Source organism: Pristiophorus japonicus, chromosome 3 (assembly GCF_044704955.1).
Source record: "Pristiophorus japonicus isolate sPriJap1 chromosome 3, sPriJap1.hap1, whole genome shotgun sequence".
Taxonomy (NCBI): domain Eukaryota; kingdom Metazoa; phylum Chordata; class Chondrichthyes; family Pristiophoridae; genus Pristiophorus; species Pristiophorus japonicus.
This window is the reverse complement of record NC_091979.1, coordinates 162,014,828-162,159,006: the sequence shown is the minus strand read 5'-3', so window position 1 is coordinate 162,159,006 and position 144,179 is coordinate 162,014,828. Positions and strand designations below refer to the sequence as shown.

Sequence of the window (144,179 nt, the reverse complement as noted above, 5' to 3'; positions counted from 1 at the left end):
GACCACGGTTTGGAGGGCCACGACCACAAACTTAGTGGTGCCTCTCTGGGGGCATTGCTCAGCTGAGAGTAAGTGTTGCACTGGCACATGCATGACTCTAAATCTGAGTCGATGCCGGGCCACCACACATGAGATCTGGGTCTGGCTTCCATCATTATGATATGTCCTTGCTATACAGTATAAATGCACACGAGGCCCATACTTGAGAGAAGGTCACTCTCTGACCAGTTACTTTTATTGCCAAGACCACAAGTGATGAAGGTGGGTGGAGCTTCTCCTTTTATACCTGAAAGTCCAGGTTAGGAGTGCCTCCCACAAGTTCGCCCCTTGTGGTCAATGTTCTCAAGGTGTACAACTTAGGTCAGCTTATACATGGGCTACAATCATAGTTGAATATATGACATCACCTCCCCCACAAAGTCTTATTGGGATCACAGTTAAGTCTCTCTGGTGGTTTACGCTCCCTTGTAGAGCGCCTGAGTTGGAGCTCCGGTTGTTGGGCGCTGGCCTGAGTGTCTGCTGTTTGCGGTGCCTCAGGCCTGTCCGGACTGTCCACAGTGACTGGGCTCTCTTCCACTTGGTTCCAGTCACCTGTGGTGGAGTAAACTCTACGTGGGTGAAAAAAGTGTGCCACCGGATAGCGTCACAAAGAGTTCCTCCGCTCTCGGTAGCGGGTACTGGTCTTGGAGTGACACCCGATTGATGGTGGCCTTGTAATAGCCACATATCCTGACTGACCCATCTGCCTTGAGCACCGGCACGATCGGGCTCGCCCAGCCACTGAATTCGACTGGCGAGATGAAGCCTTGCCTCAGCAGGCGATCCAATAGCATTCTATCTTATCCCGCATCACGTACGGCACCGCTCTGACCTTGTGGTGTACTGGTCTGGTGTCCGGGTTTATGTGAATCACGACCTTGGCCCCCATGAAAGTGCTGATGCCGGGTTGAAATAATGAGTCAAATTTGTCCAGGACCTGTGAGCATGATACTCGTTCCACAGAAGAAATTGCATTGACATCATCCATTTCCAGTTCATGACAGCAAGCCAACTCCTCCCCAGTAGTGCGGGACCGTCCCCCAGGAGAATCCAGAGTGGCTACCTGTTCTCCGAATCTTTGTGGGTCATGACTACCGTGGCGCTGCCTAGCACCGGAATGATCTCCTTTGTATATGTCTGTAGCTGTGCATCAATTGGCAATAATTTTGGCCTCCTGGCCTTGGACACCCACAAACTTTCGAACTGTTTGATACTCATCAGGGACTGGCTGGCCCCTGTGTCTAGCTCCATTAATAGTGGAATGCCATTGAGGAGCACTTTCATCATTATCGGTGGCATCCTGGTCTATGAATATATGTGCTCCACATGAACTCGCTGAACTTCAGCTTCCAGCGATTTTCTCCAGTATTCAGTTGGCCTCGTTGGGCTTACATCGGGCCCATCCTCCTCGTACATCAATCTGGCTGCAGGCTTCTTGCACATACTCGCCAAGTGACCGCTGACGTTGCAGTTTCTGCATGTATATTGCTGATACCTGCAAGCTCTGGCTGGGTGTTTGCCTCCACACCTCCAGCATGAGCTGGAGGCCCCGTTGTTGGAAACAAAAGGTCCATTACCAGTCCATCGTCTCTGACTGTCTCTGTAACTGTCCTTAAACGCACCATTAACAAGTGTTGATGGCCCCATTACTGGTCACATTGTCCATTGTTATGGCATGAATCGCCGTTCAGCTTGCCATTGTCTCTGTTGAATTCCCCCTTTGGGTTCGACTACATGCTGGGGCATGTCCGATTGCCCTTGTCTGCCTAGAGAACTGTGTGCCACGTTAACAATGTTGACTCCCTGGTCATTTGCCGCATTTGAGCCAAACTTTTTGTCATACATCATTCTGGTCTCTTCCTCCCCTGAGATAAATGTCTGGGCTATCAGAGCCGCCGCTTCCAAGGTCAAGTCTTTGGTCTCAATCAATTTCCTGAAAACCCCAACGTGCCCGATGCCCTCAACAAAAAAGTCTTGCAGCATCTCTGCTCTGCATGCATCCGGGAACTTACATAGGCTCGCCAGTCGCCGGAGATCTGCCACGAAGTCTGGAACGCTTTGCCCTTCTTGCCGCCGGTGCATGTAAAACCGGTGTCTCGCCATGTGCATGCTGCTCGCCGGTTTAAGGTGTTCCCTGGTCAACTTACTGAGCTCATCGCATGTCTTGTCCGCCGGCATCTCTGGCGCTAGAAGATCCTTCATCAGGGAGTACGTTCTGGATCCACAAACCGTCAGGAGATGAGCCCTGCATTTGTCGGCCGAATCCTGTTCCAACCATTCCTTAGTGACAAAACTTTGCTGTAGTCTCTCAATAAAGTCGTGCCAATCATCACCAACACAGTACCTCTCTTCTGTGCCGCTAGTGGCCATGCTTGCGTGCTTTAAATCCCAGTTTCTCGTCACCAATGATATGTCCTTACTATACAGTATAAATGCACACGAGGCCCATACTTGAGAGAAGGTCACTCTCTGACCAGTTACCTTTATTCCTTAGCACTCCAGTGATGAAGGTGGGTGGAGCTTCCCCTTTTATACCTGAAAGTCCAGGTTAGGAGTGTCTCTCACGAGTTCGCCCCTTGTGGTCAATGTTCTCAACGTGTACAACTAGGTCAACTTATACATGGGTTACAATGACAGTTGAATACATGACAATTACCATGCCTAGGTGGGTTTTGTGCAGTTCACATGTGAATGTGTCTCTGCCTTTCTTGGGCAAGACCACGCAATTGCCCCACAATAGACAGTCCGCCTGCAGGGACAACTCGCCTTTGCATCTGTGGAACGGCTTAATTGTCTACTGCATCTCCACTGGAACACCGTTTTTTACTAAGGACAGTAAAGGGTCTTGGCTGGCCCAGGTCCTGATCTGGCAGGCCGTAACGGGGGACTTCTCGTTTTCGAATGCCTCCATGACCATGAGCAAGTCCGCTGGCTGTGCCATTTCCACCCCGGTGGTGGGCAATGGCAGCCGACTGAGAGCATCCGCGCAGTTCTCTGTGCCTGCTTTGTGGCGGATTATACAATTGTATGCCAACAGCGTGAGCGCCCATCTTTGGATACGGGCTGAGGCATTGGTATTACTCCCTTTGCTCTCAGAGAACAGTGATATGAGTGGCTTGTGGTCACTTTCAAGCTCAAAACATGAGGCTAAATAAGTACTGGTGTATTTTCTTTACCCCGTAAACACACGCCAGAGCCTCTTTTTCAACCATGCTGTCGCCCCTTTCGGCATTGGACAAACTCCTGGACACATAAGCAACCGGTTGCAAAATCCCCGATTCGTTAGCCTGTTGTAGCACTCACCCGACCCCGTATGACGACGCATCGCAAGCTGGCACTAATCGTGTACAAGGGTTATACAGGACAAGCAGTTTGTTAGAACACAACAGATTTTTGACTTTCTTAATAGCAGCCTCTTGTGAATTCCCCCATACCTGGGACTTTCCTTTGCGCAGTAACGCATGTAGGGGTTCTAGCAGGGTGCTTAACCCAGGTAGGAAATTACCGAAATAGTTAAGGAGTCCTCGGAATGATCGCAGCTCCATCACATTCTGTGGTCTCGGCGCGTTATTGATGGCCTCTGTCTTGGCGTCGGTGGGTCTGATGCCGTCTGATGAGATTTGCCTTCCCAAGAATTCAACATCCTGTGCCAGGAAAACACACTTCGAGCATTTCAACCTGAGCCCCACGCGATCCAACCGACTAAGAACCTCCTCCAAATTCTTCAAGTGCTCCATGGTGTCCCAATCTATAACCAATATGTCGTCCTAGAAAACCACTGTGCAAGGAACCGACTTTAGCAGGCTCTCCATGTTCTGCTGGAAGATCGCCACGGCCAACCGAATCCTGAACGGGCACCGGTTGTTGATAAACAGACCTTTGTGCGTGTTGATGCAGATGAGGCCTTTTGAAGACTCTTCCAGCTCCTGTGTCATGTAGGCCGAGATCAGATCCAACTTGGTGAATGTCTTCCCTCCAGCCAGGGTCGCAAATAGGTCGTCTGCCTTGGGTAGCGGGTACTGGTCCTGCAGCGAAAAACGGTTGATAATTACTTTATAGTCCCCATAAATTCTAACCGTGCCATCCTCCTTAAGTACCAGGACAATCAGACTGGTCCATTCATTGAATTCCACCATCGCGATGAGGCCTTCACATTGCAGCCTGTCCAGCTCAATTTCCACTTTTTCACGCATCATGTACGGTACCGCCCGAGCCTTGTGGTGGATGGGTCACGGGAACCAAATTAATCTACACTTTCACCCTCAGAAGCTTCCGATACCTAACTCGAACAACGATGGGAACTTGATCAGAACCTGGGTACATGAGGCGTCGTCAACGGATGAAAGCACTCGGATGTTGACCCAGCTCCAGCAGATTTTTCCCAGCCAGCTTCTGCCAAACAACGTGGTGCCATCCCCTGGCACAATCCGCAGCGAGAGTATGTGTACTGCTCTGTCATAGGAGACTTTGGCTTCTGTCATGTTTTCAACCAGCATTTAACCCATGTATAATCTGACCTAATTTGTACACTGTGAGAACAATGACCACTAGGTGGGAGATACTCCTAACCTGGACCTTCAGGTATAAAAGTGGAAGTTCCACCCACCTTCATCACTAGAGTGCTAAGGAATAAAAGACGGGTCACAGACTGTCCTTCTCTCAAGCATGGGCCTCGTGTGCATTTATACTGTGTAGTAAAGACGTATCAATGGCGACGAGAAACTGGGATTTAAACCACGCGAGCATGGCCACTAGCAGAACAGATGAGAGGTACTGTGTTAAGGAATGGTTGGGACAGAGATTCAACATTGTTAAAGCAGCACACAGTTCTCCAGGCAGACAAGGGCAATCGGGCATGCCCCAACATGTAGTCGAACCCAGAGGGGGAGCTCGACAGAGACAATGGTAAATTGAACGGCGATTCACGCCATTGCAAGGGACAATGTGGCCAGTAATGGGGCCATCAACACCTGTTAATGGTGAATTCAAGGACAGTCACAGGGGCAGTCAGGGACGATCGACTGGCAAGGGACCTTTTGTTTCAAACAACAGCTCATGTTGGAGGCGTGGAGGCACACACTCACCGGAGTTTGCAGAGATGAGCAAAATACCTGTAGAAATTGCAGAAGTGAACGCTGGGGGAAATCGCTGGAAGCTGAAGTTCAGCGAGTTCATGTGGAGCACGTATACAGTTCAGACACCAGGACGCCACCGATAATGATGAAAGTGCTCCTCAATGGCATCCCAGTATCAATGGAGCTAGACACGGGGGCCAGCCAGTCCCTGATGGGTATCAAACAGTTTGAAAAGTTGTGGGTGTCCAAGGCCAGGAGGCCAAAATTATCGCCGATTGACGCACAGCTACAAACATACACAAAGCAGATCATTCAGGTGCTAGGCAGCGCCACGGTAGTCGTGACCCACAAAGATTCGGAGAACAGGTTGCGACTCTGGATTGTCTCAGGGGACGGTCCCCTACTACTGGGGAGGAGTTGGCTTGCTGTCATGAACTGGAAATGGGGCGATGTCAATGAAATTTCCTCTGTGGAGCGAGTATCATGCTCACAGGTCCTGGACAAATTTGACTCATTATTTCAACCCGGCATCGGCACTTTCATGGGGGTCAAGGTAGTGATTCATATAAACCCGGACGCCAGGCCAGTACACCACAAGGCCAGAGCGGTGCTGTACGTGATGCGGGAAAAGATAGAAGGCGAATTGGACCGCCTGCTGAGGGAAGGCATCATCTCGCCAGGCGAATTCAGTGACTGAGCGAGCCCGATCGTGCCGGTGCTCAAGGCAAATGGGTCGGTCAGGATATGTGGTGATTACAAGGCCACCATCAATCGGATGTCACTCCAAGACCAGTACCCGCTACCAAGAGCGGAGGACCTCTTTGCGATGCTATCCGGTGGCAAACCTTTTTCAAAATTGGACGTGACCTCAGCTTACATGACCCAGGAGCTGGCGAGTGAGTCGAAGAAGCTGACCGCCATCACGACACACAAGGGGTTGTTTGAGTACAACAGATGTCCGGTCAGGATTCGTTCAGCCACCACGATCTTCCAACAAAATATGGAAAGCCTCCTCAAGTCGATTCCAGGGACGGTGGTTTTTCAGGACGACATCCTCATTACGGGTTACGATACTGAAGAACACCTCCACAACCTGGAGGAGGTGCTTCGCAGACTGGACCGGGTAGGGCTGTGACTGAAAAAGGCGAAGTGCGTCTTCCTAGCTCCAGAGGTAGAATTCCTGGGGATGAGGGTAGCAGCAGACTGGATCAGCCCTACTGCGTCCAAGACAGAAGCGATCCAGAGAGCAACCAGACCCCGTAACACGACGGAGCTGCATTCTTTCCTGGGGTTCCTGAGCTATTTTGGTAAATTTCTTCCCAAATTGAGCATGCTGCTAGAGTCGCTACACGTGCTCCTACGCAAAGGTCATGAATGGGTCTGGGGGGACAGCCAGGAAAGGGCTTTTAATAGAGCACGTAATCTGTTATGTTCCAACACTCTACAACCCATTTAAGAAACTTATGTTAACGTGCGATGCGTCGTCCTATGGTGTCAGGTGTGTGTTGCAGCATGTCAATGTCAAGGGTCACTTACAGCCGGTAGCTTATGCCTCCAGGAGTCTGTCCCAGGCAGAAAGGAGTTACGGGATGGTAGAAAAGGAGGCGCTCGCATGTGTATATGCTGTAAAGAAAATGCACCAGTACCTGTTTGGCAGGAAATTTGAGCTGGAGACAGATCACAAACCGCTAACGTCCCTTTTGGCCGACAATAAGGCCATAAATGCAAACCCATCGGCCCACATACAGAGGTGGCCACTCACGTTAGCCGCCTATGACTATACAATTCGGCACAGACCGGGCACCGAAAACTGCGCCGATGCACTCAGCAGGCTCCCACTAGCCACCACTGAGGGGGCTACCGAACATGCTGCTGAGATGGTCATGGCTGTTGAAGCTTTCGGAAGCGAAGGCTCACCCGTGACAGCCCGTCAGATTAAAATCTGGACAAATAGAGACCCGCTATTGTCTCTATTGTCAAGAAATGTGTCCTGAATGGGGACTGGGCAGCCACGTACAGGGCATGCCCTGAGGAATTTAAACCATTTCACAGTCGCAGGGATGAACTCTCGATTCAGGCCGATTGCCTACTGTGGGGAAACCGCGTAGTCATGCCCCAGATGGGCAGAGAGGTGTTCATCAGAGAACTCCACAATGAGCACCTGGGCATTGTCACGATGAAAGCAATTGCCAGGTCACACGTTTGGTGGCCAGGGATAGACGCAGATCTGGAACTTTGTGTTCGCAGGTGCAACACGTGTGCCCAGCTAGGCAATGGGCCCAGGGAAGCCCCCCTTAGCCCCTGGCCATGGCCCGCCAAGCCTTAGTCACGCATCCATGTGGACTACGCATGTCCTTTCATGGGAAAAATGTTTTTGGTTGTAGTAGACGCCTACTCCAAATGGATCGAGTGTGTCATTTTAAATTCAAGCACAGCCTCTGCCGCGGTAGAAAGTCTATGGGCAATGTTCGCCGCCTACGGTCTACCGGACGTCTTGGCCCATGCTTCACAAGCACTTAATTCCAGGACTTCATGGCAGGCAATGGAATTAACCATGTCAGAACGGCACCGTTCAAGCCGGCCTCAAACGGCCAAGCAGAACGAGCAGTGCAGATAATCAAACAGGGGATGCTCAGAATCCAAGGGGGTTCCCTGCAAACCCGCGTATCACGCTTCCTATTGGCCTATAGATCCCGACCACACTCGCTCACAGGGGTTCCACCCGCAGAGCTGCTAATGAAAAGGACGTTCAAAACCCGGCTATCCCTTATACACCCCACCATGAAAGAAATTGGCGAGAGCAGGCGCCAGCCACAATATGACTACCATAACAGGAATGTGAGGGCGCGATGTATTGATGTAAATGATCCTGTTTTTGTCCTCAACTACGCTGCAAGGCCCAAATAGCTCGCAGGCACTGTGGTTGCCAAAGAGGAAAATAGGATTCTGGTTGTTAAACTTACCAATGGACAAATCTGCCGCAAACACGTGGATCAAACAAAAAGGAGGTTCAGCAACCCCATAGAAGAAGCAGAGGAAGAACAAGAGTTCACTCCACCACAGGTGACCGAACACCGGAACCAAAGGGAGGAGAGCCCAATCACTGTGGGCAGTCTGGATAGGCCTGAGGCACTGCAAACCGCAGACACTCAGGCCAGCGCCCAACAACCGGAGCCCCAACTCAGGCGCTCTACAAGAGAGCGTAAACCACCAGAGAGACTCAACCTGTGATCACAATAAGACTTTGGGGGGGAGGTGATGTCATGTATTCAACCAGCATTGTAACCCATATATAATCTGACCTAAGTTGTACACTGTGAGAACACTGACCACTAGGTGGGAGACACTCCTAACCTGGACCTTCAGGTATAAAAGGGGAAGCTCCACCCACCTTCATCACTGGAGTGCTAAGGAATAAAGGACAGGTCACAGACTGACCTTCTCTCAAGCATGGGCCTCGTGTGCATTTATACTGTATAGTAAGGACGTATCAGCTTCTGCACTGCCAATTACAGGAATTAGTTCCTTGGTTTGTCCTTAGTTTGGTGTGAATGGGGCTGAGCTTGGGCCTGTGTGCTTTTTTGCCCCACAGCCTGTCGAAGGCCATTTTACTCATAATGGACTGACTTGCCCGCCGTGTCCAGCTCCATAGATACTGGAATGCCATTCAGTTCAACTTTCAACATTAGTGGTGGACATTTCTTAGTGAACATGTGTACCCCATACACTTCTGCCTCCTCAGTACGAGTCTCCAATTCAGTCTGATACACTGTAGATCGATCTTCCTCTGCAACTTGGTGGTTTGCAGGGTTTGCAGCTCGCCTGCACATTCGTTGGAGGTGTCCCATTGTTCTGCAACCATTGCATGCATAGTGCTTAAAGCGGCATTGATGGGAACGAAGATCACCTCCACAACGCCAACAAGGTGTTAACTGCCTCGCATTAACCATTGATGGCGGACTCTGGTTTATCTGAGGTTGGGCCGCAGCAGCCGGCGTGTACGTTCTGCCATGTATATTTCTGCTCGAGACCAAAGTTACTTTATGCACAGGACTGGCCGAAACTTCTTTATTCTGCGAAATCTGCTTGGTGTTGTCGCTGGTGGATATAAATGTCTGGGCTATCAATATGGCTTTACTTAGATTCGGTGTTTCTCCAGTCAACAGTTTGCGAAGGATTGTCTTATGTCCAATGACCAGTATAACAAAGTCTCTGAGCATTTGTTCTAGGAATCCCTCAAACTCAGAACATCCTGTGAGGCACCTTAGTTCGGTGATGTAGCTCATCATTTCTTGGCCCTTCGCTCGTTGACATGTGTAGAACCGATATCTCGCCATCAAAACGCTTTCCTTAGGATTTAGGTGCTCCCGGACCAGTGTACACAATTCTCCATAGGATTTCTCTGTTGGTTTTGCCAGAGCTAGGAGATTCTTCATGAGGTCATAGCTTGTTGCCCCACAGACAGTTAGGAGGATCGCCCTTCGTTTGGTAGCGTTCTCATCCCCTTCCAGCTCGTTGGTCACGAAGTATTGGTCGAGTCTCTCCATGAAGGCCTCCCAATTATCCCCTTCTGAGAACTTCTCCAGGATGCCAACTGTTCTTTCCATTTTCGCGCAGTTGGTCATTACCTCGTCGCCAATTGTTACACTCATAATAAAGGGTGAAACTGAGTACTGTATGTAATGAGCAACTGTAACCTTAGCTCCTTTAATAAGATTCCAGAGTACAGGTACCTCATGGGTGGCCTGCTTATATACTGTGTTTCCTTGGGATCCCTTGGGACTCCAACAGATGGGCCCTCTGGTGGTCAGGTGTCGTGCAGGTTACAAAGGGTTAAATACATAACAGAGGGAGTGCAAAGAAACAAAAGAACCAAATGGAGTATCAGATATGATGCAGAGTCTAGACAACCAAGTGAAAGAACTAAAACATTTAGGTCCTACATGCAGGTTGCCCAATGCATTGTCCCACTGAATGGTTGGTTGTGGGTTAGCACCTTCAGTTTCTCATGCGATGAGATGCTGACCTCAACTATGCCTGGTGAAGAAGCTGAAAAGTGTGTCCAGTCCTAGTGTGTACCGTCCCAGTGTGTACCGTCCCAGTGTGTCCAAGCCCAGTGTGTCCAGTCCCAGTGTGTACCGTCCCAGTGTGTCCAGATCCAGTGTGCCCAGACCCAGTGTGTCCAGACCCAGTGTGTCCAGTCCCAGTGTGTCCAGTCCCAGTGTGTCCAGACCCAGTGTGTCCAGTCCCAGTGTGTCCAGACCCAGTGTGTCCAGTCCCAGTGTGTCCAGATCCAGTGTGCCCAGACCCAGTGTGTCCAGACCCAGTGTGTTCAGACCCAGTGTGTCCAGTCCCAGTGTGTCCAGACCCAGTGCGTCCAGTCCCAGTGTGTCCAGTCCCAGTGTGTCCAGATTCAGTGTGCCCAGACCCAGTGTGCCCAGACCCAGTGTGTCCAGACTCAGTGTGCCCAGATCCAGTGTGTACTGTCCCAGTGTGACAAGACCCAGTGTGCCCAGAACCAGTGTGTACTGTCCCAGTGTGACAAGACCCAGTGTGCCCAGACCCAGTGTGTCCAGACCCAGTGTGCCCAGACCCAGTGTATACTTTCCCAGTGTGTACCGTCCCAGTGTGTCCAGACCCAATGTGTCCAAACCCAGTGTGCCCAGACCCAGTGTGTACTGTCCCAGTGTGTACCGTCCCAGTGTGTCCAGACCCAGTGTGTCCAGACCTAGTGTGCCCAGACCCAGTGTGCCCAGACCCAGTGTGTACTGTCCCAGTGTGTCCAGTCCCAGTGTGCCCAGACCCAGTGTGTACTGTCCCAGTGTGTACCGTCCCAGTGTGTCCAGACCCAGTGTGTACTGTCCCAGTGTGTACTGTCCCAGTGTGTACCGTCCCAGTGTGTCCAGACCCAGTGTGTCCAGACCTAGTGTGTCCAGACCTAGTGTGCCCAGACCCAGTGTGTACTGTCCCAGTGTGTACCGTCCCAGTGTGCCCAGACCCAGTGTGTACTGTCCCAGTGTGTACCGTCCCAGTGTGCCCAGACCCAGTGTGTACTGTCCCAGTGTGTCCAGATCTAGTGTGCCCAGACCCAGGTTGTCCAGATCCAGTGTGTACTGTCCCAGTGTGTCCAGACCCAGTGTCCCAAGAGGAGGGTCATAGTAGAGTGATTGTGCATCAGTCCCATTGACAACCCAAATGCCATCTATTCTAAGATCCTTTGAATTCAACTGAAATGGATATGTTTCTGTCCTGATGATATGGACTTTGTGAGCTCCACCTATGACGTGAGGTATGCTTTGTGGACCAGTGGATAAACATTTTATTCTTTGGTCAAAAACTCATGATAAGTAAGTTTTTACTATTTCACTTTATGCTTAAAATGATTTCTGTATATAACTTGAGACTGGAAAAGATCATCATTTGAATAATATTTTATTCACGGATGTGGAATAATTTAGTGCTCTCTTGTATATTTATGTTTGACATGACATCACTCGGATTATCTTCAGCAGACAAATTGCTGTTGTTCAGCAAAGCGTTTCCTAAGATCAACATGCTTATCATCGCATGTTGTCAGTTTGTGTTCAAATTGCAGGTAATTGACTGTAAATATCCTATAATTACAGTATCTACAACAGAACCTGCAAATAAAGATCAAACAAGGCTAGGACTCAATAAAATCTCAAATATTTATTATTTCAGCTTGATTTAACCATTTGTTTGAACAAATCAAACCAGCACAGTGACATTTTAGAAATGCATCATACGACGGAAGGAGCCAACGGATGAACAACTGCTGCCCCAGTCACTGAATCTCCTGTATTCACCGGGTCTCATGAAGTACTGCCTTCCCATGTAGTTGGGATGTTCATAGAAGGTCCAATAACCATCCATCACATTGCAGGAGTGGATGTCACGGTAACGGAAACGATCGTAGACAGATGGACAGTCATCCATGAATTCCGTCATCTGCCCTCCAAAGTCAGGCCTCTCGTAAATCCTCATTTTGTAGGAATTACTGCTGGACTGGAAGGATAAGAGAATCATTGCAGCAATTTTTTTCTATTTTTAATGATTTTATCATCCGCACCAGTAAATAGTAGAACTTGTCAGGATATTTCTGAATCACAAAATGGGCAACGTGCTTTATCTTTAGTCGTGGTTATATAAATAGCCAGATGTCTAAAGGTTATTTACCTTTACAATTTTTCATGGAATATTTTCAATTACTAATTGATCCACAAGACTATGAATGACTGGGAAGTACTATGGAATGTCTTGTTTATTTATCTTTGATAAAGAAGATCAAATAGTCATGAGTGATGACTTAATCGATGATTATTGAAATCTTTGGCATGACTGGAATTATCCAGTATTCCATTCTTGCTTGTTAAAAATTCTGTTGTATAATCCGTTTAAAAGGAAATCAACAATGAATTGTAAATTATATTTAGCGAAGAATATTACAAACATGGGTTGGGACTATTCCTTCCCTGCCAGCACCACCCCTGGGAGCAGGTCAGATGCTATGGATCCAAGGTGCAGTCCACCTGACATGACTTTTACCTGCATGGGTTCAGGCATTAGGATTGTCCCAATGTTCACAGCTATAAGCCCGCCTCTTGGAAGGGGCCTGTGGCCTAAAATCAGGAATGAAAAATGAATAAATAAAACAAGTTTAGAACTTACATATGGGTAGGTACGACATGACCCGATGTTGTCATTGAATCCCATCCAGCGCTGGTAGTCAGGATATTCTCCCTTGCTCAGAACATACTGGTATCCCATGTAATTGGGTCTCTCATACCCCACCCACCAGTCATTCTCCACACGGATGGAGTTACAGCGGCTGAAGTAAGGGGACAGGTCAGCACAGTCAGTATTGCACTCGTAGTGCCGACCCTGGAAGTTCCTGTCCTCGTAAAAGATGATCTGGAGGAAAATAATTACTTCAGGTAATATTTCTGCAAAGAAGTAATAAAATAATACATTATATTGTTCAGTAAAAATATCTTACCTTTCCCATTTTGCTCTGAGTGATTCAGTGACTGTGATGAAGGTCAGTGGAGCTGGGCTATTTATATATCCCTCTGAAAGAGCAAAGTAGCAAAACACATTGTTAGTGAAATCACTATAGACCTATGTAAGCAGAATTGTCCCTGACACCTCCCAACCTTTGTGGCAAAGGTCTAAGTTCATTGCTTTTCCATACTACCATTTTGGGCATCTATGTATTGTCCAACATTCTTATTGTTGTGAGAGGGAGAATCAGCTGCGTATACAATTACTGAATGGGAACTGTGCACACAATGTAGTTTTGAAATAATGGTATGTGATATTTCTATGAACACTTAGCAAATTTGTGTGAAGTTTCTTTATGTGCTATTTTAAAGCAGGCATTGACCTAGTTAAAATAACTGGTTTAATGCCTCCATTAAAATGTAGAAAATGAATTTCATACAACACAAACAACTTAGTAAGCATTTATACACTAAATCCATGGGATAATTTCAATGCCATTTAGCCCCTAAATTCCTAAAGCCATTGAATGGCCTCAGTGGAACTCATTCTAGTTGAAACTTGGTGTGGGGTGAGCTCACAGCAGGTTGGTCACTGTTGATGTGCCCTTGCAGTTGTCGATGGGCTACCCCAGTTATGCAAATGATACTATCCCTGGCATAATAGATGGGGTTTCTGGTTTTGGACAAAGGTTGGGTTGGGCTCTTCTCTGCTGCACTTACATTAGCAGATCAGGGACTCAGAAATTTCCAAGTCTTTGTCTCTGGAAGGAAAGGAACATTTCCCACATGGCACACCCGGGGTGTGAATGTTCTGTTCAATGAGCCAAGGAAAGTATTGCCGAGAATGTTGTGAGTTCAAATCTCACTGTATGGCCTGAGCACATAATCTAGGTTGCTACTTCAGTGCAGTGCTGAGATAGTATTGTACTAGCAGAGATGTCATCTTGCAGATAAGAAATTAAACCGAGGTCCCGTCTGAGATTTTATCACCAAGATATCTTCACCGCTTTCCTCCCTCAGCCTCTGCACCGAACGACTTCTCATCCTCGGTGATTTCAACTACCATCTCAATTCATCATGCTCTCTCTCCTTTGATTTCAAAACCCTCCTATCCTCCCTTAATCTCTCCCTCCATATAAACTCTCCAACTCATATTCACGACCACCCCCTTGACTTTGCCATCTCTCGTGGCCTTGCTATTACTACCGTTTCAATTGCAAATAAGGCCATCTCTGATCATTTCCTGGTAAAACTCTCCACCCACATCCCACTTCCCCCACCCAACCCTACTTTGTTCTGCATCTGTCCCTGGAAAAAACTCTCTCCAAACTTTCTTATAACTTCACTTATCAACTCCAAACTGTCCAGCCTTTGGCCCTCCATTCAGCGTGACACATCTGCTCAACCAGATCCTCACCACCACCTTTGATGCCCCAGTCCCTATTAACACCATTACTCACTCTCACCCTGGCTGTTCCCCCGGTACGGCCCTCATCTTCACTCCCTCCAGTCCAAGGGGCGCAGACTTGAACGGATATGGTGGACAACTGGTTTAGCCATTCACTGCCAGATCTGGCTGAGCCACATAAAGCATTATCGGCTCCTACTCTTGTCTGTCAAAACTATTCACTATTCTAGGATTATTCTGGAATGCAAAGGTAACCACCGGCTACTATTCTCCACTGCTAACCATCTTCTTAAACCCCTCTCCCCTGTTTCCACCACACTCATCTCCAACAACAGATGCGAGGAGTTCATGGATTTCTTTGTCTCAAAGATTGAGACCATCCAATCAGCTGCCTCTGCCACTTCCCTTCCTTCCCCTAGCCCACCAGACCAAACTTCTTCTGAGGGTCCCCCCTGCCCTAGCCCTGAACTCGCATCTCTCTCCAGTTTCTCTGTGGTTTCCCTTCTTGACCTCTCCATGCTCATTTTGTCCATGAGACCCACATCCTGCTCCCTTGACTCGATTCCCACTGAACTGCTGACAACTCAACTTCCTTTTCTGGCTCCCACGTTAGCTGACATTGTTAATTGTTCTCTTTCCTCAGGTACTGTTCCCCTCTCCTTCAAATCTGAAGTAATCACTCCACTCCTCAAAAAAACAACCCTTGACCCCACTGTGCTTGCAAGCTACCGCCCCATCTCCAACCTCCCTTACCTTTCCAAAGTCCTTGAATGTGTTGTTGCCTCCCAAATCCATGCCCATCTTTTCCCAGAACTCCATTTTGAATCACTTCAATCTGGTTTCTGCCACTGCCACAGTACTGAAACAGCTCTCATCAAAGTCACAAATGACATCCTTTGTGACTGTGACAAAGATAAACAATCCCTCCTCATCCTTCTCAACCTGTCTGCAGCCTTTGACACAGTTCACCACACCATCCTCCTCCAACATCTCTTCACAACCGTCCAGTTGGGTGGGACTGCATTCGCCTGGTTCCATTTTTATTTATCTAATTCTAGCGAGAAATACGTGCAACGGCTTCTCTGCCCACTCCCGCATCATTACCTCTGGTGTCACGCAAAGATATATCCTTGTCCCCTTCCTACATGCTGCCCCTTGGTGACATCATCCGAAAACACTGCGCTGGTTTCCACATGTACGCTGATGACACCCAGCTCTACCTCTCCACCACAGGATAGTTAAGATGAATACGTGGCTTGAGGAATGGTGCAAGAGGGAGGGATTCAAATTCCTGGGACATTGGAACCGGTTCTGGGGGAGGTGGGACTAGTACAAACTGGACGGTCTGCACCTGGGCAGGACCGAAACCGATGTGCTAGGGGGAGTGTTTGCTAGTGCTGTTGGGGAGTTAAACTAATAGGGCAGGGGGATGGGAACTATGCAGGGAGACAGAGGGAAGTGTAAAGTCCTTACTCTACAGTATGAAACCACACGAGACACATTCTGGGGACAAGGTCACTCTGTGACCAAGACGATGACCCTGTGTGGGACCTCCCTTTTTACATCTGTGTGATCAGGTAAGGAGTGTCTCCCACAAGTTCACCCCCTGTGGTCAAGGTATGCATCTAGGTTGAGTGTATACAGTAATACAGTGGTGTTACATTGTGGTTACATACATGACATCACCTCCCCACCCACCCCAAAGTCTTATTGGGATCATAGGTTAAGTCTCTCGGGAGGTCTACGCTCTCTCGTGGAGCGCCACAGTTGGGGCTCTGGTTGTTGGACACTGATGTGAGTGTCTGTCCCCTGTGGTGATTCCAGCCTGTCCGGGCTGACCGCAGGGACTGTGCATTCTTCTGATTGCTCTTGTTGGCGGTGTTGTGAGCTCCATCTCATGGTCTTTTTCAGGTTCCTCCGTGTCGATGCTGAACCTATTTTTTACTTGGTCCAGATGCTTATGGCATATCTGACCAATGTTGAGTTTTACCACGATGAGCCTATTCCCCTCTTTGTCAATTACAGTGCCCTCAAGCCATTTGGGCCCCATGGCGTGATTGAGGATGAATACAAGATAATTTATTTCTATACATCTCCCCCTCGAATTATGGTCACGGTACTCGTTTTGTGACTTGCGCTTGCCCTCAACTATGTCGGTCAGGACTGGGTGAATGAGGGACAACTGAGTTTTGAGTGTCCGTTTCATTAGTCGCTCTGCGGGCGGGACCCCTGTGAGCGAATGCGGTCGGGATCTATAGGCCAGCAGTAGACGCGATAGGCGGCATTGTAGGTAGAGTCCTTGAATCCTGAGCGTACCTTGCTTAATGATTTGGACCGCACATTCCGCCTGGCCATTGGAGACCGGCTTGAACGGCGCAGTCCTGACGTGGTTGATGCCATTGCCCGACATAAACTCTTGGAATTGGTAGCTTGTGAAACATGGGCCATTATCACTAACCCGGATGTCCGGAAGCTGTGGGTTGCAAAGATCGCACGTAGGCTTTCCACGGTGGTGGATGTCGTGCATGAATTCAGAATGATGCACTCGATCCATTTCGAGTACACATCTACCAAAATAAGGAACATCTTTCCCATGAACGGGCCCGCGTAGTCAACATGAATGCGTGACCATGGCCTGGTGGGCCAGGGCCATGGGCTGAGCGGGGCCTCCCTGGGAGCATTACCCAGCTGGGCACACGTCGTGCACCTGCGAACACAGTGTTCCAGGTCTGAATTAATTCCAGGCCATCAGACTTGTGACCGGGCAATGGCCTTCATCAGCACAATGCCTGGGTGCTCGCTGTGGCGTTCCCTGATGAATGCCTCCCTGCCTTTCTGGGGCATAGCTACCTGGCTGCCCCATCGTAGGCAGTTGGCTTGGATGGAGAGCTCATCCATCCGTCTGTGGAACGGACTGACCTCCTCAGGGCATGCTCCATGTGTGGGCGCCAAATCCCCAGTCAGGACACATTTCTTAATCAGGGATAGGAGGGGATCTCTGTTTGTCCAGATTTTGATCTGGCGGGCTGTGATGGGGGAGCCTGTGCTGTCAAAGGCATCGACAGCCATAACCATCTTGTGCTTTTCTCCGCTGCCCCCTTAGTGGTGGCCAGTGGAAGCCTGCTGAGTGCGTCAGCGCAATTTTCAGTGCCGGGCCGGTGCCGGATGGAGTAGTCATAAGCAGCCAGCGTGAGAGCCCATCGCTGTATGTGAGCTGATGCATTGGCATTGATAGCCTTGCTGTCTGACAACAGGGATGTTAATAGCTTGTGGTCCGTCTCTAATTCAAACTTCCTACCAAAGAGGAACTGATGCTTTTTTTTATACCATAGACACATGCAAGCGCTTCCTTCTTGACCATCCCATATCCCTGCTCCACTTGAGAGAGCGACCTGGAGGCATAAGCCACAGGTTGTCGTTGACCCTCAGCATTGCCCTGCTGCAACACGCACCCAACCCCACAGGACGATGCATCACATGTCAGAACCAATTTTTTACAGGGGCCGTACAGGGTCAAAAACTTGTTTGAACACAGTAGATTTCGCGCCCGATCAAAAGCCCGTTCCTGACAGTCCCCCTAGAACCAATTGCAACCCTTACGCAGGAGCACGTGTAGCGGCTCCAACAACTTGCTCAAGTTCGGCAGAAAGTTCCCAAAATAGTTCAACAGCCCCAGAAATGAACGCAACTCCGATGTGTTGCAGGGCCTGGGTGCTCGTCGAATCGCCTCTGTTTTGGATTCGGTGGGCCGAATCCCATCTGCAGCAACCCTCCTGCCCAGAAACTCAACCTCAGGAGCTAAGAACACACATTTACACTTCTTGAGTCGCAGGCCTACCCGGTCTAGTCGGCGTAGCACCTCCTTTAGGTTGTGTAGATGTTCCTCGGTGTCTCGACCCGTGATGAGGATGTCTTCCTGGAATACGATCATTCAAGGAATGGATTTAAGCAGGCTTTCCATGTTTCTTTGAAAAATCGCGGTCACTGATCGAATGCCAAATGGGCACCTGTTATAAATGAACAGTCCCTTGTGTGTAGTGATGGTGGTCAGTAGTTTGGATTCGTCGGCCAGTTCCTGGGTCATATAGGCTGAAGTGAGGTCCAACTTGGTGAACAGCTTGCCGCCTGCCAGCGTGGCGAAGAGGTCCTCCGCTCTCGGGAGCGGGTATTGATCTTGTAGGGACACCCGATTGATGGTGGCCTTGTATTCGCCACAGATCCTGACAGAGCTATCCGCTTTTAGGACGGGAGCGATGGGGTTCACCCAATCGCTGAATTCAACAGGCGAGATGATGCCCTCTCTGAACAGCCGGTCCAATTCGCTCTCGATCTTTTCCCGCATCACATACGGCACCGCTTTGGCTTTGTGGTGCACTGGCCTGGCGTCCAGGACGATGTGTATCATGACTTTAGTGCCTTTAAAAGTCCCGACACCAGGTTGGAATAGTGAATTGAATTGTTGTAGGACTTGTGAGCACGAACTTCGCTCCACAGATGACATTGCGTGAACATCCCCCCATTTCCAGTTCATCTCGGCTAACCAGCTCCTCCCCAACAGTGCGGGACCATTGCCCGGGACAATCCAGAGCGGCAGCCGATTCACTAACCCATTGTGTGTGACAGCCAACATTGCACTGCCTAGCACCGGAATGATTTCTTTGGTGTAAGTCCGTAATTGTGTCTCAATTAGTGTTAATTTGGGTCTACTTGTTTTAAGTAGCCATAGCTTCTCAAATTACTGAACGCCCAGGAGCGACTGGCTGGTCCCAGTGTCCAGCTCCATGCGTACTGGGATACCGTTTAATAAAACTCTCATCATCATTGGTGGCATTCTGGTGTATGAACTGTGAATATTCGCCACATGGACCCGCTGAACCTCGGCGTCCATCGATTTGCCCCAAACGTCATCCTGCCTCAAAGAACCCTCTTCTGGTCCATCTGCCAAATATATTAGTCTGGTTGCAGGCTTCCTGCACATTAGAGTTAAGTGGCCACTGAGATTGCAGTTCCTGCAGACAAACTGTTGAAATCTGCAAGATCTAGCTAAGTGTTTTCCCCCACACCTCCAGCATGGGTTAACGTTTCCATTGTTGAGAACAAAGGGACTATGGTCAGGCATTCCGCGCTGACTGTCCCTTTGACTGCTCTTAAGTACCCTATTGGTGGGTGTCAAAGGCCCCATCCCGGGCCGCATTGTCCACTGTGATGGTGTGAATGTCCTTTCAGCCTGCCATTGTCTCTGTTGAAATCCTACTCTGGGGTCTATTGCTGCCTGGGGAGTGTCAGACTGCCCCTGCTGCCTGCGGGGCTCTGAGTCGCATTGATGATGTTGACTCCCTGATCCATTGCCGCGTTAGAGGCAGAATTGCACACGTATATTATTTTCATCTCTTCCTCCCCCGCCATGAAAGTTTGAGCTATCAAGCCGCCGCTTCCAAGGTCAAATACTTGGTCTCAATTAATTTGCAGAAAATTCCTGCATGACCGATACCCTCGATAAAGAAGTCCCTTAGCATCTCCCTCCTGCAGGCATCTGTGAACTTACAGAAACTGGCCAAATGCCGGAGGTCCGCTACGAAGTCCGGTATGCCCTGCCCTTCACGACGTCGGTAGGTGTAGAATCTGTGTCGGGCCATATGTATGCTACTCGCCGGTTTGAGGTGCTCCCCGATCAATTTGCTAAGTTCTTCAAAGGTTTCGGGTGCTAGTAAGTCCTTCATGAGCGCGTAAGTCTTTGGTCCGCAGCTGGTCAAAAGATGAGCCCTTTGCTTGTCGGCCGCTGCATCCCACAGCCATTCTTTCTTAATGAAGCTTTGCTGAAGCCTCTCAACAGAATCGTCCCAGTCTTCCCCAACACAGTACCGTTCCTCTGTGCTACCCATAGCCATTCTCGTGGGTCGTGAATTCCCGTTTCTCATCGCCAATGTAAAGCCCTTACTCTACAGTATGAAACCACACCAGGCACATTCTGGGGACAAGGTCACTCCGTGACCTTAATTCTTTATTCACAGGACTCCAAAGACGATGACCCTGCGTGGGACCTCCCTTTTTATACCTGTGTGATCAGGTAAGGAGTGTCTCCCACAAGTTCACCCCTTGTGGTCAAGGTGTACATCTAGGTTGAGTGTATACAGTAATACAGTGGTGTTACATTGTGGTTACATACATGACAGGAAGTGAAATGATGTCAGAAGCAAAAGGTATAAAAGAGAAAATTAGAAGTGGAGGGCAGAAAAATAAAAGGCAAAAATCAAAAAGGACTACATTACAACATAATTCTAAAAGGACAAAGAGTATTAGAAAAAAACAAGTCTGAAGGCTCTGTGACTCAATGTGAGAAACATTCTAAATAAGGTGGATGAATTAATTGCGCAGAGAGCTGTTATCGGATATGATGTAATTGGGAATACCGAGACATGGCTCCAGGGTGACCAAGGCTGGGAACTCAACATCCAAGGGTATTCAATATTCAGGAAAGATAGACTGAAAGGAAAAGGAGGTGGGGTAGTGTTGCTGGTTAAAGAGGAGATTAATGCAATCGTAAGGAAGGACATTAGCATGGATGAGGTGGAATCTGTATGGGTAGAGCTGCGGAACACCAAAGGGCAGAAAACGCTATGGGAGTTGTGTACAGACCACCAAACAGTCATAGTGACGTTGGGGATGGCATCAAACAGGAAATTAGGGATGTGTGCAATAAAGGTACAGCACTTATCATGGGTGACTTTAATCTACATATAGATTTGGCTGAACAAACTGGTAGCAATACGGTGGAGGTGGATTTCCTGGAGTGTATTAGGGATGGTTTTCTAGACCAATATGTCGAGGAACCAGCTAGAGAGCTGGCTATCCTAAACTGCGTGTTGTGTAATGAGAGAGGAGTAATTAGCAATCTTGTTGTGCAAGGCCCCTTGGGGAAGAGTGACCATAATATGGTAGAATTCTTCATTAAGATGGAGAATGACACAGTTAATTCAGAGACTCGAGTCCTGAACTTAAAGAAAGGTAACTTCAACGGTATGAGGCATGAATTGGCTAGGATAGACTGGCAAATGATACTTAAAAGGTTGACGGTAGATAGGCAATGGCAGACATTTAAAGATCACATGGATGAACTTCAACAATTGTACATCCCTTTCTGGCGTAAAAATAAAACGGAGAAAGGGGCTCAACCGTGACCAACAAGGGAAATTAGGGATAGTGTTAAATCCAAGGAAGAGGCATATAAATTGGCCAGAAAAAGCAGCAAACCTGAGGACTGGGAGAAATTTAGAATTCAGCCGAGGAGGACAAAGGGTTTAATAAGGAGGGGGAAAATTGTGTTCGGGGAATTGATGGGATTGAAGGCCGATAAATCCCCAGGGACTGATAGTCTTCATCCCAGAGTACTTAAGGAAGTAGCCCTAGAAATAGTGGATGCATTGGTGGTCATTTTCCAACATTCTATAAACTCAGGATCAGTTCCTATGGATTGGAGGGTAGCTAATGCAACCCCATTTTTTAAAAAAGGAGGGAGAGAGAAAACAGGTAATTATAGACCAGTCAGCCTGACATCGGTGGTGGAGAAAATGTTGGAATCAATTATTAAAGATGTAATAGCAGCGCATTTGGAAAGCAATGACAGGATCGGTCCAAGTCAGCATGGATTTATGAAAAGGAAATCGTTATTGACAAATCTTCTAGAATTTTTTGAGGATGTAACTAGTAGAGTGGACAAGGGGGAGCCAGTGGATGTGGTGTATTTAGACTTTCAAAAGGCTTTTGACAAGGTCCCACACTAGAGATTAGTGAACAAAATTAAGGCACATGGTAGTGGGGGTAATGTATTGACGTGGATAGAGAACTCGTTGGCAGACAGGAAGCAAAGAGTTGGAATAAACGGATCCTTTTCAGAATGGCAGGAAGTGGCTAGTGGGATACCGCAAGGTTCAGTGCTGGGACCCCAGCTAGTTACCATATACATTAATGATTTAGATGAAGGAATTGACTGTAATATCTCCAAGTTTGCAGATGACACTAAGCTGGGTGGCAGTGTGAGCTGTGAGGAGGATGCTAAGAGGCTGCAGGATGACTTGGACAGGTTAGGTGAGTAGGCAAATACATGGCAGATGCGGTATAATGTAGATAAATTGAGGTTATCCACTTAGGTGGTAAAAACAGGAAGGCAGATTATTATCTGAATGGTGACAGATTAGTAAAAGGGGAGGTGCAACAAGACCTGGGTGTCATGGTATATCAGTCATTGATAGTTGGCATACAGGTACAGCAGACGGTGAAGAAGGCAAATAGCATGACAGCCTTCATAGTGAGAGGATTTGAGTATAGGAGCAGGGAGGTCTTACTACAGTTGGACAGGACCTTGGTGAGGCCACACCTTGAATATTGTGTACAGTTTTGGTCTCTTAATCTGAGGAAGGACATTCTTGCTATTGAGGGAGTGCAGTGAAGAGGTTCACCAAGCTGATTCGCGGGATGACAGGACTGACATATGAAGAAAGAGTGGATCGACTAGGCTTACATTCAATGGAATTTAGAAGAATGAGAGGGGATCTCATAGAAACATATAAAATTCTGACGGGATTGGACAGGTTAGATGCAGGAAGAACGTTCCCGATGTTGGGGATGTCCAGAACCAGGGGTCACAGTCTAAAGATAAGGGGTAAACCATTTAGGACTGAGATGAGGAGAAACTTCTTCACTCAGAGAGTTATGCGCATGTGGAATTCTCTACCACAGAAAGTTGTTGAGGCCAGTTCTTTAGATATATTCAAAAGGGAGTTAGATGTGGCCCTTACGGCTAAAGGGATCAAAGGGTATGGAGAGAAAGCAGGAATGGGGTACTGAAGTGCATGATGAACCATGATCATGTTGAATGGTGGTGCAGGCTCAAAGGGCCGAATGGCATACTCCTGCACCTATTTTCTATGTTTCTATGTTTCTCTCGACCCCTCCACGGTCTCTAAATTGTCAGACTGCTTGTCTGACATCCAGTACTGAATGAGCAGAAATTTTCTCCAATTAAATAATTGAAGAAGCTCCCCACCACAAACTGTGTTCCCTAGCCAGCGATTCCATCCCTGTTCCTAGCATCTGTCTGAGGCTGAACCAGACTGTTTGCAACTTTGGGTCAAGAGGTAACCCAGGGAACTATAGGCCTGTCAGCCTGACATCCATTGTAAGGAAAAGATTGGGCAATGTCCTGAAAGAATAAATGATGAATTTTCTGCAGCAATATAGAATTATAACAGGGAGCCAGCATGGCCTTACAGGAGGTAGATCATGGGCTAGATTTTACACTTTTGTGCTTATCGCCCAAAAATGGGCATTATTTCCAACGTGGGTGTTAAAAAAGGGTTTTCAGATCGCCGGCTTCTTGCCCATTCTCAAAACACCTAGTCTCCAGTTTTGAAAGTGGCCGTTACCGCGAGCGATATGAAATGGGCGGTAGCGTAAAATATTTTTGACCATCTGCCGTCAAGTGTCGCCATCCTTAGCAACGGCATGGCAACGCTCAATTCCCGCGATTCAGGAGGTCAAGGGTCATCATGACATGTGCAGAAGAGGAGACAGAGCGAGAGGGAGCTGAGAGGGAATGAAGACGTGTGTGGATGTGGTGTGGCTGCTTTGGGAGGAAGGAGGGAGACTTTAGAGCTTCACAGCAAGTAGGGAAACAAAAATTAGCTGTTACCAGCCACATATTTGCCCGAATTTGGCCTATAATGGAGAGAGAGGAGGAGGCATCACAGCACAGTGTGGAGACTGACGCTGGAGAGAGCAGTGAGGTGGGAGAGGAGCACATTGGAAGGCGCAAAAGAGCCAGGAGGTTCTCGGACGAGGCAAATGCCTCCCTCCTGCAGGAGGTCGAGTTATGCTGGGGTGAGTTGACACAGGGAGGGCGTGGGAAGCCCAACCCAAAGGCCTACCAGAGGATATGGACCGAGATAGCAGAGGTGGTCTCCTCGGCGACCAACGAGGTTCATGAGGGCAACTACTGGAAATGATCGAACGACCTTGTGGGATCTGCAAGAGTAAGTACTACATTGATTTACATGTACTTATGTATTTATATAATTTGATTTGTAACAGTCATGAGTGACTATCAGCAGATGTGAGGTCTTTCACTTTTACCGGGAATGTTTTACTCAAAGCCTGCCGTCACGGTGCACGTCTTTAGGTAAAGGATGATAATTTTCATAATAATCATGATTAGATCTGTCGGTTATGTGTTGTATCAGTCTCTGTGACTGTATCTAGCAATTATATCATGCAATGATCGCATGCCATGTCATCCTGTCACCTTTTACAGAAGAAGCTATCGATGATGAGGTCTGTGCAAAGGCGAACGGGTGGGGATCCACCAGTCCCCAGCGACATCACTGACATAGAGCAGCGAGTGCTAGCACTCGTGGGGAAGCACACCTGGACAGCCACGGAAGCATAGATGAAGTCCTTACTACTAGGGGAATCAAGGGGTATGGTGAGAAAGCAGGAATGGGGTACTGAAGTTGCATGTTCAGCCATGAACTCATTGAATGGCGGTGCAGGCTCGAAGGGCCGAATGGCCTACTCCTGCACCTATTTTCTATGTTTCTATGTTTCAATCTGCAGACCCTGAAGTGATGCCACGTGATTAAAGCTTACACCATTGCGTGATGTAAAGTCAATAGATGCCACACCCACTCGTTTCCGAACTATAATATATGATAGATGATTTCTAAAATTGTCATAGAAATAATGCTGGCCTAATGAAAATCATTGCAATGCACCATGTGTTGATGGTCATGAAATGTGATGTCTGTGATGATTTTGATAGCGGTGGTGCTTTTGTCGTGCATATGCTGTGTGTAGCGCTGGACTCACCTTGTGACCCTAGCACCCCCTTCTCCTCTAATAACCTCATTTGTGTTTTGCAGCTCAGCCAGCAGCACGTCCCAAGACAAGACCTCAGAGTCTAGAAGGTGGAGGCATGCGGCCCGACTCTCCAGACAATCCTACATCTGGTGCTGAGGAGCTCCGATTCTCATTCATCAATCTGCTAGGTCTGTTCTCCACGGACGGACTTCAAGGAACCTGCATCACCACGCTCCAGAAGCCATTCCACCCCAAGGACAACTAGTGGTCCTCCGGTCATTCTCGCCTCCACTCTGGAAGTACCGGCCCCAAGCACCTCACCACAGGGCACCTCATTTGCCCCCAGGATGGCGCAGACCCTGCGGAGGTCTCGTGGACATGGCAGTTCTGTTTCATGAGTGCCACATGAGAGCAGAGAGATGGTACACTTGTCCAGGAGGACTGTAGACATTGGTGACTAGCTCAACGAAGCATTGGGTGGAATATTCCGACAGTTGGCCACCATGACTGAGTACATTCCACGCATGGCGAAGTCCCTGGATGCGATAGCCAGGAACACTGCTGGCACAGGCCTCCCAGTGGACCCTGAGCACGGCACTCCACCCCTAGGTTCTGCACCACCACTGTGAACGACAGATGAGAGCAAGGACCAAGATCCTGCTTCTGCATCAGAGAATGTTGTTCCCTCGGCACCCCCCGCTCCTGTACCCGTGCAACCACTGCTACTGCCTTCATCCCCCCCAATGATGCACCACCTGAGGAGCTCCTCGGCCAGGCGCCATGGAGCGAAGTGGGCAAGGGGTAGAGGTGGGGAGAAGAAAGGATGGGTGAAGGAAAGTGAGGTGCATGTCCGCAGGTGATGGCTCTGTTATATCTCCATCTGGGTGTATGCAATTTGTTGTAATGTATGGGGGGAGTGGACCACCCTCCTGCTTTGCATTTGTATTCTGTGTTGCTGGACATGTTGACCATTTGATTGATGTCAATGGTGGAAAAAGTGGGGTGTGGGCGGGGGTTCGGTGTTATTGTCTGTGATCCTTATGATTTCAGAACAATGTTGGTATAAAATTTATTTTATCGAACATAACCTTGTTGCGCATTGTCTCAGATAGCTGGACCATTACACACTGGTGATTCCTTACCATGAAAGGATTAAATAAAACTTAACTTCAATCAACGTAAACTTTACCTGGCACCAAAGTGATGGGCACCATTGATGCCTGAGCTGCACACACACAGCAGTGTGTCAGCATTGTCACTCACATCAATGCTCTTTCAGGCAAATCGTTCAGATATCAGCTCCTCACATAAGAGTCTTGCAGCTATGTAGCCACCACGGGCCCTTTCCTGCGGTCTGGAGGGGGTCGTGGACATGGTTGCATAGCCAGCCTGATTGTCTGGTCCTAGGTCAGCATCCAGCCCCTCGTCATTCTCTTCCGCTCTCTCCTGAGGTGGAGCATCAGTCCCTTCTAGCAATTCTTGGCCCCTCTGGATAGCCAGATTGTGCAGCATCGAGCACACGACCACGAATTTACCTACTTGCTCAGGGTTGTATTGTAGCTCCTCTCCTGAGTGGTCAAGACATCTAAAGCGCTGCTTAAGCACAGTTATTGTTTGCTGGCCCCATTGCATTGAAAGTATAATAGCGATTGATCAGAAGCAATGATTTTCTCACTAAAATATACCTAGAGTAAACCCCCAATAGTCCAGAGTCTGAAAATATGTCTGTTGAGATGTTCACTTCATCTGAGAAAAACTCCAGAGCCAATGCATACTCCCCCAAAGTTGAAGCAGCCTTTTGAATGAAGCGACCTGCGATTTTAAAAATGGAGCCACACCGCTGCTGTTCGTTCAGAACAGTTCCACTTTTTCTGGGTGTTTTTTTGGGCGAGCGATATTGTGGGTGATATGTGTGCGAGGTGGTGAAAGTGATGGTGGGCTATCTCCTGGGCGTTAGTTTCATCAAATGTGCTCTTTACAACAAAAAAAATGGGCGGGCGGTATTATTGAATCGCGGCGTTAATTCCATGCAGAAAGTAACGCTGCGCGATATTATGGGCGTTGATTTTGCCCATTCTGATGATTCCACTCCAAAAACAGTGGCCGGGTGGTAATATTTTTTCCCGGCGTTAAGCACATGGGGTAAGTAACCTTCGGCGATAAGTTTCCTAAAAATGCCCGTCAGTTTCCATTTTGTGCCAAAATGGGCGATATATGAGCGTTATACGTCATTTCAACAGTAAAATGGGCATTAAGTGGCCGTTAAGCATGCAAAAAAAGTGGATTTTCCAGCCCCATATCTGACAAAACTCATGTAGTTCTTTGAGGAAATAACAAGCCATGTGGACAGGAGTGACCCAGTGGATGTTAGTTATTTCAATTCCGGCAAAGCTTTTGATACTGTGCCACGTAGGCTAATGGTCTATCAGGTTGAAAAGCTTGGAATAGGTTGGTACTTCGGAAATGGACCAAGAATTGGGTGAAGTAGAGGAAGCAAAGGGTCACTGCACATGATGTTAGATCGCCATGAAATGAGATAACTAATGGGGCCGTTTCTGTCTGCAATGTATATAAATGACTTTAAAGTGAGGACATAAATAAAATTCAAATTTGCAGGTGATCCCAGGCTGGAGAGAATGCAAACAAGAGGGAAGAGGCTGATGAAATACCGAAGGACCTGCATAGACTGGGGAGCTGAGTTGAAGAATGGTAAATATCAGTTAATGTAAACCAATGCAAAGTCATGAGGCTAAAAAAGAATCATAAATGCTAGCAATACAAGTTAAATGATATTGATCTCCAGCACAACAAAAGAGAGTGATTTAGATATACTGGCGGATAGATTGCTGAAGTCATTAGCATCGTAAGCGACAACAATAAACAGGAAATACGATCTGGATAGACTGGCGAGCTGAATAGCCAGAGGAATAGAGCAAAATCTCAGGAAGTGATTCTGGATTTTTTACTGAGTGTTGGTTCGGTCCCAACTGGAATCATGTGCACAATTCTGGTCATCATATTATGAAAAAGCTATCCATGCTTTGGAGAGGTGCAGCAAAGGTAACTAAATTGATATCTGCAGTTTGGCATCTGAGTTATAAGGAGAGGCTGCAGAAGCTAGGAATGGTTACATAGGAGTAGAGAAGGCTTAGGGTAAGCTTACTGAAGTATTGAAGTTCCTAAATGGTATAGATGAGATAAACTTCAAGATGTTTTACATATCACAGACTCCAGAACAAGAGGTCAGAGCCAGAGTGTGGGTGAAAAACAGTTCAGATTTGCTGGGCAGTGGCTACTGCTTTTTTTTTCTTTCATGGAATGTGGGCGTCACTGGCAAGGCCAGCATTTATTGCCCATCCCTATTTGCCCTTGAGAAGATAGTGGTGAGCCACCTTCTTGAACTGCTGCAGTCCATGCAGTCCCACAGTGCTGTTGGGGAGGGAGTTCCAGGATTTTGACCCAGCGACGATGAAGGAACGGCGATATGCTTCCAAATCAGGATAGTGTGTGACTTGGAGGGAACTTGGAGGTGGTGATGCTCCCATATGGTTGCTGCCCTTGTTCTTCTAGGTGGTAGAGGTCGCGGGTTTGGGAGGTGCTGCCAAAGAAGCCTTAGCAAGTTGCTGCAGTGCATCTTCTAAATGATACACACTGCAGCCACAGTACACCGGTGGTGGAGGGAGTGGATGTTTAAGATGTTGGATGGGGTGCCAATCAAGCAGGCTGCTTTGTTCTGGAATGTGTTGAGCTTCTTGAGTGTTGCTGGAGCTGCACTCAGCCAAGCAAGTGGAGAGTATTCCATCACACTCCTGACTTGTGCATTGTAGATGGTGGAAAGGCTCACATGTCATTGACTGCAGAGGGAGGCAGTAATGAATGATTTAAGAGAGAGTTTGATAAGTATCTGGTGAAGAATTTGCTCGCAGGATATGAGAGGTATCGTGGGATATGATATTCGCTAGACACTGGCTTTGGCCAGATGGACTACACTGGTCTTTTCTGGTTCTGTATACTCCTATATTCCTGTGATAAAGCGCAGACAAAAAGGTCTGAAATAGAGAAACAGATTGAGGCTGGAGAGGAGAGATATAGTGCCCAACTTTGCCCCCCCGGTTAAAACGGCGCACCTCAATGAAGAAGAAAAACCGCGCCAAAAACTTACCTCGGTATTCTCGCCACTGCTGGAACGTTGCAGGTCCTTGGCGTCACGCAGCACAAACAGTGGGGAGTGGACCCAGTTCCCGGCGTTGAAAACAGTGCTGGGACCTCTGCACATATGCGCTAGAGTGCGCGCGAATGTGCAGTAGCTCCTCGCCCCCACAAGCTCTGCAGGCTGTGTGGGAGAGGCCCGAAGCACACCGCCCCTAGCCCTGGCCAAATGGGCTCCCTCATCGCCTTTCCCTGCCGCGTTCAGCTCAAGCGTAACATATCAATGACTGAATGATTTCCTGTCTCTCTCGCTGATCCAAAAGACTTTCAGTAGCTTTTTAATGATTTAGGTTGCGGCTAGACGGCAGATTCCAATTTGGGATGAGCATTTGACAGAAAGTGTCTGTCGGCTGTCAGACAGGTGCAGAGAAGACCTTCGTTATGCTGCCGACTGACCTCAGTCTGACTGTTGGTGAGATGCAGTGGGAGAGTTCCAGTTCACATGTGCGTTTCAGTGTATGTTTAGAACTCCAGTTCCTTCGGCAACTCATTTTTAGTGTTAGGGAGGGTATGGGCAGGTACGCCCACTTAGTCGTATTTATTCCGTATTAAAACTGCCTGAAGCACGCCGCCCCTAGTCCTGGCCGAATGAGCTTGCTCATCGGTGGCCAGCTGCTAGTGTTTTTTAGCAATAGAGCTTTGGTGAAGGTAGGACTTCTATTTTTTTATTTGTTTATTTATTTATTTATTGATTGATTATCTGGTCCTAAATTCTTGTTTGATTTACATTCAAGTTTAATCTTCATCTGCTTTCAAAAGGAATTCTGTAAAATAGTTTGGCTGAAACTCTTATTTACAGGATTTGCTATAATGTATTTGCTAGTTTACCAATCCATTTTTAATCTAGTTGTTTAGTGCTTTGTAAGTCTTGGTGTTAGGTGCAGGCCCTCCCAGCTTCCTTGTATTTTTTATTTGTTATTGAATGTTTATTTTTGTGCTTTGTTTAGTGCTTGGTGCTTTAAATGTACTTATGCTTTAAATGTTGTTGTGAAGGTGTTTAGTGCTTTGCAAGGTCCTCTCACTTCCCTTCTACACCGCGCCCCCGCCCCCCCCGCTGCCCCCCGCCCACATCTCTGGCTACCTGCGCTGATTTCTTAGCTCACCGCAAGATTTTTCTATGCGGACACAAGTGGCCACATACGCTGGCCTAAGTTAGTTTCAAGTAACTATTAGCTGTCTAACCTTGCTTAAATGGCCAAAACAGGCGTAAGTGGCTGGTAACGACCCCTTTTGAAAAAAAAATGAAACAAAAAAAAAACCTAACTAACTCACTTACACCGGAGCAAATTAAATGGGCAGAATTGCAACTTTTAAGATACTACAAACAAATCTAGGGCTAGACTTTCCACTTTCAGGCTAAGGCCGAAAAAAATGGGCATTGTTCCAGTGATGCGGGACCTATCGCCTGTGCTGATCGCCGGCTCATGGCCCATTTTATTTTTTGCGATTTTCCACTCGGCCTTAGCCCAGCGATGTCAAATGGGCGATGTCATTTCTCAGCGATCTCCTGATCGCCCAAAGAAAACGGAAGTGAATGAAAAAAAAAGCTTCCCTAGCAACGCATTACTGCGCATGTGCAGGTTGATTTTTTTTTCAGGTTGATGCTTCTTCCTGCGTTTTGAGAGGTCAAGGGTCTTCACACATGCTCAGAAGCTCTGGGTGGGTCTGGGAGAGAGAGAGAGAGATAGAGGAGAAAGGAAGCAGGTCACAATATCTTATCCAAATTACAGATAAATTTAAAGAATGGAGGGAGGTGCAGGAAAGAGAAGGGCCAAACCCTTCAGTGAAGAGGCAAATGAGGCCCTCGTAAATGCTGTCAGCTCCAGGTGGGAGGATCTGACACGGAGTGGGCAGGGGAAACCTCCACCCCATGCATATCGCAGGAATTGGTCCGAAATAGCCGACGTAGTCACATCGGCCTCCAATGAAATGCACACACCGGACCAGTGCTGCAAACAGTGGAACAGCCTACTGGCAGCTGCGAGAGTAGTTGAAATTTATATTTATGTATTATTTAATGATCTAAATAGTAACTAGAATCTGTAATGTTATTGGGTTACATTTAAACATAACTAAATTTTACGCAACCCAGCATAAAGTTAAATGTTCACTTGTTCACTTGTTATCATTACTTAACTGTTCCCTTTCTATTCTTTCTGAAATGGTCACTTGTTGTCATGACTGAAATGGTCACTTGTTGCCATCACTGAAATGGTCACTTGTTGTCATCACTGAAATGGTCACTTGTTGTCATCACTGAAATGGTCACTTGTTGCCATCACTGAAATGGTCACTTGTTGTCATCACTGAAATGGTCACTTGTTGTCATCACTGAAATGGTCACTTGTTGCCATCACTGAAATGGTCACTTGTTGTCATCACTGAAATGGTCACTTGTTGCCATCACTGAAATGGTCACTTGTTGTCATCACTGAAATGGCACTTGTTGCCATCACTGAAATGGTCACTTGTTGTCATCACTGAAATGGTCACTTGTTGCCATCACTGAAATGGTCACTTGTTGTCATCACTGAAATGGTCACTTGTTGTCATCACTGAAATGGGCACTTGTTATCATCACTGAAATGATCACTTGTTGTCATGACTGAAATGGTCACTTGTTGGCATGACTGAAATGGTCACTTGTTATCATCACTGAAATGGTCACTTGTTGCCATCACTGAAATGGTCACTTGTTGTCATCACTGAAATGGTCACTTGTTGGCATGACTGAAATGGTCACTTGCTAGCGTGACTGAAATGGTCACTTGTTGGCATGACTGAAATGGTCACTTATTATCATCACTGAAATGGTCACTTGTTGCCATCACTGAAATGGTCACTTGTTGTCATCACTGAAATGGTCACTTGTTGTCATGACTGAAATGGTCATTTGTATTTATGACTGAAATGGTCACTTGTTGTCATCACTGAAATGGTCACTTATTGTTATGACTGAAATGGTCACTTGTTAGCGTGACTGAAATTGTCACTTGTTATCATTACTTAAATGGCCACTTGTTCCGTAAAATGTTCATTTCTTCTTCTTGTAACGTTTTGGGGATTTTGAGGGAAGGGTGGGTTGGCGCGGGGGGAGGGGGGTTGGAGGGAGGGTGTTGTTCATTAGTTCTTTGTTAATAAAAAAAAAAATTTCTACAACTTTTGAACCTTCTCTCTTACTTACATAATTTTTACAACGTACAGTTCTTCATGCAGATTTGTTTGTTTATTCTGTTTCCCCACGGAATATTATTAAATAACTTCACTATGTAAAAGCTATTTAATAAATAATTCCAATATATGCATAAATAAGATGATAATACCTATTTATATTCCCTGTCCCAAATTTCTGAGTACAATTTGCATCAATTTTACTCTCTAAATAACTCAGAACAATTCTCCACCCTTCCTCAGAGGCTAAAAATGGCATCCGTAGTGCCCATTTCCCTCTCTAAGGCCCTGAAAAAGCAACTATTTTTGAGCACTCTTTTGGGCCTTGCATTGGCCCAGCGAAGTGCATGCTAAGTGCTGAAACTTGCGATGGGCCTTGTGTGGATGATCATTTGGGCAATTATCTCAGCGATCAAAGTGAAAACTTGGGGGCCTATTTTTCTGGCGATATTTTGGGCCTAGTTTCCACTTTTTGCTCAAAATGGGTGATAGAGGTCCATTTTGGGCCATAGATGGGCCTTAGCTGGGCGATGTGAAGTGGAAAGTCTAGCCCCTAGTTACTCAAAAAAAAAACGGAGCAACTCCTGGGGAAACTTGGGCCCAAAGTGACTATCAAACAACAAGCTCTGGATCAAGTTTCGCTGCAGGAAATAGTTATTGAAGAGAAAAGAAGTGCTTGAGATGAAAAATAAAACTGGGCTTCTTGGAAATAGCTTTAACATTGGTAGTTATATTGCAGTGCCAGAGATGATACTTAGGCATGAGATGATGTAGACGAAGGAACATCCATGAAAAATAAGTGGTAGTAGTTATTGGTTGGACCCGCAAGAGCCATGAAGGAGCAATGCCTTTGAAGAATTTAAAAAATAAGATTTTCATTACCCATCAAAAGGCTAGGGGGGGTATTTTGGACCAAGTGTGAAACATCACTAAATGGGTGCAGTGGTAATAAGACGCACCTGTTTGAATATCTGGATTTAACAGACAATTTTGATCCTAATTGCTGGTTACCATCATTTGAACTTGCCTGGAGGTACTAAACAGACACCTGCAGGTTTAGCACTCAAGTTCTGCGTAGATGCAATTTTCGTGGAGCCGTGTATTTGGGCTCCTCACACCCACTTCCACTGAAGGGGCTGGATTTTTCCAGAGCTCAGAGGGTTGGTTCAGAGGCAGATCCGCTGTCAAAATCTAAAAGATTCACATTGGGACCATATCCCGCTCTGAACCTGCCTCTGTGTAAGTTTCCCAAGTGACAGGTCTGCCTGCGTTTTGCAGACTCGACACTAAGCAGCGGGTGAGCCAATTGAAATAGTTAAGAAAAAAAAAGAAAGAAAGACTTGCATTCATAAAGCGCCTTTCAAGCCAACCAGACGTCTCAAAGCACTTTACAGTCACTGAAGTACTTTTGGAGTGTAGTCACTGTTGTAATGTAAGAAATGCGGCAGCCAATTTGCAGCAGCAAGCTCCCACAAACAGCAATTTAATAATGACCAGATAATCTGTTTTTGTTATGTTGATTGAGGGATAAATTTTGGCCAGAACACCAGGGATAACTCCCTTGCTCTTCTTCAAAATAATGCCATGGGATCTTTTACGTCCACCTGGGAGAGCAGACAGGGCTACAATTTAATGTCTCGTCCAAAAGATGGCACCTTCGACAATGCAGCACTCCCTCAGTACTGTACTGGAGTGTCAACCTGAATTTTTGTGCTCAAGTCCCTGGAGTGGGACTGTGAACCCAAAACTTTCTGACTCAGAGTTGGCAGTGCTACCCACTGAGCCACAGCTGACACTAAGATGATGTTTAAAGATAGTTGAAAACCTACTAACCATTTTTCCAGCTTGGGGATCACATCAGATAAGTAGGTCAGGTTTTCAACAACTCTCTATTGCTTTGAATAAGTGACACCTGCAAAAGTGGTATAAAAGATACGATTTCACAGCTGTTCACTTTCCAATCTTAGAAGATGGAGCCTTCAGGATTTGGAAGAGATTTTTCAGCTTTATGTATTTTGCAAATGTTTGGAGTAAACTCTCTTTCCACTGTCACCTCTTTGGAACAACATATCTCACCATTGACAAATCGCTTCTGTCATCTCAACCTCAGCTCCCATCTATTCCAGCAATATCGGTGTTCTTAAAAAAAACTCATCTTGGTCCTCAGAATCCCACCACAATCAGCCCCAACACCAACATCATCAGGCACACCATCATCACCAGGCACACCAGTAGCACCAACAACAACACCAAACTTCTGCACAATCAAGTAATGCTGCACAGGACACTAGACATCAGCACCTGTCCACATTGCTGCCCTGGAGGCTAGGGATGGCCTTACCATAGCCAGATTTACTTCAGTTGATGCTGTACACCCTGGTTGCCACATGATGCACCAGGTTGGCACCACCCCACACCAGCACCATAAAGCATCTGAACAATGCCCAAGCCATTACTTTCATACGCATCACCATTGTGAGGGGTGCCCTTATGTCTCACCATTCACTACAACTCACTAAGCCGCATCTAAAGGTGCACACAAATCTGTCCAAGAATGCAAAGTTTTCAAAATAAAGATTTCAATGTTTGACAACACATTAGCAGAAACTCTAAATGAACATGGGCTAAAAGACCCAAGTGCCTACATTTGTGTGTTGTTAGTTGATATGATTAGACAAGGATGAGGGTGAATGCGAAGGGTGGCTAGTGAGATGGGGATATGATAATGTAGATAGAGAGAGAGGGATGGGTGGAGGATGTGATGTGCAGGGGTAGGGTAGAGAAGGAAGAGTGATGGGGATGTGATGAGTGGTACAACAGGATGAGGTTGAGTGTAGTTTTGCAGTAATGTTTTATGATCTACTGAGATCATTGAAAGGTTGCCCAACTGCAGCCTGGTCCTCCTGACGACATCCCTGCTTGTGCCCTCCTGTGCAATGTGCAACCAGGCTGCGTTGGTCTCCTGGGAAGATCTCTTCCGCTCTTTGGAAGGGTAGAGAATCTCCTTGTATGGTGTGACTCCCTCCATATGCTTTTGGAGAAAGTTGTGAGAGAGCCTGGATGTAACAGTGCACCTCTGTGCAGTGCTTGTCAGTGTATGTAGCACCTCAATGCTGTAGAACACTGACAGCACAACTGTCAAATCAAAGTGGGCATGGTCCCTTTAAGGAACCAGCTAATGACACGTCATCAAATGAGGTCATCAGACTCGCTTTCTTTTAATTGGCCGGGAACCTCGCAAGGCGGGCTTAACAAGCCCAATTAGAGCAAAATCACTTCAGCAGAGCGTGATGGAACCGGGAGTGGGATCGCAGTCCGCCACCTACCTTGACCGCACTTAGACCGTCTCGGTAGGTGAAATCACGGCCAAGGTGTCATTGCAGGATGCATCAGGGACTGAGGGAAAGGGTGCCCAGGTTCTCGAATGTGGCACTGGAGGTCCTAGTGGAGGAGGTCCAAAGGAGGAGGGACGTCGTATACTTGCAAGGGGGAAGGACACCACCTCACCCTCATGTCCCTCTCTCCTGCAGTAGCTGGTGCTACTCTGCCTGGCCTCATGTCCTCCTTCCATTCCCCATCCAAACCAAAGGGGACCCCTAGCAAAATGCCCAAGACCAAGCACTCCCTTTCTCCTGGTGACTCCTATAAGTTGTCCAATAAGGTGGAGTAGCACAGCGCTTACTCTTATTATGTGAAGTCCTCAGAGAATTTCTGGAATGAAGGTTGCACGAGTGTTGGTGATGTCTTGACAAGGTGTCCCAGAAAGTATCCCGATGTGTTTCAGAGGTCCCCTTTACAGCTCCAGCAGCAATGATCACGAAATGGTGCGTATCCCTTTAAGTAGTGTTTGAAATCAATATCAACACCTTGTTTGCTCCCAAACAGCGAGTCGCTGTTAGGAGAGGGCATCGGTTGAAGCGTTAGCCACCAAAATGCTGTGCAGCCTCTTTAATGAACGCTAGCAGGCATTTTAAGTGGCAATCAGCTGTTTAACAAGCTGTTCCTCGTGCTGGAATCAATCCTTTACCAAGACGACGTCTCGCACTAAACATGGCCCAACCGGTGTTTCAGCTTTAGACCCAATCTTGGCACCTCGTTAGCACGTAATATATTCAGCGAAAATTGCCGCCCTAGTTGTTTATCTGAAGAACTCTTGAATTCTATTATCGTTGCATTGGCTCATTAGTAATTTTTTTAAAGCATGTTTTGTTGAGAATTAGAATAGAATCATAGAATGATACAGCAGTGAAGGAGGCCATCCAATGATAACATGATACAGTGACAGGCAGCACATTCAGGGGTCAATGACAGTGATGTACAATAATTGTGTTGACAATGTCCTCTCCCTCTCTCTGTGAAAGCCTCTAGACTCCACTTGTGCACTTCTGATGTCAACTCAGAGCTATCCAATTAGTCCCTCTCCCCTTCCCTTTCCTCATTGTCCTGCAAATGTTTCCTCTTCAAGTATTTATCTAATTCCTTTTTGAAAATTATTAAAGAATCTGCTTCCATGACACTTTCAGGAAGCGCATTCCAGATCATAACAACTCGCTGCATAAATGTTTTTCCTCATCTCCCCTCTGGTTCTTTTGCCAATTATATTCGACCAAAAATTGCAGCCTCGCTGGGTGTAGATGTTGTGTGCACGCACCTGGCGAGGCCTCGCAAATGCCGGTTCTCGGCGTGCGTTGCGCATGCTTTTCTGATCTGTCAAAATTTATTTTGACAGATCCAACGCATCCCTGCAGAAAGGACATCCACAGGGCAGAGATTGGGCTACTTGCCCAACTCTTTCCCAGCGAATGTCCTTCAAACTCTTATGCCTGGTAAAAGCAGGCGTACAGCTTATTTTTACCAGCATAAGAGTTTTAAAATATTGAAAAATTAAATGTAATCACTAATTTTTATATTAAAAACTTTGTCAATTAAGGTAAGTTTATTCTTAAAACATTTTTTTTTCTAAAATGTTTAATTACATTCAATTTCAATTAATTTTAAATATGTGAGGTGTTTTTTTATTTATTGTGCTGTGTTTCTTGTTTTAGGAGGTATTCTCATTGATAATAATGAGAGCTCATAAAAACAGCTCCCATTATTATGAATGAGAATACGAGATAGTGATTGATGGTCCAGGCCCACGTGATTCCAGGTTACGAATACATATCTGGAGGACATGTTCCCATACACTGCATAGTGAATGAAGGCCTCTGAATGAAATCCTACATTCCTCCAGGACCACCAGGTATTTTCGGTGATTTTTTTCGGGTGTGTTGTGTAATGATGTGTGTATCGTCCCAGTACCTTAAATGTAATGTAAGCACAGAGGGCACTGTGGTGGGAAACCTGGAAGTGCCTGCAACAGGTACTATATAAGGCTGACCACCACCCATGAGAGGCACTCTGGAGCTGAACAGTAAAAGGACCAAGGTCACAGCAGTTAGATTTACACCAGACCGTGTGGAGTCAGTGATTTGTGTGCTACATACACCACATTGGCAACGAGGAAGCGGACGAACTCCATGCAACCATGGCTACTCTGGGCTCGCTACAGGATTTTACCGTGGGCAATGATTGGGAGGCCTTCACGGAAAGGCTCGAGTACTACTTCACAGCAAATGACCTGACGGAGGACACGGACGCAATGAGAGATAAGCGTAAGGCGATATTGTGGAGATGAGGTTTACTGTCTCGTCAGGGATTTGCTGGCACCCGGGAGCGCCAGGGACAAGTCATACGAGGAGCTGACTGAACTCATTCGTGACCAGTTGAAACCGAAGGAGAGCATCCTCACGGCCAGATACAAATTTTACCATCACTGCAGACCTGAGGACCAGGATATCACCAAATATGCTGCGGACCTCAGGAGACTCGCGGCGCCGTGTGATTTTGGGGCATACCTTGACGAGGCGTTACGGGACGTTTTCGTTATGGGGATTGGCCACGAGGGCCTCCTTCACAAGCTGCTGGCCACGGAACCCACAGTCACTCTGACAAAGGCCATCAGCATCAGCCGGGCATTTATGACCTCGACTTGCAGCAACAAGCAAATAATCCACACAGTCTCGAACCCGGCAGGCACTGTCCACAGGATAGCACCCACCACGGACAAAACTGCAGAACGTGGCTCTGCCTGGGGCAGAGAGCACGGACCTCGGGGTCCTGGAACTCAGAGTCCGCTGAGGGGGGCCAATCAAGCAGCACCATGCTGGCGCTGCGGAGGAAGCCATAGGGCTCACCGGTGCAGGTTTGTGGAGTACACGTGCAATACCTGCCACGTTAAAGGCCACCTTCAGCGTATGTGTAAAAGAAATCGGACTCACCATGTGACTAAGGAGATGGGGGATGATCTACTGTTCAGCGAGGAGCAGGTAGAAGATGAGGTATTTGGACTAAACATGTGTACTGATGACGATTCGCCCCCAGTGATAAGGGAAGCAAAAATCAACGGAGTCCCTGTGAGTATGGAAGTGGACACGGGCTCGGGTCCGTCGTTGATGAGTCGGAGAACTTTTGATAAACTGTGGATTAACCCAGCTGCACGACCCAAGCTGGTCCCGGTCACGGCGAAGCTGCGTACCTACACCAGGGAACTAATACCGGTTCTTGGCAGAGCGATGGTGCAGGTATCCCACGGGGACGAGTTGCACGGTTTACCTTTTGTGGGTCGTTGCAGGCGATGGGCCGACACTCCTCGGCCGGAGGTGGATGGGGACGGTCCGTGGGAGCTGGGAAGACTTCATCACCCCACAGGCTGCTGCTCCCCGGGTCTCTAGAGAGCAGCGCCGACCGAGCTGGAGCTGCAGCCTCAATCCCCCCACAGGCAAGCCCCAGGCCCGGACCTCAAGCCACAGAGATCCTGCAGCCTCAGCCCCCACAGGCAAGCAGCCCTGCACAGAGGGACTTAGTGGGGGGGGGGGGGGGCGGGTGGTGAGCCGGCGGGGTGCGAGGGATCCAGGATGGCCGGCAGATCAGAAGAGCCCCGCCGAGGAGCTGTTAGCGTCGGGCGGCGGCAGCAGCTGGAGGTCGGCGGCTGCATGGGAGGCCGCTACAGAGGCCGCTGGGGAGGCGGCAAGTGCGGCCGCTGGAGAGGCCACGACGGCAGCAGGAGAGGCGGCAAGTCAGGTGGCAGCGGAGGGGAGCAGAGGCTGCGACGGTAGAGGGCATCCGGAGCGGCAGAGAAGAAGATGGCGGCGCCCAAGGAGAAGCCTCGTGGAATCCTCCTGCATCAAAGATGGCGCTTTAAAAAGGAAATGCACCCGGGAGTCTTATAAGGGCTTTACCAAGAGGTGGTCCCCACAAAGGACTTCTGTAAGGCAGAGCGAGTCTAAAATGAGCTATGTTAATGTGAGATGGCGAATTTATAATAAGAATTAATTTTTTAATGCTGAATGGCCACTGTATTTGTGTAAAATAATGGATGAAGTACAATTAATGATCAGGGCTAACAAGGAAATCGAGGATCCGTTACCAGTCAATAACTAGTTAATGTACCAGATAACATGTACCATACTAACGCACTGTCTATGCCTACCTGACTTCCGTTGGACAAGTGTGATGTTATGTATTGATGTGTGTATCGTTGTCCTGCGTCCTGGTTGGGGGGAGGGGGGACGGTGATGTTATGTAATGATGTGTGTATTGTCCCAGTACCTTAAATGTAAAGTAAGCACTATGCCACACCACAGAGGGCGCTGTGGTGGGAAACCTGGAAGTGCCTGCAACAGGCACTATATAAGGCTGACCACCACACCTGAGAGGCACTCTGGAGCTGAACAATAAAGGACGAAGGTCACAGCAGTTAGATTTACACCAGACTGTGTGGAGTCAGTGATTTGTGTGCTACATACACCACAGGGTGGGAGGTATTCGTCCAAAGGAAGCCTCGGATGGCAATTTTCTCCCCATTATATCTGTGTCCTCTGGCTACCAACCCTCCTGCATCTGACAACAGTTTCTAAAAATAGCTAGAATGATGAAATTTCAGTGATAATCAAGAACTGTGAGTGGAAAACATATATAGAAAAAGGATGGAAAGTGAATAAAATGGAAAGAGAGAAACAGAAAGAGCGAATGAAAAGAAAGAACTATAAAGGGAATAAATTAATAGAGTACAGGGGAGGAGACACAGAAAAGGAAACAAGTAACAGAACTGAAAGTTATAGGCGCTAGTTGGCGATTGCATTGTACTGCTGAGTGCTTTAATATGGGCTAGCATCTACAGTTCCCATATCATGAGTGTTCGCTCTCAGCCATGACATCACAAGAAGTGCTCAAGTGGAATCTAGAAGCTTTCACAGAGAGAGGGAGAGGACATTGTCAGCAGTCATTGACTCCTGAATGTGTTGTATGTCATCTTATCATTTTAGCAAAAAGGATATGTTTTTGCCCTCATGTTAAAGGATTTGTGAACTCGAGTATGAATAAAAATATCAATTCAGGATATTTCTTTCACTTTTGTCTTGCAGTCAGAATTCCATGAGATTTCAAGAAGAATAGTTAATTTTAGGTGATGTCGTATTTTATACTGTGATTATTTTCTGAATTTGATTAGAGATTGTCAATCAGGGATGTCTAAACTGCAGTCCCTGGGCCACATGTGGTTCCTGAGGCCTACAGGCTATCCTGTGAAGCTGTCCTACTACTGTCTATTTTTCTGCTGATTGCCCCTGTTTGAATGTTCTGCATTGGGAGGTTTGGAAACAACTGTTTCTCTCGCTGTTGCCTCATTGGTAGCTAAATGCAAAATCGCAACGCCAAGCTCTATTACTATCAACAATGTGAAATGTATGCCAATTACTGGTAACATGGATTTAATCTTCCCAGCTATCCAAAAGATCTATGATACCTATCTATGAAGACCAACATTTTGGACACCCCTTCTGCAAAGGGTCATCACTCAAATAGTATTTTATTCACTAATCAGGAATAGTTTATATCTCCCTTGTGTATGTACGCTGAACACGAGGATGAACCACCCAAATCTAGAATCCCTGGATGTCAAGGGGCATACAACGTAGGATAAGGCAAAAAACAGAAGTTTATGTCAGATAAGGAGGCCTAAATACTGCAGAAAGCCTAGAGGAGTACCGAAAATGCAGAGATGAAATTAAAATGGAAATTAGGAAAAAAAAGAGAGGGCATGAAATAATATTGGCACGTAAAATCAATGAAAACCCAAAGTTGTTTTATAAATACATAAAGAGCAAGAGGATAACTGAAGAAAGAGTAGGGTCCATTAGAGATTAAAAAGGTAATCTTTGTGTTGAGGCAGAAGACGTGAGCATGGTTCTTAAGGAATACTTTGCGCCTGTCTTCACAAAAGAGAGGAACAATGCAGACATTGTAGTTAAGGAGGAGGTAGGCAAAACATTAGATGAGATAAGCATAGTGAGAGAGGAAATATTAAGTGGTTTAGCATCTTTGAAAGTAGATAAATCGGCAGGCCCAGATGAAGTTTATCCGAGGCTGTTAAGAGAAGCAAGAGAGGACATAGCTGAGGCTCCGAGCATGATTTTCCAATTCTCTCTGGCTACAGGTGTGATGCTGGAGGACTGGAGGACTGCTAACATTGTAGCATTGTTTAAAAAGGGAGAAAGGGATAGACCGAGTACTTGGAGGCCAGTCAGCCTAGCCTCGGTGGTGGGCAAATTATTGGAAAAAATTCTGAGGGACAGTATTAATCGTCATTTAGAAAGGCACAGATGAATCAAGTACAGTCAGCATGGATTTGTTAAGGGAAGGTCATGTCTAACAGTGGGAGTATGAAGGCTATGCTTGAACTGTATAAAACACTAGGTAGGCCACAGCTAAAGTACTGCTTACAGTTCTTGTCACCACATTACAGAAAAGATGTGATTGCACGAGAGGAAATGTTGCCAGTACTGGAACATTTTAGCTATGAGGAAAGATTGGATAGGCTGGGGTCGTTTTCTTTGGAACAGAGGAAGCTGACTTAATTAAGGTGGATAAAATTATAAGGGACCTAGATACAGTGGATAGAAAGAACCTATTTCCCTTAACAGATATATCAATAACCAGTAGCATCAATTTAAAGTAATTGGTAGGAGGATTAGAGGGCAGTTGAGGAGAACTTTTTTCAACCAGAGAGTGGTCAGGGTTTGGAACTCACTGCCTGAAAGGGTGGAAGAGGCAAATAATGATCAGGAGAGACACAAGACTCAATAAAATCTCAATTATTTATTATTTCAGCTTGATTTAACCATTTGTTTGAACAAATTAATTCAGCACAGTGACATTTTAGAAATGCATCATACGACGGAAGGAGCCAACAGATGAACAACTGCTGCCCCAGTCACTGAATCTCCTGTATTCACCGGGTCTCATGAAGTACTGCCGGCCTCTGTAGTTGGGATGTTCATAGAAGGTCCAGTAACCGTCCATCACATGGCAGGAGTGAATGTCACGGTAACGGAAATGATCGTAGACAGAGGGACAGTCATCCATGAATTCCATCATCTGCCCTCCAAAGTCAGGCCTCTCATAAATTCTCATTCTGTAGGAGTTACTGCTGGACTGGAAGGGTAAGAGAATCATGTCAGTAAATATATTAAGCCCCAAAATGGACAAAAGATTTATCACAGTTATAAAACTAGCCAGAAATTTACAGATAATTTATCTTTATACTTTTTAGTCTGGTTTAAATTATTACTTGATGCACAAGTTATTCAATGAGTGGGAAATATTATGGGATATCTTGTTTGTTTACATTTGTGGTTATAATTAGTTATCAGTGGTGAATTCTTGAATCATCTTCATGACGGGTAAATATCAAATATTCCACTTGTGTCCTTTTCAGCTACTTGTACTTTATCAATTCAAACGGAAATCAAGCATTGATTGAGTGTAATTTATATTTAACAAACTCCTTTACAAAGATGGGATGTATCTTAATATGCCTCAATGAGTTATGGATGATAGTTTTCATGGTCGTTCAGTGGTGAGTGACACGGCGAATATTAATTTGCTGGGGAGAAGAATTAAATTGACAAGAATGTCTTAGCCTGTATAATATTTTAAATGTTAACTACCATTGTGTTCAATAAAAATCAACTTCTGTGGTATTAGAAGTTGAAGTGCTTAATAGTTACATCAGTGTTAGAAAGAACAATGAAAACTGACTAAAAACAAGTTTAGAACTTACATATGGGTAGGTGCGACATGACCTGATGTTGTCATTGAATCCCATCCAGCGTTGGTAGTCAGGATATTCTCCCCTGCTCAGAACATACTGGTATCCCATGTAATTGGGTCTCTCATACCCCACCCACCAGTCACTCTCCACACGGATGGAGTTACAGCGGCTGAAGTAAGGGGACAGGTCAGCACAGTCAGTACTGCACTCGTAGTGCCGACCCTGGAAGTTCCTGTCCTCGTAAAAGATGATCTAGAGAAAAATAATTACTTCAAGTAACATTTCTGCAAAGCAGTAATAAAATAATATCACAATATTGTTCAGTAAAAACGACTTACCTTTCCCATTTTGCTCTGAATGATTCAGTGACTGTGACGAGGGTCAGTGGAGCTGGGCTATTTATATATTCCTCTGAAAGGGCACAGTAGCAACACACATTGTAAGTGAAATCACTGTAGACCTATGTAAGCAGAATTGTCCCTGACACCTTTCATCTTTTGTTGCAAAGGTCTAAGTTCATTGCTTTTTCACACTACCATTTTGGGCATCTATGTATTGTCAAACATTCTAATTGCATTGAGTGGAAGGTTCAGCTGCGCATACAGTTACTGAATACGTAGTGTATTTCCAAACAATTGGTCTTAAACTCATAATCTTAAAAAAATTGCATTTTATTGCATGAGGTTAAATGGAATTATTGCAACATATCAGGACTTTAATGTGGACAAATGTGAAAGTACTTCACTTTGGATTGGAGAGGTGACCAGAAGCTTGATGGGAAAACTTAATTTTCAACAGGCTTTTAAGGGTCCAGAGAATTAGAGAGATTTGGAGAGTGAGTACCACAGAATAACACTGCAGCAAATTTCAATCATTCTATGAGATTTAATATAATAAGTATCTCCTTTTGATGCCCCCAATATATTCATTATGACAAATCTAAGATATAGTCAGTTATATATAAACACAAAGTGCATTGCTCAGCTTCCATCACAAATTCTATGATAGCTTCTAGATTGTGTGCAACTTTATTGCAAAAGCCTCATGAAAGTATTATTAATTTATTTCTATATTGCTTATAAATCTAGGGACATAGCACAATGTGTTTACAGTGAGTCACAAATTATTTGTTAACTAGTATTATTCATTGAGTAAAATTCATGATCTTCTAGCCAAGTGGTTATTATTTTTAAGTTGTTATTTCCATTCAAATATTAAACTGGTAATATATGATACATATTACAATATTGGTCAATTTTTAGCACATTATCAAATAGCAATCTGTTTGTTCCGGTACCGTTCATCAATTTTACTTTATATCATAGTTGAACAACGTTATGGAAAATAAAATTTGCAGAGGTTACAATAACAGTGAGATATGAACTTTGAAAGATGGAAATGTACCTCAGGGTTGTTATTCCATGCCCAGGAAACTGACAATTAAATTAATTTGTTTGTTCCAAAGAGCTTGATAGAGAATGGTACATTACAGACTAAATTAATTTAAAAGCATACCATTTCATTGGGTTTTCATATCTGGTGTGGTCACCTGAGTTTTTGACATAAACTGGAATCAGGTAGCTCAGTAAATAAACAATGTTTAGCGCATTTCTAGTAGAAGTTGTCTACATTGCTCTTTAGTCAATTGCTATAGTGACACTGGCTTCTTGGTATCTGCAGTTCTTTAATCTCTGTAGAAATTCCTACAAATGTGACGTTGAAGTCATATGGATTTTGATTTATTAATAAGCCCAGGAATGAGAACCCTGACCCCTTGTGGTGATATTACAATCCTAGCCTCTTTGGGACTATCCAGGATCAGCCTACTTCTCAGGTCTTCACTCTCAACTTAATGTTGAAGTAACCAAATCCTAAAGACACTGAATGGATTTGAAGGTCGAATCTATCTCTCCCCAAAGGAAAGGAACAATCCGAGAATGTTACCATCCTCCAGATAGCACTTTTTAGCACGTTTCAGCCAGATTATAATGTCTTGGATATTGTAAGGGTCCGGGGGTCTTTCCCCAGTAATGTATCTCTTCACTAAAAGAGTGTACGGAGATATGGTTCAGGAGTTAGCAATACAGAAGACAATTCTAAAATATACAGAGGTTTATTAAAGAATCGATCTGCGATTTACAGCTGGTGAGATAGTCAATCACATTAACAGTTCTTAAAAAAGGTAAAAAATACAATCTTATTTCTATTAGAGAATCTAACTTTTAAATCTAAATTTTGTTACCGTATTACAGTTCTTAAAATTGTTTAAGTAGGATATCCATCAATTATCAAGGTAGCATTTACCTTAAATCCCCGAGTAGCAGAAGACTATAGAGCAAGCACGATGCCTCTGCCCTGCTCTATAGTCGAGAGACGCTTAAGTGAGTCTAAGCGAGTCTAAAAAATCTCATCTGAGCTCTAAATATTTATACATTTCCCAGTTGTTTTTCACCCTAGCTGCAAGCATTTCTTGTTGATCAAGTTAATCAGTGCTAGTTATATTTTAGCAGACTTTTGCATCCAGCTAAAACTGTATCAACATATGACCATTGTGAGGTTACCATCTATAGTCAAGGGCAGATGCCATTTGTTTATGCGGTGGGCACTTGTTGTTATAACATGCGTCCCATTTTAAGAAGTTGTAAAGTAACTATCCAGGGTCACAAAAACTGGTCTTGTTTATGGCGTTGGTACTTCAAGTTAGTCAATTCAGCTGAATTAATTACTGTTCCAACATGTGTTGATTGTGAAATTACCATGCTATGGTTAAAGCCTTTTGTTTATGTGGTGGGCACTCCAAATTAGTCAATTCAGCTGACTACTGTTTCAACAATTGTCTTATTTTAAGAATATAAAGTAACTATCCAAGGTCGATCCTTCAAGGCTAGAATTCCTTCACACCATCATTTCAAGGAGGACAGCTCACTATGATCAGAATGGAGCTTCGATATGAGATCATCAGTGTGTCTCTAGACTCAAATAATAAAATAATGTTTCATCATAGTCTGTTGCCTCTTCCATATATTTTGCAGTGGGTGTGTTTCCTGACATGAACTTGGGATGCCTACAAGCCATAACAACATCACTGATACAGCTGACTATTAGAGAAAGCTACAATGAGGGATACATTTTCAAGAGGGAGTTAAACTACATATGGTTCCTTTGTTGATGAGAGTAGTGACAAAGAATGCTTGTCAGTTAAACTGCAGACTTTAAAACATGTCATACTGAAAGGGTCAAAATATTTAATACTGGATAATATGAATAAGAGCGTGAGATGGAAGCTTTCTATACAGTTATCAAAAGAATAACTGTGGAAGTCATTTAACATCACAGGAGAAAGATCCATTTCAAAATATGTGGAAATGATTGGAATAAAGATTTTGTTTTACAACAACATAATGAACTTAATGATGGAATTCCAGTCAAAAGTATATTAAAATCCATGTAATTACTGATACGCAATAGTCTCGACTAATTTGTATGGAACGCATTTTGTAAGCTATTCAATGACTTGGATTTCCCTTGGTATTCTGACTGAAGAGAGTGATTGTTACCATGGGTTAATTTTGGGGAATAGGGTCAAAATGGAGGAACTGCATACAGTGTGTAATCACAAGAGTTAGAGATTAAAAGGCCGATTCATCAAAAATGGTTCCAGTTAGTAAATTAAGTAGAAGCGAATCAGCCCTCATTCTCATAGCTGATGTAAGTGGTTTCCCTTAGGTGTTTTCGACACACCCCCCACTTTACAATAGTACTAGAGCTGGGAGTGATTACTGTGCTGAACAGATGAATGAGTCAGAGACGAATATCTTGGTCTCAACCGGCAATGCTTTTATTAAAGTTAACGCACATACCTGAAACCAGTAAAACCACACACACCCTGGTGTGTAAAAGAAACAAATGCAGTACAACACACAGTCTGGCCAATCTAAACAGGCCCCGATCGCGAAGTACCCACGTCTAAAACTTCCCCTGAAAACCCCTAAGATTTGGTTGGGAGAACACACGATGCCCACTCACACCATAGCTGTGATCTTAAAATTGTGTGTGCAGAGATGATGCTCAAATATTCGTTGGCTTACTCGCTGCTTCTCTTGATGAAAACGTATCTCTTCTGGATTCTTCTCTCCGTCCCATACGAAGGGTTCGGTCCTTGTAGAGGCAAATCAGCGAGAGCAAGAGAGAGATGCTGTGGTTAGACAGCCTCTTTTATACTCCAGTTCCTTTGCCTTTTCAGGCCGAATAAAGATTGTTGTTGTTTCGAGACTGTAATGTCTTTACTCAGTAGCACAAAACCCACATGAGGCACATTCTATGGACAAGGTCACTCTATGACCTGAACCTTTATTCACAGGACCAAGAAGTGATGACCCTGCATGGGACCTCCCTTTATATACCTGGATGACCAGGTAAGGAGTGTCTCCCGCAAGTTCACCCCCTGTGGTCAAGGTGTGCATTGCTTAAGTATATACAGTATTGCAGTGGTGTTACATAGAGATTACATACATGACATCACCCCACCCCCCCCAAAGTCTTATTGGGATCATAGGTTAAGTCTTTCAGGTGGTCTATGCTCCCTTGTGGAGTGCTGCAGTTGGGGCTCTGGTTGTTGAGCCTTGGCGTGAGTGTCTGTCACCTGTGGTGATTCCGGCCTGTCAGGGCTGACCGCAGGGACTGTGCATGCTGCTGAATGTTCTTGTTGCTCGTTTACTGGCGGTGGTGTGAACACTATCTCATGATCTTCCTCGGGTTCCTCAGTGTCCATGCTGAACCTTTTTTTCACTTGGTCCAGATGCTTACGGTATATCTGCCCATTGTTAAGTTTTACCACAATGACTCTGTTCCCGTCTTTGTCTATTACAGTATCCTCAAGCCATTTGGGCCCCACGGTGTGGTTGAGGACAAATACGGGGTCATTTATTTCTATACATCTCCCCCTTGAGTTTCGGTCATGGTACTCGTTTTGGGACTGATGCTTGCCCTCAATTATGTCGGTCAGGAATGGGTGAATGAGGGACAACCGAGTTTTGAGTGTTCATTTCATAAGTAGCTCAGCGGGCGGGACCCCCGTGAGCAAGTGCAGTCGGGACCTATAGGCCAGCAGGAGGCATGATAGGCGGGATTAAAGTGAGGGTCCTTGAATCCTGAGCATGTCTTGTTCAATGATTTGGACTGCACGTTCCGCCTGGGTATTGGAGGCCGGCTTGAACGGTGCTGTCCTGACGTGGTTGATGTCATTGCCCAACATGAACTCCCGGATTTCGTAGTTTGTGAAACATGGGCCATTAGTGCTAACAAGGATGTCCGGCAAGCCGTGGGTTGCAAAGACAGCACATAGACTCTCCACAGTGGTGGATGTCATGCACGAATTCAAAATGATGCATTCGATCCATTTCGAGTACGCATCTACCACAATGAGAAACATTTTTCCCATGAACGGGCCCGCGTAGTCAACATGAATACGTGACCATGGCCTGGTGGGCCAGGGCCACGGGCTGAGTGGGGCCTCACTGGAGGCATTATCCAGGTGGGCACACGTCGTGCACCTGCGAACACAGTGTTCCACGTCTGAATCAATTCCAGGCCACCAAACATGTGACCGGGCAAATCATTACAAATGGGTATGATTTGGTGGCCATTACAGAAACATGGTTGCAGGGTGGCCAAGACTGGGAATTAAACATACAGGTGTATCTGATGATTCGGAAAGATAGACAAGAAGGAAAAGGAGGTGGGGTAGCTCTGTTAATAAAGGATGATATCAGGGCTGTTGTGAGAGACGATATTGGCGCTAATGAACAAAATGTTGAATCATTGTGGGTGGAGATTAGAGATAGTAAGGGGAAAAAGTCACTGGTGGGCGTAGTTTATCGGCCCCAAATAATAACTTCACGGTGGGGCGGGCAATAATCAAGGGAATAATGGAGGCATGTGAAAAAGGAACGGCAGTAGTCATGGGGGATTTTAACCTACATATCGATTGGTCAACTCAAATCACACGGGGTAGCCTGGAGGAGGAATTCATAGAATGTATACAGGATTGTTTCTTAGAACAGTATGTTATATAACCTACAAGGGAGCAAGCTATCTTAGATCTGGTCCTGTGTAATGAGACAGGAAATATAAATTATCTCCTAGTAAAAGGTCCTCTCGGAATGAGTGATCACAGTATGGTTGAATTTGTAATACAGATTGAGAGTGAGGAAGTTGTGTCAGAAATGAGCGTACTATGCTTAAACAAAGGGGACTACAGTGGGATGAGGGCAGAGTTGGCTAAAGTAGATTGGAAACACAGACTAAACGGTGGCACAATTGAGGAACAGTGGAGGACTTTTAAGGAGCTCTTTCATAGTGCACAACAAAAATATATTCCAGTGAAAAAGAAGGGTCGTAAGAGAAGGGATAAACAGCCGTGGATAACCAAGGAAATAAAGGAGAGTATCAAATCAAAGACCAATGCGTATTAGGTGGCTAAGGTTAGTGGGAAACTAGAAGATTGGGAAAATTTTAAACAACAGCAAAGAATGACTAAAAAAGCAATAAAGAAAGGAAAGATAGATTACGAAGGTAAACTTGCGCAAAACATAAAAACAGATAGTAAAAGCTTTTACAGATATATAAAACGGAAAAGAGTGACTAAAGTAAATGTTGGTCCCTTAGAAGATGAGAAGGGGGGTTTAATAATGGAAAATGTGGAAATGGCTGAGACTTTAAACAATTATTTTGCTTCGGTCTTCACAGTGGAAGACACAAAAACCATGCCGTAAGAGGACCTTCAGACAATCACTAGCACTAGGGGGGTAGCGCTGGACAAGCTAATGGGACTCAAGGTAGACAAGTCCCCTGGTCTTGATGAAATTCATCCCAGAGTATTAAAAGAGATGGCGGAAGTTATAGCAGATGCATTCGTTATAAGCTACCAAAATTCTCTGGACTCTGGGGAGGTACCAGCGGATTGGAAAACAGCTAATGTAACACCTCTGTTTAAAAAAGGGAGCAGACAAAAGGCAGGTAACTATAGGCCGGTTAGTTTAATATCTGTAGTGGGGAAAATGCTTGAAACTAGCATTAAGGAAGAAATAGAGGGACATCTAGATAGGAATAGTGCAATCAAGCAGACGCAGCATGGATTCATGAAGGGGAAATCATGTTTAACTAATTTACTGGAATTCTTTGAGGATATAATGAGCATGGTGGATAGAGGTGTACCGATGGATGTGGTGTATTTAGATTTGCAAAAGGCATTCGATAAGGTGCCACACAAAAGGTTACTGCAGAAGATAGAGGTACGCGGAGTCAGAGGAAATGTATTAGCATGGATAGAGAATTGGCTGGCGAACAGAAAGCAGAGAGTTGGGATAAATGGGTCCTTTTCGGGTTGGAAATCGGTGGTTAGTGGTGTGCCACAGGGATCGGTGCTGGGACCACAACTGTTTACAATATACATAGATGACCTGGAAGAGGGGACAGAGTGCAGTGCAACAAAATTTGCAGATGACACTAAGATTAGTGGGAAAGCAGGTTGCGTAGAGGACACAGAGAGGCTGCAAAGAGATTTGGATAGGTTAAGCGAATGGGCTAAGGTTTGGCAGATGGAATACAATGTCGGAAAGTGTGAGGTCATCCACCTTGGGGAAAAAAAACAGTAAAATGGAATATTATTTGAATGGGGAGAAATTACAACATGCTGCGGTGCAGAGGGACCTGGGGGTCCTTGTGCATGAATCCCAAAAAGTTAGTTTGCAGGTGCAGCAGGTAATCAGGAAGGCGAATGGAATGTTGGCCTTCATTACGAGAGGGATGGAGTACAAAAGCAGGGAGGTCCTGCTGCAACTGTACAGGGTATTGGTGAGGCTGCACCTGGAGTACTGCGTGCAGTTTTGGTCACCTTACTTAAGGAAGGATATACTAGCTTTGGACGGGGTACAGAGACGATTCACTAGGCTGATTCCGGAGATGAGGGGGTTACCTTATGATGATAGATTGAGTAGACTGGGTCTTTACTCGTTGGAGTTCAGAAGGATGAGGGGTGATCTTATAGAAACATTTAAAATAATGAAAGGGATAGACAAGATAGAGGCGGAGAGGTTGTTTCCACTGGTCGGGGAGATTAGAACTAGGGGGCACAGCCTCAAAATACGGGGGAGCCAATTTAAAACTGAGTTGAGAAGGAATTTCTTCTCCCAGAGGGTTGTGAATCTGTGGAATTCTCTGACCAAGGAAGCAGTTGAGGCTAGCTCATTGAATGTATTCAAGTCACAGACAGATAGATTTTTAACCAATAAGGGAATTAAGGGTTACGGGGAGCAGGCAGGTAAGTGGAGCTGAGTCCACGGTCAGATCAGCCATGATCTTATTGAATGGCGAAGCAGACTCGATGGGCCTAGATGGCCTACTCCTGTTTCTAATTCGATGTTCTTATATTCTTATGCCTTCATCAGCACGATGCCTGGATGCTCGCTGTGGAGTTCCCTGATGAATGCCTCCCTGACCCTCTGGGGCATGACTACCCGGCTGCCCCATAGTAGGCAGTCAGCTTGGATGGAGAGCTCATCCATCCGCCTGTGAAACGGTCTGACCTCCTTAGGGCATGCTCCGTGTGCGGGCGCCGAATCCGCAGTCAGGGCACATTTCTTAATCAGGGATAGGAGGGGATCTCTGTTTGTCCAGATTTTGATCTGGCGAGCTGTGATGGGGGAGCCTGCGCTGTCAAAGGCATCAACGGCCATGACCATCTCAGCGCTTTGTTTCGCTGCCCCCTTGGTGGTGGCCAGTGGAAGCCTGCTGAGCGCGTCAGCGCAATTTTCGGTGCCAGGCTGGTACCGGATGGAGTAGTCATAAGCAGCCTGAGTGAGAGCCCATCGCTCTATGTGGGCTGACGCATTGGCATTGTCAGCCTTGCTGTCTGACAACAGGGATGTTAACGGCTTATGGTCCATTTCTAATTCGAACCTCCTGCCAAAAAGGTACTGATGCATTTTTTTTACACCATAGACACACGCGAGTGCCTCCATCTCAACCATCCCATATCCCCGTTCTGCTTGAGAGAGCGACCTGGAAGCATAAGCCACAGGTTGTCGTTGGCCCTCAGCATTACTCTGCTGCAACACGCACCCAACTCCATAGGACGATGCATCACATGTCAGAACCAATTTCTTACAGGGGTCGTACAGGGTCAATAACTTATTTGAACAGAGTCGGTTCCGCGCCCGATTGAAAGCCCGTTCTTGACAGCCCCCCCAAAACCAATCACAACCCTTATGCAAGAGCACGTGTAGCGGCTTCAACAACGTGCTTAAGTTCGGCAGAAAGTTCCCGAAATAGTTCAAGAGTCCCAGAAATGAACGCAACTCTGATGTGTTGCCGGGCCTGGGCGCTCGTCGAATCGCCTCTGTTTTGGATTCGGTGGGCCGAATCCCATCTGCAGCAACCCTCCTGGCCAGGAACTCAACCTCAGGAGCCAAAAACACCCATTTAAACTTCTTGAGTTGGAGCCCTACCCGGTCCAGTCGGCGTAGCACCTCCTCCAGGTTGTGGAGGTGTTCTTCAGTGTCACAACCCGTGATGAGGATGTTGTCCTGAAAAACGATTGTTCCAGGAATGGATTTCAGCAGGCTTTCCATGTTTCTTTGAAAAATCGCGGCAGCTGATCGAATGCCAAACGGGCATCTGTTGGAAATGAACAGTCCCTTGTGCGTAGTGATGGTGGTCAGTAGTTTAGATTCGTCGGCCAGTTCTTGGGTCATGTAGGCTGAGGTAAGATCCAACTTGGTAAACAGCTTGCCGCCTGCCAGCGTGGCGAAAAGATCCTCCGCTCTCGGGAGCGGGTATTGGTCTTGTAGGGACATCCGATTGATGGTGGTCTTGTAGTCGCCACAGATCCTGACCGAACCATCCGCTTTTAGGACGGGAATGATGGGGCTCGCCCAGTCGCTGAATTCAACGGGCGAGATGATGCCCTCTCTCAGCAAACAGTTCAATTCGCTCTCAATTTTCTCCCGCATCACATACGGCACTGCTCTGGCTTTGTGGTGCACTGGTCTGGCATCCGGGATGATGCGTGTCACTACTTTGGTACCTTTGAACGTCCCGACGCCAGGTTGAAATTTATGACTCAAATTGCTGTGGGACCTGTGAGCATGAAATTCGCTCCACAGACGACATTGCGTGCACGTCCCCCATTTCCAGTTAATCTCTGCTAACCAGCTCCTTCCCAACAGTGCGAGACCATTGCCCAGGACAATCCAGAGCGGCAGCCGGTTCACTGATCCATTGTGAGTGACCGCCAACATTGTACTGCCTAGTACTGGAATGATTTCTTTGGTATACATCCGTAGTTGTGTCTCAATGCATTCTAGTTTGGGTCTGCTGTCTTTGAGTGACCACAGCTTTTCGAATTGTTGAACACTCATGAGTGACTGGCTGGCCCCCGTGTCCAGCTCCATGCGTACAGGGATGCCGTTTAATAAAACCTTCATCATCATTGGTGGCGTTTTGGTATATGAGCTGTGAATGTTTGCCACATGAACCCGCTGAGCTTCAGCGTCCATAGATTTGCCCCAAGAGTCATCCTGCATCACAGACCCCTCTTCTGGTCCATCCACCTCGTAAATTAGCCTAGTTACAGGCTTCCTGCACATTCGAGCTCAATGACCACTGAGGTTGCATTTTCTGCAGACAAATTGTTGAAACCTGCAAGTCCTGGCAGAGTGTTTCCCCTCACATCTCCAGCATGAGCTGAGATTCCCATTGTTGTGAACAAAGGAGCAATGACCCAGCATTCCTTGCTGATTGTCCCTTTGACTGCCCTTGAGTACCCTGTTAGTGGGTGTCAATGGCCCCATCCCAGACCGCATTGTCCACTGCGATGGCGTAAATGTCCGTTCAGCCTGCCATTGTCTCTGTTGAAAACATACTCTGGGGTCTATTGCTGCCTGGGGTGTGTCGAACTTCCCTTGCCTGCCTGCGGAGCTCTGAGTCGTGTTTATGATATTGACTCCCTGATCCCCCGCCGCGTTGGAGGCAGAATTGCGCGCATATATTATTTTGGTTTCCGCCTCGCCCGCCATGAAAGTCTGAGCCATCAACGCCGTCAAAGTCAAGTCCTTGGTCTCAATTAACTTTCGGAAAATCCCCGCATGACCGATGCCCTCAATAAAGAAGTCCCTTAACATCTCCCCCCTGCAGGCGTCTGTGAACTTACAGAGGCTGGCCAAACACCGGAGGTCCGCAATGAAGTCTGGTATGTTCTGTCCTTCACGACGTCTGTGGGTATAGAATCTGTGTCGGGCCATGTGTATGCTGCTCGCCGGTTTGAGGTGCTCACTGATTAATTTGCTGAGCTCTTCAAAGGTTTTGTCCACCGGCTTTTCGGGTGCTAGTAGTTCCTTCATGAGCGCGTAAGTCTTAGGTCCGCAGCTGGTCAGCAGATGTGCCCTTCACTTGTTGGCCACTGCATCTCCCAGCCATTCTTTCGTGACAAAGCTTTGCTGCAGCCTCTCAATGAAATCGTCCCAGTCCTCACCAACACAGTACCGTTCCTCTGTGCTACCAGTGGCCATTCTCGTGGGTCGTTGATTCCTGTTTCTCGTCGCCAATGTAATGTCCTTACTCAATGGCACAAAACCCACAAGAGGCATATTCTATGGACAAGGTCACTCTATGACCTGAACCTTTATTCACAGGACCAAGAAGTGATGACTCTGCGTGGGACCTCCCTTTATATACCTGGATGACCAGGTAAGGAGTGTCTCCCACAAGTTCACCCCCTGTGGTCAAGGTGTGCAATGCTTAAGTATATACAGTATTGCAGTGGTGTTATATAGAGGTTACATACATGACAGAGGCTTCCTGTGGGTGTGTCTTCTTCTGGCCCAATAAAGTTTTTTTCTTTGTTTCGAGGCTTTCTGTTTTGAGTCCAGTGATGGGTTTTTGCATCTGACCGGTCTGAGCTTAATGGCTTTCTATTGTTCTGGTATCTCATCCAGATGGAACGGATGAGGCTAAAGAGGTTTTTTATTCTAACCTCGAGACATCCTAGTCCCGTGTCCCCACGGGCGACAAATTGATCCTCCTGGGTGATTTTAATGCCAGGGTTGGCAAAGACACAGCCCTCTGGGGAGGTGTGATTGGCAGTTTCAGCGGTACCCTACTCCTGACAAAATGTCGAGAACATGAACTCCTCATCACCAACACCTTGTTCCGCCAGAGGGACAAATACAAGGCATCGTGGCAACACCCTTGCTCCAAACACTGGCACCTGCTTGACTATGTCATCGTCCGAGCCAGGGATTGCAAGGATGTGCACATTACCCGCGCCATGACAGGAGCTGATGACTGCTGGACAGACCACCGCCTAATCCGATCCATCATCAACATTATCATTGTCCCAAAGCAGAGGGGATAGCAGAAGCAGTTCCGCAAAAAAGTTAATGCCGGGGCACTTAGAGACCCAGCTAAGAAAGCCTTATACAGCCAATGCCTCACAGCCAATCTGGCGTGCCTTGATGACCCTGAGATGCAGAATCCCCAGAGTGCTTGGTCTGCCCTCCAGGCCTCTATAACCAGTGCCTGTGAAGAGATACTTGGTCACTCAACCAGAAAACATCAGGACTGGTTTGTTGAAAATGATCAGGAGATCGAAGAACTAATAGATCGCAAACGCAAAGCATTTCTGAGCCTCAAGAAACAGCCCAACTCGGGAGCTGCAAAACAACATTACGGACGACTCAAGGCTCAGGTCCAACAAAAAACTCGGGACCTAAAGAACAGGTGGTGGATGGAGAAAGCACAGGAGATACAACAACTGGCCGACATACATGATAGGCGAGGATTCTTCACTGCAGTCAAGGCCACGTACGGTCCAAATTCCCAAGGCCGCACCCCATTTATCATGTATTCAACTATAATTGTAACCCATGTATAAGCTGACCTAAGTTGTACACCTTGAGAACATTGGCCAGAAGGGGTGAACTTGTGGGAGACACTCCTAACATGGACTTTCAGGTATAAAAGGGGAAACTCCACCCACCTTCATCATTTGAGGTCTTGGTAATAAAGGTAACTGGTCACAGAGTGACCTTCTCTTAAGTATGGGCCTCGTTTGCATTTATTCTGTATAGTAAGGACATATCATTGGCGACGAGGATAGGATTTAAGCCACGCGAGCATGGCCACTAACAGCACAGAAGAGAGGTACTGTGTTGGTGATGATTGGGACGACTTTATTGAGAGACTACAGCAAAGTTTTGTCACTAAGGAATGGTTGGGACAGGATTCGGCCGACAAACGCAGGGCTCATCTGACGGTTTGTGGATCCAGAACGTACTCCCTGATGAAGGACCTTCTAGCGCCAGAGAAGCCGGCGGACAAGATGTTCGAAGAGCTCAGTAAGTTTATCGGGGAACACCTTAAATCGGCGAGCAGCATGCACATGGCGAGACACCGGTTTTACACGCATCGGCGGCAAGAAGGGCAAAGTTAACACGGCACACAGTTCTCTAGGCAGACAAGGGCAATCGGACATGCCCCAGCATGCAGTCGAACCCAAAGGGGGAATTCAACAGAGACAATGGCTAGCTGAACGGCGATTCATGCCATCGCAATGGACAATGCGGCCAGTAATGGGGCCATCAACACCTGTTAATGGTGCGCTTAAGGACAGTTACAGAGACAGTCAGAAACGATCAACTGGTAATGGACTTTTTGTTTCCAACAACGGGGCCTCCAGCTCATGCTGGAGGTGTGGAGGCAAACACTCAGCCAGAGCTTGCAGGTATCAGCAATACACCTGCAGAAACTGCAACGTCAGCGGTCACTTGGCACGTATGTGCAGGAAGCCTGCAGCTAGGTGGATGTACGAGGATGACGCGCCCGATATTAGCCCTATGAGGCCAAATGAATACTGTGGGAAATTGCTGGAAGCTAAAGTTTAGCGAGTTCATGAGGAGCACATATACAGTTCATATATCAGGACGCCACCGATAATGATGAAAGTGCTCCTCAATGGCATCCCAGTATTAATGGAGCTAGACACGGGGGCCAGTCAGTCCCTGATGAGTATCAAACATTTCAAAAGGTTGTGGGTGTCCAAGGCCAGGAGGCCAAAATTATTGCCGATTGACGCACAGCTATGGATATATACAAAGGTGCTCATTCCGGTGCTAGGCAGCGCCATGGTAGTCATGACCCACAAAGACTCGGAGAACAGGTTGCCACTCTGGATTGTCCGGGGGGGCGGTCCTGCACTACTGGGGAGCAGTTGGCTTGCTGTCATGAACTGGAAATGGGGCGATGTCAATGCAATTTCTTCTGTGGAGCGAGTATCATGCTGGACAAATGTATGTCCTGGACAAATTTGACTCATTATTTCCAACCCGGCATCAGCACTTTCATGAGGGCCAAGGTAGTGATTCACATAAACCCGGACGCCAGGCCAGTACATCACAAGGCCAGAGCAGTGCCATACGTGATGCGGGAAAAGATAGAATGTGAATTCGACCGCCTGCTGAGGGAAGGCATCATCTCGCCAGTCGAATTCAGTGACTGGGCGAGCCTGATTGTGCCGGTGCTCAAGGCGGATGGGTCGGTGAGGATATGTGGTGATTACAAGGTCACCATCAATCGGGTGTCACTCCAAGACCAGTACCCGCTACCGAGAGCGGAGGACCTCTTTGCGACGCTATCCGGTGGCAAACTTTTGTCAAAATTGGACCTGACCTCAGCTTACATGACCCAGGAGCTGACGAGTGACTCAAAGAAGCTGAACACCATCACGACACACAAGGGGTTGGTTGAGTATAACAGATGTCCGTTCAGGATTCGTTTGGCCGTCAGCGAAATAAGGAAAGCCTTCTCAAGCCGATTCCAAGGATGGTGGTTTTTTAAAAACGACATCCTCATCACGGGTCACGATACTGAAGAACACCTCCACAACCTGGAGAAGGTGCGAGGCAGACTGGACCGAGTAGGGCTGCAACTGAAAAAGACGAAGTGCGTCTTCTTAGCTCCAGAGGTAGAATTCTTGGGGAGGAGGGTAGCGTAACACGACGGAGCTGCGTTTATTCCTGTGGCTCCTCAACTATTTTGGTAATTTTCTTCCCAAATTGAGCATGCTGTTAGAGCTGCTACATGTGCTCCTACGCAAAGGTTGCGATTGGGTCTGGGGGGACAGCCAGGAAAGGGCTTTTGATGGAGCACGACGCAATTTGTTATGCTCCAACAAACTGTTAACGTTGTATGACCCGTGTAAGAAACTTGTTTTAACGTGCGATGCGTCGTCCTATGGGGTCGGGTGTGTGTTGCAGCATGTGAATGCCAATGGTCAGTTACAGCCGGTAGCTTATGCCTCCAGAAGTCTGTCCCAGGCAGAAAGGGGCTACGGGATGGTAGAAAAGGAAGCGCTAGCATGTGTATATGCAGTAAAAAAAATGCACCGGTATCTGTTCAGCAGGAAATTTGAGCTGGAGACAGATCACAAACCCCTAACATCCCTTTTGGCCGGCAACAAGGCCATAAATGCAAATGCATCGGCCCACATACAGAGGTGGGCACTCACGCTAGCTGCCTATGACTATACAATTCGGCACAGACTGGGCACTGAAAACTGGGCCGATGCATTCAGCGACCCCCACTAGCCACCACTGAGGGGGCAACTGAGCATGCTGCTGAGATGGTCATGGCTGCTGAAGCTTTCGAAAGCGAAGGCTCACCAGTGACAGCCAGTCAAATTAAAGTCTGGAAAAATAAAGACCCGCTACTGTCTTTAGTTAAGAAATGTGTCCTGAATGGGGACTGGGCAGCCATGTACGGGGCATGCCTTGAGGAATTTAAACCGTTTCATAGGCGCAAGGATGAACTCTCGATTCAGGCCGATTGCCTACTGTGGTGAAACCGAGTAGCCATGCCCCAGATGGGCAGAGAGGTATTTATCAGAGAACTTCACAATGAGCAGCCGGGCATTGTCATGATGAAGGCAATTGCCATGTCACACGTTTGGTGGCCAGGGATAGATGCAGACCTGTAACTTTATGTTCGCAGGTGCAACACGTGTGCTCATAAGAACATAAGAAAATAAGAATTAGGAACAGGAGTAGGCCATCTAGCCCCTCGAGCCTGCTCCGCCATTCAACAAGATCATGGCTGATCTGACCGTGGACTCAGCTCCACTTACCCGCCCGCTCCCCATAAGCCTTAATTCCCTTATTGGTTAAAAATCTATCTATCTGTGATTTGAATACATTCAGTGAGCTAGCCTCAACTGCCTCCTTGGGCAGAGAATTCCACAGATTCACAACCCACTGGGAGAAAAAATTGCTTCTCAACTCGGTTTTAAATTGGCTCCCCCGTATTTTGAGGCTGTGCCCCCTAGTTCTAGTCTCCCCGGCCAGTGGAAACAACCTCTCTGCCTCTATCTTGTCTATCCCTTTCATTATTTTAAATGTTTCTATAAGATCACCCCTCATCCTTCTGAACTCCAACGAGTAAAGACCCAGTCTACTCAATCTATCATCATAAGGTAACCCCCTCATCTCTGGAATCAGCCTCGTGAATCGTTTCTGTACCCCCTCCAAAGCTAGTATATCTTTCCTTAAGTAAGGTGACTAAAACTGCACGCAGTACTCCAGGTGCGGCCTCACCAATACCCTATACAGTTGCAGCAGGACCTCCCTGCTTTTGTACTCCATCCCTCTCGCAATGAAGGCCAACATTCCATTCGCCTTCCTGATTACCTGCTGCACCTGCAAACTAACTTTTTGGGATTCATGCACAAGGACCCCCAGGTCCCTCTGCACTGCAGCATGTTGTAATTTCTCCCCATTCAAATAATATTCCCTTTTACTGTTTTTTTTCCCAAGGTGGATGACCTCACATTTTCCGACATTGTATTCCATCTGCCAAACCTTAGCCCATTCGCTTAACCAATCTAAATTTCTTTGCAGCCTCTCTGTGTCATCTACACAACCTGCTTTCCCACTAATCTTAGTGTCATCTGCAAATTTTGTTGCACTGCACTCTGTCCCCTCTTCCAGGTCATCTATGTATATTGTAAACAGTTGTGGTCCCAGCACCGATCCCTGTGGCACACCACTAACCACTGATTTCCAACCCGAAAAGGACCCATTTATCCCGACTCTCTGCTTTCTGTTAATTCTCGATCCATGTAAATAAATTTCCTCTGACTCCGCGTACCTTTATCTTCTGCAGTAACCTTTTGTGTGGCACCTTTTTGAATGCCTTTTGGAAATCTAAATATACCACATCCATTGGTACACCTCTATCCACCATGCTCTTTATATCCTCAAAGAATTCCAGTAAATTAGTTAAACATGATTTCCCCTTCATGAATCCATGTCGCATCTGCTTGATTGCACTATCCCTATCTAGATGTCCCGATATTTCTTCCTTAATGATAGCTTCAAGCATTTTCCCCACTACAGGTGTTAAACTAACCAGCCTATAGTTACCTGCCTTTTGTCTGCCCCCTTTTTTAAACAGAGACGTTACATTAGCTGCTTTCCAATCCGCTGGTACCGCCCCAGAGTCCAGAGAATTTTGGTAGATTATAACGAATGCATCTGCTATAACTTCCGCCATCTCTTTTAATACCTTGGGATGCATTTCATCAGGACCAGGGGACTTGTCTACCTTGAGTCCCCTTAGCCTGTCCAGCACTACCCCGCTAGTGATAGTGATTGTCTCAAGGTCCTCCCTTCCCACATTCCCGTGACCAGCAATTTTTGGCATGGTTTTTGTGTCTTCCACTATGAAGACCAAAGCAAAATAATTGTTTTAGGTCTCAGCCATTTCCACATTTCCCATTATTAAATTCCACTTCTCATCTTCTAAGGGACCAACATTTACTTTAGTCACTCTTTTCCTTTTCCGTTTTATGTATCGGTCAAAGCTTTTACTATCTGTTTTTATGTTTTGCGCAAGTTTACTTTCATAATCTATCTTTCCTTTCTTTATTGCTTTCTTATTCATTCTTTGCTGTTGTTTAAAATTTTCCCAATCTTCTAGTTTCCCACTAACCTTGGCCACCTTATACGCATTGGTTTTTAATTTGATACTCTCCTTTATTTCCTTGGTTATCCCTTCTCTTACCGCCCTTCTTTTTCACTGGAATCTATTTTTGTTGTGCACTCTGAAAAAGCTCCTTCAAAGTCCTCCACTGTTCTTCAATTGTGCCACCGTTTAGTCTGTGTTCCCAGTCTACTTTAGCCAACTCTGCCCTCATCCCACTGTAGTCCCCTTTGTTTAAGCATAGTACGCTCGTTTGAGACACTACTTCCTCACCCTCAATCTGTATTACAAATTCAACCATACTGTGATCACTCATTCCGAGAGGATCTTTTACTAGCAGATCGTTTATTATTCCTGTCTCATTACACAGGACCAGATCTAAGATAGCTTACTCCCTTGTAGGTTCTGTAACATACTGTTCTAAGAAACAATCCCGTATGCATTCTATGAATTCCTCCTCAAGGCTACCCCGTGCGATTTGATTTGAACAATCAATATGTAGGTTAAAATTCCCCATGATTACTGCTGTTCCTTTTTCACATGCCTCCATTATTCCCTTGATTATTGTCCACCCCACCATGAAGTTATTATTTGAGGGCCTATAAACTACACCCACCAGTGACTTTTTCCCCTTACTATCTCCAATCTCCACCCACAATGATTCAACATTTTGTTCATTAGAGCCAATATCATCTCTCACAACTGCCCTGATATCATCCTTTTTAACAGAGCTACCCCACCTCCTTTCCTTTCTTGTCTATCTTTCCAAATTGTCAAGATAACCCGTATGTTTAATTCCCAGTCTTGGCCACCCTGCAACCACGTTTCTGTAATGGCCACCAAATCATAGCCATTTGTAATGATTTGTGCCGTTCAACTCATTTACTTTATTTCGAATGCTGCGTGCGTTTAGGTAGAGTGTTTTAATACTAGTTTTTAAACCATGATTTTTAGTTTTGACCCCTCCTGCAGCCCCTTTATATTCATACATATTGTCCCTTCCTAACACCTTGTGGTTTACACTTACCCCAGTGCTACTCTGCTCTGTTGCCTCCTGCCTTTTGCATTCTTTCTTGGGGTCCTGTTCATCTGAGCTCTCACCCATTCTAACTAGCTCAGAGCCCTCTCCTGGGTTCCGAATACTCCTCGCATTGAGGTACCGAGCTTTCAGGTTTGCCTTTTTATTAAACTTTGACCCTTTAGAATTTCGCTGTACAGTAGCCCTTTTTATTTTTTGCCTTGGGTTTCTCTGCCCTCCAGTTTTACTCATCTCCTTCTGTCTTTTGCTTCTGTCTCCATTTTGTTTCCCTCTGTCTCCCTGCATTGGTTCCCATCCCCCTGCCATATTAGTTTAACTCCTCCCCAACAGCACTGGCAAACACTCCTCCCTCGGACATTGGTTCCAGTCCTGCCTAGGTGCAGACCGTCTGGTTTGTACTGGTCCCACCTCCCCCAGAACCGGTTCCAATGCCCCAGGAATGTGAATCCCTCTCTGCTGCACCACTGCTCAAGCCACGTATTCATGTGAGCTATCCTGCGATTCCTACTCTGACTAGCTCGTGGCACTGATAGCAATCCCGACATTACTACTTTTGAGGTCTTACTTTTTAATTTAGCTCCTAGCTCCTTAAATTAGTCTCGTAGGACCTCATCCCTTTTTTTACCTATATCGTTGGTACCAATGTGCACCACGACAACTGGCTGTTCACCCTCCCTTTTCAGAATGTCCTGCACCCGCTCCGAGACATCCTTGACCCTTGCACCAGGGAGGCAACATACCATCCTGGAGTCTCGGTTGCGGCCGCAGAAACGCCTATCTATTCCCCTTACATTTGAATCCCCTATCACTATCGCTCTCCCACTCTTTTTCCTGCCCTCCTGTGCAGCAGAGCCAGCCACGGTGCCATGAACCTGGCTGCTGCTGCCCTCCCCTGATGAGTCACCCCCCTCAACAGTACTCAAAGCGGTGTATCTGTTTTGCAGGGGGATGACCGCAGGGGACCCCTGCACTACCTTCCTTACACTGCTCTTCCTGCTGGTCTTCCATTCCCTATCTGGCTGTGGACCCTTCACCTGCGGTAAGACCAACTCGCTACATGTGCTCAGCTGGGTAACGCACCCAGGGAAGCCCCCCTTATCCCCTGATCCTGGCCCGCCAAGCCATGGTCACGCATCCATGTGGACTACGCAGGTCCTTTCATGGGAAAAAGGTTTTTGGTTGTAGTAGACGCCTACTCCAAATGGATTGAGTGTGCCATTTTAAATTCAAGCACATCCTCTGCCACGGTAGAAAGTCTACGGGCAATGTTCGCCTCCCATGGTCTACCGGATGTCTTGGTCAGCGACAATGGCCCGTGCTTCACAAGCACTGAATTCCAGGACTTCATGGCAGGCAATGGAATCAACCATGTCAGAACGGCACCGTTCAAGCCGGCCTCAAACGGCCAGCCGGAACTAGCAGTGCAGATAATCCAACGGGGCTGCTCAGAATCCAAGTGGGTTCCCTACAAAGCCACTTATCACGCCTCCTGTTGGCCAATAGATCCCGACCACACTCGCTCACAGGGGTTCCATCTGCAGGGCTGCTAATGAAAAGGATGCTCAAAACCAGGTTATCCCTTATACCCCCTACTATGAAAGAAATTGTTGAGAGCAGGCGTCAGTCACAATGTGTCTACCATGACAGGAATGCGAGGGCGCGATGTATTGATGTCAATGACCCTGTTTTTATCCTTAATTATGCTGCAGGGCACAAATGGCTTTCAGGCACTGTGATTGCCAAAGAGTGGAATAGGGTTTTGGTCGTTAAACTTACCAATGGACAAATCTGCCGCAAACACGTGAATCAAACTAAAAGGAGGTTGTGCAACCCCATAGAAGAAGCAGAGGAAGAACACGACGTAGCGTTTACTCCACCACAGGTGACCGAACACCGGAACCAAGTGGAGGAGAGCCCAGTCACTGTGGGCAGTCCAGACAGGCCTGAGGCACCGCAAACAGCAGACACTCAGGCCAGCGCCCAACAACCGGAGCCCCAACTCAGGCGCTCTACAAGGGAGCGTTAACCACCAGAGAGACTTAACCTGTGATCCCAATAAGACTTTGGCGGGGGAGGTGATGTCATGTATTCAACTGTCATTGTAACCCAGGCATAAGCTGACCTAAGTTGTACACCTTGAGAACATTGACCACAAGGGGTGAACTTGTGCGAGACACTCCTAACCTGGGCTTTCAGGTATAAAAGGGGAAGCTCCACCCACCTTCATCACTTGAGGTCTTGGTAATAAAGGTAACTGGTCACAGAGTGACCTTCTCTCAAGTATGGGCCTCGTGTGCATTTATACTGTATTGTAAGGACATATCACCACTCCTGGCCAAGAACAGGGAAACACTCATCAAGGACACCGAGGCCCGATGGAAGGAGCACTGTGAAGATCTCCTCAATCAAGTCTCTGCCTTTGACTCAAGTATTCTCGATTCCATCCCGCAGCACGCCACCCACCATCAACTCAGCAAAACTCCAATGTTGCATGAAGTTGGCAAAGCCATAAAACAGCTTAAGAATAACAAGGCTACGGGTGCGAATAGAATCCTTGCTGAGGCGCAAAAATATGGTGGAGAGGCGCTGTTGGCGCGGATACATGACCTCATCTCTCTCATCTGGAGGGAGGAGAGCATGCTGGGAGATCTCAGAGACGCAGTGATCGGGACCATTTTTAAAAAGGGGTGAAGTCCGACTGCGGCAACTACAGGGGAATCTCCCTGCTTTCAGCCAGTGGGAAAGTTGTCGCTTGAGTTCTCCTTGATCGTCTTCTCCCTGTAGCCGAGGAGCTCCTCCCAGAATCACAGTGTGGATTTCATCCCCTACGGGGCAGCTCTCCAGTTGCCGGAAAAATGCAGGGAGCAGCGCCAGCCCTTATACATGGCCTTTTTCAATCTTACAAAGGCCTTTGACACTGTCAACCGTGAGGGTCTATGGAGCGTCCTCCTCCATTTCGGATGTCAACATCCTTCGCCTGCTTCACGATGACATGTAGGCCGTGATCCTTACCAACGGATCCATTACAGACCCAATTCACGTCCGGACTGGGGTCAAACAGGACTGCGTTATCGCTCCAATCCTCTTCTTAATCTTCCTCGCCGCCATGCTGCACCTCACAATCCTCGCCGCCATGCTCCACCTCACAATCCACAAGCTCCCTGCTGGAGTGGAATTAAACTACAGAACCAGTGGGAAGCTGGTTAACCTACGCCACCTCCAGGACAGGTCCAAGATCACCTCAACCTCTGTCGTTGAGCTGCAGTATGCGGACGACGCCTGCGTCTGTGCACATTCAGAGGCTGAACTCCAGGATACAGTCAATGTATTCATTGAGGCATTTGAAAGCATGGGCCTTACGCTTAACATCCATAAGACAAAGGTCCTCCACCAGCCTGTCACCGCCGCACAACACTGCCCTCCAATCATCAAGATCCACGGCGTGGCCCTGGACAACGTGGACCATTTCCCATATCTCAGGAGCCTCTTATCAACAAAGGCAGACATTGATGCGGAGATTCAGATCGCCTCCAGTGTGCCAGCGCAGCCTTCGGCCGCCTGTGGAAAAAAGTGTTTGAAGACCAGGCCCTCAAATCTACCACCAAACTCATGGTCTACAGGGCTGTAGTAATATCTGCCCTTCTGTATGGGTCTGAGGCATAGACGATGTACAGAAGGCACCTCAAGTCGCTGGAGATATATCACCAACGATCCTGCAAATCTCCTGGGAGGACAGGCACACCAACATCAGTGTCCTTGACCAGGCTAACATCCCCAGTATTGAAGCACTGACCACACTCGATCAGCTTCACTGGGCAGGCCACAGATACGAGACTCCCTAAGCAAATACTTTATGCAGAGCTCCTTCATGGTAAACGAGCCAAAGGAGGACAGCGGAAACATTATAAGGACACCCTCAAAGCCTCCCTGGTAAAGTGCAACATCACCACTGACACCTGGGAGACCCTGGCCGCAGACCGCCCGAGGTGGAGAAAGTCCATCCGGGAGGGCATTGAGCTCTTTGAGTCTCGATGCAAGGAGCATGAGGAGACCAGGCGCAGGCAGCAGAAGGAGCGCACGGCAAACCAGTCCTACCGACCCCTTCCTCCGACGAATGCCTGTCCCACCTGTAACAGGTTCTGTGGCTCTCATATCAGACTGTTCAGCCATCAAAGAACTCACTTTGGGAGTGGAAGCAAGTCTTCCTTGATTCCGAGGGACTGCCTATGATGATGATGATGAGTGGGCAAAAATCTGGTAGATGGAGTATAATGTGGGAAAATGTAAGTTTATCCACTTTGGCAGAAAAAATAGAAAAGCAAATTAGAATTTAAATGGAGAAAAATTGCAAAGTGTTGCAGTACAGAGGGACCTGGGCGTCATTGTGCATGAAACACAAAAATTGAGTGTGCAGGTACAGTAAGTAATCAGGAAGGCAAATGGAATGTTGGCCTTTATTGCAAGGGGGATATAGAGTATAAAAGCAGAGAAGTTCTGCTACAGGGTATTGGTGAGGTCACATCTAGAGTACTGCATGCAGTTTTGGTCTCCGTATTTAAGGAAGGATATACTTGCATTGGAGGCTGTTCAGAGAAGGTTCACTAAGTTGATTCCGGAGATGAGGGGATTGACTTATGAAGATAGGTTGAGTAGGTTGGGCCGAAACTCATTGGAGTTCAGAAGAATCAGAGATGATCTTATTGAAACATATAAGATAATGAGGCACTCGACAAGGTGGATGCAGAGAGGATATTTCCACTCATAGGGGAAACTAAAACTAGGGGACATAGTCTTAGAATAAGGGGCCGCCATTTAAAACTGAGATAGGGAGGAATTTCTTCTCTCAGAGGGTTATAAATCTATGGAATTCTCTGCCCCACAGAGCTGTGGAAGCTGGGTCATTGAATATATTTACATTGAATCTAGACACAGTTTTGAGCGATGAGGGAATAAAGGATTAAGGGGAGCAGGCAGGGAAGTAGAACTGAGTCCATGATCAGATCAGCCATGATCTTATTGAATGGTGGAGCAGGCTCGAGGGGTCAAATGGCCTACTCCTGCTCCTATTTCCTATGTTGTTATATTCTTATGTTCACACTTTTATGGTACATGTTGAACATAATTTTCTTTTGGACAGAGTGCCAGCCTCTGTCATGCTGCAGATCTTGACCCGGAGAAAGAGGAAGAATCACAATATCCCATACTTTCTTCCGCTACAGCTCCAAGGCACCTGACTGAAATCAGTGATACTTGTGAATCAGATAGAATGGAGTAAGTGATCTCCAATTCCACGTGTCACTGTTAGTTCTGATGATGCAGTTGAATTTCTGTCTCTGGTTCTCACAGCTGCCATTATTTTGAGCACTGTGGAAATGGCTTCATGGAGCCTGAGAGATAAGGGAAGGCAGGGTCATTTGTTCCAGTCTATTGGACCATAAAATGTGGCCTCTCCAGGTGAGTGATGTGCATGCACCAAGAACTGACACTTGTGAACTGTCAAAATGTCTTTTGATAGGTCGCATGCATCTCCGGGAGAAGGACATTCGCAGGCAGAGATTTGGGCTCTTTGCCCAACTCTTGCCCAGCGAATGTCCTTCTAACTCTTACAGCTGGTAAAAGCAAGCGTCTGGCCTGCTTTTACCAGTGTAAGAGTTTTAAAAGATAGAAAAATAAAATATTATTAATAATTTTTATATTAAAAACCCTGCCCATTAAGGTAAGTTTACATTTACCCCTATTAAAATATATTTAAAAAATTCAAAAAAAGAATTTTTTGTTTAAAACATTTAATTAAATTCAATTGTAATTAATTTTAAATATGTGAAGTGTTTCCTATTTATTTAAAACGTTTCTGTGCTTTTTGGATATCAGCAAACGGGGATCAGCATTCCTGTGAATGGAGATATTCCATTTTCATTGGTTAGTCCGGCCCACGTGATCCCTGGCTGCACATACGCTCCTGGAACACGGGGGCCCATATGTTGGACGGCGAATGGAGGCCTTGGACGCAGGTCTACGTTCCTCCGGGACCACCAGGTACTTTTGTAAAAAAAAATTTGGTCGGAGGCATCCGCCTGAAGGAAGCCTCCAACCGCAATTTCTGGGCCATTTTTATGTATAATACACATTCAGTAACAATCTGTTTCTAATCATCTGTCCATTGGGGCTGTTTAAAGTGAGCAATCAACAACACACAATCAGGAATTAAATAAAAATGTCACAAGCTAACATTGTCGCTTGGCAGCACATTTTTTTTAGTCAATATACCCACATCTCTTATCTTCCAGGATTACATGTCAACTTAAGTGTTGGAATTTTAATTATATTCACAGCCTGTTAGACAGTAAGGGAAGAGGTGCTTGGGTTGCTCTGTGTAGCAACTTTGGTAATGCATTCTAAATGATCATGTTTATTGAGATACTGCATTGAGTTACCATAGCATTTCTTCCTTCAGTTTGTTTACAAGGATGAACTCTAGAACTGAGAACTTCCGCTTGCAAGCCTTGGGGAAGGTGATTCAAGTTTCAGGAGAACTGTGATCTCAAACTGCTCATTAAGGACTTCCTGAAGATGCTACAAGTCGATGTGTGGGAATAGACTGCCCGATCAGCAGATTTTACTCAATATTATGCGCAGTTGTGCGCAGTTTGTCTGAAGGATTATCTGAACAACTTGAAACCAGCACCCCTTTAGTGAATGTATATTTATTCATTCAAAGGATGTGGGCATCTCTGGCAAGGCTGGCATTTATTGCCCATCTCTAATTGCCCTTGAGAATGTGGTGGTGAGCTGCCTTCTTGAACCGCTGCAGTGCTGTTAGGTCGATGCCAGGTGATCCGCCCGTTTAAAAAAAATCTTATTATAGCTTTTTATAGTGTTTTTGATAGGGAAGTTAATTGTCAACCATATAGCTGTGGGTCTGGAGTCACATTTAGGCCAGACGGGGTAAGGACGGCAGGTTTCCTTCCCGAAAGGACTTGAGTGAACCAGTTGGGGTTTTTATGACAATCCGGTAGTTTCATGGGCACCATTAGTGATACTAGCTTTTTATTCCAGATTTATTTAATTAACTGAATTTAAGTAAACAATTTAATGTAACCAAATATTGAAGTGAAATAGACCCGGCCCACCTAAAAAAATCTCCACAAATTTGGCAGTGTGAACAATGCCTGAGTCAATTTAGCACAAGCTGTCCCACTGCTAAATTGGTATGAGGTGCACCCATTTTATGCCCAAAAACCGAGCGCAGTGCATACCAATTTCTACCCCAGTATTTACAGTTACACATTTTGCCAGCATATAATGTCGTTTTAAAGTTACTTATGCAAAAGCAGAACATGAATATCAGTAAGTCATTGAGAAATTCTGATAACATAATAGGTCCTCAAATATGTATTTAAAATTAATAATCCTGGTACTACCTGCTTCCTCTACTCAAATTAAATTGAGAGCTGAACATGTACATTCCATTCAGGAAGTGAGAGAGATAATTGAACATTGAACATCCTGCCAATTTTCCATCTTTCTATATCTGTGAGATACATAGATGGATTACCATCTTCAAAAGCCACCATTGTTGGGTCAGGAAGAAATCATTAGACGGGGATTTACTGGATTGAACCTGCATCCTACAACTCCATAGCAAAATGTATTGGAGTGTCTGTGACCATCAGTTTTTCAAAAATGTTTTGCTCTTTTAATTTTTCTTCATTTTCGTGTCTACTACTTTTTCTCCTTGTTTCAGTATTTTCCTTTCTCCCCTCTCCCTCTCTCCATTCTCTTTATATTTGTTTTTTTGGGAAAATGGTTTTCTCTTCTGTAATTTCAGGAATCTCCCTTTGAAAGAATTCACAGCTGTCAGTTTCATTGAAAATAACAGACAATGCCATAGGGACCAAACTTGAATTAGTTTGATTAATATTCCTAAAATTCCCCCACTCCATGGTGAAAGACCCAAATTGTTTGGAATTTTTCATGTGCCCATAAATGATTTATTTTATGTCTTATAGATTTTCATGACATATTTGGAGTTTGGTTTAGTGATAGCTGGAGTAATCTCCATTTCTGTTTGTTAGATTACCAGGGTGCACTGAATTATCACTTTGATCACTCCTACATGAATAAAACATTAGAGTCTCAAGGAAGATGCTAGTTCTAATCCCACTTGTAACATTCACATGCAGTCTTTCCAAGATAAATGTTTCCAGTCTCAGCCAAGATCTCTTATGAAGAAAGGGAAACTTGTCTCTATTATAATTTTTGGTCTTTGACCTAACCCCACTTGAGAAGCACACCTGTATTGTTTCAGTGTAACATCTCCAACTCCCACACATAGTAACATTTCATTTATTTGTCAGCTCTTTTCACATGTCTTAAAAAGACGCATTAAACGCAGGGATAGATTATAAGCGCATTTATTTAATTTTTAATCATAGCACCCCTACAGCGAAAATGGATTGACTATTCATGTTTTAGAAATCCATGATACGGCGGAAGGAGCCAACAGTTGAGTTGTAGCCGCCCCAATCACTGAATCTCCTGTATTCACCGGGTCTCATGAAATACTGCCTTCCCATGTAGTTGGGATGTTCATAGAAGGCCCAGTAACCGTCCATCACATGGCAGGAGTGAATGTCACGGTAACGGAAACGATTGTAGACAGATGGACAGTCATCCATGAATTCCATCATCTGTCCTCCAAAGTCAGGCCTCTCGTAAATCTTCAATCTGTAGGAACCTCCCCTAGGCTGTGTTAACAAAAAAGAAATGGAAATCATTAATTTGATGTACCACTTGAAAATGGAGCCAAGAAATTGAAACCATGGGGCATAATTTGCAACTTACCGCTAGAATATTAAACTGGCAGTGTGTGTTGGCTACCAGTCGTACAAATCGTCCCATTTTCCTTTCTGTTGGGCCGTTTCTATAATGGGTGCCCAACTCACAACATCAGTTTTATGCCCTTGCCATAATTTGAAGATTACCCTCCGCTCCCCCCCGCCATCTACTTTGTTTTTTTACAATAGTCAACTGTACCTGCAATACCTGTAATAATTCATTTTAAATTTAAATGTAAAAAATTGTTACTGCGAATTGGAAATATGCTTTTAACTATTCAGATTGATACAAATATGTGGGCTGATGATGTAGTTCCAGTGCACTGGGAAATCAGGAATCTGAGAGATGTGTGTGATCACATCAGACGCTGCATGTGCACAGATTTGATCTCACCAGACAGTACTTCACTTTTAAATATCAGTGCAATACTCCCAGCACATAGCAGCTCTTAAAGTTTTCTTGCTACTGAAGAGACGCTGAAATGGCTGAAACAAGATAAAGAGGCCGATGAGCTCTATTTAATAAAAATGCTTTAGTGGTGCTACTGCTGAAACTTCTGTAATGAAGAGTGGTCTTTTTTGGAGCTGAGGGCCATCCTCCAGTAAAAAATACTGTCAGACCTGTGTGGTGAGTGGTGGACAGGGTCTAAGCTGTGTCAGCTGTCCACAAGGATTTTACCCAAATTTTGGAGATCTACCAAGCTTTGCGTACAACACGTGCATAGGCCGTTTGTATTTTACACTCCCGCGTTCGTTGTAATGCATAGTTCACATAAAGCACTGAATAGCCCTGATCACCCAATAATATGGGAATTAATGCCCACAGCACAGTAGAGTGGTGCGCATCAAAGATTGCATTATTGGTCTTCGCCGAAAATTTCAGTTCCACAAAATTATACTTACATATTTGGAGTACATTCATTAATGGAATCTACTCAGAGCTCTAGAAACTTACGTAAGTATACATGTGACATGATCTGATACAGTCATTGAATCCCATCCAGCGTTGGTAATCAGGATAGTCTCCCCTGCTCAGAACATACTGGTATCCCATGTAATTGGGTCTCTCATACACCACCCACCAGTCACGCTCCACACGGATGGAGTTACAGCGGCTGAAGTAAGAGTGCAGGTCAGCACAGTCACCAGTGCACTCATAGTGCCGACCTTGGAAGTTCCTGTTCTCATAGAAGATGATCTGAAACAGCAAATGTGGATAAGTTCTCCCATTATGCGAGCTAGCAGAAACATTTATTTTTAAATTATCCATTCCTGGCATGTGGGTGCCGCTGGCAAGGCCAGCATTTATTGCCAATTCCTAATTATCCTTGCGAAGGTGGTGGTGAGCCACCTTCTTGAACTGCTGCAGTCCGTATGGTGAAAATACTCCCACAATGCTGTTAGGGAGGGATTTCCAGGATTTTGACCCACTCACGATGAAGGAATAATGATATATTTCCAAGTCAGGATGGTGTGTGACTTGGAGGGGAACCATGAAGGTGGTTGTGTTCTTGTGCGCCTGCTGCCCTTGTCCCTCTAAGTGGTAGAGGTCGTGGGTTTGGGAGGTACTGTTGAAGAAGCCTTGGCGAGTTGCTGCAGTGCATCATGTAGATGGTACACATGGTAGCCACATAGGAACAGGGGTAGACTATTTAGTCCCTCGAGCCTGTTTCTCAATTCAATGTGATTATGGCTGATCTGTGACCTAATTCCATACACCCACCTTTGCCCCATATCTCTTATACCTTTAGTTAACAGAAATCTATTAATCTCAGATTTAAAATCAACAATTGTCTCAGCATTAACTGCCGTTTGTAGAAGAGAGTTCCAAACTTCTCCCATACTTTGCGTGTAGAAGTGTTTCCTAACCTCACTCCTGAAAGGTCTGGCTCTAATATTTAGGCTATGTCCCCTAGTCCTAAATTCCCCAACCAGCAGAAATGGTTTATTTCTATCTACCCTATTAGTTCCCCTTAATATCTTGAAAACTTTGATCAAGTCATCCCTTAATCTTCTAAATTCCAGGGAATACAACACAAGTTTGTGTAATCTCTCCTCGTAATTTAATCCTTAGAGTCCACGTTTCATTCTAGGAAAACTATGCTGCACTCACTCCAAGGCCAATATATATTTCCTAAAGTGTGGTGCCCAGAACTGATCACAGCATTCTAGGTATTCTCTAACCAGGGCTTTATATAGCTGCAGCATGACTTCTAACCCCTTGTATTCTAGTCCTCTACATATAAACACCAGCACTCCATTAGCGTTTTTGATAATTTTTTGTACCGTTCAGGTCATTTTAACGATCTATGTACCTGGACCCCTAAGTCTCTTTAGACCTCCACTGCTTCTACATTTTCACCATTTAGAAAGTACTCTGATCTATCTTTTTCGTTGTGCTGGTGGTGGAGGGAATGAATGTTTAAGCTGGTGGATAGGTTGCCGATCAAGGGGAAAGAGTTAGATTCTCTCTTGTTGAAGAAGGTCATTGCCTGGCACTTGCATGGTGTGAAAAAAATAGAGAGGAGAAATAGAGTATGAGAGTAAACTTGCAAGGAACATAAAAACCGACTTGAAAAGTTTCTACAAGTACCTAAAAAGAAAAAGATTAGTGAAGACAAATGTAGGTCCTTTACAGTCAGAAATGGGAGAATTTATAATGGGGAGCAAGCAAATGGCAGAACTTCAGTTCTGTCTTCACGGAAGAGGACACAAATAACATCCCAGAAATGCTAGGGAACCAAGGGTCGAGTGAGTAAGAGGAATTAAAGGTGTAATGTATGTACATAAGGTCTGCCCACCAACAAGGGGCACTACCGAGGGAGGTCCTAGGGTCATAGGTATGCTCGTGCTGGGACTACTTCAACTTTGTATTTTCACTTCTGGAAGCCACTATAGACTGACAACGTTACACGTAGTCACTGGCTCACAGTACGGAGTTCATTGTATCATTTCATACACCACAACTGGCGACAAGGCAAATACGAAACCACGCAAATGTATGTCAAGCACAGCAAGATCGAGTACTGTTGGAACTCTCGAGAGATTCAATGAGGGTGAGGATTGGGGAGATGTCACGGATCATGGCAAATGACCTAAACAAAGACAATGATGCAGAGAAGCGCGGGGCAGTTCTTCTCACCTTCTGTGGCCTCACGATCTATGCACTCATCAAGAATCTACTCTCACCCACTCTTCCTACAGAAAAGAATTAAAAAGGACTGTGTGCTCTAGCTCGGGAACACCTTAAATCCATGGAAGGAACCCTCATATCCAGATATCGCTTCTAAACGCATGTTCGTCCAGAAGGCCAGGATGTAGCGGCATTTGTTGCCGACCTGAGATGTCTTGCAGGGTCTTGCCAATTTTGGCTTGCGTTGGAAGACATGCTATGTGACATTTTCGTGATCGGGGTCAACCATGAGGCGATCTTAAGTAAGCTGCTGGCTGCGGAGGTGCCGGACCTCAGCAAGGTTATCACCATCGCCCAGGCTTGCATGTCCACGCAGAAAAGCATGAAGCAGATATCGCGACAAAACAGGAACTCCACGGCAGGTACTGTGTACAAAATTGTATTGAAGGCCAGCAGAGCTGCACATGGCAGGGTCTATTCGACTGCGTCTGCAAGACCGGGAGCCGCTCAAAGTTCACCATCGAGGGCCTACTCGACTGCATATGCAAGAATGGGAGCCGCTCAAAGTTTGCCATCGAGGGCTTACTCGACTGCGTATGTGAGAACAGGAGCCGCTCAAATGATCAATTAAGCGTAGATCTGACGATGCAGCCAGAGGCATTTGAGAGCTCCGAGGAGGAAATGTATAGCGTACATGCATTCCTAACAAAGAGCCAAATGATAATGATGGAGGTAAAATTACTAACAAAGAGCCAATCAATAATGATGGAGGTAAAATTAAACGGCGTGCCGGTATCCATGGAATTAGACACAGGTGCGAGTCAATCGTTAATGAGCTAGAGGACTTTCAAAAAGCTGTGGGAGACCAATGCAGAGAGACCCAATGCAGAGAGACCCAATGCAGAGAGTCGAATAAATGCAAAGTTGTGTACCAACACCAAAGAGCTTATACCAGTGATCAGTAGCGCAGCAGTAAGAGTGTCGTACGAGGGAGCGGTTCATGATCTACCGTTATGGATTATCCCGGGCAACGGTCCATCATTATTCGGCAGGAGATGGCTCGAGAAAATAAGTCTCAGATTCACCTAGGCCCAGACGCAAGGCCCATCCATCACAAAGCCAGGGGGGTCCCGCACATGATGAGAGAAAAGGTCGAGCGCGAATTGGACAGGCTCGAATTTAATGCGAGGGGGTCATCTCACCGGTCGAATTTAATGAATGGGCCAACCCCATTGTTCTGGTGTTAAAGAGCGATGGCACGGTCAGGATTTGTGGAGACTACAAGATCATGATCAACCGAGTTTTGAAACAAGATCAGTACCCGCTACTGAAAGCTGATGACCTGTTTGCAACGCTAGCCAGGGGAAAATCGTTCACCAAATTGGATCTAACGTTGGCCTACATGACACAGGAACTGGTTGAATCATCAAAGAAACTTACGTGCATCAACACGCACAAAGGACTGTTTGTTTACAACAGGTGCCCTTTTGGCATTCGTTCGGCGGCAGCCATATTTCAGAGAAACATGGAGAGCCTATTGAAATCCGTCCCCAGGACCATGGTATTCCAAGACGACATCCTAGTCACAGGTCGTGACACCGCCGAGCACCTGCACAATCTGGAAGAGGTTCTGCGTCGTCTGGACAAAGTGGGACTAAGGCTGAAACATTCGAAGTGCATTTTCATGGCACCAGAGGTCGAATTCCTTGGATGAAAGATTGCTGCAGATGGAATCATGCTTACAGATGCGAAAACAGTGGCCATCAAAAATGCGCCCAGGCCCCAGAATGTGACGGAGCTGTGTTCGTTCCTGGGTCTTCTCAACTACTTTGGTAACTTCTTACCCAAAGTGAGCACAGTAGTAGAGCTTTTGCACAAGCTGCTCAGGAAAGGAGACGACTGGGTGTGGGGTGAACTTCAAGACAGAGCTTTTGAGAAGGCTAGAAATCTGTTGCGTTCCTGGTACTGTATGACCCATGCAAGCGTCTAGTTTTGCTGTGATGCGTCATCCTATGGGGTCGGCTGCATACTCCAGCAAGCCAATGAGTCAGGCAAACTAAAACCAGTTGCATACACGTCTCAAAGCCTTTCCAAGGTGGAAAGAGCCTACGGCATGGTAGAGAAAGAGGCTTTAGCATGTGTTTATGGGGTAAAAAAAATGCACCAGTACCTGTTTAGGCTTCGCTTCGAGCTGGAAACCGATCACAAGCCACTTATATCGTTGTTCTCGGAACATAAAGGTATAGAAACATAGAAACATAGAAAATAGGTGCAGGAGCAGGCCATTCAGCCCTTCTAGCCTGCACCGCCATTCAATGAGTTCATGGCTGAACATGAAACTTCAGTACCCCCTTCCTGCTTTCTCGCCATAACCCTTGATCCCCCGAGTAGTAAGGACTTCATCTAACTCCCTTTTGAATATATTTAGTGAATTGGCCTCAACTACTTTCTGTGGTAGAGAATTCCACAGGTTCACCACTCTCCAATCAATACCAATGCGTCATCCCGCATCCAGAGGTGGGCGCTGACATTATCTACCTATGATTATGTCATTCGCCATAGACGAGACACCGTCAACTGCGCTGATGCATTGAGCCGGTTACCGTTCCCACGGAGGTGGAAACGCCAATGCCCACAGAGCTACTCATGGTCATGGATGCCTTTGAGAGTGAAGGGTCGCCTGTCACTACTCAACAAGTTAAGACCTGGACCAGCCAGGATCCGACCCTATCGGTTGTAAAACGTTCTGTTCTTAACGGGGACTGGTCGACCATCCTCAAGGAAATAGGTGATGAAACCAAACCATAAAGCCGTCGCAAAGATGAGCTTTCCATCCAGTCCGACTGTTTACTGTGGGGTAATCGTGTTGTAATGCCCAAGAAAGGCAGGGCGAGATTTGTATGCATCCCGGTATTGTCATGATGAAGGCCATAGCCAGGTCCCAAGTTTGGTGGCCTGGCATTGACTGGGACTTAGAGTCATGCATGCATCAGTGCAGCACTTGCATGCAGTTAAGCAATGCCCCAAAGAAAGCTCCGCTCAGTCTGTGGTCATGGCCATCCAAACTGTGGTCTAGAATCTAGATCGACTTTGCGGGCCCCTTCCTCGGTAAAATGTTTTTTGTGGTGGTGGATGCATACTCCAAATGGATAGAATGTGTGATCATGTCATCCAGCACTTCCACAGCCACCATTGAGAACCTGAGAGCCATGTTTTCCACACATGGTCTGCCAGACTTCGCTGTCAGCGACAACGGACAATGTTTCACGAGCCTGGAGTTTCAAGAGTTCATGAAACGCAACGGCATAAAACATGTGAGGTCAGCTCCGTTCAAATCCACATCCAATGGTCAAGTGGAGTGGGCAGTTCAAACCATCAGGCAAAGCCTGAAACAAGTAACTCACGGTTCCTTGCAGACACGCCTGTCACGCATACTGCTCAATTACAGGACAAGGCCACACACGTTCACCGGGGTCCCGCCTGCAGAACTATTAATGAAGAGAGATCTCAAAACCAGGCTCTCACTAGTCCATCCTGACCTTAACGATCATGTCAAAACCCGACCTCAACACCAGCAGTGGTATCACGACCGCGCCGCAGTGTCACACGACATATCTGTAAATGACCCAGTGTATGTACTTAACAATGGTCAAGGGCCCAAGTGGCTCCCGGGCAATGTTACGGATAAGGAGTGTAACCGGGTGTATATAATTAAGCTCAAGAATGGGCAGAAGTGCAGGAAACACATTGATCACATCAAACTAAGACACACTGACGAACCGGAACAGTTGGAAGAAGACACTGCGAGTTTAGACGACAAATCAACTCACGTCCAGCCATCAGAAGAACCTACTGTGGTCAACACCCAGCCCCAAGTTGTGAGAGATTCAGAAAGCATTGGGACTGTACTGAGATGGTCAACCAGAGAGCGAAGGGCTCCGGACCGTCTGAACTTGTAATATGGACTCATGCCAAGAACTGTGGGGGGGAATGATGTACTGTATGTACATAATGTCTGCTCACCAACAGGGGGCACTACCGTTGGAGGTCCTAGGGTCATGGATACACTCGTGTTGGGCCCGGTATATAACCTGAACTTCACCCTTTGTATCTTCACTTCTGGAAGCCATTAAAGACTGACCAGGTTACACCTCATCACTAGTTCACAGTCTGGAGTTCATTGTATCATTTCATATACCACAAAAGGAAATGATTATTAGTAAGAAAATAGTGCTGTAGAAACTTATGGGACTGAAAACCGATAAATCCTCAAGGCCTGAAAATCTGCACCCCAGAGTACAAAAAGAGGTAGCCATGGAAATAGTGGATGCATTGGTTGTCATCTTCCAAAATTCTAGAGATAATGGAACAGTTCCTGCAGATTGGAGGGTGGCAAATGTAATCTCACTATTTAAAAAAGGAGGGAGAGAGAAAACGGGAACTACAGGTTAGCTTAACATCAGTAGAAGGGAAAATGCTAGTGTCTATTATAAAGAATGTGATAATGGCATACTTGGATAATATCAACGGGATTAGACAAAGTCAGCATGGATTTATGAAAGGAAAGTCGTGTTTGACAAACCTACTGGAGTTTTTTGAGGGTGCAATTGATAGAATAGATAAGGGAGAACCAGTAGATGTCGTGTATTTGGATTTTCAGAAGGCCTTTGATAAAGTCCCACATAAGAGGTTAGTATGCAAAATTAAAGCACATAGGATTGGGAGTAATATACTGGCATGGATTGAAAATTGGTTAACTGACAGGAAAGAGAGAGGAATAAACGGGTCTTTTTCGTGTTGTAGGGCAGTGACTGATGGGGTACCACAGGGATCAGTGCTTGGGCCCAGCTATTCACAATATATGTAAATTATTTGGATGACGGGAACCAAATGTAATATTTCCAAGTTTGCTGACGACACAAAACTAGGTGGGATTGTGAGTTGTGAGGAGGATGCAAAGACGCTGCAAGGCAATTTAGATAGGTTGATTGAGTGGGCAAACACATGGCAGATGCAGTATAACATGGATAAATGTGAAGTTATCCACTTTGGTAGGAAAAACATAAAGACAAAGTATTATTTAAATGGTGATAGCTTGGGAAATGTCGATGTACAAAGGGACCTGGGTGTCCTTGTACACCAGTCATTGAAAGCAAACATGCAGGTGCAGCAAGCAGTTAGGAAGGCAAATGGTATGTTGGCCTTCATTGCAAGAGGATTTGAGTACAGGAGCAAGGATGTCATACTACAATTTTACCGGGCCTTGATGAGACCGCACCTGGAGTATTGTGTGCAGTTTTGGTCTCCTTACCTAAGAAAGGATATACTTGCAATAGAGGGAGTGTAGCGAAGGTTCACCAGATGGATTCCTGGGATGGCAGGACTGTCTTATGAGGAGAAATTGGGTCGACTAGGCCTGTATTCACTAGAGTTTAGAAGAATGAGAGGGGATCTCATTGAAACGTGTAACATTCTGACGGGGTTGGATGGACTGGATGCGGGATGTTTCCCCTGGCTAGTAAGTCTAGAACAAGGTGTCACTGTCGCAGGATACATGATGGGAAATTTAGGACTGAGATGAGGAGAAATTTCTTTACTCAGAGGGTGGTGAACCTGTGGAATTCTCTACCACAGAAGGCTGTGGAGGCCAAATCACTGAATATATTTAAAAGAAGATAGATAGATTTCTAGAAACAAAAGGCATGAAGGGGCATAGGAAGAAAACCGGAATATGGTGTTGAGATAGAGGATCAGCCATGATCATATTGAATGGCACTGCAGGCTCGAAGGACTGAATGGCCTACTACTGCTCCTATTTTCTACGTTTCTATGTTTCTATGTGAAGGTTACTTGCTACTTATCAGCCCAAGCCTGGACATTGTCCGGGTCTTGCTGCCTGCAGGCACGGACTGCTTCATCATCAGAGGAATTGGAGATGGAACAGAACTCTGTGCAATCATTAGCGAACGCCCACACTTCTGACCTTATAATGGTGGGATGGTCATTATTGATGCAGCTGAAGATGGTTGGGCCGAGGACTCTCACCTCACTTCTGGAATTCAGCCCTTTTGTCCATGTTTAGACCAAGGCTATAATGAGATCTGGAGCTGAGTGGTCCTGGCAGAACCCAAACTGAGCATCGGTGATCAGGGTATTGGTGAGTAAGTGCCACTTGATAGCACTGTCGATGATACCTTCCATCACTTTGCTGATGATTGAAAGTAAACTGATGGAGAAGTAATTGTCGGGTATATGCAAGTGTTGTAGTTATACTGAAACAGCTAGAATTGCGATTAGTTCTGGAGCACAAGTCTCCGGCATTATAGCCAGGATGTTGTCGGGGCCTTTGCTGTACCTAGTGCATTCAGACGTTTCTTGATGTCACGTGGAGTAAATCAAATTGGTTGAAGACTAGCTTCTGTGATGGTGGGGACCTCAGGAGGAGGCCGAGATTGTTCATCCACTTGGCATTTCTGGCTGAAGATGGTTTTGACTGCCTCAGTCTTGTCTTTTGCACTCACGTGCTGAGCTCTGCTATCACTGAGGATGGGGATGTTCATGTAGCCTCCTCCTCCCATTAGTTGTTTAATTGTCCACCACCATTCATGACTGGATTTGGCAGGACTGCAGACCTTTGATCTGACCTGTTGGTTATGGGATCGCTTGGCTTTGTCTATAACATACTGCTTCAGCTGTTTAGTATGCACGTAGTCCTGTTTTGTAGCTTCACCAGGTTGGCACCTCATTTTAAGGTACGCCTCATGCTATTTCCTGATACTCTTCATTGAACCAGGTTTGGTCCCCTGGCTGGGTGGTAATGGTAGAGTGAGAGAAATGCCGATCCACTCGGGTTACAGATTGTGGTGAACTACAATTTTGCTGCTGCTAATGGCCCACAGCGCCTCATGGATGCCCAGTTTTGAGCTACTAGATCTATTCTGAATCCTATCCCATTTAGCGCGATGGTAGTGACACACAACACGATGGAGGATGCCCTCAGTGGGAAGACAAGGACTGTGCAGTGGTCACTCCTACCAATGCTGTCATGGACAGATGCATCTGCGACAGGTAGATTGGTGAGGAACAGGCCAAGTATGTTTTTCCCTCACGTTAGTTCTGTCACCATCTGGAGCATGCTCAGTCTGGCAGCTATGTCCTTCAGGATTCAACCAGTTCGGTCAGTAGTTGTGCTTCTGAGCCACGTTTGGTCGTTGAAATAGAAGTCCCCCATTCAGGTACATTCTGTGCCCTTGCTAACCTCCATTCTTCTTCCAAGTGGTGTTCAACATGATTAATCAGCTGAGGGAGGATGGCAGGAGGTAATCAACAGGAAATATCCTTGCCCATATTTCACCTGATACCATGAAACTTCATTGGGTCCGGAATAAATGTTGAGGACTCCCGGGGCCACTCCCTAACAACTGTATACCACTGAGCCACCTCCTCTACTGGGTCTGTCCTGCCGCTGGGATAGGCCATACCCAGGAATGGTAATGGAGGAGTCTGGGATGTTGCTGAAAGGTATGATTCTGTGAGTATGACTATGTCAGGCTGTTGCTTGACTAGTCTGTGGGACAGCTCTCGCATATGTTAATGAGGAAGATTTTGTAGGGTTGACTGGGCTGGGTGCACCTTTGTCAAGTCCGAATTCAATACCTAGGTCTGCAGGCCAGAGGCAGTAGTTTGGAAAATGAGACCTACCTTTCCCATTTTGCAGCTGCTTCTGAGGAATAGCTTGTTGCAAGTGATGTCAGATGTTGCAGTACTTGTTCTTTTTATATACTCACTCGACCTGCGATGTAGTGAAAAGCCTTTGGTATGCAAATGACAAAGCAGAATTCACTTTAAAACTGATGTAACAGCTTTCAAATTGTTGACATTCTCTATGTTATTGTCTTCTTCAAGCACAAAAGGGCTGCTTGGTTTGCACAGTGGAGAACTTACCATACTCGTTTTAACATAGTTTATAATTTCATATCGAACCTGTAGTGGTGAAAGTTTTGTTATTGAAACAGCAGAAATCAAAACTAAAAAAAATGCTAAAATTATAGATACTGGGGTAAAAATTTGATAGCTCTGAAAATAGGCACAGGGATCGTGATGCCTGTTCAAAGTAATGCAAGCAGCACGCAAACTTGGTGCTGCCTGCTAATGTAAACAATAGTGGTGTGCAGCCCAGCACTGAACGTGCTGCTGAGTGGGTGCACACTCAGTAGGGACCTAAGTCTATGAGAGGCTAGCACTAATTAAAGCTAGCCTGCATTTCTTAAAGCCAACCTGCACCTCTTAAAGGGGGGGGGTGCATTTTGATGAAACCAGATGCTGGAAGCCATTCCAGAAGGCAGTTTCAACTGGAAAACATTCAGCAATGGAACAATAGGCCAGAGAGATGGCTCCAAAGTTCTAAGATGCAGCACGAGAGACCTTAGTACAGGAAGTGGAGAGGAGGAGAGAGGTTCTGTTTCCAAAGGGGTCCAAGAGGTTCTCCAGACAGACACAGCAAAGGCAGTGAAAGCAGCTAGCCATGGTGGCCAATGCCAACAGTGTTGCCCCGAGACCTGGATGCTGTGCTGGAAGAAGTTCTATGACCTTATAGAATCGTTAAGGTCAGTGAATGCATCTTCAAATGTCTTATCCCACCAACTGCACCACTAGCCTCACACAGTGTTCAATTCACCACACTGCTATTACTCACCTACCAACAATCTCTATTGATCATGACTCAAACCTCATAGTCATATATTCCATCTCACCCTCACACACTTACCACTGCTGCAAACCTCAAACCCACATCACACAGCAGGACAAGGTGGCACACAGCAGAGTCATGAAGCCATGTGGTCAGCAGATAGCCCTTGTCACCCAGTAGCCTCCCTTTGGTTTGTCATGGTGACTCAAATGCTGAAGGTACAGTAGACTGCCATAGAATGAAGGCATAATGACTGCTGTCAGGATACCGAGCATTGACTTGCATGATTCGTTGATTATTGTTGCATACTTGCTGGACAATGAAGGAGTGGAATCCCTTGCAGTGGCAGTACATCTACGAGTTGAGATGCAGCGCCCGCAAAACGACGTGTGTACAGGTAATGGCACACTCCACCATGGGGAATCCTGCTAATCTGGTGTAGCTGTGTGCTCGCTCTGCCTGCTTCTCTCTGGCAAGAGAGAATGACATTTATTCAGCTCTCATTGCATACAGAGCCTCACTCGCCTACCCTATACAGGAGTGGACAGTGAACTGGGAGATGTTACAGATGGGCACCCAAAACAAATTAACATTTAAGTGTCCAGCGTGTTTTTTGCGCGCCTTACAGGGAGCACTGATCATAATCCGTACTGTACACCAATACCTCATTCTGTCTCCAGGATTTCTGAGCTTTGTTTCTCATCCCCAATTGAAATAAAATATTAGAAAGGGTAAAAATGAAAAATACTGGAGATGTTCTGTCCAAATGACAGGACTCTCCCAGTCACTCACGAATCGATCGGATAAAAACACAACCATGATTCTCAAGTCAGTTAGTTTTATAATACGCACCCCTGTCCCCCAGCCCTGTTTATTTACGAAGGGGATGGAGAAATCTGAAACGGTCTTATGTTCAAACCCCTGAACCCCAAACATTGAACACTTCCTCTGTACGCTAACTGGAGCGTGGGCAGGTACAGCAGGAGCGGCGAGGTTGGGGTGCAGGAGTGGTGAGTGATCATGGAGCGATGTGATCGGGGCCCAGGAGAGGCGTGAGTTCGGGGCCCAGAAGAGGTGAGGGCCCAGGGGCAGCATGGGCCAGCCCACACTGCGATATGTGTGCGCACTAGGTCCGTGCAGCAGAGCTGGTCTCCAGTCGTCTGGATTAATCCTTGCCACAGGACCAAGTCTTAGCTCTGTCAAGCCCATGTGGTGGCTGATGTGCATCGGCCAGCACACATTAAAAAAATCTATGCACAGGCATCTTCCACCCTTCAACACATAATTCGGGACCTTCATTGAAACACCTGTGAACTCATCCCTTTTTGGCGTGGAAGCAAGTCATCTTGATACGAGGGACCACCTATGATGATGATGATGATGATTATGATGATGATGATGATGTTACAGATGGCACCTGCTCCAGCCTAGAAGAAGCCCAGTGCAAAGAAGTTCAAAGCCACGGTCACCTTTACAGCCACTGGCAATGCCGTGCTCACCCCAGACTGAGGCTGTAGGTCAGCCTGCAGCATGTGGCAGATTTCAGTGAGCACCTACTTGGTAAAACAGAGACATCGCATGCACCATTCCTCACTGAATTTGAGGTAGGAGTATTGCTCCTTGAAGACCCTGAGAGGATATGGCTTCCTGCTGAGATCCATTCCCCCATTCTTCCTTCTGCCTCTTCTAGCAGCTTGTCCTGCTCTGTGTCATCTCTGCTCATTTTCCCTGCCATGCTGCAGACCAAAGGGGATGCAAACGACTGGACCTGGGTCGAGGAACAACTGGTCTGAGTAGAAACCTTGCAAGACAATACCAAGTCCTTGCACATCTACCACATCACTCCTTGTAGATTTAGGCAACCTTATGAAGTCCAGAAAGCATCAAGCGCCTCAACAAAATCAGCAACAGCTAGTATTAATTAATCAGCACCTCACCTGTAAGCAGGTGATGATCCCTTTAAATATCGCTGGTGTGGGGTCCTTCCTGCTGATGAACATGTGTTCAGCTATGCGAAGTCAAGAAAGGGAGTCAGCTCCAGCGTTGAGGTTGAAAATGGCAGCGCTGACGTCAATCAGCATTGCAGGCTGACTGATGTCACAATCTGCGTAGTCTGCATACTTCCGCCGCACACTCCCAGCGGTGACCCTGATGCCGTCACTGCTATGCTCATAATAAAGGATGAAACTGAGTGCTGTGTACAATGAGCAAGTGTGACCTTAGCTCCTTTAATAAGACTCCAGAGTGCAGGTACCTCATGGGTGACCTGCTTATATACCGTGCTACCAAGGGATGCTGGGATCCCTCGGGTTTCCAACAGGTAGGCCCTCTGGTGGTAGTGTAATACAGGTTACAAGGGGTTAAATACATAACACTCACAAAAATGACGTTCAGTGCTGCCCGCACCAGAAGTGTGCAAGCACTGCTTGAACGCCATTTTTAACCCAAAATGGCATCTGTGGCACCCAAATGATGGGTGCTACACAAGCAAATGTTTAGCGCATTGTAATTTAGCTGCTCAGTATTTTTTTATATATGAAATCCTCTCTTTTCCTGAAGCCGGTGACTCATGCTGGGAACAATTGCATGGTACTGGGTGCCCTCTAGCACTTTTCCCAAGTAGCCATTCTTCAGGTATGAGCCCAGGCAGTAAGTGTCAGCAGGCTATGCAACCTTGGGGAGTATCAACATCAAACCAGATGCCCACCACAATCGTACAGTTTCAAGGAGTCACTGGATAGTGAGTGGGAGCTGAACCCTGAACGGGTTTTTCTCTCCCGAGTTGAAGAGCAGCCCAGCTGAGGCCAGTTACCTCAGCACTGATTAGAGATCTGACATCTCTTTGTTCTGTATGGTTCTGTTGTATATTGGGCGACGGATTTAGCAATGAAACCATTGAGCAGCTAATATTTGCTTATTGCACAAAATAGTTATGTTTACCATGTGTACCATGGGTAACTTTGAAGGTATGAGGCGTGAATTGGCTAGGATAGATTGGCGAATGATACTTATGGGGTTGACAGTGGATGGGCAATGGCAGACATTTAGAGACCGCATGGATGAACTACAACAATTGTACATCCCTGTCTGCCGTAAAAATAAAAAAGGGAAGGTGGCTCAACCGTGGCTATCAAGGGAAATCAGGGATAGTATAAAAGCCAAGGAAGTGGCATACAAATTGGCCAGAAATAGCAGCGAACCCAGGGACTGGGAGAAATTTAGAACTCAGCAGAGGAGGACAAAGGGTTTGATTAGGACAGGGAAAATAGAGTACGAGAGGAAGCTTGCAGGGAACATTAAGATGGACTGCAAAAGTTTCCATTGATACGTAAAGAGAAAAAGGTTAGTAAAGACAAACGTAGGTCCTCTGCAGTCAGAATCAGGGGAAGTCATAACGGGGAACAAAGAAATGGCAGACCAATTGAATAAGTACTTTGGTTCGGTATTCACTAAAGAGGACACAAACAACCTTCCGGATATAAAAGGGGTCAGAGGGTCAAGTAAGAAGGAGGAACTGAGGGAAATCCTTATTAGTCGGGAAATTGTGTTGGGGAAATTGATGGGATTGAAGGCCGATAAATCCCCAGGGCCTGATGGACTGCATCCCAGAGTACTTAAGGAGGTGGCCTTGGAGATAGCGGATGCATTGACAGTCATTTTTCAACATTCCATAGACTCTGGATCAGTTCCTATGGAGTGGAGGATAGCCAATGTTTTAAAAAAGGAGGGAGAGAGAAAACAGGGAATTATAGACCCGTCAGCCTGACATCGGTAGTGAGTAAAATGATGGAATCAATTATTAAGGATATCATAGCAGCACATTTGGAAAGAGGTAACATGATAGGTCCAAGTCAGCATGGATTTGTGAAAGGGAAATCATGCTTGACAAATCTTCTGGAATTTTTGGAGGATGTTTCCAGTAGAGTGGACAAGGGAGAACCAGTTGATGCGGTGTATTTGGACTTTCAGAAGGCTTTCGACAAGGTCCCACACAAGAGATTAATGTGCAAAGTTAAAGCACATGGGATTGGGGGTAGTGTGCTGACGTGGATTGAGAACTGGTTGGCACACAGGAAGCAAAGAGTAGGAGTAAGTGGGTACTTTTCTGAATGGCAGGCAGTGACTAGTGGGGTATCACAAGGTTCTGTGCTGGGGCCCCAGCTGTTCACATTGTACATTAATGATTTAGACGAGGGGATTAAGTGTAGTATCTCCAAATTTGTGGATGACACTAAGTTGGGTGGCAGTGTGAGCTGCGAGGAGGATGCTATGAGGCTGCAGAGTGACTTGGATAGGTTCGGTGAGTGGGCAAATGCATGGCAGATGAAGTATAATGTGGATAAATGGGAGGTTATCCACTTTGGTGGTAAAAACAGAGAGACAGACTATTATCTGAATGGTGACAGATTAGGAAAAGGGGAGGTGCAACGAGACCTGGGTGTCATGGTACATCAGTCATTGAAGGTTGGCATGCAGGTATAGCAGGCGGTTAAGAAAGCAAATGGCATGTTGGCCTTCATAGCGAGGGGATTTGAGTACAGGGGCAGGGAGGTGTTACTGCAGTTGTACAGGGCCTTGGTGAGGCCACACCTGGAGTATTGTGTACAGTTTTGCGACACACCACGTGGAGGATGATGACCAGTATAGTGTGGATCTGTATATGCAATCCGAGATACCAGAGGAGGAAGTGTATGGACTGTATTCATTCCTAACAAAGAGCCAACCTATAATGATTAATGTGAAACTTAATGGTGTGCCGCTACCGATGGAATTGGACATGGGTGCGAGTCAATCAATAGTGAGCCAGGGGACATTCGACAAGCTGTGGGATACTAAGGCTGTAAGGCCGAAGCTGAGTCCAGTCAATGCCAAGTTGTGAACGTACACTAAAGAACTCATAATGGTGAGTGGCAGTGCAGTAGTCAAGGTGTCGTATGGTGGTGCAGTTCATGATTTACCATTATGGATTATTCCAGGCAATGGTCCAATGCTGTTCGGCAGGAATTGGCTAGAAAAAAATCAAGTGGAATTGTAACGATATCAAAGCGTTGTTGTCGGAGGATGATATTCCATGTGCTCAAATGCTGAGCAAGTTCCCCTCACTGTTTGAACCAGGCATCGGTAAATTCACGGGAACCAAGATGCAGATCCATGTGGACTCGGATGCAAGACCCATCCATTATAAAGCTCGGGCGGTTCCATACATGATGAGGGAGAAGGTCAAAATCGAACTGGACAGACTCCGGCGTGAAGGGGTCATATCACCGGTCGAATTTAATGAATGGGCCAGCCCCATTGTTCCTGTGTTGAAGAGTGATGGCACTGTCAGGATTTGTGGAGATTACAAGGTTACGATCAACCAAGTTTCGAAACAGGATCAATACCCGTTACCGAAGGCTGATGACTTGTTTGCAACGCTAGGCAGGGGAAATTTGTTCACTAAACTGGATCTGATGTCGGCCTACATGACACAGGAGCTGGTCGAGACGTCAAAGAAACTTACGTGCATCAACACTCATAAAGGACTGTTTGTGACAGGCCGTGACACCGCCAAACATCTGAACAACCTGGAAGAGGTTCTACATCATCTAGACAAAGTGGGACTCAGACTGAAGTGTTCGAAGTGCGTCTTCATGGCACCGGAAGTTGAATTCCTGGGGAAGAAAATTGCCGCTGATGGCATCAGGCCTACGGACTCGAAAACCAACGCCATCAAAAATGTGATGGAGCTGCATTCATTCCTTGGTCTACTCAACTACTTCAGTAATTTCCTACCTAGATTGAGCACTTCATTAGAGCCACTGCACATGCTGCTATAAAAAGGCAACAACTGGGTTTGGGGTGCGTCTCAAGATAGAGCTTTTGAGAAAGCTACTAATCTACTTTGCTCTAACAAGCTGCTGGTACATTATGATCCATGTAAGAGTCTTGTATTTGCCTGTAATGCTTTGTCATATGAAGTTGGTTGCGTGCTCTAACAAGCTAATGAGTCGGGTAAACTACAACCGGTTGCGTATGCTTCTAAAAGTTTGTCAAAGGCGGAAAGCGCCTACACTATGGTAGAAAAAAGCCTATGTGTATGGGGTTAAAAAGATGCATCGGTACCTGTTTGGTTTTTGGTTTGAATTCGAAACAGATCACAAGCCACTCATTTCATTGTTTTCGGAAAACAAAGGTATAAATACCAATGCATCGTCCCGCATCCAGAGGTGGGCGCTGACATTATCTGCTTATGATTATGTAATTCGCCATAGACCTGGCACCGAGAATTGTGCCAATGCACTGAGCCGTCTGCTGTTGCCCACACTGGAGGTGGAGCTGCCACAACCTGCAGACCTACTGTTAGTTATGGATGCTTTTGAAAGTGAAGGAACCCCTGTCACGGCTCAACAAGTTAAGACCTGGACTAGCCAAGACCCGATATAATCGGTTGTGAGAGGTTGTATCCTTAGTGGTGATTGGTCTGCCATACCCAAGCAAGTGGGTCATGAGACCAAACCTTACAACCGTCGCAAAGACAAACTATCCATTCAGTCAGATTGTTTACTGTGGGGTAATCGTGTTGTTATGCCTAAGAAAGGCAGAGAGAAATTTGTACATGATATACATAGCACTCATCCCAGTATTGTCATGATGAAAGTCATTGCCAGGTCTCATGGATGGTGGCCTGGAATTGACTCTGATCTGGAATCAGGTGTGCATCAGTGCAACACTTGCATGCAGCTAAGTAAAGCACCAGCGGAATCGCCGCTGAATCTGTGGTCGTGGCCATCTAAACCATGGTCCAGGATCCACATCGACTTTGCCGGTCCCTTCCTGGGAAAGATGTTTTTAGTTGTGTTGAATGCATATTCCAAGTGGATAGAGTGTATAATTATGTCATCCAGTACATCCAGAGCTACCATTGAGAGCCTTTGTGTCACGTTTGCCACTCATGGTCTGCCCGACATCGTTGTAAGCGACAACGGACCTTGCTTCACTAGTCTGGAGTTTCAAGAGTTCATGAAACTCAATGGTATCAAACTTGTGAGGTCAGCACCATTCAACCCCCCATCTAATGGTCAAGCAGAGTGTGCTGTCCAAACCATCAAGCAGAGTATGAAACGTGTAACTCAAGGTTCACTGCAGACTCGCTTGTCATGCACATTGCTTAGTTACAGGATAAGACCGCACACGCTTACCGAGGTCCCCCCTGCTGAACTATTGATGAAGAGCGGTCTCAAGACCAAGCTCCCTCTTGTCCACCCTGACTTGAACAATCACATTAATACAGACGTCAACGCCAGCAGTGGTATCATGATCGCGCTGCTGTGTCACGTGACATTCCTGTTAACGATCCTGTGTATGTACTAAATTATGGTCAATATCCCAAGTGGATCACCGGTACTGTTATGGCTAAGAAGGGTAACAGAGTGTTTATCATCAAGCTTAAGAATGGGCAAACATGCAGGCACATGGATGAACCAGAACAGTCTGAGGAAGACACAATCAGTGACCAACCAACCTACCCTCAGTCATCAGAGGACTCTGCTGTCGTCAGTGGATCTGGACTTTCCCTGACATGATCATTGCCACTCCCATCAGATCGGCTACCCAGCCCCCAGTCATAGCAGACTCAGAACGCTCGCCCAAGGCTGGAGTTGAACTGAGACGATCAACTCGGGAGCGGAAAGTCCCGGACCATCTTAATTTGTAAAAAGATTGTTACTAATATTTTAAAGGGGAATATTGTCATGTATGTATGCTTGGGGTTACTCGCCACCAAGTGGCGCCACTGTCGGCGGTCATTGGGCTGTACGCACGTGTGTGCGGCCCAGGTATAAAAGGCAAGCCATCATGTAATGTAATCACTTTGGGCCCTAATAAAGCAGAACCAGGTTTATACCTGTGTTAGTTTACAGTATTCAGTTTATCGATTTATTACATACATAACGACACCCTCAATCAGTTTAAGGTTGGCCAATGTGGGCTAGTGCTTTTCAAAAGTTCCAGTCTCATTTAAATCCTCATTCACAACCTACATGGCTTATTTGTACCGACCTCCTCCTTTCAGTCCTTAACTTTTGTTGGTCCCTATTGAGTCAAGATTCTGATCTTTTGTTTTTCTACTGGCTCCACCGAGTTCATATTTACTGTAGTAGGTATCAAGTTGCACAATAAATTCGTTCTCAAGGTAAAGAAACTATTCCTTAAGCTTTTATTTGTGTCTTCACAATGCGTGAGTTGCCTGTGCAGGTGCTACCCGCAGCTCACGGATAAAATGCTAGTGAGACCCAAAGCCTGACCTCGAGCCTTTCAGTTCAGTCGCAAGCTGCTGAAAGTGGACGTAGACCACAATTCCTACCATGGGACATTTTTCATTCTACCACAGTGATATCCTTCACTATGATGAGCATAAAATGAATCATCGGGAGCCGGAAATTGCTGCTTGTTTCTGTTTGTTTTGAGGCCAGATTCCAGCGCAATCTGGGCAGTATCTGCGGAACCAGCGGAAAAGATCAGAAAATGTTAAATGCACTGAGTTACGCCCAAAGCCACTTGTGGTTTCCGTGATCATTGACGCTAGTTCATGATTCAATTTGCCCACAAAACTGACCACACCCCCAGGTCAAACTTCCACTGATTGCACTGGTTCAGGAAAGCTCTTCAAATTGTGCTGATTTTCTTCGACACACACACACGTTTTAAATGCTTTTTCATATCAAAAAATATTTAATTCACTAAGAAACTGACTAGTGTGTACCAATGAAACTGCTTAATGGCTCAGTATAATTTTTTTAAATCATTTTTGTTTAAATCAGGTTACTCACCTGGTGGAGTACCGGATACCCCGAGCAAAAATGCTTATTTTTGGTGATAAACCTATTTTCAGCTATATTAATGAAACTACAGCAGATTAACTCTCTTAAATATATCAAGGAATACTTCTTAAAGGAAAAAAAAAGTTTATGTCCTTTTATGCTGCCCAATTGTACTGTTTCATTTGTGATGATGCAAATGAATTTTAGTGGAAACTTGAAGCCTAACCTAACCAGTGGGAGTTCAAGTGCATGTTGGGTGCAATTTTCTGATTGTGCCCAAAGCGGAAACTCTACTCTCAAACATTTATAATAAAGAACGGGTGTATCGACCTGTTAAGATTACATAGGATTACATCGGATATATGGTGCAGAAACAGGCCAATTGGCCCAAACTGTCCATTCTTGCATTTATGCTCCACTTGAGCCTCCTCCCGTCTTCCCTCAGGGTGAATTGATATAAAATTTGACTATGAATTAATCTGACTCATTAACAATGCGAATGCTTTTAAAATCACTTTTTCCTTTTCAGGAATATACAATTAAAAATCATCACCAGTTAAAGTAGAGGCCAACATGGGAAAGAAAGCAATCGTTAAAATAATCAGAGACTGAAATTCTTGCCTTTGATCCATTGAGCAAACGAAGTGTGAACATGAGTATAAAATGGAGAAATACTGGCGTTTCACCACCCACATTATTCATTTTACAGTCTGCACTGTCCACATAGAAACCTTTGATGAAAAGGGTTCTGTCATAGCCCAGGATGTTTTCGCTGAGGTTGCTATTGCTCAGTTTGGAGGATTCCAGAAAGCTCATTGTCGTAAATCACTTAGAAGCGTAGTTCTTTTTTGTACAAAAAGCCTAGAAGTTACAAAGGGATTACAAAAAAAGCAGCAACAGTTCAAAATCACGACTGTCACTCCTTTACAGAGTGCAGTGCATGCTGGGAACAATTCAGTGTAGCCATTTAACTAATAAAGGTTTTCCTACAGTGCATTTTCTGGTATGTATAAAAGGTCACCAATTCTGTAGGCCTCAAAATAGTGTTTCTCTTGACGCTACACAACCTTAAAATGGGAAAGGTAAATTTTTATCTCAGTAAATGCTAGCAGTTTTAGTAATTACATTCAAAATGCTGAAGCTTGCTTACTTATCAAACATTATTTTGCCCCACAGATCATCTTTTACGAGGACAGGAACTTCCAGGGTCGGCACTACGAGTGCAGTACTGACTGTACTGACCTGTCCCCTTACTTCAGACGCTGTAACTCCATCCGTGTGGAGAGTGACTGGTGGGTGGCGTATGAGAGACCCAATTACATGGGATACCAGTATGCTCTGAGCAGGGGAGAATATCCTGACTACCAGCGCTGGATGGGATTCAATGACAGCATTGGGTCATGTCGCACTTATCCATACGTAAGTTATCATTTTGTCCTCTATGCATCTTGTCTGTTGTGTTCTAAACTAATTGAGGATTAATGAATGATGAATATGCTCAGCAATTAGGTGTGTGGGTGTCAAAAGCGGAAACATTGTTTTCTGTTTCTCCTGTCTATTGTGGCTTCTTGTGTGTTGCATCTACCTGCCCATATTTTTGTTACAGCAGTAAGGCCAGTTGGATAATTCTAAATGCCACATGATATGTACATGGGAGAAAAATTATTATGCACCCCATCTGATTTTACTTTCCAGTGAAGTCAATGGAAAGGACTGGAATGGAAGATCGGGTGGGGTGTACAACATCTACCACCAGTTCTCCGCTGCCACCGAAAGTAAAAATCTACCCCGATCTATTTATAATGTCGTGGCTAATGTTATTTTATTTCTATTCCAGTACCGAGGTGGAAACTACCGAATGAAGATTTACGAGAGGCCTGACTTTGGAGGACAGATGATGGAATTCATGGATGACTGTCCATCTGTCTACGATCGTTTCCGTTACCGTGACATTCACTCCTGCCATGTGATGGACGGTTACTGGAACTTCTATGAACAACCCAACTACAGAGGCCGACAGTACTTCATGAGACCCGGTGAATACAGGAGATTCAGTGACTGGGGCGGCTACAACTCAACTGTCGGATCTTTCAGGCGCATGAGGGATTTGTAATGTTGTTTCCATCCACATAATTATACAAAATTCTAATAAAGTGATTGAAATCAATTCCTTTTGTCGAACATCAAAAAATATGCTTCGTAAGAACTAACATGCTAAAAAGAAAAGATTATACAATGAAAAATAATTATAACAAAAAACATTGTCACATTAATGAACATTAATTTCCGCTCTTTTACTTTTCCCAAATGCTAATTGGGTGGGACAGTGCTCTGCCCCAGGCTTCTGCAGTTTTTTTTATTTGTTCCTGGGATGCGGGCATCACTGGCAAAGCCAGCATTTATTGCCTATCCCTAAGTTCTCTAGAGAAAATGGTGGTGATCCGCCTTCTTGAACCGCTGCAATCTGTGTGGTGAAGGTGCTCCCACAGTGCTGTTAGGGAGGGAGTTCCAGGATTTTGACCCAGCGACGATGAGGGAACGGTGATATATTTCCAAGTCAGGATGGTGTGACTTGGAGGGGAACTTTCCAGTTAATGGTGCTCCCATGCGCCTGCTGTTCTTGTCCTTCTAGGTGGTAGAGGTCGCGGGTTTGGGGGTTACTGTTCTCTAACAGATCACAGATGCACAGGTCAGCACTGGGCAAAATGTTTCTTTAGTTGTCATTTTATGACATATAAGACATGTCATTTTGACCTTGTTGATGCCTTGCCCTGATGTCCGTGGCCCTTCAATTAAATTTCTCAATCAAAACAATGGGCCCAATTTTCACCAACCCCTTTTTTCGGCACACTTACCCTAAATGCGGTGCCTTTGCGCGCTGGAAATGGCGCCGAAAAAAAGTGGCCCCATCCTGCCTGCTCTGCCGAGTCTCCAGTGTCCCAGCATGGCGTACATAGTGCAGTGGGGGGGAGCAACAGCCCAGCGCAGAAAACACTGCCGGCAGCTCCGCGCCTGTGCAGTGAGGGCTGCGCGCATGCTCCTCGCCCTCCCAGCATGTCCTGCGGGCTGTGAGCAGGACCCGATGCTTGCAGCCCCTATCCCCGGCCGAGTGGCCTCCCATCACAAGCCAGCTGGCCCACTGACTTCCCGGGCCGAGGTTGAACTTGAGTTTTATTTTTTATTTATTGATGGTTGTGCTTTGTTTAGTGAGGAGAGTTTTGATTGTGGGGGGCGGAGGAGGAGAGTTTTGATGTGGAGGGGGGTGGGGCTGGGTTGGTGGGGGGACTTTAAAAAAAAATTGTTTCTGGCATAAAGGTAGGACTTCTATTTTTTATTTGTTATTGATTGATCGCTTATTACTTTTTGTGGTTTGTTTAGAGCTTTGTAAGTCTTCGTGCAGGTCCTCTCAGCTTCCTTCTAGTTTTTATTTGTTAACTAATTGCTTATTACTTTTTGTGCCTTGTTTAGTGCTTTGTAAGTCTTGGTGCTTTAAATGTACTAACCTGCGCTGAATTCTTAGCTGCCCGCAATGTTTTTCAGAGCTAGCCACATACGCTGACCTAAGTCGATTTGGAGTAAGTTTGAGCTGGCCAAAGAGCCATAAATGGCCAAAACTGGTGTAAGTGGCTGGGAACTCCCCCTTTTGAAAAAAAAACTGAACAAAAAAAAAATCGTACCTAACTGAGCTACTCTGGAGCAAATTTTTTGGGAAAAATGCCGTTTTTTAACTTGCGCCAGAAAAACCAACTTACTCCAAAAAGAATTGGAGCAAGTGATGGACAAAATTGGGCCCTTTAAAGTTCCTAAAACCCTCTCCTAGATCTTGGCAGGTGAGAAGTCTGTCCGAACTTTCTTTTCTTCTTTCTGTCCATCCATCATTATAACCTTTAGACACATCACTGTACTGTGAAGTACATTGGTATTAGATATCTTCAACCGCGAATAAATATCATAGAATCATGGAATAATACTGCACCGAAGGGGACCATTAGGCCCACGTTGCAAATGTAAAGAGCTATTTTGTTAAGTGATTAAAATAAAAGTTTCAAACATACTGAAAGCTCTTGTTAAAAAAAAACCTTAGATCGTGGGATGTTAAATGAACAATTTCACTTAACTGTTCATAAAATGATCCCAATCAGCACAATTCCCACTCGCCCTAACACCTAAAGCACCTTCTAAAGAGAGAAAGCCAAATAGCACAAGAGGGGGATTAAGCCGGCAGAGGCCCACCAGTGTCTCTAATAAACAGCATCACTTGTAAGCAGCATCCTTTATTCTCCAACATAGAGGAACTCCAAAGACCAAGAATAAACCAACTATTTTAATCCTTACACTTCACCCAGCCCAGCTATGCCAAGAAACCTTAATCTAGGAATGCACTCCTCCCATAAACACAATGTCAGAAAAATGTAGAATGGCTTCATGAAATATAAATCTGAAAATGTAAGATTGAAAATATAATTTCAAAAAGATTTTAAAAATGGGAAGATCAGCCACATTTGTTAATATCCTCACCAGTTATATTAGTGATTTTATGAGCTATTCTTTTAATTTGTTAAATATCTCTTCTCAGAGTATCTTAGATAAAGTCAAGTACTTCCAGAGCACTTTGGGGCTGATTGAAGATTGCCACAACAGGTGGGGAGCCTTGTCGGCCAGCCATGCCCACTGCCAAATTGCACGTGATCCTAACTCTGACAAACTGCAGTCTTTCTGCAACCCTGTCCATCATCATCATCATAGGCAGTCCCTCGGAGTCGAGGATGACTTGCTTCCACTCTAAAAATGAGTTCTCAGGTGACTGAGGAGTCCAATGTAGGACAAACAGTCTCTGTCACAGGTGGGGCACACAGTGGTTGAAGGAAAGGGTTGACGCACGCTCATTCCGTTGTCTACGCTTGGTTTCTGCTTATTCTTGATGATGGGACTTGAGGTGCTCAGCGCCCTCCTGGATGTTCTTCCTCCAATTTGGGCAGTTGTGGGCCAGGGATTCCCAGGAGTCGGTGGGGATGTTACACTTTGTCAAGGAGGCTTTGAGGTTGTCTTTGTTGTGTTTCCTCGGCCCACCTCTGCATCGAGCGCTTGCTTTGGGGTCTCGTGTCGGATATGCGGACGATGTGGCCCGCTCAACGGAGCTGATCGAGCGTGGTCAATGTTTCGATGCTGGGGATGTTGGCCTGAGCGAGAACACTGACCTTGGGGCGTCTGTCCTGCCAATACCTCTGCAACCCTGTCCATGTTTAGAGTGACTGTTGAGTTTTCTATGAGATCAGTAAACAGTACATTCTGAGCGGGGAAAATTATTCTGAGTATCTGCCTTGCCTGGATAGGATTCAACAATAATATCAAGTTGTGCTCACATCTATCCATACATAGATTCAACAAATACACTGGGAGCAAAATTCGATTTGGCCTGAAAATTAACGCGGGGATTGTGATGAACGATCTGCCCATTGAAATTCATGCTGGCTTCTCATTACCAAGATTGCAGCGCTGAGCCCAGTGCTAAATGCGCTGTGGTTGGCTCAGTGCTCTACAGGGGGACCAAAATCCTGTGCAGTTTGTTATGTATGCAACACCTTGCAACCAGCATTCTACCACCACCAGAGGGCGCATCTGTTGGAGTCCCAAGGGATCCCAGCCTCCCTTGGGAACACTGCATATAAGCAGGCCTCCAATGCTGTGCCAGCACTCTGGAGTTAGAATAAAAAGACTAAGGTCGCACTTACTCAAGTTTACAGTACTCAGTCACATTGCTTTATTTGAGACATAACAACTAGTGATGAGTATTAGATAATGAACAATCACGCGAAAATGCAGAGAACTGTTGGTATCCTGGAGAAATTCTCAGAAGGTGGCGATTGGGAAGCCTTCGTGGAGCGACTCGACCAATACTTCGTGGCCAACGAGCTGGAAGGGAATGAGAACACTGCCAAACGAAAGGCGATCCTCCTCACCGTCTGCGGGGCTATGGCTTCTTGCTCCGGTGAAATAAACAACCAAATCGAATGAAGAACTGTGTACGCTGGTCCGGGAGCACCTAAATCTGAAAGAAAGCGTTTTGATGGCAAGGTGTCGATTTTATACGTGTCAACGGTCTGAAGGCCAAGAAGTGGCGAGCTACGTCGCCGAACTAAGGCGCCTTGCAGGACATTGCGAATTCGGTGGATTCCTGGAGCAAATGCTAAGAGACTTTTTTGTGCTTGGCATTGGCCATGAGGTTATCCTTCGCAAACTATTGACTGTTGAAACACCGAACCTGAGCAAAGCCATAACGATAGCCTCGGCATTTATATCCACCAGGGATAACACCAAACAAATTTCGCAGCACAAAGATGCATAGGCTAGTACTGTACACAAAGTAACGTCGTTTTCAGGCAGGAATGTATATGGCAGAATGTACACGCCTGCAGCTGCACGACCTCAGATGACTCAGGGCCCACCATCAAGTGTGAATGCAAGGCAATTAACACCTTGTTGGGACTGTGGAGGTGATCATTGAGCCCATCAATGCCGCATCAAACACTATGCGTGCAAAGGCTGTGGAACGATGGGACACCTCCACTGAATGTTCAGACAAGCTGCAAACCCTGCAAACCACTACGTTGCAGAGGAAGACCGATCCATGGTGGATCAAACTGAACTAGAGACTCGAATCAAGGAGGCAACAGTGTACGGGATACACACCTTCACCACGAAATGTCCATCGATCATGTTAAAAGTTGAACTGAATGGAATTCCAGTATCCATGAGCAAAAAGGCCTTTGAGAGGCTGTGGAGCACAAGGCACAAAGGCCCAAGTTGAGCCCTATTCATACCAAGCTGAGAACTTACACTAAAGAGCTGACCCCTGTAATTGGCAGTGCAACAGTAAAAGTCTCCTATGATGGAGCGGTGCACGAACTACCACTATGGATTGTACCAGGAGATAGCTCCACACTATTCGGCAGAAGCTGGCTGGGAAAAATCCGCAGAACTGGGACGACATTTGAGCGCTTTCGTCCGTCAATGACGCCTCATTTGCCCAGGTTTTGAGCAAGTTCCCATCATTGTTTGAGCCAGGCATCGGAAATTTCTCTGGGGCAAAGGTGCAGATCCACTTGGTTCCCGGTACACGACCCATCCACCACAAGACACGTGCGGTGCCATACATGATGCGAGAGAAAGTGGAGATTGAGCTGAACAGGCTGCAATGAGAGGGCACCATCGCGCCGGTTGAGTTCAAACGAGTGGGCCAGTCCGATTGTTCCAGTTCTCAAGGGCGATGGCATGATCAGAATTTGTGGGGACTATAAAGTACCGATTAACTGTTTTTCATTGCAGGATCAGTACCCACTATCAAAGACAGATGACCTATTTGTGACACTGGCAGGAGGGAAGACATTCACCAAGTTGGACCTGACCTCGACCTACATGACGCAGGAGCTGGTGGAATCTTCGAAAGGCCTCAGCTGCATCAGCACACACAAAGGTCTGTTCATCTACAATAGATGTCTGTTTTGGAGTGTACTCAGTCACATTGCTTTATTTGAGACATAACACAGTCTGTTCTATATTTAAAGTTTGTCTGCGGAGTCAAAGACTGTCTGCATTTCGTAAAGGGGAGGTGCTCTGATACAGAAGTACTTCATTGTGGCTGGAGCTGAAGCAATATGCCTCAACAGGGAAGAGAGCGTCCACCTCGGTTCTCCGATGCAACACTGGAGGCCTTGTTGCAGGATGCCTACAGAAGGAGTCAAGTCTTCCACCCGCAGGGGAGAAGTGCTCCCTGAAGACCCTAGGTAGGTAAGGCCGCCTGCTGACAGGCCTCCTCCCCCTCCTCCCCCTCCTTCTGTGAGCAGCTTGTCTTTGCTACCTCTGCTCCATCTCTCTGTCATGCTGCAGTGTGAGGGGGACTGCAAGTAGAGCCCCCATGACTGGGGGCAAGTGGTGTAATCAGAGGCCTTCCTTTAAAAGTCAACAGCTTCCCAATGTCCAGCAGTACTCCCTGCACACTTTCCCACTTTTTAAGTATCTTACACCAAGGCACTTCTCCAACAAAGTGTACGGGAACCAGAACCAAAGCAAAAAGCAACTTGCCTCAAAGTTGCATTGTGTCCCTTTAAGTAGTGCTGGTGAGGGGTTCCATTGTGTTCAGCTGTGCATGCTTAGGAGAGTGCGCTCAGTGAAATGGAGACATTTAAAATGGCAGATCATGCATCAAATCAGCATTACACACTGATTGATGTCATGATCTGCTTCATTTGAATTCTTCCACCATATGCAAGCAACGGCCACGCTATCACCCTTCCTCAGATGGTGACCAGTGCAGTCCTTACCACTAGAGGGATCAAGGGGTATGGCGAGAAAGCAGGAATGGGGTACTGAAGTTGCATGTTCAGCCATGAACTCGTTGAATGGCGCTGCAGGCTCGAAGGGCCGAATGGCCTACTCCTGCACCTATTTTCTATGTTTCTATGTTTCTATGTTTCTAAACCAGCCACAACTGCCACGGCTAGGCACGGGAATTTCACGACCACCATTTACTATTGCTGACTGTATTGCAGAATTATTATTATTGCTGTAAATGTTATTTTTACAGGGGCTGAAATCTAATATTAGTGCTACTACCTGTGATGGATTCCAGGAACCATCCAATTTTGACTCCTGAGAAATTCTGTGCCTAGCCTTTTTGTATAGGCTAACTCGGCTAACAGTGCGGATTTCAAAAATGAATTTCAACCAATAATTTCCTAGAAGAAGCCACTGTTTCTGTACCTTGGAATGCAAAGTCAGTTGTCTAGTTTGAGGCCCAGGAGCACTTTGATCAACAGCTACTCAAATTGTAAATCCATTATAGAACAATGGATGTATTATTTTTTGATAGGTGCCAGAAGATTCATCCACATGTTGTTCTATCTGCTGGAAGTTCTAATTGATGAAAAACTTGTTTAACTAATTGCTGAGGAAGGATCTGGGGCTTCTTCAACATATAGTGGAAGTCCAAAGAGATTTAGAGGTCCATAGATCAATAAACTGTTGTGGGCAGGTACAAAAAAATACTCAAAAATGCTAATGGAATGTTAGGCTTACTAACTAGTGGGCGATAATATAAATGGAAAGAATTTTTCTACAGCTATACAAAGTCCTGATTAGATCACATCTGACATACTGTATACAGTTCTGGGCACTGCAACTTAGAAAGCAAAGGCCTTGGAAGGAGTGCAGCGCTAATTCACCAGAATGTTACAAGGGGATCCAAGGGTTAAATTATGAGGAGAAATTACATAAACTAGGCTTGTATTCCCTGGAATATAAAAGTTGCAGGGGTGATTTGATTGTGGATTTTAGGATTCTGTTAAAGTATCATCATTCAGGAATAAATATGTCAATTAATTTCACTTTGTTTCTGTGGGCTCAATTTTCCTGGGTTATTTGCACCATTGTTTTGGCGTGTGCCTTTTTTTGCGTAAGTATTTAAATCAATGTTTCCCCATGGAATCTGCGCTGGCGTAATTGAGTTAGTTATGATTTTGTAATGTTAAGTTTTTTTGACGTTAGGTTCCCTCATGTCTGCATCAGTTTTGAAGATTTTTCACAGTTTGCCCTAAAAAAATTTCTGCTAGGTCGGTATAACTGGCTACTCCCGAAAAGCTTTCTGGTGAGTTAACAGAAAGCAGCGCACATTGAGAAATCGCCGCTGAAAGACACCATTGTTGTTCATCAAAGTTTTTGGAGGGAGTCAAATACACTTTAAATATCCATAATAAAGATGACATTGTTTTACCTTTCAATGGAGTACATGGATGTTTCATGGAATTCTGAAGTTTTCATTTTTTTTTTACTCACACGCTACCACTGAACGTCTTCAAATAGGGCTGGAGAGTCACAGCGCCAGCTGTCAGAATCGGCCCCACGCCCGGGGTGAGGTGGAGGTGGCAATTGAAAGACTGCACTAGGCAGCAAATGAGACCGGGGGAGGAGATGTCAGAAGACTGTAATGAGCCCAGGGGTGGGGAGGGCAGGGATGAAATGGAGAAGTCACAAGACTTGGGTGTGGTCCATACAGATCTTGGGGAGAGACAACAAAGAACCTGTCCTGCTTGCCATTGTGAGCTTCTTGCAAAGGTAAAATTTAACCCGGAGCAGCGGCCAAAGGAGGAGCAGCGGCTGCCTATAAAGGCCCAGCAGCAGTCCGAGGTCGGCGGCAGTTCGGGAGCAGCGGCCGGAGGAGGAGCTAGCTGCAGCTGTAACAGGGTCAAAAGTAAGAAAGAAGTAAAAAGTAATCGAAGGGTGATGTCACAGCCAAGAGGGTAAGTGATTGGCTGGTTGAGTGGTGAGTAGTTTTCTTTTTCTTTATCTTTTTTCTTGTTCTTAGCAGTAAGAAACCTTTGGCATTGTTGCCAAATTAAGTAATTTAAGGGTTACGTCATGGCAGGAGAATCCAGAACCATGTCATCTCCTCCTGTGCTATATGTCCCTGACAACTAAATGTGCAGGAAGTGTATCCAGCCGCAGTTCCTGACAGACCGCATTGTGGCACTGGAGCTGCGGAGGGATTCAAAGTGGAGCATCAACGATGCTGAGGATGTCGTGAATAGCACATTAAGTGAGTTGGTCACACCGCAGGTAAAGGTGACACAGGCAAATAGGGAATGAGTGACCATCAGGAAGAGCAGTGGAAGGAAGGTAGGTCAGGGGTCCCCTGCGGGCATCTCCCTACAAAACAGATACACCACCTTGGGTACTGTTGGGGGAGACGACTCATCAGGGGAAGGCAGCAGCAGCCAAGTCCATGGCATCAGGGGTGGCTCTGCTGCACAGGAGGGCAGGAAAAAGAGTGGGAGAGCTATAGTGATTCTGTTGTAAGAGGAATAGACAAGTGTTTCTGCGGCCGCAAGCGAGACTCCAGGATGTCTCGGAGCGGCTGCAGCGCATTCTGGAGGGGGAGAGTGAACAGCCAGCTGTCGTAGTACATATAGGTACCAACGATATAGGTAAAAAACTGGATGAGGTCCTCCAAACTGAATTTAGGGAGCTAGGAGTTAAATTAAAAATTAGGACCTCAAAGGTCGTAATCTCAGGATTGCTACCAGTGCCACGTGTTAGTCAGAGTAGGAATTGCACGATAGCTCAGCTAAATACATGGCTTGAGGAATGGTGCAAGGGGGAGGGATTCAAATTCCTGGGAGATTGGAACCGGTTCTGGCGGAGGTGGGACCAGTAGAAACCAGACGGTCTGCACCTGGGCAGGACCGGAACCTATGTCCTAGGCGGAGTGTTTGCTAGTGCTGTTGGGGAGGGGTTGAACTAAAAAGGCAGGTGGATGGGAACCTATGCAGGGAGGCAGAGGGAAGTAAAAAGGGGAAAGAAGCAAAAGGTAGGAAGGAGAAAAGCAAGCTTGGAGGGCAGAGAAACCCAAGGCAAAAAGCAAAAAGGGCCACATTACAACATAATTCTAAAAGGACAAAGAGTGTTAAAAAAAACAAGCCTGAAGGCTCTGAGTCTCAATGCGAGGAGCATTCGTAATAAGATGGATGAATGACTGCGCAGATAGCTGTTAACGGATATGATGTAATTGGGATTATGGAGACATGGCTCCAAGGTAACCAAGGCTGGGAACTCAACATCCAGGAGTATTCAATATTCAGGAAGGACAGACAGGAAGGAAAAGGAGGTGGGGTAGCGTTATTGGTTAAAGAGGAGATTAACGCAACAGTAAGGAAGGACATTAACATGGATGATGTGGAATCAATATGGATAGAGCTGCGAAACAGCAAAGGGCAGAAAACATTAATGGGAGTTGTGTACAGACCACCAAACTATAATAGGGAGGTTGGGGATGGCATCAAACAGGAAATTAGGGACGCGTGCAATAAGGTTACAGGAGTGATCATGGGTGATTTTAATCTGCACATTGATTGGGCTAACCAAACTGGTAGCAATACTATGAAGGAGGATTTCCTGGAGTGCATAAGGGATGATTTTCTAGACCAATATGTCAAGGAACCAACTAGAGAGCAGGCCATCCTCGACTGGATCTTGTGTAACGAGAGAGGATTAATTAGCAATCTGGTCATGCGTGGCCCCTTGGGGAAGAGTGACCATAATATGGTAGAATTCTTCATTAAGATGGAGAGTGATACAGTTAATTCCGAGACTAGGGTCCTGAACTTAAAGAAAGGAAACTTCGACGGTATGAGAGGTGAATTGGCTAGGATAGACTGGAGAATGATGCTTAAAGGGTTGACGGTGGATAGGCAATGGCAGACATTTAAATATCACAAGGATGAACTACAACAATCCTACATCCCTGTGTGGTGTAAGAATAAAAAAGGGAAGGTGGCTCAATCGTGGCTAAGAAGGGAAATTAGGGAAAGTGTTAAATCCAAGGAAGAGGCATATAAATTGGTCGGAAAAAACAGCAAGCCTGAGGACTGGGAGAAATTTAGTATTCAGCAGAGGGGGACAAAGTGTTTAATTAGGAGGGGGAAAATAGAGTCTGAAAGTAAGCTTGCAGGGAACATAAAAACTGACTGCAAAAGCATCCATTGATATGTGAAGAGAAAAAGATTAGTGAAGACTAATGTAGGTCCTTTGCAGTCAGAATCAAGGGAATTCATAATGGGGAACAAGGAAATGGCAGACCAATTGAACAAATACTTCGGTTCTGTCTTCACTAAGGAAGATATAAATAATCTCCCGAAAATACTAGGGGACCGAGGGTCTAGAGAGAAGGGGGAACTGAGGGAAATCCTTATTAGTCAGGAAATGGTGTTAGAGAAATTGAAGGGATTGAAGGCCGATAAATCCCCAGGGCCTGATAGTCTTCATCCCAGAGTACTTAAGAAAGTGGCCCTAGAAATAATGGTTCTATTGGTAGTAATTTTCCACATTCTCTAGACTCTGGTTCAGTTCCTATGGATTGGAGGGTAGCTAATGTGACCCCACTTTTTAAAAAAGGAGGGAGAGAGAAAACGGAATTATAGACCGGTTAGTCTGACATCGGTAGTGGGGAAAATGTTGGAATCAATTATTAAAGATGTAATAGCAGCGCATTTGGAAAGCAGTGACAGGATCAGTCCAAGTCAGCATGGAATTATGAAAAGGAAATCATGCTTGACAAATCTAAAATTTTTTGAGGATGCAACTAGTAGAGTGGATAAGGGAGTGTTGTGTACCTGTAAAGCATGCACTCCCATATTCCGCCACCAGGGAGTGCATCCCCTGAAGTCCCAAGGGATCCCAGCATCCCTTAGGAGTACTATATATTAGCCGGCCCCTAAGGCCTATTCCTCACTCTGGAGTGTCTTATTAAAGACTGAGGTCACTGTTACTTTAACCTCCCTGTGTGCAGTCTCATCTGTGTAGGGACACAATAACTGGCGACGAGAATACGAATCCAACGCAAAGATGCAGCAAACTGTGGGCATCCTGGAAAAGTTCTCGGAGGGTGAGGACTGGGAAGCCTATGTTGAACATCTAGACTAGTATATTGTAGCCAACGAGTTGGACGGAGAAGGAAGCGCTGCAAAAAGGAGAACGGTCCTCCTCGCGGCCTGCGGGACACCGACCGACAGCCTCATGAAGAATCTTCTGGCTCGGTGAAACCCACAGATAAGTCATATGAGGAGCTGTGTACACTGGTTCGGGAGCATCTTAACCCATGGGAGAGCATGCTGATGGCAAGGTATCGGTTCGACACGTGCCAGCGATCTGAAGGTCAGGAAGTGGCGAGCTACGTCACCGAGCTAAGGCGACTTGCAGGACAATGTGATTTTGATGGCTACGTGGAACAGATGCTCAGAGACTTTTTTGAACTGGGCATTGTCCACAAGACCACCTTACGAAAACTTTTGACTGCAGAGACACCGACACTCAGTAAGGCCATTGCGATAGCACAGGCGTTTATGTCCACCAGTGATAACACCAAACAAATCTCTCAGCACACAAGTGCTCGCAATGTTCATTTAATAACTGGAACTGTGTTTGCGAGCAGAAATGTACAGGGAAGAAACCACGAGTCTGCAACTGCCAGCAGGCCTCAGGTGACCCAGATGACTCAGAGTCCGCAACAAAGGATGAATGCAAGGCAATTCACACCTTGTTGGCGTTGTCGAGGCTTCCATTCAGCCTATTCATGCCGCTTCAAAGGGTATGTTTGCAAGAGCTGTGGAACAATGGGGCACCTCCAATGAGCTTGCAGACGAGCTGCAAGCTCTGCAAAACCTGCTAACCACCACGTGGCAGAGGAAGATCAGTCCATGGTGGATCAAAGCAATTTCGAGCCTCAGAGAGAGGAGGCAGATGCTGAAGTACACGGGGTGCACACATTTTCGACAAAATGTCCATCTATAATGTGAAATGTAAAATTGAATGGCTTACCGATAGCCATGGAACTGGACACTGGAGCTAGCCAATCCATCATGAGTCAAAAGATGTTTGAGAGACTGTGGTGCAACAAGGCACTCAGACCAGCCCTGAGCCCCATTCACATGAAACTGAGAACGTACACCAAAGAGCTCATCACTGTGCTGGGCAGCGTCATGGTCAAGGTCACTTACGAGGGCACGGTGCACGAACTGCCACTCTGGATTGTCCCATGCGATGGCCCCACACTGCTTGGAAGGAGCTGGCTGGGCAAAATCCGCTGGAACTGGGATGACATCCGAACGCTATCACATGTCAATGAGGCCTCATGTATCCAGGTTCTTAACAAATTTCCTTCCCTTTTTGAGCGAGGCATTGGAAACATTTCCGGGGTGAAGGTGCGGATTCACTTGGTCCCAGAGGCACGACCCATTCACCACAAGGCGTGAGCGGTACCTCACATGATGAGGGAGAGAGTGGAAATTGAGCTGGACAGGCTGCAACGCGAGAGCATCATCTCCCCAGTGGAATTCAGCAAGTGGGCCAGCCCAATTGTTCCAGTTCTCAAAAGTGATGGCACGGTCAGGATTTGCAGCAATTATAAAGTAACTATTAATCATTTCTCACCAATACCCGCTACCGAAGGCAGACGACCTATTTGCGACGCTGGCAGGAGGCAAGACGTTCACCAAGCTCGACCTGACTTCGGCCTACATGACGCAGGAGCTGGAGGAGTCTTTGAAGGGCCTCATCTGCATCAACGCGCACAAGGGACTGTTCATCTACAGCAGATGCCCGTTTGAAATTCGGTCGGCTGCAGTGACCTTCCAGAGAAACATGGAAAGCCTACTCAAGTCGGTACCACGCATGATGGTTTTTCAGGACGACATATTGGTCACCGTCGAGCACCTACAAACCTGGAGGAGGTCCTCCAGCGACTGGATTGCGTAGGGCTGCGGCTGAAGAGGTCGAAATGCGTCTTCATGGCAACAGAAGTGGAGTTTTTGGGGAGAAAGATCACGGCGGATGGCATTCGGCCCACAGACACCAAGACAGAGGCTATCAGGAACGCGCCCAGGCCACAGAACATCACGGAGCTGCGGTCGTTCCTGGGACTCCTCAACTATTTTGGTAACTTCCTACTGGGGTTAAGCACCCTCTTAGAGCCCCTACATGTGTTATTGTGTAAAGGTGAGAACTGGGTATGGGAAAAAAAACAAGTAATTGCTTTTGAGAAAGCCAGAAACATTTTATGCTCCAACAAGCTGCTTGTACTGTATAACCCTTGTAAAAGACTTGTGTTAGCATGTAATGCATTGTAGTGTGTATTCCAACAAGCTAACCTTGCGGGGAAATTGCAACATGTCGCCTATGCCTCCAGGAGCTTGTCTAAGGCCGAGAGGGCCGACAGCACTTTCAGGGTAAAAAAAATGCATCAGTACCAGTTTGGCCTCAAATTTGAGCTGGAAACCGATCACAAGCCCATCATATCCCTGTTCGCTGAAAACAAGGGGATAACTACTAATGCCTCAGCCCGCATACAAAGGTGGGCACTCACGCTATCAGCGTATAACTATACCATCTGCCACAGGCCAGGCACCAAGAACTGTGCGGATGCTCTCAGTTGGCTACCATTGCCCACCACGGGGGTGGAAATGGCGCAGCCTGCAAACTTGTTGATGGTGGCGCAGCCCGCAGACTTATTGATGGTCATGGAAGCATTTGAAAATGATAAATCACCTGTCATGGCCCGCCAGATTAGGATTGGACCAGCCAAGATCCTCTGCTGTCCCGAGTAAAAAACTGTATACTGTGTGGGAGCTGGGCCAGCATCCGTGTTGAAATGCAAGAGCTAATCAAGCCATTCCAGCGGTGAAAGGATGAGCTGTCCATTCAGGCAGACTGCCTGTTGTGGGGTAACCACGTAGTGTTACCCAAAAAGGGCAGTGAGCCATTCATCTCGGATCTCCACAGCACACACCCGGGTATAGTATGGTGTGGTGGCCCGGTATCGACTCTGACTTTGAGTCCTGTGTACGGCAATGCAACGTGTGTGCTCAGTTGAGCAACACGCCCAGAGAGGCACCACTAAGTTTGTGGTCCTGGCCCTCCAGACCATGGTTGAGGATCCATGTAGACTATGCAGGTCCGTTTCTCAGTAAAATGTTCCTGGTGGTGGTGGATGCTTTTTCAATATGGATTGAATGTGAAATAATGTCTGGAAGCACCGCCACTGCCCACCATTGAAAGCCTGAGGGCCATGTTTGCCACCCAAGGCCTGCCTGACATACTGGTCAGTGACAGCGGGCCATGTTTCACCAGTGCTGAATTTAAAGAATTCATGACCCGCAATGGGATCAAACATGTCACATCGGCCCCGTTTAAACCAGCTCCAGTGGGCAGGCAGAGCGGACAGTACAAACAATCAAACAGAGCCTTAAACGAGTCACAGAAGTCTCACTCCAAACCTGCCTGTCCCGAGTACTGCTCAGCTACCGCACGAGACCCCACTCGCTCACAGGGGTGCCCCCGGCTGAGCTACTCATGAAAAGGACACTTAAAACCAGACTCTCGCTGGTTCACCCCAACCTGCATGATCAGGTAAAGGGCAGGCGGCAGCAACAAAATGTAAACGATGGTCACGCCACTGTGTCACGGGAAATTGATCTGAATGACCCTGTGTATGCGCTAAATTATGGTCATGGTCCCAAGTGGATCGCGGGCACGGTGATAGCTAAAGGGAGTAGGCTGTTTGTAGTCAAACTAGAAAATGGACAAATTTGCAGAAAGCACCTGGACCAAACGAGGCTGCGGTTCACAGATTACCTTGAGCACAGCAGACACCACCTTTTTCGAGCCCACAACACACACCCAAAGGATCAACGACACCACCCTGGACCAGGAAATTGAACCCATCACGCCCAACAGCACAGTAAGGCCAGGCTCACCCAGCAGCGCTGCAGGGCCAACAACACACCAGCCCAGTGAGGGCACAGCCAACACACCAGAACAGACATTTGTACCGAGGCAGTCCACCAGGGAAAGAAAGGCTCCCGACCGTCTAACCTTGTAAATAGTTTTCACTTTAACTTTGGGGGTGGAGTGATGTTGTGTATCTGTAAAGCATGCACTCCCATGTTCTGCCACCAGGGAGCGCATCCCCTGAAGTCCCAAGGGATCCCAGCATCCCTTGGGAGCACTGTATATAAACCGGCCCCTAAGGCCTGTTCCTCACTCTGGAGTGTCTTTATAAAGACTGAGGTCGCTGTTACTTTAACCTCCCTGTGTGCAGCCTCATCTGTGTTAGGAACACATTCGGGAGAACCAGTGGATGTGTTGTATTTGGACTTTCAAAAGGCTTTTGATAAGGTCCCACACAAGAGATTAGTGTGCAAAATTAAGGCACCTGGTATTGGGGTTAGGGTTAACCCTAACCCTAACCCTAACCCTTACCCTAACCCTAAATGTATTGACGTGGATAGAGAACTGGTTGGCAGACAGGAAGCAAAGAGTGGGAATAAACGGGTCCTTTTCAGAATGGCAGGCAATGACTAGTGGGGTGCCGCATGGTGCAGTGCTGGGACCCCAATTATTTACAATATACATTAATGATTTAGACAAAGAAATTAAATTAATATCTCCAAGTTTGCAGATGACACTAAGCTGGGTGGCAGTGCGAGCTGCGAGGAGGATGCTAGGAGGCTGCAGGGTGACTTGGACAGGTTAGGTGAATGGGCAAATGCATGACAGATGCAGTATAATGAGGATAAGTGTGAGGTTATCCACTTTGGTTGCAAAAACAGGAAGGCAGATTATTATCTGAATGGTGACAGATTAGTAAAAGGGGAGATGCAACGAGACCTGGGTGTCATGGTACATCAGTCATTGAAGGTCAGCATGCAGGTACAGTAGGCAGTAAAGAAGGCAAATGGCATGCTGGCCTTCATAGCTAGAGGATTTGAGTAAAGGAGCAGGCCGGTCTTACTGGTACAGGGCCTTGGTGAGACCACACATTGAGTATTGTGTGCAGTTTTGGTATCCTAATCTGAGAAGGATATTTTTGCTATTGAGGGAGTGCAGCGAAGGTTCACCAGACTGATTCCCGGGATGGCAGAACTGACATATGAAGAAAGATGGGATCGACTAGGCTTATATTCATTGGAATTTAGAAGAATGAGAGGGGATCTCATAGAAACATATACAATTCTGACGGGATTGGAGATGTTAGATGCAGGAAGAATGTTTCCAATGTTGGGGAAGTCCAGAACCAGGGTTCACAGACTAGGGATAAGGAGTCAGTCATTTGGGACCGAGATGAGGAGAAACTTCTTCACTCAGAGAATTGTGGAATTCTCCAGCACAGAAAGTTTATGAGGCCAGTTCGTTAGATATATTCAAAATGGAGTTAGATGTGGCCCTACGGCTAAAGGGTTCAAGGGGTATAGAGAGAAAGCAGGAATGGGGTTCTGAAGTTGCATGATCAGCCATGATCATATTGATTGGTGGTGCAGGCTTGAAGTGCCAAATGGCCTACTCCTGTACCTATTTTCGATGTTTCTATGTTAATACTGACAATGCCATACCTTGTGAGTGCCTTCTGTATCACGGTGCTACGGAGGAGACAAATAATTTGACATCTTGCATGAGGAACCTCGGAGCCCATAGGGTGCTGGGCAGGAGGCCTTACCCACCTCAGGTATATCGAGCCAGGCATTCGTACCTCCACTTGAGTGATGCAGACTGTGTCAGAAGGCTGTGTTTCCGCAAAGACATTGTAAATGAGATCTGTGAGTTGTTGAAAGCAGACCTGCAACCTAGAAGCCTCAGGAGGACTGCTTTGTCAGTTGAAATGAAGGTTACAGCTGCACTTTCATTCTATGCCTCTGGATCATTTCAAGCTACAACTTAGGATGTGTGCCCCATTTCTCAACATGCAACACACGTCTGCATTCGGCAGGTGACAGCTGCACTATATGCCCAGAAAAGTGACTACATAAAGTTCCCCATGACCACCCAGGCAATGCGTCTCAGGGCTGTGGGCTTCTCCAGGATTGCTGGCTTCCCAAAAGTACAGGGCTGCATTGATTGTACTCACATCGCCTTATAAAAACATAAGAATTAGGAACAGGAGTAGACCATCTAGCCCCTCGAGCCTGCTCCGCCATTCAATAAGATCATGGCTCCACTTACCTGCCCTCTCCCCGTAACCCTTAATTCCCTTATGGGTTAAAATTCTATCGTTCTGTGACTTGAATACATTCAATGAGCTAACCTCAACTGCTTCCTTGGGCAGAGAATTCCAGAGATTCACAACCCTCTGGGAGAAGAAATTCCTTCTCAACTCGGTTTTAAATTGGCTCCCCCGTATTTTGAGGCTGTGCCCTCTAGTTCTAGCCTCCCCTACCAGTGGAAACAACCTCTCTGCCTCTATCTTGTCTATCCCTTTCATCATTTTAAATGTTTCTATAAGATCACCCTTCATCCTTCTGAACTCCAACGAGTAAAGACCCAGTATACTCAATCTATCATCATAAAGTAACCCCCTCATCTCCGGAATCAGCCCAGTGAATCGTCTCTGTACCCCCTCCAAAGCCAGTATATCCTTCCTTAAGTAAGGTGACGAAAACTGCACGCAGTACTCCAGGTGTGGCCTCACCAATACCCTGTACAGTTGCAGCAGGACCTCCCTGCTTTTGTACTCCATCCCTCTCGCAATGAAGGCCAACATTCCATTTGCCTTCCTGATTACCTGCTGCACCTGCAAACTAACTTTTTGGGATTCATGCACAAGGACCCCCAGATCCCTCTGCACCGCAGCATGTTGTAATTTCTCCCCATTCAAATAATATTCCCTTTTACTGTTTTTTTTTCCCAAGGTGGATGACCTCACACTTTCCGACATTGTATTCCATCTGCCAAACCTTCGACCATTCGCTTAACCTATCCAAATCTCTTTGCATCCTCTCTGTGTCCTCTACACAACCCGCTTTCCCACTAATCTTAGTGTCATCTGCAAATTTTGTTACACTACACTCTGTCCCCTCTTCCAGGTCATCTATGTGTATTGTCAACAGTTGTGGTCCCAGCACCGATCCCTGTGGCACACCACTAACCACCGATTTCCAACCCGAAAAGGACCCATTTATCCCAACTCTCTGCTTTCTGTTCGCTAGCCAATTCTCTATCCATGTTAATACATTTCCTCTGACTCCACGTACCTCTATCTTCTGCAGTAACCTTTTGTGTGGCACCTTATCGAATGCCTTTTGGAAATCTAAATACACCACATCCATCGGTACACCTCTATCCACCATGCTCGTTATATCCTCAAAGAATTCTAGTAAATTAGTTAAACATGATTTCCCCTTCATGAATCCATGCTGCGTCTGCTTGATTGCACTATTTCTATCTAGATGTCCTGCTATTTCTTCCTTAATGATAGTTTCAAGCATTTTCCCCACGACAGATGTTAAACTATCCGGCCTACAGTTACCTGCCTTTTGTCTGCCCCCTTTTTTAAACAGAGGCGTTACATTAGCTGCTTTCCAATCCGCTGGTACCTCCCCAGAGTCCAGAGAATTTTGGTTGATTATAACAAATGCATCTGCTGTAACTTCCGCCATCTCTTTTAATACCCTGGGATGCATTTCATCAGGACCAGGGGACTTGTCTACCTTCAATCCCATTAGCCTGTCCAGCACTACCCCGCTAGTGATAGTGATTGTCTCAAGGTCCTCCCTTCCCACATTCCTGTGACCAGCAATTTTTGGCATGATTTTTGTGTCTTCCACTGTGAAGACCGAAGCAAAATAATTGTTTAAGGTCTCAGCCATTTCCACATTTCCCATTATTAAATCCCCCTTCTCATCTTCTAAGGGACCAACATTTACTTTAGTCACTCTTTTCCGTTTTATATATCTGTAAAAGCTTTTACTATCTGTTTTTATGTTTTGCGCAAGTTTACCTTCGAAATCTATCTTTCCTTTCTTTATTGTTTTTTTAATCATTCTTTGCTGTTGTTTAAAATTTTCCCAATCTTCTAGTTTCCCATTAACTTTGGCCACCTTATACGCATTGGTCTTTGATTTGATACTCTCCTTTATTTCCTTGGTTATCCATGGCTGGTTATCCCTTCTCTTACCACCCTTCTTTTTCACTGGAATATATTTTTGTTGCGCACTATGAAAGAGCTCCTTAAAAGTCCTCCACTGTTCCTCAATTGTGCCAACGTTTAGTCTGTGTTCCCAGTCTACTTTAGCCAACTCTGCCCTCATCCCACTGTAGTCCCCTTTGTTTAAGCATAGTATGCTCATTTCTGACACAACTTCCTCACCCTCAATCTGTATTACAAATTCAACCATACTGTGATCACTCATTCCGAGAGGATCTTTTACTAGGAGATCGTTTATTTTTCCTGTCTTATTACACAGGACCAGATCTAAGATAGCTTGCTCCCTTGTAGGTTCTGTAACATACTGTTCTAAGAAACAATCCCATATGCATTGTATGAATTCCTCCTCCAGGCTACCCCGTGCGATTTGATTTGACCAATCGATATGTAGATTAAAATCCCCCATGACTACTGCCGTTCCTTTTTCACATGCCTCCATTATTCCCTTGATTATTGCCCGCCCCACCGTGAAGTTATTATTTGGGGCCTATAAACTACGCCCACCAGTGACTTTTTCCCCCTACTATCTCTAATCTCCACCCACAATGATTCAACATTTTGTTCACTGGAACCAATATCGTCTCTCACAACTGCCCTGATATCATCCTTTATTAACAGAGCTACCCCACCTCCTTTCCCTTCTTGTCTATCTTTCCGAATTGTCAGATACCCCTGTATGTTTAATTCCCAGTTTTGGCCACCCTGCAACCATGTTTCTGTAATGGCCACCAAATCATACCCATTTGTAATGATTTGTGCCGTCAACTCATTTACTTTATTTCGAATGCTGCGTGCATTTAGGTAGAGTGTTTTAATCCTAGTTTTAAACCATGATTTTTAGTTTTGACCCCTCCTGCAGCCCCTTTCTATTCAGTGGCCCTTTTTGTTTTTTGCCTTGGGTTTCTCTGCCCTCCACTTTTACTCATCTCCTTTCTGTCTTTTGCTTTTGTCTCCTTTTTGTTTCCCTCTGTCTCCCTGCATTGGTTCCCATCCCCCTGCCATATTAGTTTAACTCCTCCCCAACAGCACTAGCAAACACTCCCCCTGGGACATTGGTTCCGGTCCTGCCCAGGTGCAGACCGTCCGGTTTGTACAGGTCCCACCTCCCCCAGAACCGGTTCCAATGCCCCAGGAATTTGAATCCCTCCCTGCTGCACCACTGCTCAAGCCACGTATTCATCTGCGCTATCCTGTGATTCCTACTCTGACTAGCACATGGCACTGGTAGCAATCCCGAGATTACTAATTTTGAGGTCCTACTTTTTAATTTAGCTCCTAGCTCCTTAAATTCGTCTCATCGGACCTCATCCCTTTTTTTACCTATGTCGTTGGTATCAATGTGCACCACGACAACTGGCTGTTCTCCCTCCCTTTTTAGAATGTCCTGCACCCGCTCCGAAACATCCTTGACCCTTGCACCAGGGAGGCAACATACCATCCTGGATACCATCCAAAGGCGAGCACCTTTGGAGGATTCCAAGATGTACAGGAACAGAAAAGGCTTCCACTCTATTGATGTGCAGCTCGTGTGTGACGACATGCATCACATCATGTCAGTCGGTGGAAGTTACCCTGGGAGCACCCATGATGCGTTCATCCTACGTGAGAGCGTTATATCAGCCATGTTTCAGCAGCAGCCAGAAGGACAGAGCTGGCTACTGGGAGACAAAGGGTACAGCCTCGCCACCTGGCTCATGATGCCCCTACACATAACCCGGACGGAAGCTGACCGGGAATACCACATGTCGCACATTGCAACACGCAGCATCATGGAGAGGACCATTGGCATCTTAAAACAGCATTTCTGATGCCTGGAGGCTACTTGCTAAATTCCCCTGAAATTGTCGGTCAGTTCACTGTTGTGTGCTGCATGCTGCATAGCTTAGCCTTCATGAGGTAGCAGCAGCTATTAGGAGAAAACCCACCTGCGGTGAGAGTGGCTGATGATACCGATGAGGAAGATGCAGATGATAAACAGGAGGCCAAGGACGAGGAAGCCATGCAACTACCTGAACCTGGAGTAGGTCGGCGGAGGAGGGCGGGCCATCGTGCCCCTTTAAACGATTGCTCAAGCCAGCAGCTTATCCACGAACGCTTTGCTGCACGAGAGCTCAGCGTCAACTATTCCACATGGACCATGTTTACTGTTTGGACCTGTTCCGTAATGTTGTGTTGTGTTAATGGAACAAATGATGGAAATGATTCTTGTTTACTTCAAAAGTTGTGTTAATAATCGAATAAATAATGGAAATGAGTTTTCATGTAAACTATATTTTATTCAAAAGTTCTTTGTACTTAACTTAACTTTAATAAAATGATTCTTGTATCAAACTTTAAAGTTTTCACTTACAAACTTTAAGATCACTTACAAACTCTAAGATCAGTTAAAAACTTTAAGATCACTTACTAACTTTTAAACTTGTAAATTTACATAACTTACAAAAAACTTTAATTTGAGAACAACAGTTACAACAGTAACAATAATAATAATAACAACAACAGCAGCAAAGAAAGGCAGCACCCATCTCTCATCCCCCTTACGCGCTTGTTCTTGGTGACTCCACTACCCCTGCTCGCAGACGGTGGCACAGTGTTTCTGGGGTTGGTACCAAGCTTATTCTTTCTACGATCTCGGGTAGTGCGCATCTGTGGAGCGGGTGGGGGAAGGAAGGAGGGGGGCATGCAGGCAGCAATGTGGAGGACCCAGGCAGCAATTGGCGGGCTCAGGCAGCAATGTGGAGGGCCCAGACGGCAATGTGGAGGGCCCGGCTTGGGGCCTTTCAGAGGTTGGTGTCGGGATTGGAGTGGGAGTGATTCGGTCAATAGGCGTGGAGTCTGGGTGTGTTCCCTTATTGCAGCAGCTAACTCCAACATGCCGTCCCTCATGCGCCCTGACAGTGTCTCAATGACCTGTAACATTCCCTCCCTCATGTTGAGCAAAAGTGTCTCAACTAACTGCAACAATCCCTCCCTATGTTCACTGATAGTGTTTGCACTACCTGTGACATTCCCTCCCTCATATTCACTGATAGTGTTTGCACCATCTCTGACATTCCCTCCCTAATGTTCACTGACAGCGCATCAGCTACCTGTGAACATAAGAACATAAGAACATAAGAAATAGGAGCAGGAGTAGGCCATAAGGCCCCTCGAGCTTACTCTGCCATTCAATAAGATCATGGCTGATTTGATCATGGACTCAGTTCCAATTCCCTGCCCACTCCCAATAACCCCTTATCCCCATATCATTTAAGAAACTGTCTATTTCTGTCTTAAATTTATTTAATGTCCCAGCTTATACAGCTCTCCGAAGCAATGAATTCCACTGATGTTCCCTCCCTCATGGTCACTGACATGGTTTCAATTGACTGAGATATTCCCTCACTCATGGTCCTGGACATTGTTCCCATTTCTCGTGAGATTGCTGTTACTTCTCCCGACAGTCCCGCTACCTCATCACCCACCCCACTGATGGTGTCCAGGAATGATCATGTGAGGTCAATGCTCTCCGCACTCAGTGCCATCGTCTGAACCACATCTGTTAAATCCTGCACTTCAGCAGAGCGCTGTAGAGCTCTCCTTTCCCTCCTCATCCTGGGTGTGCCTCACTGTAGCCCACCACTGGGACCTGCAGCCTTGGAAGGTGGGGCCCTGTCTGTGCCTCGCTGCACCCCAACACTAGGACCTGCAGCCTCGGAAGGTGTGAAACCATGGAATGTCCCACCAACACTCAAACCGCTAGTCACAGAAGGGGCTGGCACCTCAATGGGTGGCACCTGCACCTCCTCCAAAGTCAGTAAAACAGTGGGGGCTTCATCCATCTCCATTCCCTCCCCCTCCTCTCACCCCCATACTCTTGTTCTGGAGGGAGGAATTGGAAGATGTTCTTCTCTTGAGGCTCGTCCTCGTCTGAATCTTCTTCTGCATCGTCAGGGTTGGCCTCAAGTTCTGCAAAATGTAACAGAACAGACAAATGGTTAGCAGCAGAGGAGGGGGCAGGGTGGGTGGCATGAGTAGGCTCACACAGCGCAGGCAGCAGGTTGATTTGAAGAACCACAATGAATGACAGCACATTGCATCAACCTAAGTGTAGCTGAAGGAAACATCCCCAGGAACCAAAGCATGGCTAGCCCGCGCAGTACTTAACATTTAGCAAAGCCAGACTCTGAAATTTGCAGGACTTACCCTCTCCCTCGACTGTGGGCCCAGCTTGTGCAGTGGTGGTTGCTTTTCTCCAGGCAGGACCCATCAAAGCAGTGACCCTCTCTTCTAAGGATGTCAGTGGCTGCTGATTTACCAGGCCTCCTCCTGTTCGAGTTCTTTCCCTTTTGTTATGCCACCTTCCTCTGCAAAGATGAAAATGCAACTGTTTAGAGAGGGTTTCTTTCTGCTGGGGGTCCATATACAGCTGGTCACATTTACAATTGCAATTCCATTGAATAAATGAAAATATTACTTACACTAACTACTTGACCAAGGTCCTGCCACTTCTTTTTACATTGGCCTCTAGATCTCGTGGTGATCACCATTGCACAGTAATCTTCTGCAACTTGGTTCCAGCGTTTCTTCATTTCTTTGGGTGGAACTTTTATGTGACCTCTGCTGGTGTCCAGCTCATGCCCTCTGGTCTCAATCACAGTAACTAGTGTCTCCACTTCATCCTGTAAGAAATTCTTGGTCCTTGCACCACATTGCATCTTGTATTGCAGCTCCAATTTTTCCAATGCTCCCACACAGCACTCAACGTTCTCACACACACTGGCTCTTAAAAATGGCCGATTGCAGATCCGGAGCTGTACTGCGCATGCACGTCCATTGGGATCACGCCAAAAATGTCCTTTTTTTTTCACGCCTGCGTAGAAGGTGCGGCATCATTTTTTCACCGCAGACAGCAGGCTCCGTTCCCTGAGGTGACTGGACAGGCTGCGCGGTGCCAAATTTGAAAAATACAGCGGGGAAATTATGGAAAAATATTTTTGATGCATTTCTGGCTTAGAAAAACGGACGTAACTCTGGCATTATGCCAAAAAACGGGCTTGGGCAAAATTGAGCCCTTTGTCTTTTCTACAAAGTAGTTCTTTGGTAAATATGGTTTTCAAATCACTACTATAGAATGCATTACCTGAAAGGGTGATGGAAGCAAATTCAGTAGTAACTTTCAAATGGGGATTGGATAAATACTTGAAAGGGAGAAAATTGCAGGGGTATGGGGAAAGAGCAGGGGAGTGGGACGAATTGGATAGCTCTTTCAAAGAGCTGGCACAGTCACGATGGGCTGAATTCTCTCCTGCGTTGTAAAATCCTATGATTCTGAAAAACTTAATTATTTACATTCGTGAATGCTTAATATGTACTTTAAAATGCATTTAAAACTTATTAAATGCTGACTGGATTCAATCTTTTTAAGAAAGGAGGAAGAGAGAAAACGGGTAATTATAGACCAGTTAGCCTGACATCAGTAGTGGGGAAAATGTTGGAAAGCAGTGGCTGGATCAGTCCAATCAGCATGGAATTATGAAAGGTAAATCATACTTGACAAATCTTCCAGAATTTTTTGAGGATGTAACTAGTCGAGTGGACAAGGGAGAACCAGTGGATGTGGTGTATTTGGAATTTCAAAAGGCTTTTGACAAGGTCCCACACAAGAGATTTGTGTGCAAAATTAAAGCACATGGTATTGGGGGTAATGTACTGACGTGGATAGAGAACTGGTCGGCAGACAGTAAGCAGAGAGTCGGGATAAACGGGTCCTTTTCAGACTGGCAGACAGTGACTTGTGGGGTGCCGCAGGGCTCTGTGCTGGGGCTCTAGCTATTTACAATATACATTAATGATTTAGATGAAGGAATTGAGTGTAATATCTCCAAGTTTGCAGATGACACTAAGCTGGGCGGTGGTGTGAGCTGTGAGGAGGACGCTAAGAGGCTGCAGGGTGACTTGGATAGGTTAGGTGAGTGGGCAAATGCATGGCACATGCAGTATAATGTGGATAAATGTGAGATTATCCACTTTGGTGGCAAAAACACAAAGGCAGAATATTATCTGAATTGTGGCAGATTAGAAAAAGTGGAAGTGCAACGAGACCTGGGTGTCATGGTACACGAGTCATTGAAAGTTGGCATGCAGGTACAGCAGGCGGTGAAGAAGACAAATGGTGTGTTGGCCTTCATAGCTAGGGGATTTGAGTATAGGAGCAGGGAGGTCTTACTGCAGTTGTACAGGACCTTAGTGAGGCCTCACCTGGAATATTGTGTTCAGTTTTGGTCTCCTAATCTGAGGAAGGACGTTCTTGCTATTGAGGGATGCAGCGAAGGTTCACCAGACTGATTCCCAGGATGGCGGGACTGACATATCAAGAAAGACTGGATCAACTGGGCTTGTATTCACTGGAGTTTAGAAGGATGAGCGGGGATATCATAGAAACATATAAAATTCTGACGGATCTGGACGGGTTAGATGCAGGAAGAATGTTCCCGATGTTGGAGAAGTCTAGAACCAGGGGACATAGTCTAAGGATAAGGGGTAAGCCATTTAGGACTGAGATGAGGAGAAACTTCTTCACTCAGAGGGTTGTTAACCTGTGGAATTCCCTACTGCAGAGAGTTGTTGATGCCAGTTCATTGGATATATTCAAGAGGGAGCTAGATATGGCTAAAGGGATCAAGGGATATGGAGAGAAAGCAGGAAAGGGGTACTGAGGTGAATGATCAGCCATGATCTTGTTGAATGGTGGTGCTGGCTCAAAGGGCCGAATGGCCTACTCCTGCATCTATTTTCTATGGCTTCTATGTTTGTATGTTTCTTATGTATTTTGTTCTGGAAAGGTATTCTGCACAAAAGACAGCTTTATTGTCTCTGATTTAAAATATAATTTATATTACTACTTGGAGCTTTTAAAAAACATGCCTTTTATTATTCCTGCAAATCATGTGCTGCAATGACTTTCAGAGTTGGTACTGAGTACAGTAATGACTGCTCTTACTTTTCTTACTCATGCTTTAGCTCCCTCTGTGTTTATAGTGTCTCCTTATATTCTGCACCAACAACATAACTAACTTCACCTCAGAAGAACACTACCTATTGCACCAGACTGGAATCTCTGGGCCCAAATTTGATCACCTTACCACCCACTGTCGCCGATATTCCTCGTGAAGATCCACCCAGTGGCACTTTTGAGGTGGCCTGGGACGGGCGGGAGGGGAGAGCTGCCGGGAACCGCCCGCTGTCATCAGCGGGCGGCCGAGTGAAGCAACCGGCCTCTCGCCTGCCGAGCTGCCAGATTGGTGCGGGCGGGAATCGGTGGGAGTGGGCGCCAGGACCACTGGCTGGAGGCTGGTCTGTCCCTGATGGTAGGTAGGAAGATCCTGATAGAAAGGTAAGTGAACTTTTAAAACATTTTTTTTTCATAGCGACTTACCTGGATGGGGTCCCCTGAAGGTCTTCAGATGTTTGTTTTTCTTATGCTTTTGTTTTTCAGCTCTTCGACCCTCGCCTTTGCCACTAAGAATAAGAGCTGCCGCCGGTTGCCACCCAGATTGGTGGCATAAGTCACTCATTTGCCGCCCGCTGACCTTCGAGGGATCTCTCCGATGAAAACCATCGGCGGCCATCGACGGAACTTGGGCGAACGGAGGACTTCATCAAATTCAGGCCCTCTGTCTCCCATACCAACCATCCTTGGAGCCTCTCAGAAGCTGTCAATTTAGTGCTCATGCCCACAGGGTTGAAACTACCCAAATTATTTCCACTGAACCCAATTACAGGAGAGATGCAATAACATGGAATAACAGAATCCAATTGCTGTTTGGAACATAATGGCCTAGAAGTTGGATATAGACACAAAACAGGTAGTGTTGAGGTCAAACAATGTTATGCAACATTACAACAGTGACTACCCTTCAAAAGTACTTCAATGGCTAGAAAGCGCTTTGAGGCATCTGTGGTTGTGAAAGGCACTATGTAAATGCAATTCTTTCTGCTTTATGCCACTTCAAAATGGTCCAGGTAGCACTCAAAATTCGTGTTCACTCTTCATTAACATGATTATAGTCATGATTTCAGCACTAAACCTGCTGCTCATTTACTTAACACTCAACAGGTGGACCAATATCGGGGTCAGTGTAATTCCCAGTCATGTGTGCCACAGGCTTTTTTCACTACTTAAAGGGGAGATGAATTGATGTTACAGCACCTCATTGTCAGGGTAGTTGGAACCCTAAAAAGGCAAGAGCAAGAGCAAGAGCGAGAGCGAGAGCACCAGGAGGTTTTCCGATGAAGCTCTGGAGGCACTCTTTGTGGCCATGGAGAGGAGGTGTGCTGCACTCTTTCCCCCAAATGGCAGCAAGCCCTTGCCGTCCACCTCCTGTACCATGTGGCAGGAGCTAGCAGACCATGTAAAGATGAGTACTGTAATGCCAAGGTCCGCCATGCAGTGCAGGAAGAAATTTAATGAATTCACACAGTAGTCAAGGTGAGTGAAGATTTCAGCAAATGCCACATACTACCATCTGCAGCACAAGCCTCACACACTGCTCAATGCACCACACCCCTACCAACAATCTCAACCTATCGCCACTCACACCTTGCAATCAAAGCTTCGCTTCACCTCATAACCTTACCACTGCTGCAACACTCACATCCACATCTCATACCTTGCACACACAGCTATTCAACCATGACAGACACATCACCCAAACATATTGCACCACACTCACTCACACACTTCTCGTTCTCTTGCAGGCCAGACTGCCACATAATTGCTGGGAGCAGCAACAGAGAGGCAGGGATCAGGCTGAAGTGCAGGACTTCAGCCAGCTCGAGTAGCGACTTCTCGAGCTCATTCGGGGGTATGTGGTAGAGGCTGTGGCAACCAGCGAGGTGGAACCCCTTGGGGACAATAATGTTCATTCCTAATCCTTCTTCTCACACCTCACTTCCTCCTCATCCCCCAATCTCTTCTCACTTTCAAGCTACTCATGCATGCATGTTAACGGGCTTTCCTCCTACCCCCCTCACCATAACTCGACTCTTGAGCCTTTCTGCTTTCAGATAATCAACAAGCACCCAAGCAACCTGTCCAAGGTCATGGAAGAGAGCGAGGGAGGAGAAGAAGAAAAGGATGCATCACTGAATCTGTCACTCGCAGACACCAGCTCTGAAACTGGCACTTTGCGTACTTTAGAGTCTAGTGTGGTCATGGGATCTGCACAGGGTGAGGCACCGGGCATAAGAAGGTAGCTCGGGGGCCAACTCCCTGGAGGGGCTCTGCACAGAGCTTGGACCCCAGGATTTCCAGCCTTGAAATGATGGTACACTCCCAAAGAGATCGTGTTGTGATGGTGTGCATGACGGGTGATGTCGCAGTTTCCATTGCAGCACAGGTGGAAGCAATCCAACGTCTTGGTGCTGCAAAGGAAGCACAGACTGCTCTCATGCAGTTTCAGCTTGAAGGCACAAAGCTCTGACTGCTGCCATCATGGCAGGGATTACGAGTATTGACTGGTTCTTGCAGGGTGTCACAGTAGCCCAGCAATCTGACCTCCAACAGATTACTAGGAATACTGAGTTGCCGCTCCGGGGGGTGTGGCAGTGGGTCAGTGGAGCAGGACCCTGCTGTCCTCTCTCAGGATGATGGCATTCTTGCTCCCATCACTGCCACTCCACCATTGCCCTATCAGCCAGCCAGCCCAGACTGCTGCCACCCATGCCGAGGTGGTGCAGTTTATAGTCGGGCCTTCTAGGACCGTAACTGCTCGAGGTTGTCCATCTGAAGTCTCCCACATGGAAACTCAGCAGCCTTCCACCAGCGATACTACAGCCACTGGGGGAGCACTTTGTAGGAAGACTAGAGTAGGAAAAGGCACACGAACAATAGACACTATGGGATTGCACGCAGGTGATTCGTTAATATTTATCCTGTAAATATGTGTGATAAATGTATTAATTTTGTTTTTGTGGTGTCTCTCAATTCAGTTTTATGCCCAGGAAGATGCTGTGATATTCCGTGACAGAAGGATGGTATGATGAGGATGTGGTGAGCAACGCGGATCTGGGGTTTCATTCATCGGAATCGGAGTCTGATGAGCCATTCATGGAAAGCCCGTCCAGATGGGAGATTGTCTGCCTATCTCCTCCCTCGCTCCTCATCCTCTTCCTCTACCTCCTCTTCCTCCACATCATCCTCCTCTCCCTCCTGCTCCTCCTAGGTGGTTACGCAAGCCCTGCAAAAAAGGGCTGTGCCCTCATGGTGGCCAAGTTGTGAAGCATGCAGCAGTCCACCACAGAATGGATACTTGCCCCGCCGAATACTGGAGGGCTCCTCCCGAGTGATCAAGGTAGCAGAACCATTGCTTCAGCACCCGATGGTCTGCTCAATGATGTTCCTGGTCGAAACATGGCTCTCATTATGTGAGTGCCGGGCAAGAGTGTTGGGACTGTGGAGGGGAGTCATGAGCCAAGTGGACAATGGTCATCTCTTGTCTCCGATCAGCCACCATTGAGTTTGCTGAGGTGGCTGGATGATTGTTGGATGATTGGACTGATGCAGGGTGAAAGCATCATGGCTGCTGCCAGGAAAGCAGGCATTGACCATCAGGAAGTGCTGCACATGGTCGCACACCACCTTCAGATTAAGTGAGTGATAGTCTTTGCGGTTACGGAAGATCTCAGGATTTTTATGCGGCGCCCGCAAAGCTACATAGGTGCAGTTGATGGCACTCTGCACCATGGGGAAGCCCACTATCCTGGCAAAGCCACATGTATGCTCGTTCTGCTTCTCTCTGCTCAGAGAAAAGACAACGTAGTCCCTTCTCCTGGCCTCAGTGACCTTCTGGATGCAGCAATGGTCAGTGAACTGTAAGATGTCAGTGATATCTCCTGCTGCAGACTGGAGAAGAAATTGAGAGACATGGTGACGTTGACTGCCACTGGGAGAGCTGTGGTCGCCCTGCTCTGGAGCTGCAGGCCTGATTCTGTGGCCACCTCCCTGGTTCTGTGGCCTCCTCCTAATCCATTGCTTCTCGCTTAAGTGGATGTAAGAGATGAGCTCTCAAAAGACCCTAGGTGGGTAGAGCCTCCTGTTAAGAGCCATCATGGCCCTCCTCCTCCTCCCTACGTGTGTATCTTCTTGTCTTCTTCATTGCCTCTGTTCCCTCTGCCGAAGATCTTTGCGCATGAGGACAACTGCCGGTGGAGACCCCATGACTGTGAGCACGTGTTGTGAGCAGAAGCCTTTAAAAAAATAAGTTAATGTTCTGTCACCTTATGTAATATATAGCTCCATCTAATGGATGACTGCTCCACCTAGTGGACTACTGTGGTAATGCAGCCATTGCTGTAATTACAATAAAGGCATCAGGTGACAGGTCACCTGACAAGTTCCTGTGTGACGAGCCATCTTCTAGCCTGTGTGTTTATGATGTCGTAGGGAGTATACCACACCTTTTGAACTTTGAAAGAAGTTAATAAAGCTGGTGGAGTTGCACAAAGTTGCACAGAGCCAGTCAAATTGCATAAACAAGTCAGGTGCAAATGATTGCACCTTAATTTAAATAATTTCAGCAATCTCTTCTATCAGCAGCGCTGCCGGCCATCCCAAAATGGCGGCCGCCGCGGGACCTGGCACCATTTTTTCACTCAATTATGGCAGTAGCGTTAAACCCCCAAATTTCTAGGTCCCAGTCTAATTCAGATCACCTCAACTGATTTGATACAGGATATATTTTTATTCTATAACTATGTGTTTTTTCAGATCACAGCAACTTATTCATATTGTAGAACAATTATGCCTTGTCCTTTTGATTAAAACTATTTCTTGTAGTTACTATTTAATGAATACCATTCACATTTTCCTTTAAACATTTAGTAGATAAGCAATTAGATGTCAAACCGGTAGTTAGTTATGTTCATGATATGCACCAGTCATCCATATCAAATAAGGATTAATGATACAGCTCCCTTTTCAGGATATGTGATGGAATTCAGCAATGATTGCTCATCCACTTATCATTATTTCCACTGCAATGAACTCCACTCCTGCCACGCAGAAGGTGTTTGGATCTCCTACAAACATCCTGAGTACAGAGAAAGGCCACGGTAGAAACTGAGGCTCAAGCTTTTCAACCTCGCCATGTTGCAAATTATCTGTATAAGTCACAACCTCAATCCAAGAAAGCTTCAAAAATAAAACTGACTTCAGTGATATGGCTATGACCCATGAGGATATGGGGTAGATTTTAACTTTGTATCATAGTGTAAAGCAGGTGATAGAGAATCTGCAGCTCGGTTTACAGAGATGTAAAACAGGTTTACAGAGATGCAAAACAAACTACTGATTCGCTATCACCCATTTTACAATTTCACAGAAAATCAAAATCTACCCCATAGTTTCCTTTCATTACCTAGTATTGCATAGTATTTACAGCACAGAAACAGACCATTCAGCCCAACAGATCCATGTCAGTGTTTATACTCCACACGAACCTCCCCCCACCCCTCTTCATCTTACCCCATCAACATATCCTTCTATTCCTTTCCATCTCATGTGTTTAGCTAGCTTCCACATTAATGCATCAATGCTAGTCACCTCAACTGCTCCTTGTGGTAGCGAGTTCCACATTCTAACCACGCTCTGGGTAAAGAAATTTCTTCTGGAATTATTAATGACTATCTTATATTTATGGCGCCTAGTTCTGGTCTGCCCCTCAAATGGAAACATCTTTTCTACGTGTACCCTATCAAACACTTTCAAAATCTTAAAGGCCTCTATTAAGTCACTTCTCAGTCTTCTCTTTTCTAGAGAAAGCTCCAGCTTGTTCAATCTTCAAGCACCTTTTCTAGTGCTTCTATATCCTTTTTATAACATGTAGATCAGAACTGTTCACAGTAATCCAAGTGTGGTCTAACCAAGGTTCTATACACGTTTAACATAACTTCTCTGCTTTTTAATTCTATCCCTTTGAAATGAACCCCAGTACTTAATTTGCTTTTTTATGGTCTTACTAACCTGCATCGCTACTTTTAGTAATTTGTGTATCTGTCCCCCCAGACCCTCCGGCTCCTCTATCCTTATTCTTCCACTAAAATGTAATAACTCACACCTATCCGTATTGGAGTTCATTTTCCCATTCTGTAAGTTAATTAATGTCTTCCTGTATTTTGTCGCAGTCCTCCTCCATATTAACTTACCCCCAGTTTCATAACATTAATCAGCATATTAGCAATATGCACTAATTGATCAGAAATTATGCACTTGGTGTCAGACTTAACTAAATATTTATTCTGCAGATACTGATAGAAATTTTGGTCTGATTGTGAAGCTGAGTGAGAAAGAAATGATTGGGCGGGAGATGATATAATCCATCGACTTTTATTGTGATTGGGATTAGGCTTCAGACAGACCTTTTTCTGAGCTCTGGGAGTAACACAAAATACTTTAGGAGTTAGTGAGCGAAACTGCACCAATCATAGACAATGCTGTTAGTGACATGGACCAAGGTGCACACAGTATATGGCAGAGTGTAAACTGGACGAGAGGGATTTGAACCAAGACTTATTAGCGAGGTAAGTGTAGAGATGCATGGAAACAACTGTGGAGTTGGGGAGGAAATAATCACCTAGCCTGATCTTTTTTTTTACCTGTACACTTTCTGGTGAGATTCACTGGATAGCAATCAGCAGCAGGAACACAGCTATATTTGTCCTATTTCCTAGTCCAAGGGTTCAGAGGCAAACTTTGGTCATAAACTGTAGCCTTGGCTAAGATTAGCTTAGACTGGAGATTGAATCTGAAAACTTCCTTGACAGTATGAGTCAATACCACATTGGGCAGCGTATTTACTAATTAAGCTATCAAGGGAGCTGGCTACATATCTTCTTAAACTTTAAGGGCGCATCCACTCATATACTAAAGTCAATGAATATTTCTGGACAGCATAGTCTTTAAAGATGTGACAAAACCACACCGCATCTTCAAAGTGAATGCCAGTAGCTATGGCTTGATCAGACATCAGAATGCCAGTTCTTACATTGTACTGGCATAAGAACAATACAGACTATCCGTGCTTTCAAACTGTGCTCCTGTCTGGGCTGGCATGGATTGGAACATGCATGGTACGATAAGCCAGGAATGTTAAACCAATTCATTTTCATGGTTCAATGAAACAGACTTATTTTTACAAGGAATCTAAAAGACTTTGATCATTGAAGCACCTCCAATTCCATTTTTCATGCAAAAAATAATATTTACAAAACTATTTGAAGAATGTCTTAAACAGTAAAATTCCTAATTGCTTTGGAAAGCATATATTTTAATATCTTATCTTATCATTTATTTGAAGCAAGTCTTTGTGGTATAATAATCATGTTACTATTGCCTTCAAACTTGGTTTACAAATTTTGCCTCTTTGAGAAAAAAGCTCTGCAATATTTCATAGATTAGATGGGAGAGAGGAAAGAGTGATAAATATTCATATTAGCTCAGTGAAGAAACATGTAAATGTTACGATGCTGTTATATCACAGATACCAACTTAACACAGGAACTTGCAATGCTGTTTGAATGCTGGCTCCATATTACTCCATAGTCAGGTACTTCAGTGCAACACTGAGTGAGAACTGTACAGTTGGATGTGCTGTCCTTCAGATGAGGTTTTAAACCAAGGTCCCATCTGCCCTCTCAGGTGGATGTAAAAAATCCCATGGTTCTATTTGAAGATAAGCAGGACAGTTCTCCTGGTGTCCTGGTCAACATTTATCTCTCTACCAACACCACTAAAAACAGATTTTCTGGTCATTTACCTCATTGCTGTTTGTGCGACCTTGCTGTGTGCAAATTGGCTGCCATGTTTGCCTACAAAATAACAGTGACCACGCTTCAAAAGTACATCCTGAGGTTCTAAAAAGATATTGTATAAAGTCAAGTTCCCTTTCTTTCTGAACATATTGTGGAACTCTGCTTGGCTGTGTGGAACAGAGAGCTGGCAGGACTATTAAAACATGAAAAAGTTATATTACATAGTTTCCAGGCGGTTCATCCGATGGTTGCAACAGGTGCAAAGCTGGAACAATGTGACACTTCAGGTGGTCTCATAGTGCTCAGGAAAAGTGATGCAAGTTTAGCAAATTCACCCAGTTTAATGTTAGTGGGAAGCGAGACTGTTTCATGTTGATACAAAATATATAGTTTAACTGCCTATTAATGAACAAGAGGAATGAGTTGAAAGCAGTTTATATATTTCCACTGGCCCATTAAAAAGACTAAATTACTGTTAGTTACTGTATAATAGGATGTAACCTCACTCTTCCCCATCACTATACTTTCAAACCCTACAGCTGCATTCTTGATGTATTTGAAATTTTCCTTTTAAAGGTATTGTAGTACTTGATAACTTTATCATACTGGGTTTAAGACTTTGTACAATGAATGTCTTGATCATTGTGCCTTAAAATAACTTTAGGAACTATTCATACATTCAAATAAATGTCACACTCATGAATACTGAAGGAGAAATGAAGAGAAAGCAATCTTTTTGTGACATTTCAATCACCTTTGATACTTCAGTTATAATTCATTTTGGTGAGAAATTGTAGAAAACCATTTTATACTGAGCATTTAATTAATGATTTCTTGATGGGAAAGTTACCCAATGATGCGGCTTGGTAATTTATTTTTATATTAATTTTAACAAGTTCAAGATTTAAATTTCAAAATCTGAGGGGGTAATTTTGACTTTATGCGATAACGTAAAATGGTTGACAGGAAATCGGCAGCCTGTATTACATCTCCTCATCTAGGGCCCAATTTTGGCCATGACTTGCATCAATTTTTTTGGAGTAAGTTGTTTTTTCTGGCGTAAGTTTAAAAAATGCCATTTTCCTCTAAACATTTGCTCCAGAGTAAGTCAGTTAGGTACGATTTTTTTTAGTTAAGTTTTTTTTTTCAAAAGGGGGGATTCCCAGATATTTACGCCAATTTTGGTCATTTATGCCACTTTGGCCAGCTAATACTTACTCCAAATTGACTTAGGTCAGCGTATGTGGCCACTCTGAAAAACCTTGCAGGAAGTTAAGAATTCGGTGCAGGTTAGTACATTTAAAGCACTAAACAAAGCACAAAAATAAGCATTATATAACAAATAAAAAATACAAGGAACCTGAGGACCTGCACCAAGACTTACAAAGCACTAAACAAGCCACAAAAAGCAATAAGCAATCAATCAATAACAAATAAAAAATAGAAATCCTACCTTTTATGCCAGAATCAAGTCCCCCCCCCTCCCCCCATCAAAACACTCTTTCTCCCCACCCCCCCTCCGCAAACTCTCCTCCTCCCCCCCACCCACCCCCCCCGCCTCCCAATCAAAACTCTCAACCACAACCATCAATAAATAAAAAATAAAACTGAAGTCCTACCTCGGCCTGGGAAGTCAGCGGGCCGACCAGCTGGTGCGAGAGGCCACTCAGCCGGGGATAGGTGTGGCGAAGATCGGGGCATCCCTTCGGCCTGGGATAGGGCCTGCGAGAATCGGGTCCTACTCACAGCCCACAGGGCATGCTGGGAGGGCGACGAGCATGAGCGCAGACTCCACTGCGCATGCGCGCAGCTGCCGGCAGTGCTTTCTGCATTGGGCTGTTGCTCCGTCCCCCACTACACAAGCTACGCCACGCTGGGACACAAGAGAGTCAGCAGAGCGAGCAGGATCGGGCCCCTTTTTTTCGGCGCCATTTCCAGCGCGCAAAGTTGCCGCATTTAAGTTAAGTGCGCCGAAAAAAGGGGTTGGGGAAAATTGGGCCCCTAATTACTGTGGCTACAAGAGCAGGTCAGAGGCTGGGTATTTTGCGGCGGGTGTCTCACCTCTTGTCTCCCCAAAGCCTTTTCACCATCTACAAACACAAGTCAGGAGTGTGACGGCATACTCACCACCTGCCTGGATGAGTGCAGCTCCAACAACACTCAAGAAGCTCGACACCATCCAGGACAAAGCAGCCTGTTTGATTGGCACTCCATACACCACCTTAAACATTCACTCCCACCGTGGCTACAGTGTGTACCATCTACAAGATGCACTGCAGCAACTTGCCAAGGCTTCTTCGGCAGCACCTCCCAAACCTGCGACTTCCACCACCTAGATGGACAAGGGCAGAGGTCGCATGGGAATACCATCACCTGCAAGTTCCCCTCCAAGTTATACAGCATCCTGTCTTGGAAATATATTGCCGTTCCTTCATCGTTGCTGGGTCAAAATCCTGGAACTCCCTCCCTAACAGCACTGTTTGAGTACCTTCACCACACAGATTGCAGCGGTTTAAGCAGACAGCTAACCACCACCTTCTCAACGGCAATTAGGGATGGGCAATAAGAACATAAGAACATAAGAAATAGGAACAGAAGTCGGCCATACGGCCCCTCGAGCCTGCTCCTTCATTCAATAAGATCATGGCTGATCTGATCATGGACTCAGCTCCACTTCCCTGTCCGCTCCCCATAATCCCTTATCTCCTTATCGATTAAGAAATTGTCTATTTCTGTCTTAAATTTATTCAATGTCCCAGCTTCCACAGCTCTCTGAGGCAAAGAATTCCACAGATTTACAACCCTCTGAGAGAAGAACTTTCTCCTCATCTCAGTTTTAAATGGGCAACCCCTTATTCTAAGATCATGCCCTCTCATTCTAGTCTCCTCTATCAGTGGAAACATCCTCTCAGCATCCACCTTGTCAAGCCCCCTCATAATCTTATACGTTTAGATAAGATCACCTCTCATTCTTCTGAATTCCAATGAGTAGAGGCCCAACCTATTCAACCTTTCCTCATAAGTCAAACACTCATCTCTGGAATCAATCTAGTGAATGTTCTCTGAACTGCCTCCAAAGCAAGTATATCCTTTCATAAATATGGAAACCAAAACTGCACGCAGTATTCCAGGTATGGCCTCACCAATATGGCCTCAATATAGCTGTAGCAAAATGTCCCTGCTTTTATACTCCATCTCCTTTGCAATAACGGCCAAGATTCCATTGGCCTTTCTGATCACTTGTTATACCTGCATACTATCTGTTATGTATGTAAACATGTAATTACCATATCTAACCACCAGAGGGCTTATCCCCTGGAGTCCCAAGAAATCCCACAATCCCTTTGGAGCATCTGTATATAAGGAGGCCTCACAGGCTGGAGAGGCACTCTGAGATCTGTAATATAGGACTATGGTCACACTTACTTTGAGCTTGCAGTTTCTAGCCTGACTCTTCATTCAAGACATAACAACTGGCGACGAGATACAGATGATGAACACCAACACAACAATGAAGAGAACTGTGGGCATCCTGGAGAAATTTTTGGAGGGAGATGATTGGGAAACCTTCGTGGAGTGACCTGACCAATACTTCGTGGCCAACAAGCTGGAAGGAGAAGGGAACGCTGCCAAACAAAGGGTGATCCTCCTCACCATTTGCGGGGCACCAACGTATGGCCTCATGAAAAACCTGCTCCCTCCAGCAAAACCCACAGACAAGTCATACGATGAGTTGTGCACACTAGTCCAGGAGCATCTAAACCCGAAGGAAAGTGTTCTGATGGCGAGGTATCGGTTCTACACATACAAGAGGTCTGAAGGCCAGGAAGTGGAGAGCTACGTTGCCGAGCTAAGGCGCCTTGCAGGACATTGCGAATTTGAAGGACACTTGAAACATATGCTCAGGGACTTCTTTTACTTGGCATTGGCCATGAAGTAATACTTTGCAAACTTTTGACTGTACAAACCCCAACATTGAGTAAAGCCATCGCGATAGCCCAGGCGTTTATCTCCACCAGTGACAATACCAAACAAATTTCCCAGCAAACTAGTGCTGCTGCAAGTACTGTGAACAAAGTAATGTTGTTTTCGAATCGAAATGCACATGGCAGGTCTTACACGCCTGTAGCTACATGTCCGCAGATGACTCAGAGTCCGCCATCAAGGGTGGTGAATACAAAGCAATTAACACCTTGTTGGCGCTGCGGGGGTGATCATCGATTCCATCCATGCCGCTTCAAAGGATATGTTTGCAATGGCTGTGGAACAATGGGACACCTCCAATGTATGTGCAGGCGAGCTGAAAATCCTGCTAATCCTCCAAAACACCATGTTGCAGAGGAGGATCATGATGAACCAGAGCCTCAGACCGACGAGGCAGAGGTATATGGGGTGCACACATTTACCACAAAGTGTCTCCCGATAATGCTGATGGAGCTGGACATGGGCGCAAGCCAGTCCATAATGAGTAAAAAGACTTTTGATAAGTTGTGGTGCAACAAGGCTTCAAGGCCAGTCCTGACTTCCATTCGTACCAAACTTAGAATGTACACAAAGAAACTGATTCCCGTAATTGGCAGTGCTACCATAAAGGTCTCTTACGATGGAGCGGTGCACGATTTACCACTCTGGGTGGTACCGGGCGATGGCCCCACGCTGTTCGGCAGGAGCTGGCTGGGAAAGATATGCTGGAACTGGGATGACGTCCGAGTGCTTTCGTCCGTCGACCAGGTCACGTGCCCAGGTCCTAAGCAAGTTCCCCGCGCTGTTCGAACCAGGCATCGGGAAGTTCCAAAGAGCAAAAGTGCAGATCCATTTGCTTCCAGGGGCGCGATCCATCCATCACAAAGCGAGAGCGGTACCTTACTTAATGAGAGAGAGGGTGGAGATCGAGCTGTACAGGCTACAACGAGAGGGCATCATTTCGCCGATCGAATTCAATGAGTGGGCCAGTCCGATTGTTCCAGTCCTCAAGGGAGACGGCACCGTCAGAATCTGTGGTGATTACAAAGTAACTATCAATTGTTTCTCACTGCAAGATCAATACCCGCTACCCAATGCAGACGACTTATTTGTGACGCTGGCGGGAGGGAAAACGTTCACAAAGCTGGAATTGACCTCAGCCTACATGACACAGGAGCAGGAGGAATCTTTGAAAGGCCTCACCTGCATCAACACGCACAAAGGTCTTTTCATTTACAACAGGTTGGTGCCCATTTGGGATTCGATCGGCCGCAGCGATATTCCAGAGGAACATGGAAAGCTTGCTGAAGTGTGTCCTGTGCACCGTGGTCTTCCAGGACAGGTCGGGACATCGTCGAGCACCTGCAGAACCTGGAGGAGGTTCTTAGTCGGCTTAATCATGTGGGGCTCAGGCTAAAATGCTTTAAGTGCATTTTCCTGGTGCCTGAAGTGGAGTTCCTGGGGAGAAGAATCGCGGCAGATGGCATCAGGCCCACCGATTCGAAGACGGAGGCAATCAAAAATGCACCAAGACCACAGAACGTGACGGAGCTGCGGTCGTTTCTAGGAATCCTGAAATACTTTGGTAACTTCTTACCGGGTCTTAACACATTGTTAGAACCCCTGCACTTTTTACTGCATCAAGGAGATGAATGGGTTTGGGGTAAAAGCCAAGAAAATGCCTTTGAGAAAGCTAGGAAGCTGTTATGTTCAAACAAATTGCTTGTGTTGTACGATCCATGTTAACGTTTGGTACTAGCATATGATGCATCATCATACGGGGTCACGTGTGTATTTCAACAAGCTAATGAATTTGGGAAATTTTAACTGGTTGCTTATGCATCCAGAAGTCTGTCTAAGACCAAGAGGGCCTACAATATGATTGATAAAGAAGTGTTAGCGTGTGTTTACGGGGTAAAGAAAATGCATCAATATCTGTTCGGGCTCAAATTTGAATTGGAAACTGACCATAAGACACTTCTATCCATCTTTTCTGGAAATAAGGGGATAAATACGAATGCATCGGCCCGCATCCAGAGATGGGCGCTCACGTTGTTCGCATACAACTACGCCAGCCGCCACGGGCTAGGCACAGAAAACTGTGCCGATGCTCGCAGTAGGCTACCGTTGCCCACCACCAGGGTGGAGATGGCACAGCCCGCAGATCTAGTTATGGTAATGGAAGCATTCGAGAGTGAGCAATCACCTGTTACTGACCAACAAATTGGAACCTGGATGAGCCAGGACTGCCCACTGTCCTTAGTAAAAAACTGTGTGCTCCACGGGAGTTGGTCTAGTGTCCCGTTAAAGATGCAGGAAGAAATAAAGCCGTAGCAGCGGTGCAAAGATGAAATGTCTATACAGGCAGACTGCCTCCTATGGGGTAATCATGTAGTTATACCAAAAAAGGGCAGGGACACTTTCATTAGTGATCTCCACAGTACCCACCCAGGCATTGTAATGATAAAAGCGATAGCCAGATCCCACGTGTGGTGGCCCGGTATCGATGCAGACTTAGAGTCCTGCATGCACAAATGTAATACATGTTCACAGTTAAGCAATGCACCCAGGGAGGTACCACTAAGTTTATGGTCTTGGCCCTCCAATCCGTGGTCTAAGGTTCATGTCGAGTATGCAGGCCCATTCTTGGGAAAAACATTTTTAAGTGGTTGTGGATGCATACTCCAAGTGGATTGAATGTATGATAATGTCGGCAAGCATGTCCGCTGCCACCATTGAAAGCCTATGGGCCATGTTTGCCATGCACGGCCTGCCTGATGTCCTTGTAAGTGACAATGGGCCGTGCTTTACCAGTGCCAAATTCAAGGAATTCATGACCCGCAATGGGGTCAAACATGTCACGCCTGCCCCGTTTAAGCCAGCGTCCAATGGTCAGGTAGAACGAGCAGTTCAAACAATCAAGCAGAGCTTGAAAAGGGTAACTGAAGGCTAACTGCAGACTCGCTTATCCCAAGTCCTGCTTAGTTACCGCAGAAGACCCCACTTGCTCAGCGGGGTCCCTCCCGCTGAACTGCTCATGAAAAGGACACTTAAGACAAGGCTCTCGTTAATCTACCCTGATTTACATGAACAGGTAGAGAGCAGGCGGCTTCAACAGAATACATATCATGATCATGCAAATGTGTCACGAGAAATTGAAGTAAATGATCCTGTATTTGTGTTGAACTATGGACAAGGTCCCAAGTGGATTGATGGCACTGTTTTCGCCAAAGAGGGGGGTAGGGTGTTTGTGGTCAAACGCTCAAATAGACTCACCTGCAGAAAACACTTGGACCAAACCAAACTCAGATTTACGGACTATCCAGAACAACCCACAATAGAGTCTACCTTTTTCGACCCTCCAACAAACACACAAGTGGCAACCGACCCAGCGGTTGACCACGAAGCAGAACCCATCACCCCCAGCAGTCCAGCAAGGCCAGCTGCACAGCAGCCCAGCGAAGGCCCAACAAATGACTCACCAACTCCAGCATTTGCACCAAGACAATCAACCAGGGAAAGGAAGGCCCCAGATCGACTCATATTGTAAATAGTTACACTATTGACTTTAGTGGGGGGGGAGTGTTGTTCTGTATGTAACCTGTAATTACCATATCCAACCACCAGAGGGCTTATCCCCTGGAGTCCCAAGGGACCCCACAATCCCTTGGGAGCACCTGTATATAAGGAAGCGTCACAGGCTGGAGAGGCACTCTGAGATCTGTAATGAAGGACTATGGTCACACTTACTTTGAGCTTGCAGTATCTAGTCTGACTCTTCATTCAAGACAACACTATCCTTTTATGTTTCATACACAAGTACCCCAAGGTCCCGCTGTACTGCAGCACTGCCATCTTTCTCCATTTAGATAATAACTTGCTCTTTTTCTGCCAAAGTGCATGACCTCACTTTCCGACATTATACTCCATCTACTGAATTTTTGCCCACTCACTTAACCTGTTTATGTCCTTATGCAGATTTTTTGTGTCCTCCTCACACATTGCTTTTCCTCCCATCTTTGTATCATCAGCAAACTTGGCTACATTACACTCAGTCCCTTCTTCCAAGTCGTTAATATAGATTGTAAATAGTTGGGGGTCCCAACATTGATCCCTGCGACACCCCACTAGCTATTGGTTGCAAACCAGAGAATGAACTATTTATCCTGACTCTCTGTTTTCTGTTAGTTAGCCAATCCTCTATCCATGCTAATATATTACTCCCAACCCCGTGAACTTTTATTTTGTGCAGTAACCTTTTATGTGGCACCTTGTCAAATGCCTTCTGGAAGTCCAAATACACCACATCCACTGGTTCCCCTTTATCCACCTTGTCCGATACATCCTCAAAGAATTCCAGCAAATTAGTCAAACATGACTTCCCCATCATAAATAAATGCTGGTTTTGCCAGCGATGCCCACATCCTGTGAATGAATAAAAAAATGTCTCCTCAGTTTCATTCCCATTGCAACCCATTTTACACTATCACACAAACTTACAAATCTGCCCCTGAAAGTGATGATTTATTTTGGCAGTTATAAAACATGGTTACACTCAAGGAACATTTCAACATCTGAATGAAACTGCTAAACTGATGAATAAGGAAGGAATAGCCAATATTTTTTAAATCATACTAATAAATTGTCTATGGCATTGCCCAGTCAGTTGATATCTATAAAGCTATTTTATATGCAAGGGGGCAACTGAGTTGGGAGAGAGACTTCGGAAACTCACTCTACAGAGCCACCTAGTGGCCATATCCTGCAACTACATCATCATGACAGTTGTAACAAAATTGAATAAGAAATATTGACAAAGCAATTTACAGTTGTAAATGTTGACACTTAGTGTGACTAAAGATTGTAAAAACAGGAGATAAGCTTTGTGGACAACTAGCATGCTCCCTTTATAAGATTGTTTAATAACAGACAGATATATTTTGAAATGCTTTGTGTGAAGTGATCGCTATCTGTTGAGCAGCTTTTCACCCATTTTTCCATTGCATAGTTTTTGTCCTTGACTTGGCAAAAATCTCCACAACGTACATTTTCCTAGAAAAAAGCTTCAAAATGTTTTCTAAGTCTCGTTTTATTCAGGATTTCAACATAACAGAATGCAGTATCTGAAAGGCTTACAGAATTTGCACATCTCATTAAATAAAAACAAGGTATTATATTCTGTTCCAGTAACTGATTGTTACATAACCTGCAAATTAATCCAGATTTTAGGGTTGGTTTGTTGAAATACTCACAAGCAATTAAGCGCATGACAGAACTAAACCTATTGGAACCAACTATAGTTCCCCGAAACATCATAGGACAGGAGGTACCGTACTAACCTCCAGAATGGATATAGACATGATGGCTTCCACCCCAGTACATGCTCAGCTAGAAATGGCTCCCTCTGCAATCCCAGATCAAGCGTTTCAAGCTTTTCCATTTCTAGATGAGTTTGGCACATGGACTAGATTTTTGAGTTACGGGAGATTATCATAATCAATATAGCTTGAAAATTTTAAAGATAGCTTTTTCTCCATTGATGGAAATGATATTGGTGATATACAGGGAAAGTGAATATGAACTGTGCAATCAGCATCTCTTTTTGTTGTATTTTTCATAGCACTGGAGGATGTGCAAAAAAATTGACAAGGTTGATACCAGAACTGAGAGGGAGCAACTATCAGGAAAGACTGAATAGGGTGGGTTTGTTTTCTCTAGAAAAGAGTAGACTGAGAGGTGACCTGATAGTGGTCTTTAAAATTATGAAGGAGTTTGATAAGGTAAATATAGAGAAGATGTTTCCACTCCAAAACTAGGGGCTATAAATATAAGAATGTCACAAATAAATCCTTTCAGGAATTCCAGAAGCTTCTTTACTCAGAGAGTGGTGAGATTGTGAAGTGGTTGAGGCTAATTGCATAGCTGCATTTAAGGAGAAGCTAGATAAACACACGAGGGAGACAGGAATAGAAGGGTATGTTGATAGGGTGAGATGCAGTAATGAAGGGGAAGGCTTGTGTGGAGTATAAATACCGGCATAGACCTGTTGGACCAAATTGCCTTTTTCTGTGCTGTAAAATTCTATGTAATTCTATGTAACACTGATTCCTGCTGATACATGATTCATTGTGTAATATTACAAAAAATACAGAGTATGCTTGCTTTGACATACTTATAAATTAAAAGTGTTTTGATTTTGATAAAAAGGACCTGATTGTTATGTTTCATGTAATTTTTTTAAACAAACTATTTTCTAATTATTTCTAACTTTTAAGAATCCTCACTATGTTATTTTCAAATAGAAAATGCATTGCATTTGTAACGTGCCATGGTAAATCGACTGAACAAAGACTTAATACTCAGTCTATACTTTCTGCATCAATACATCAAGTGAGTGCCAACAAAGAGTACAAGACATGTCATAGAAGAATCTGCTGACTTGGAAAATGTTTTGGAATTCTTCAATGAAATAACAAAGGTTGGGTCTATAAAAAGCCATCATCTCTAACTCCTGGCACACGACTATAGCTCTGGCAGTGTCTTCAAAATGGTTAAGGTAAAAATGATTTGTTTTCTATGATATTTTGTTTTGTTAAAAACAGTTACGCTTCAGCATAGCTAACATTTTTCTAATACTACAGATCACCTTCTATGAGGACAGGAACTTCCAGGGTCGGCACTACGAGTGCAATACTGACTGTGCTGACCTGCACTCTTACTTCAGCCGCTGTAACTCCATCCGTGTGGAGAGTGACTGGTGGGTGGTGTATGAGAGACCCAATTACATGGGATACCAGTATGTTCTGAGCAGGGGAGAATATCCTGACTACCAGCGCTGGATGGGATTCAATGACAACATCAGGTCATGTCGCACGTATAGCTATGTAAGTGACCCAATATGATTATTATTTGAAATTATTGTACATCTTTATATGTTAAGTGTATAATATTTCACTATAATTCATATACCTTTTACTTTATTGACAAAAGATACATTTTAATCTATAGAGTGGACAAGAAATGTACAGGATGGTTAACTTCTCATCACTAATATGATTAAAAAAGCATAGAACAAGGAACCCCATTCATATTTAAGCTGATTTGTTTGCACATATTAATGAACAGTGGAACAGGGGGAAGTATACTCTATATCCTTACAATGTCATTTAAGCCTCCCCCCCACCACCTATCCGCGATAGCCAAGCAAGCCTTACCAGAAAAATCTCTGGTTTAATTCAAACGAGGACGTTATGATAAAACTGTATAAATTACTGATTAGCCCTCAGCCTGAGTGTTGTGTCCAATTCTGGGCACCATTCTTTAAGAAGGATGTCAAAGCTTTGAAGAGGGTGCAGAGGAGATTTACCATAATTATACCAGGGATGAATTACTTCATTTATTCGGAGGGACTAGAGAAGTTGGGATTGTTCTCCGTAAAACAGAGAAGGCTAAGGGGAGATTTAATTGAGGAGCTCAAAATTATGAGGGAGTTTTGATAGTGTAAATAACAAGAAAGTGTTTCCATTGGTGGGTGGGCCGTTAACCAGAGAATAATAGATTTAAGATAATTAGCAAAAAAAACCAGAAGGGAGATGAGGAGAATCATTTTAGCAGTGAATTGTTATGACCTGGAATGCACTGCCTGAAAAGATGGTGGAAGCAGATTCTATTGTAACTTTGAAAAGGGAATTGGATAAATGACAAAAAGTATTACAAAGTATTTACAGTACAGAAACAGCCCATTCGGCCCAACAGATCCATGCCGGTGTTTGTGTTCCACACCAGCCTGCATCATCGAACCACATCAATATATCCTTCTATCCCTTTCTCACTCATGTGCTTATCTGTCTTCCCCTTAAATGCATCTATGCTATTCACCCCAACTACTGTGGTCCACATTCTATTCACCTGAATTCCCTGTTGGATTTATTAGTGACTATCTTACATTTATGGCCCCTAGTTCTGATCTAGCCTGCAAGTGGAAGAAGGTCTACCCTATCAAACCCTTTCATAATCTTAAAGACTCTATCAGGTCACCATTCAGTCTTCTCTTTTCCAGAGAACAGAGTCCTTCCTGATAGGTATCATTCTAGTAACTCTTCTTTGCACCTTTTCCAGTGCCTCAATGCCCCTTTTATAATATGGAGACCAGAACTGTTCACAGTACTCCAAGTGTGGTCTAACAAGGTTCTATGCAAACTTAACATAATTTCTCTGCTTTTCAATTCTATCACTCCAGAAATGAACCCCAGTGCTTTGCATTTTTATGGCCTTATTAACCTGCGTCACTACTTTTAGTGATTTGTGTATTTGTACCCCCAAATCCCTCTGCTCCTCTACCCCATTTAGACACTTATTTTCCAAGGAGTATGTAGCATCCTCATTCTTCATACCTAAATGTACAAAAATAGCAGAGTAGTGAACATAGGAGGCTTACAGGATCTGGTTCAACTGTGATGGTCTCCCTAATCTGTTGGTATTCAGTGACTAGGCTCAGACACGAATTTCTCACTGTTTGGTTAAGGTATGACCATTGTCTATAGAGCCATACCCCAATGAGAGTCAGTGCCTTAAGGATTGCAGTGCAATTTAGAAGTTACAGTAGAATCAAATTCAAAGTCCCCTTAATGTCTGTTGCTGTCCCCTTACTTCATTGACGAGTGTTATCTTTTGGCGATCATCAGTGTGTTATTTATTTTGAATCAGGGCCGAAATTGCCCACCGCCCGAAACGAGTCGCACCTACCACTCTTGAAGTGTTCCGTCCACCCCAATGCATGGGACGACCAAACCGGAGAAATTAAGCACTTGGTACTTTTTTTCCGAAGCAGGGCGGAAGGGACCTCATCACTGGGGCGGAAGTGGGGGTGGGACGGAGTGACCGAAGCTGCAAGTCATCAGCGCTGCACTGATGGCATCATCTCACTGGCGCGTCACAACGTTCCTCCCCATCAGTTAAAGGGGAGGGTCGCAGAAACTCTGCAGACACTTTAGTGGCAAACACGGGCCCCCAGGGAGGGTTTCGGCTGGGCCAGCGGCCTGGCACCCAAGAAGGGGTTTTTCAATTTTTGAAGGAGGCAATTTCCCACGGGGTAAATTCGGGAAGGGGTCAGCGCTGGTTGGTTAGGGGTTGGCACGTGCATGCCGCAATGGGAAAATGGGCGGAATGGTCCCCTACGCTGCTCCAAAGCGGAGGAAGGGCAGTCTGCACTCACCCATGGCCATCACTTTCAGGCAGCCATGGGTCTTATAGAAAGCGCAACTTCGGCCCCGATATGTTAGATTCAAGGATGATGTACTCAAGTAACTGTGGATGAATTTGTGTTAGGTTTATATTAAATAATAAATAACATGTTTCATCTCAGACAAGCGGGGCTTCATACAAAATAAAAGTTCATGAGAGGCCTGACTTTGGAGGTCAGATGATGGAATTCCTGGATGACTGTCCATCTGTCTACGATCGTTTCCACCATCATGACATTCACTCCTGCCATGTGATGGACGGTTACTGGACCTTCTATGAACATCCCAACTACAGAGGCCGGCAGTACTTCATGAGACCCGGTGAATACAGGAGATTCAATGACTGGGGTGCCATCGTGGCTACTGTCGGCTCTTTCCGCCGCATTGTGGTCATCTAAACTTCATGAGCGTCCTTTAAGAAAAATGAGCAGAAAATAAAAAATTGTTTCAGCATTTACTTTACTGTCCAAGTACTTTCTTATCGATATCGTTTATGCTTGTAAATGGTCCTGCCTGACAATCAACACCTTTCTAAAAAGGAAGAGGTTATAAGAAATGATAGGAGCTGCTGGAGGTGGACATTATTTACTTTCAAGTATTACTTCAGAGAAGCAATCTGGCTCTTCTCTATCAGTCCCTGCCTAAAAGTAAAGGAAGATTTAAAAACTTTTTAAATGTTAAATAAATTGTTCCTCTGCCCGCTCTTTTTAATATTTAAATTTAAAGTTATGAAAATATTATCTCTTATCGCAAAAATCTAATGGCCCAAGGTACTCGGCAGATTCTCTTAATATCAATTGCACGACACTAAATGACAAACTCTGCTCAGTGCTGAAAATACAGAGTAGAACAACGCTTTAGTGATCTCAGAAGGTTACTGAAGTCTTAAAAATACCCAAGATTTGTAACAAAGGTCACATATTTAAAGTACCCAAAATAAGAAATCTGCTGTTTACTTTAATTATATATCCACTGTCAAAATGCAGGAGATTTTAATTTAAACTTAGAGCGCATTAAATCTGGAAACTATTAGTAGCTGAAAGTATATTGACAGTGTGGTTTTCCAACAATCCATGGGAAACAGGGTAACGCTGCACGATGTGACGAGCACCAGAAATATAAAAATACATGGTTAAAGGAGAAAGGCGAGGCATTCCAAGGTATTGCTTTAACTACTTAAATATTCGACCAGCATGGTCACGAAAGGGAATTCAAACAAAGTGAAAATCTGAAAGAGTTCAAGTAAAAATAAAAGGTTAGCAAGAATGGATTTTTATATTCCATTTAAAAAGTATCCGAAGAGAGCAGCAAATGTTAATTTGCATACTTACATCTCCCCAACTATTTTCCTGCAAGAGAGAGTTAGAAACATAGAAACATAGAAAATAGGTGCAGGAGTAGGCCATTCACCCTTCAAGCCTGCACCACCATTCAATATGATCATGGCTGATCATGCAACTTCAGTACCCCACTCCCGCCTTCTCATACCCACTGATCCCCTTAGCCGTAAGGGCCACATCTAACTCCCTCTTGAATATATCCAATGAACTGGACTCAACAACTTTCTGTGGTAGAGAATTCCACAGGTTCACCACTCTCTGGTTGAAAAGGTTTCTCCTCATCTCGGTCCGATATGGCTTACCCCTTATCCTTAGACTGTGTCCCCTGGTTCTGGACTTCCCCAACATCGGGAACATTCTTCCTGCATCTAACCTGTCCAATCCCGTCAGAATTTTATATGTTTCTATGAGATCCCCTCTCATTCTTCTAAATTCCAGTGAATATAAGCCTAGCCGATCCACTCTTTCTTCAGTCCTGCCATCCCGGGAATTAGTCTGGTGAATCTTCGCTGCACTCCCTCAATAGCAAGCACGTCCTTCCTCAGATTAGGAGACCAAAACTGCACACAATACTCAAGGTGTGGTCTCACCAAGGCCCTGTACAACTGCAGTAAGACCTTCCTGCTCCTATACTCAAATCCTCTCGCTACTAAGGCCAGCATGCCATTTGATTTATTTTCTGCCTGCTATACCTGCATGCCTACCTTCAGTGACTGATGTACCATGACACCCAGGTCTCGTTGCACCTCCCCTTTTCCTAATCTGTCACCATTCAGATAATAACCTACCTTCCTGTTTTTGCCACCAAAGTTAATAACATTTATCGACATTATACTGCATCTGCCATGCATTTGCCCATTCACCTA

The 144,179-nt window shown here is 45.7% G+C and overlaps 5 protein-coding genes across 7 annotated transcripts; 2 read left to right on the top strand and 3 right to left on the bottom strand.

The window, feature by feature from the left end:
* Window positions 1-11,857: 11,857 nt before the first annotated feature.
* Window positions 11,858-13,140, bottom strand: LOC139259175 (gamma-crystallin S-1-like). The gene is made up of 3 exons (XM_070874840.1): window positions 13,132-13,140; window positions 12,804-13,046; window positions 11,858-12,140 (listed from the first exon to the last, which is right to left on the bottom strand). Exons 1-3 carry the CDS (start codon window positions 13,138-13,140, stop codon window positions 11,865-11,867), a joined length of 528 nt encoding a protein of 175 aa, XP_070730941.1. The 3' UTR covers window positions 11,858-11,864.
* A 29,811-nt stretch (window positions 13,141-42,951) lies between these two features.
* On the bottom strand, window positions 42,952-44,273 carry LOC139259149 (gamma-crystallin S-1-like). Of its 2 annotated transcripts, XM_070874838.1 has the most exons (4): window positions 44,265-44,273; window positions 43,936-44,178; window positions 43,595-43,599; window positions 42,952-43,299 (listed from the first exon to the last, which is right to left on the bottom strand). In XM_070874838.1, exons 1-4 carry the CDS (start codon window positions 44,271-44,273, stop codon window positions 43,032-43,034), a joined length of 525 nt encoding a protein of 174 aa, XP_070730939.1. In that variant the 3' UTR covers window positions 42,952-43,031. The 2 variants fall into 2 exon arrangements, with proteins under 2 accessions (XP_070730939.1, XP_070730938.1); XM_070874837.1 differs by lacking the exon at window positions 43,595-43,599 and having other exon boundaries at window positions 42,952-43,307.
* Window positions 44,274-71,403: 27,130 nt separating this feature from the next.
* Window positions 71,404-139,403, bottom strand: LOC139259970 (gamma-crystallin S-1-like). The gene is made up of 4 exons (XM_070875982.1): window positions 139,378-139,403; window positions 82,667-82,776; window positions 72,788-73,030; window positions 71,404-71,742 (listed from the first exon to the last, which is right to left on the bottom strand). The coding sequence occupies exons 2-4, from the start codon at window positions 82,673-82,675 to the stop codon at window positions 71,467-71,469; spliced, it is 528 nt and encodes a 175-aa protein (XP_070732083.1). The 5' UTR covers window positions 82,676-82,776; window positions 139,378-139,403; the 3' UTR covers window positions 71,404-71,466.
* On the top strand, window positions 93,529-94,568 carry LOC139259971 (gamma-crystallin S-1-like). Of its 2 annotated transcripts, none has more exons than XM_070875983.1 (3): window positions 93,529-93,537; window positions 93,632-93,874; window positions 94,293-94,568. In XM_070875983.1, exons 1-3 carry the CDS (start codon window positions 93,529-93,531, stop codon window positions 94,566-94,568), a joined length of 528 nt encoding a protein of 175 aa, XP_070732084.1. The 2 variants fall into 2 exon arrangements, with proteins under 2 accessions (XP_070732084.1, XP_070732085.1); XM_070875984.1 differs by having other exon boundaries at window positions 93,632-93,878; window positions 94,300-94,568.
* On the top strand, window positions 138,866-142,430 carry LOC139259969 (gamma-crystallin S-1-like). Its single transcript, XM_070875981.1, has 4 exons — window positions 138,866-138,883; window positions 139,034-139,287; window positions 139,373-139,615; window positions 142,096-142,430. Exons 2-4 carry the CDS (start codon window positions 139,279-139,281, stop codon window positions 142,369-142,371), a joined length of 528 nt encoding a protein of 175 aa, XP_070732082.1. The 5' UTR covers window positions 138,866-138,883; window positions 139,034-139,278; the 3' UTR covers window positions 142,372-142,430.
* The last annotated feature ends 1,749 nt before the right edge of the window (window positions 142,431-144,179 follow it).

Excerpts from the sequence above, each read along its gene's own strand:
- LOC139259175 (XM_070874840.1), bottom strand. Across the intron at positions 12,141-12,803 it reads CATGTCGTACCTACCCATAT|TCCAGCAGTAATTCCTACAA; the intron begins GTAAGTTCTAAA and ends TTATCCTTCCAG.
- LOC139259149 (XM_070874837.1), bottom strand. Across the intron at positions 43,308-43,935 it reads CATGTCGCACCTACCCATAT|TCCAGCAGTAACTCCTACAG; the intron begins GTAAGTTCTAAA and ends TTACCCTTCCAG.
- LOC139259970 (XM_070875982.1), bottom strand. Across the intron at positions 71,743-72,787 it reads CATGTCACATGTATACTTAC|CCTAGGGGAGGTTCCTACAG; the intron begins GTAAGTTTCTAG and ends TTGTTAACACAG.
- LOC139259971 (XM_070875983.1), top strand. Across the intron at positions 93,875-94,292 it reads CATGTCGCACTTATCCATAC|TACCGAGGTGGAAACTACCG; the intron begins GTAAGTTATCAT and ends TTTCTATTCCAG.
- LOC139259969 (XM_070875981.1), top strand. Across the intron at positions 139,616-142,095 it reads CATGTCGCACGTATAGCTAT|ACAAGCGGGGCTTCATACAA; the intron begins GTAAGTGACCCA and ends GTTTCATCTCAG.